Raw genomic sequence first — 138218 nt, 5'->3', positions numbered from 1 at the left:
CTCCATTCATCCATAAAATTCACAATGGAAATAGAAGAGAACAACCAGATTCCTTTTTTGGATGTGTTGGTAACACGGGACAAAAACCAGCTTCGTCACACAGTTTATAGAAAGAAAACACATTCTGACAGATACCTCAATGCACAATCTCACCATCACCCACAACAGAAAAGAGCCTTGATGAAAACTTTATTCCATCGTGCTGAAACCATCTGTGATGAAGACAGTAAAGAACGGGAATTGAAACATATTAAGTGGGCGCTGAAATGCAATGGTTTCTCGGACAGGGACATTCGATTTGCAAGAAAAGTTAGACAACACACCGAACAACAAACTTACCAGAAATTTGCTTGCCTCCCATATGTGCAAGGAGTAACGGACCGTATTAGGAAAATTTTGGAGAAGAGAAACATTGGAACCAGGTTTACCACGGAAAAGAAAATCTCTCAGATCCTTCCAACACCTAAGGATAAACTCCCCCTGTTCCAGTCTGAAGGGATTTACAAAGTAGAATGCCTGTGCGGGAAATGCTACATCGGACAAACAGGACGTTCAATACAATGTCGATTAAAGGAACATAGTAGGGCCATCAAGCAGTATGATAAGGAGAAATCAGCATTGGCGGAACACAAATTCGAAGATGGAGACCACACGTTCGACCTTGAAAAAACAGTAGTTCTGGCTAAAACATCCAAATACCATCAAAGATTAATAAGGGAAGCAATCGAGATTAGAAAAAATCCAAATAATTTCAACAGAGACCAAGGGGTTGAGCTTTCTAGCACGTGGAATTCCGTCATTCGACCATGTACGCACCCCCCCACTAACTTCAGTCACCGAGCCACGCCTACCACCCCCACCACCAATCCCACGGGGACCACTCCCACCACCAACCATATAAATAGCCCAACACGGAATAGACCACACCAGTTTATTTACAAGCTCCGAAGAAGATAGCAGCATGGCTATTGAAACGTCAGCTACCCAGCAATCCAGACGACCGCGGCACAACCCGGAAAACAATAACCCTATTGACAACGGCCGTGAAAACCTGCATTCGATTATAGAATAATTCTGTATAATCTACACCAAATTTAATTAAAAAACAAAACAGTAATAATCCTTTGAGTTAAGTTGGCCCTCATATTTATTACTCTCTTACTAAATGGCTCGTACTATGTATGATGTATATTCTTTTCTTACACTGAAATTTTTATTGTTTTTGAAAAACTGGTTTTTTTTTGTTCGATACTGTCAGAATTTGAGAAATTTCTCTTGTGTGAGCGGATTTTGATAAATGTCACAACTTGTCAAAACGAAACGCCAAGCTAATTTTAAATATTTTAGGCGATTTGGACCATTTAAGGGGCTCGTCGAACAAAAAAAACGTTGTATTTAACGAGTTCGTGTGTAAATTGGGCTTTTTTTGGCACTCGTGGGCCTTTAAAAAGCTCGTTTCACTCGCGTTTTAAACTGGCCCACTCATGCCAAAAAAGAAATAACGTTTTTCTAACTAGAATTTTCAAAAGTAATTTTGAATGCCTAAGGTTGGTTACTATGAATTGAGAGATTAAGTCCAACTAAATATGCTTCCAGAAACCAAAATTGATTGTGAAACGGAAACGAAAAATCATCTATCACTTAGCGAGAAATTACTTAGTCATTTGCAAGTGTTACAAGGAATTTGCTGCCTAACATTTTTGAGATATCTTTTGTTTGTCACCAGAAACCACCAGAAACCTAACCAAATGTACGGCAACCTAGTAACGAATATCCTTAAGGATTTAGACCCTAGGGAGTAATTTATTTTTGACACGATAGTATCGTTTTATAGAAAATCAAAATGTCTATCAGGTGTGTCAAAAAGGTCGGACACCAAACTTTAGGAATTTACAACTAAACTACCTACGGGGTGATCAAGAAGGACTGTTTAAGTTGGTATTGCTGAATTTTATTTTTAAATGGTACAACTGAAGTAACTTCCGGTTGTTGACGGCTTCACACTGATAGCCGCATCAGTGACAAGTCAAATTTGACATTTAAAATTAAATTAAACATGCTGGTGAATCGTCCGAGAGAAGAGTTTATTTATGGTTAGAGCAAAATGGGGAGCACTTCGAGAATTTCCTTTAGTTAATTTTTAGATTATTATTCCGAATTCCAACTTTGATTTATTTTTGCCGTTAATTTTTACTCTCATAACCTACCATTTTGTCGTTATTAATGCTACGTCAGATATCTGTCAAATAAACCCACAAAACATATCCGGTTGCAGTGTTGTAAATAGCCGAATAAAAAAATGTTCTTAATTGTATTGCCAACTTACACAGTCCTTCTTGATCACCCGGTATAAAACTAAATGATCCTGTTATTGATCTGGAAACATAATTGTATGTGTCAACTTTCAAAGGTGCCCTTAACAGATATCCAAAAATACCTTTCACAAATAGTTACAGTCGTGAGCAATAAATTTTGGTCGTTAATGTCATTCTTTGACGCATTGGAAAATGTTCCTTTGTAAAACGTTCGTAAATATCATAACCTATCATCATGTTGTATGACATTAATTGTCATTTTTTTCTCATTTTTTTGACACTGTTGACATGGGCATAATCAGGCAGGATTTTTTTAAAATTTTTGACAATCTAATCAAATTTTGAAATGACATTGACGACCAAAATTTATTGCTCGCAGCAGTAGGTACGTTTGAAATCCGTTTCTTCGTCAGTGTTAAATATGATGAAATTTCATGTGGGGGAGTAATTTTCATGCGCATATCGTAGCAAAAAAAAATCCTTAATAATAAATGTCAATGAATTTGTGACAGTTTTCAAACTGTTTTCAAAATGAGTTTTACCGCAGATGGTGCCGCAGAAAATAACGCGGCATTTTGAGCTGCACACACATACACCATGCGTTTTCCTAACGGAAGGCATCCCAGTGTGAATATGCAATTTTTATTTTCACATTCTCAGAATTTTTTCTTTAACTGAAAGTTGCAGAACAGTTTTTGATACAAAATTGAGGTCTACGTTATGCTATGCTATGCTACTAAAACGCCTGTCTGTCCTTTTTGACACACCCGGTATAAAGGAACGTATGTACAGTCGTGTTCATTAAAGTGTTGTACCGAGCGATCCAAAAGTCTTTCTATCAAGTGAGCCATGACATTATTATAATTACACCATAAAATAATAAAAATGTGAAATTAAAAATATCAAAGGATACGCACAGGTTAATAATAGTTATTTGTGTATTAAGGGCGTAAAGTAGGCGTTTTTGGCCCGCGGAGTGAGATTAGAGCCCGAGCAAAGCCAAAGGCTCTAACACGACAAGGGCCAAAAATGCCCTTTACGCCTGTCATACATACAAAAATTTTTGCACGCGACACTGCTAATTACATTCCTAAATAAAAAAAAATGCATTTGGGACGATACAATAGCACCCGGGCTCCGTCTTGGAAGGCAGGTCCTGTATATCCATAGTAATAAAACAATGGTCCTGTTATTTATAAATTTAAATGAAAACCACAATTAAAACATGAAAGTTTCAGTTTATTTATGTAAATAACGCAGCTTAATTATGTTATAGTGGAACCAGAAATATAGTGATTTTATGAGGGATGGAGTACATTAACTTGAGAGGGTCAGTTATGGCAGGACAATAAACTTCTGGCACTCGTCGCGCGACTGGGCTCTAGCTACCTTTGTCTCCGATGGTCCATTTTCAGACGGTTCAACAACATCTGTTATAGAAGATTTATAACTCTCTTCAAGTTGGCAATAAAAGTGACCCCAAAATTGTAAAAGAAATTATCGACCAGAGTCCATAAAATCACTATATTTCTGGTTCCACTATACAAAGCGAAGAAAATGATAGTTGCTGTACACCACCCGATGTGGCAAAAGCTGCAAATTCAGCAGCTTTGAACTTATTGTCTTTAATGTCAATGAAAATTTATGAATAGGGATATGGCCCTAGGGCTGAAAAGTGCTATTTTACGCCCGCTAACAGCGTCTTAAAATTCAATTTCACGCCCGCTCGTGCAAAATAGATATTTTTGTATTAAGGGCATGAAGGAGGCGATTATTTTTTGTAAAATCATTTAAATCCACCTTAAAACTTTGAAAAAATAAATGACATGATTCGTTCTCAAAAATCAAGAGTTATGTTGTTGGTTGCCAATGTGATGCAACAAATAAAATATGTAAATAGCTATTAAAATTAATTGTTGTTCTTTTAGGCCTTAGGGCCCAAAAGGCATTATCTACGCCCGAAATTACTGTATAAATGACTTCATTTTGATACGATTTTACAAAAAATTATTTTTACACACTAAGGCCCGGTTGTATAAAGCTTAGTTGTCAGCTAACAACGCGTCAAGTCGGAAATCCGCCCATTTGATTGGCGGATTCAAATAAAATGTTAAATATCCTCCAATCAGATAGCTTGACATTACGTTAACTTTAACAACGACTTAACATTGGTTTATGCAACCGGGCTTTAATAAATCATTTAGTTTCATACGCATATTAAAATAATAAATCTGGCAATGCGGTGGAAAGAAAATGTCGAACAGACACTGACAGAAAAAAAATTGCATCCGTTGCATCACTGAATCAATTAGTCCAACATAAAAAGAAAAAATCATAGCCAACTCGGTCCCAAAAAGATCGTGAATGCCTAACAGATATTTTTACAAGGATAATGCAAAAGTAACTAGATGAAGATCATTTTGTTCCACACTGTATAAGTTTCAATTTAAGTTTCGAAATTTTTGCCGAAACTCGGCCAAACAGGCAACAATGCTGTATGTCCATTCTCTGTTATTGAAAATACCATTACGAAAGCAAAATTAATTTTTTATGTTCTGAAGTAAAAACCATTTTTGCGTTAAAATTTGATTCATAGTGACAGTTGTTTGACGTTTATTAGCTGAGTTAGGAAAGATACGAAAAATCTGACACTGTCAAAGTCATAGCCACCCCTTTATAAGTAATTTTTGAAGTACACAGGGTGTTACGAAAGTCCACGTAATAAATTTAATCACCAATAGAAGTCTTTAAAATAAACATTTTTTTTTCTTCTATAATTGATTCAAAAAAATGATATTCACGCATAGTTATCCATGCGTGAAGTGGGTCATTTTCTTACATGTATTTTTTTACATTGTTAGTACCTACTCTAGTAACTACAGAAACAATACATAACAGTGTGTGAAATGCGATTTAACGCACATGACCATTTCTGTTTTTCACTTCACGCACTGTTTTTTATTAGTTACCTAGCAACATGGTCATTGGTTGATTGATATACGTCAGATTTCCTTCAAAAATTTGAATTTTAAAATTAAGTTTTGAGAGCAATTATAGAAAAAATATTGTTTATATCTATTCAAAGACCTTTTCATGCACAAAAAACACTCTCTTCACACACTTAATATAAAAATAACTATTACATATTGATCTTTTTTTAATCAAATGTTTTTTTTTCTAACCCCTAATTTGACACTTCGCTCATGGGATAATCATCAATTGAAACGAAAGAGTGCCAACAGTTTTTTTTTTACTGTTTTTCATTCGAGTATTTAATCGAATAATTTTTCTTTCGTGCTTCGTTATCAATGGATGTGTAAACAACACATGAGCGGGTATGAATTTCAGGGTTCAAATTATATTTAAATTTTAACACTGTTTTGAAGAATGTGAGGAAAAAATGATAAATAATAGTTATTTATGCAACGAGGTTCTGTGTAAATTGGGTTTTCAACCCCAGTGATTTTTATAAGTTTAGCCTTCGTGAACATAAATCTTTTAAGGAATTCATAAATGGTCGAGGATATTATTTTTCTACCTGGCAGTGTCCGTCTTTAGCCAGCAAGGGAAAGCCTATTGGCTGTTATTTATCACGTTGACTATTTGCTTCCCTATAGGTTGATGTAGTGTCCTTTTAAGGGTAGAAGATACAAATGGCAAAGCTCTTCACTGCTAACTCTTGGTCGATTTTTCATTAATCGTAAATACTCTTCAAAAAAAAAACAATGATGGGGCTCGAAAAAAATTGTCTGCCAAGAAAAGAGCGATCAGATTAATTTGTAATCGAATTATCCATGAATCCGAACATACATACATATCAATCGGAAAAGACATACGGATTCAAATACACGGATGACTCGATTATAAATTAATTTAATCGCTCGATATTTAAACTAAATGAGTCAAATGAAGTATAAAATAATTATCCTCAAGGTTCATTAATATTGTGCTTTGCACAGTTGCTCTCATTTCAGTTAACTACCATTAAAGTTGTAGATACAAACATGAAACTGCACAAAATAAATCAGCTTAAAGTTCTAAGTTACCTTATCGTTAGTTATCTTTAACTAATGGTAAACTGTTACCCAAATAATGAGGCGTTTATTCAAACGTTTTATGCTATTAGTTGGGTAACTATAAGTTACGTCTCAATTTGCAATGTTGGACTCAATATCGCGGTTTGTTTAAAGTGTTATTATATTCACGTTGTAAGTGTTTTAGTTTATTATTTTACTATGGAGTGCAAGTGATTAGCTACAATAACAGCAGTTGCTGCTGTCTCTAATAAAAAAACAAAAATAGCGGCATACTACAAAAACCTGTCAAACTGAAGGCTCTAAAAGGAAGCCTTAAAAATAGAATTAAAAATATAAATAAAAAATCAGTAAACAATTATTTCAAAGTAAGTATACGTGTATTTTCGCGGATTTCTTTAATCGGTTGATTTTTCTTTGTTTTATCATAAGTGATTTGGGTAATTGTTCACTTTAACTACTTCTGGAATTTTCGCGTTTTTTCTGGCTAGACAGCCTCAGGGCGTCCTCCTAGATCGTTTCCCACGATTCAAACCTTATGGTTGCAATGGTTATTTTCATATGAGTAGCACTTTTCAGGTATGAGGCCGAAATTTGAAGCACGAGGCGTCAGCCAAGTGCTGCAAAACAGGCCGAATACCTGACAACTGACAGCGCACGAATATTGAATAACATTTTTCGTGTTCGTTTAGGCAAAGTCTTAAAAAACATTAACTTAGTGTAAATTCTGAGGTTTTCTTTGACAGATGTCAAGTTAGGTATATGTACAACCGGGAAAGTTTATACATATATTTAGTTATATACCAGTTTCCCGGTATATAACCATTTTCGTGTTCGTTTCCTGGGATATATTCCCAGGAAACGAACAGGAAAATGAATTTTCCTTACCCATTAGTTATATGTACTAAGACATTGGAGCGACCTTGACGCGACCTTGAAACACAACAAGAGAGAAAAAAGAGGCATTTGCACAAGGTTTGAATGATGGGAAACGATCTAGGAAGACGCCCTGAGGCTGTCTAACCAGAAAAATCGCGAAAATTCCAGAAGTAGTTAAAGTGAACAATTACCTCTTGCATCAAAAGACAACAATTTTCAAGTAATCTGCATTCACCGACAGATTTTACTTTTTTAACAAACGCGGTGACACGTAATGTTGACTCAAGTTGCAAAAAACCAATTTGGATTTGCAACAGCAATTTTATGGCATTAGTCGTTTGAAATTACTTTAAAACTGTACTTATATGGAAAATATTCAATCCAAACTATGATTTTCTGGCCTTTTTGTGCCTTTATTTGGTTTAAAAATATTGAAAAAATGCTGTTGCAAATGACAAGTGGTTTTTTGCAACTTGAGTCGACTTTACCTACCACATTTAGCTACGCGGATTTTACAAGATAAAAAGTAGAACGATGCATTAAAATTATTCATCATATTTACTCGACTTAGAAGAATCAACAAACAGTTTATAATAATTAAAAACACTTGTACCGAAAATCCGTTCAGATAAACAGCTGTCAATCCACCAAGTAAACAACGTGCGCGTAGGATTATAGTGACGCGAATTGTTCCGTAGAGCTTGCAGTGGTATACCGATCAAGTTGAAACAATTAACATGGTACTCTGCCGGTCAAAAAATTTTGACTGTCATTGTCTGTCAATTAAAAAAAAAATTGTAATCCGTACTTTATTGTCATCGTGATTACCGTCTTGATTATGAACGTTATTTTTTGGGTGGTAAATTTCAAAAGTCAAAATTATTTTTTTGCCATTTCTACTACACAGAACGTTTACCTCAGGTTATCTATGTACGATTGCTCTAATTTTGTTTATTCATGTCGGATTTTTGGAATATCTGAGCTTCAAACAGTTTAAATTGATTGTCAAAATGACAAGAATCGAAAGTGGGGTTACGATTCCTAAAGGTTTATTTACACTTTACTTGAATGTCAAAAAAGTAGTCCGTTTAGTATTTTTCAATGTGTTATACGTATTTTGAAAGTGGAATTTAAAAACATAAAATCTATCAATGACTGGAGTAAACCAATAAAGGGTGCTTAAAAAATGACGAAACAACGCTATACCAGACGATTCGGGGACACCCCCAGAGTAGTAGTAGTTTTAAAAAAATTGTCAACTGACATCAAACAATAAGTCAAAGTAAATTCTACAAGGAGAACCCCAACCCCAAATATAAATCAAAATTCCAAATGTGATTTATTGCGAAGGGATGAGATCGGAAATACGCCATAATAATGAAAGTGTTTTGTTGCATGGTATACATCATTTGTTAATCCAATTTAATAAATTGTAATAATTGTCAATTTGATTGATAACATTTATTGACAGAACTTCAAGGTCACTTCAAAAAGAGTAGAGCGGTGCAGGAAAATTTACATGTGAAAAAATTCCAAAGCTAATAATAATAATAATAATCGTTTTGTTCCACACTGTAACTATAAAGAACATGACTAGGTGATTTACCAATTTTTTATGAATAATTACAACATATGCAGAATTAGAAGCATTTTTCCAATGATATGGACTGCGCGACATTTTTGAAGAGGCTTCTAGAATATCGAAGCTGTTGCATTGACAATATTTGTATTAATATATCGAGCGTTCAATGGAAAAGTTCATCAAATAGCCTTTGAATTTTTCACAACATTGTGAAGTATGTCTTAGAAGATCAATGACAAAAGTTAGGTTAGAGCCACGTTAAGACATTTTTGACTAAATTTATTTTATATGTAATGTGAAAAAACTAAACAAATAATGTTTTCAACAAATTCTATGTAAGTCTAAGTCTTTAAGTCTAGCTGTAACACTCTTGGTGTGACGTTGTCCTGGAAGGCACATATAGACATGATTATCCTCAGCAATGTACGCCGTAAGAAGAGTGATGCAAGTAGGCAAACATCGAGCCTGCAAAGCTGACACATTTTTCCAACTTTGTCGCAGATGGAGGATACTACTTTGGGGAGTATCGTCTAACGTCGAAAGAGTGTTCTTGAAACAGAAAGCTGATTGAGGTGAACCTTTGAAGGTGTCTTGCAGAGAACTTTCTCGATGTGTAGCGGTAGTCACTATTTTTTCAATATTTATACTTTTCTGTCTCAGATACGAGTACACCCATGAAAACCAGCCCAAGTATAAAAGACATTTGGACTTCCACCAGCAGAAATCAAACAAGGCTTAGAAATGAATTGGTCATTCCGCATTATCTAATAAAAAATCAAAGCAAATAGCCTGAACCCTAAAGAGTTGGCTTCACTCCTCCAGTGCCCCCCAAAAAGTTTCCAAAAAATGTCCGAACTCTGCTATTGCTAGTAACGTGTAGTAACACGTATACAGTGGTATTGTAATGTTATTGACATACCCTGTATCGGGTGTTTATTTAAAATTCCGGTCAAAGTTGCCGTTGAAGAGTTGATTGTGAACGCACCACTCGTGTAAAAACACAAACAACGGTAAGATTTAAACCTCTGATCCGTAATCGGTAGTTCGTTCACATTCGACTCTTCAACGCCAACTTTGACCGGAAATTAAAATGAACATCTGATAACAATACTTTAGACCCCCTGCGCACTAGCAACTTTTGGGAAGCAACTATTTAATTACAAAAATTGAACACACATAACTAAATGTAACCTCGCACACGGGCGATTTTTAAATCGAAGCAACTAAAAATTTGTCCTATTTTACAAGGAAACTGTTGGCGGTAAATGAACCAGGTTTGTTCTAACGTAGCGTCGCGCACCCGGCGTTTATTTAGTAGCTTTTTTTTTACAAAATCCCTGTGTTAAAACTAATCTGTATAAGAAACTATTAAGTTGCCAGTGAGCGGTGCTCGTTCTTTTCGGTGACTAAACTATTTAGTTGCCTATAACAAAAGTTGCTAGTGCGTGGGAGCCCTTATGGTTGATAAATTCCGTTTCAGAAAATTTTAGATTTAATTCATTAATTTAATTAATTAACTTTGGCCCGCTTGCATAAAGCGATGTCAAGTCGTTGTTAAAGTTAACATAATATCAAGCGAATGGCGTACAAACTACTTACTACCTTATCGAGGATGTTTAAATGTACATGAAAAAAATATGGAAAAAATGTTTCCGACAAAAAAAATAATTATTTTTATTATTATTATTAACGGTAATACAATGTAAAGAAAGATATATTCGTACATCATTACCTTGAAATGTTACCGTAGTGGGTTTAAAATAATTTTTTCGATTTCCAAAGCTTCTAAATTATCTATTATGCAAGATTAGATATTGGTAGTGAGTGTACTTTGTGATAATATGTACAATAACAGGTAGCTGCCATGACAATTTCATACATATATTTCAAAATAATTGACCTCTTAAGTGCCACTTTCAAAGACCGCTAAATCAGCAAATAAGTCCAATAGAATTTTTTAAACATTTTTCTGAGGTTTACGGTAATCTCTTCTACACCGTAGTGCACCGTTAGCACGCCATTTTTGAGACACTCTGTATTTAACATTTTATTTGAATCAGCCAATCAAATGGGCGGATTTCCGACTTGACGCGTTGTTAGCTGACACGATGTTAACTAAGCTTTATACAACCGGGCCTTAGAGAAGTCAGCCAGTCAATCAGTGTTTTATTGAAAAACCTTAAAAACAATAAAAAACATTCTCTTTAATGAATAACATTATAGGTACAGTATGATGAAAAAAATGCGCCCGTGTTAACCCACACGTTATAAGTGATGTTTTTAACTAAAGCTGAATTCGAAGACCAAAATTGAATTTGTACTCTTATCACTAAGATAAGCCTTCCTTTTTAGAAAGGAAAAATCCATATGATTAAATTGCTATAATGTAGAATAATTTCATTGTTAATGTCTAGATTTTTAACAGTTGGTGGTATTCTTAAAAAAAAGTGTAAAAAGTCTACTGAAACAAACTTATTTGAAGATGTTAGAAGAAAATTTATCAATGTTGCAAGATTGCAAATCTCTTGGGATACAGAAAATATCCAAGTAACATTCAATATGTGTGGTTTGTTTTGTCAAATTTGAACGATTAAAGACAAAGATTTAAAAAAAACCCCAAATGGAGAACTCTTTCAATGAATACCTAGACATCTTTTTGCACTTGGATGCAGCAGATAATAACGCATCTGAAGCTGCAAGAGAATATGCTAGAAGCTAGACTGTATCCAAATCGACGTCATCCAGATGCCAGATGCTCGGCTCCGCCTCGACTAGAAAACCCAGACTTGGACGAAAAAGATGCACTTTTCGGCCTTGTTTCACCAATAACTAGGTATATTTCCCTAGAAAATCCCTTCACTGTGCGTCCTTGTGCACATCAGCACAGCTTTGGTGTTAATTTACAACGCAGAAATGTTTTTAGAATATCTGTAAAATGATTTTCAAACTTTTCTTGTGGATTTCCCCTTTGCTCTTTTCAGCCAAATGTGGTTACAAATGCATGGGGTACCTCCGCATTTTGGCAGAATAGTACGACACTGGTGTGATGAGGTTTATCCAAATAGATGAACTAGTAGAGGTGGTGCAATTGCTTGGCCCTTCCCGGTCACCAGACCGATTTCTTTCTCTGGGGCCACCTCAAGCATTTTGTATATCGTCGTCTACACTAGCAAAGCACGTAACTCCAAAATGCAAAATTTTACAGGAGCAACAATAAACTGTACCAGAAACAAAATTGCATTCTGCTAACCGGCGAGTTCACCTGGATACAAGAAACCTCATTCAATTTCTTGTATCCAGGTGAACTCGCCGGTTAGCAGAATGCAATTTTGTTTCTGGTACAGTTTATTGTTGCTCCTGTAAAATTTTGCATTTTGGAGTTACGTGCTTTGCTAGTGTAGACGACGATATGCAACTCCAATAAATAATATGGACAAGTTAATGGAAAGGATAACCGCAGCGATTGGTAAGTTTAATGCCCCTATGCTTCAAAGAATCCAGGAAAACTTAATTCAAAGACCAACATTGTGTATTGAAGTTGAAGGGAGACATTTTGAGCAGCTGCTGTAAATTTAATTCAAATAATTAGATAACTTTTTATCTTAGGTATAACTGTCAGTACATGGTTAAATTTAAAAAATCTATTGGAATAATAAAAATTATGTCAACTTGACTGAATGAAATATTATTTTAGTAAAAGAAAATTGTGCAATATTGCCGCTTTGTGGTGTTAGACAAACTGTTTAAATTTTAAAAAGAATCTATTTAGACTATTTTTGCGATGATGGCCACAATGTTTCAATAAAAAAGAACGCCCCTGTTTAAATCGTGGACGCCTTTTTTTCATCACACTGTAGATATACAGGGGATTCTTTAAAGATATAGAGGCTATAAAATCGGTATCTAAAATTGTTATTATTTACAAATTCTTAACATTTCAACAACTTTTGTAGTGAAATACATATTTAAGATGATGTTCAACAATAATTTTGATTTAAAATCAATAATAATAGTACCGTGAGATGGAAAAAGAGTTAGAGTTGGCTGTGACCAAAAATTTCAGTTGACAATTCGTTAAGATTTCAATTATCAGATGTCAGTCTTAAAAGTTAGGTTAGTGATTTTGAGAACGTCGAAATCTTGATTTTCGTAAATGTGTGAATTATGTGTGACCTGTCGGTTGTAAAAGAATTTCCTCACCTAGTGCAATGAAACAATGACTACAATGAGATTTAAAACATAATGTTACTCTTCGCTTCATTTTTTCAAATGACCTTTGCAAAGTCGGGACATCAAATAAATTGCTGGTATCAGTAATTACTTGCATTAATTCGGGAATTCTGCCAGGCCTGTTTTTAAACACGTTGTTTTTCAGATATGGAACAACGAAATAATCGAGGCAAGTTGTTGGTAAGTGCCTTGAAAGTCCGGAAACTTTTGTTGAAATTCCTCAAAAACTCGAGGTGTCGAATAAGACCATTCGCTCAAGTTTTTCTCCATTTGTAAAATAACACTGTATAATAGATCTCAACCATTATTTACTACGTTTTACGTAGTTGGTACAACCATCAAGTTATCTTTATTTCTTACAGTAAAATTGTTCACAATACATATTCAATTGAATACCATTCTTGAATATCTAACAATCTAAATTAGACTAATACAAAAAACATAAATATTTTCATACATGTAGGTACGGTCGGTGGACAAATAAAACTGGAACACTTAAAATTTAATCAATGTAAATCAGACTATTGAATTGTCAATATTGTATTTGGTAGTCTCTATTATAATATGTCACACTAAAGTTACCCTATTTGTGATAAAGCCGTAATTAAAGGATGCAAATTTGTAAATTTTGACTTATATGACTGTCATTTTTGTCCCAGTTTTATTCGTCCATCGACGGTACAATTGCGGCCAATCACGTGAACGTTTTTTTTTTATAGTTTGATTTTTACTTTAAATCATAGGCGTCCTAAAATGTCATAGTTTGACACTACCGTTAAAAAAATTATTGAAAGTATTTTTTTTAAATGCCACGACATCTCACTCCGACTCACACAGCTAAAGCTATTTATTGCAAAGCTAGAAGAAAACTGGTCACTGGCTGCTGTGGGGAGAGAACTACATTGCAGTAAGACTTGCATCTTCCTGCTGCACGAACGCCAATGAAAACAGCCTAATTTAATCTAAAGAAAAATACGGAAATTTTCGCAAGCTATCTTTCACTTTTGGATGGCCGCGATTGTGCAGGGTGATTCAAGTTTTACCGCCCGGGCGAAAACACCCACTTCTAATCGATTTAAAATTCTCAAAAAAATCAGGAATGATTGTGTATCGCTGTAGAACATTCTGTAAAAATTTAAACTTTATTAATGAAACAGGTAAATATTTCGTTTTAATTCAATAACCGCTAGATTAATTTACGTAATTTTTCAATGAGAGTCCTTTCAAACATCTAGGAAAAATTTGGTGGCATTGAATTTATGAAAACATCACCGGTTTTCGAAATAAATGGAATTTGATATTAAAGTGCAAGATTTAGCTATGATTTATTATTAAATTGAGCGGTCACTTCCACAAAAGAGGTTGACATGGCTAGTTTATGGTACCCTTTAGGGACTTAAGAATTACTCGAAAAGTTGTCAACAGATGTCTGACAACAATGAAGTATTTATTTATGACACTGTAGTTGTAAATCTTGGTCATTGTTGGTTCTTAAGGTTAAAATTGGAATAATTCAAAAACTAACAATTTTCTTTCAATACGAATTTCATAAATGTGTTCCATGAATTAATTGTGAATTATCAGCGTGTAGGAATTTTTTTTTAAATTTTATGGCTCTGATGAAGTGATACGGGAAAATTGATTGCACACATTTGAAGCCTTATATGAAGGAAATGTAACCCTAAAGTTTCGTAATTTTTACTAATTTTTTTATAGAGTTAATCGTGCGGGCGGTAAAACTTGAATCACCCTGTACAGTACTTAACAGTACTTATAAAAGTTGGTAAGTGGTACAAGGTAACCTACACTAATTTAAGTGATATAGCGCTGATATATCATATCATATCTATACGTATGCTTAAAGGGCAGCTAAATAAAAAAAAACTATTTGTCGTAACTTCTTTTTTGTATTTTAGAGAAATCAATCCGAGATATACCTACCTATTCACAACGCCAACGGTTGGAAATATAACAAAGGGATATAGGACATTTATCTGACTCTGAAGGCCCGACTAATAAAACTATAATATTCACCAAATACAGGGAGCGGGCATTGTGTAGTTAGTTGTATTTCCCAAAGTACATATTACGATTAAATCTACTAGGAACGCTCCCTGTAGGTGAGAGATGGAATATTTGTTTGGAGTTTCTACCTGATTTGACAAGAATTATGAATGAGACAAAAATGACACTTATTGTAAAATATGTTTAAGGTAAAATTACAATGAAACGATCGGTACCACCCTCTTCATCTGGTGTCACTTCAGTGAACATTATCGGTTTATTACTAGGGCCTTCAGAGTCAGATAAATATACTATATTGCAGGTACTTTAGGGATAATAATGATGTTTTATTAAATAACAGAATCAATAATGACACAACGTTAATTATAATTAATATTAATATAATATGATCAAATTTAATTTTTCTTGATAAGACTCGAAAAGAGAAATGTTTAAAATGACAAGCATTTGATAAAATACTTCAGCAAAGATAATTGCGGGTTATGCAATAATATAGAATATTGCCACATTCATTTTCTTTGTCCTTCTCAAAAGCCAGTAATGTATTTTGTTGTAATGAATCATGATGATTCATCATTATTACCAACGAACAGAAGTCAATCGCGCAGTTTGCTCCTTTTAATCTTTTGTTGTCAATCTTTAATTGATTCTCAACTGTCTTATATCCAGTCGTTGTTATATTCTTCATTCCTAATCAGCTTATAAAACTATTTTAACGATATCCCTACAAATATTAGCAAGGGACTAAATGAAACGACAAAATAATATTTTTCGTTTTCAAAAAAAGAAAAAAAATATAAAAAAATATAAACTCGGTACAGGTTGCAAAGACACACTTGTCATTTGCAACAGCACTTTTATGGCATTAGTCATATATGTCTTCAATAATTTAACGTCAGACGACCTGAAGGAACTTATCCCAGTACTGGGTGTGAGAAAACAATTTGAAGCTAAATTTAGAGAATACATCGCAATTATTCAGGTATAGTTGACTCAAGTTGCAAAAAACCACTTGTCATTTGCAACAGCATTTTTTCAATATTTGTGAACCAATTAAAGGCACAAAGAGGCCAGAAAATCATAGTTTGGATTGAATATTTTCCATATCAGTACAGTTTTAAAGTAATTTCAAATGACTAATGCCATAAAAGTGCTGTTGCAAAGGCAAAGTGGTTTTTTGCAACTTGAGTCAACTTTATAATCTATTCCATCTTTAAAAAAACAATAGGTTGCCATGCTTTAATTTTGTTAAATTGGCAGTACTGAGGAAAGTAGTATGTAGTTATATTTCATTTCATGTTGGTTGTAAACCTTTTTGAACAAAATTTGAAATCCTATGTTGCAAAATGGTTCTAAAAGAAAAAGTAAATAACGTCATCAATAAATGTCATTTTGACGTTTTTCTAATTTATTTTAAATTAAACAACACAAAGTATTAATTTAAAGGGTTTACTAATGCATAATGCCAAAAGTTGTCTCTTTTGGGACAAAACGTAGTGTGTTGAAGTGCTACACACATTTTAGACGAGGGAGGCCCGATGTAAGTAACGATGCGATTATTATTAACAGATTGATGGACATCTTCAATGTGAGAACAATGAATTTGTATTCGATTAAATCCTAAACTGTATACAGTACAACTTCGATAATTCGGACACACTCTGGTTTTCTAGTCGATTCGTAAAAAAGCGGAACATAAGTATGGCAACATTCTGACTTCAAAATTTTCAAAATTCCTAACCAAACTTTTCTTCAGATATACAGGATGAAATCTGTCAGATTGTCATGGCCAAGCATCGTTTTTTTAAAGCTGGAATACATTATACAGAGTGATCAACAAGAAACCAAATCAAGAGTGCTACCTCATCTTTTGTTTTATCGAAACGTATTTCTATCATGGATCAGCCGCTTTTATTTACTTGCTGTGGCACTCGTTTTGTTGGTTGCCTACATCTCAAAAATCTATCATTAATTGCCTTTATAAATTTTTTGTAATTCATGAATAATAGATTTAAAAGCAAGTTATAATTAATTATTATTTATTATTGATTAAGGAAAAAACACACAGTTACACAAAATTCCTTCTAAGGCACAATCTTGAGTTACAAAATTTTAAAAATAATTATTTTTCACAATTCTTTGTTTTGTTGTTTTCTGTAAGAAAAGTGTAAAATTTATTATTCTCTAATTTTTGGGTAATTGAGAACTTACTCGTATCTTTTCTAGCAGTGTTTAAAACATTTAAATTCTCCAAGGTCAAAAAATAAGTTTTCACAAAAACTGCTCAAAATGTTCTCCATTGTGGTCCAGACAGAATCAAACTCGCCTCTCATAATTTCAAAAACCCTTATGATGCTGTCAATTTGTTTAGGGTAATGTGTGGGTTTTATTTCTTGCAACACACAAAGGGAAACAAATTAATATCCTTCTTAAAAAATTTCTGATAAGTGCCATAACACAATTTAACTTGTTGTCTTAAACGCCTTATGGAAGTTGAGGGATGTTCCTTGATAATTTGTTGAACATTTTGCACCATTTCTAAAGGAACTAAGGACTGACCTGACTTCTTCTTAATGATGGGTTATGATTTGCTAAAATTAGGCACTATAATTTTAAGACATTGATAAACTTGTTGATAACCAATACCATCAGGTTCGGACATCTGGCTTGAAATTCTTCAGTGTAAGGGGGTACAAAGTAAGGCCAGTCTTCATTTTCTTGTTTCACCCTCTTTCGAAAATAATCTAATAAAAATGCCTTCTCTTTAATGATAAAACCCATTTTACAACTTATTCTGGGATAATTATTGCTTACAACTTCAATAAACGTCTGTAAACTTTGCCGAAATCGAAGATTTGTTTTCTATAGTTGAATTTTTTTAATAAACAATTGTCAAAACGTTGTCTTGTTGGTACGAGCCAAACTGTGATTTTCATGATAATACGATTGGTCACATTGAGTGTCAACATTTTTTTATGTAACTGAGCCTGCGCCCCAACGAGCGAGAGTTTATTTCAAATTCGAAAAGGTTTCTCCTGATTTCTCATTAAATTTGTTTCGAAAATGAATTCACGGAAAAAAGGTACGGGAAGTGAAGTGAACATAACCTTAACCATGATTTGGTGTCAAATTGTTATACAGCTGGTCCATATGTCCAAATTTTAGGGTGGTACAGTATGGTTTTTTACCTCATTTTGACACTGACAATTGTTTATTAAAAAAATTTCACTATAGGTTAAATCACTTAAATTGTCAACAACAACAACCTTGAATTTTGAAATGTGACATTTCAACGAAGCATCTCCGTACCAGTAGCGTCGCGTTTGGCAATAAAGATGATAATTTACTTACACTTACAAATGTAAAATGTTGCTCTTGTTAATCTTATAAATTGTCTCCCTTATCTTATAATAATAATAAAATGCACAATTATAATTCCAACGTCTAAAATTCATAAAGTATCATTTTTTATTGAGTAGCGTTTGAGACCATAAATTGTCTACGCCCATGTTTTGACCGCTTATGTGCATATGATTTTGCTACGACGTGACCGATAATTTGCAACGCTTGCTCTGATTTGGATTCTTGTTGATCACTCTGTATATGCCGTTCACGATTGTTTTAAACACGCAGGAGGCCACGATATTTTTTTGTTAGATTGACGTCAGGTCCTGTCATACGACGTTTCGTTATTAATTATTCGTCTTGTTGTCAATTCCCTAATTGATTTAGTGTAATTCAATTATAACCTAAAATAGATTTATTATGCCAAACCACAATATTGCCAACTAAAATGTCAGATTTTCATAGACAGTCCGAATTTGAAATAATCGTGAACGGATAATACGAGTATCGTAAAATACGACAAACACTGTCACTGAAAAAATAAGGAGCATTCCCTAAACAAGTAACATACGTAACTAATGAGGGTTAAGATAATTATATATTCAGAAAGCCGTTAGAGATTATTTTCATTATAAGGATTTTTCTCATATATGAACGCTTATTGTTCAATTAATGTCAGAAAAATTTATAGGTATACTTGGTCCAGCGAGAGATTGGGAGATTTTAAATTGAAGGCTTGCAACTCAACACTACAAAATGCACTGGAATACATTGATTAGAGCATAATTTCAGGGCAAAAAAATGTTACTGCTTGAAGGATATACAGGTGTGGCACAACTCACGCCCCAGAGGAAACTGACTTGTGCCGACAGCAATAGTATTACAGGAACGATTGATTCTTCTTTCTTATCTGCTTTTTTAATCGAGTTATAAGCATATCAAATCCACCAATCCCGTTATCCAAGCGCGGATTAACTATTCTCGAAATATCTAGTCGACTGTATTTTATTGAAAAAATTTGGCACATTATTGCACTGTCAAAAAACTTAGGTTACGAATAATATCAACAAATTTAATAAAAGTTGTCTTGGTATAGCCCGCAACTACAGGTCATTATAATTGATTGTCCCGTCGCAGTTGGCGTTGAAAATCCACACACAAATTTTGGATGTGCCGCAGCCTCACAACGTTAGACAAACTAGTAGACAGATTTCCACTACCGCCAGTAGCGCCACCTTATCGGCGATATAGTATCACTCATGTTATGAGGCTTCCGGCACATTCAACTACGTAACCAACACCCACTGCGACGAGACAGTAATTTATAATGACCCTGTATTAATACAAATTTATTATTGGGCGGAAGTCGTAAAATAAATAACAAATGATGGTTCTAATAAGAACCGTGTTTAATAGAACGAAAGCAAATAATAACAAAGCGAAACACCAACAAAACTCAAAGAAAGAAGACAGAATTAAAGGAGATGCTCAAAATGTCCACCATTCATTTGGAGACATAGTTGTGCACGCCGTAGTAAGCTTAATTTAGAGGCCCTGACCATTTCAGGTCTAATTGTTCCAAAAGCTTCTTGCAATCTGTTTCAAAGATCCTCCTTGTTATGATGTGCAGTGGCGTGGACCACCTCGTCCGATCCACCGACTAGGGTTCATTCAATTCAAAATACCTTGCACATTGTTACTGAAATGGGGGTGGAGCCCCGTTATAACCACTGATTGATGCAAAAAATTGAATATCTTCAAGTAAATGAGACAGTTCTATGTTTAAAAAGTTTGCGTACACTGCTCCTGTTAAACGCACAGGGAATTCAAAAGGTCTGATCACTCTGATCTGAAAGTAAAGAATACCTAAACACTTTAATTTTTACAATCTTGACTTACCACTGAATCTCCCACTAGTCCTGCCCACAAATTTACGAAAAATCGACGCTGAAATGCAGGCGGATAAATAACTCGTGGATGCAAATGCAAATGCATGCAAATTTCGCTGGTTGAAACATCCCTGCCGACCAAAACTTGATTCGTCCGAAAACAAGATCCGTGAAATAAAATTTTCATCTTCTGCCGCTTTATTAAGCAACCAAACACAAAAATTTCTTCGAGCAGGGTAATCTTCTGATTCGAGATGTTGCACACGAGTATAGTGGAAAGGATGTACCGATCTGCTGGAGATATCCAAGTCTTGTGTATTTTGTCTTGTACTTCTAGTTCCATCTTCCTCAACGATATTCAGTATTGCCTCTTCATTAGCCAAGGTCCGTGCGGTTCGTGCACCTCCGCCAATTTCATCCCGATTCGGCAAAACTTTCCCTGTTTCTTGAGCCCCAGCAAATACTCTCAAAATTGTTTTGTGATCAAGAGAAGGTCGGTCAGGGAAACCATCAGAAAAAACTCTTGCTGCCTCCCTAGCGTTCCGCCAGCATTTTCCACAGATAATAGTCAACATCTCGACATAATCGGCAGCTGAATACATCTCGGCAAAGTTTTACAACACGATTTTTAGATTTTGAAAAAGCACAATGACAAATTAAAATGTTTAAATTGTCAATATGATACAAACATCTTTCAGAAAAAGCTGTGGCCCATTTGATTATATGCAAAAAGTTTCGCGCAGGTCGATAATATTCGATTGCGTAGTGACCAATTAAGTCCTCGATGGTATTCTTGTCTGATTGGTTAATTTCGCAATGTCTTTTCTCGCTTTTAACTATCTTAACTTAAAGTAACTCAAAATTTTATTTGAATTGAATAGAAACATATTGTTCAAAACACCAAGGGAAAATTTCAGTTCTTGATAAATTGGGTTGGCATCAACCAAATATTGATAGTTATTACATGAAATACATTATACAATGCAATTAACAATTATTTAGATCGAAGAAGCCTTTAACATTCTGGACGTATGTCCGAATCTAGACTCTCACATGCTCTGGATGTATGGAACTAAAGAGCGATCAAATTAATTTGTAATCGAGTTATCCATGAATCCGAAACCGTATGTCGTTACTTGAACTCCATGCTACAATAATAATCACAGCGCGAAACACATTTTAAATCTCGAGATATTAATCGCAAAGAGTCAAAGACATACGGATTCAAATCCATGGATGACTCGATTACAAATTAATTTGATCGCTCGATATTTTTGGTTGCCTGTACCTGTTTTAATTTAAATTTGGACATTTTTCCCGAAACTTGGCCAAACAGGAAACAGCACTGTAAGTCCATTCTCTGTTATTGAAAACACCATTACGAAAGTAAAATTAATCTTTTATGTTCTTAAGTAAAAACCATTTTTGCGTTAAAACTTGATTCATAGTGACAGTTGCTTGACATTTATTAGCTGAGTTAGCAAAGATACGAAAAATCTGACACTGTTAAAGTCCTTGTTGATCACACGGTATTTATACCGTGCCTTCAAATAAATTCGGAATTAGAATAGGCTTTGATTTTATTATGAAATTGGTAACATGGAATTTTTAAAGGCACAGCAGTGACCTTGGACAGCACAATACACGTGTTTAAACGTCTATCACCAACCGTTAATAGACAAAATGTATAAATCACAGCCTACTCTAATTCCGAATTTATTTGAAGTCACCGAACTTACTTACGGACTATTCCGGACATGGAATCTTGGTCATAACTGACATTTAACTGACAAATATGTGTGAACTGGCCTTTATTGAATATAACCCAACTTTTGACTCGATAATGCCATTTCCTTGCTTTTTTTGATGTCAGAATAAAAACTTCAAAGTGATTTTTAATAAATGTCATTTATTAATGACGCTAATGATTGGTTTACATCATTTTTTTTTTAGAAATGTTGGCCAAGATTCCTTGTCCGGAATAGTAGGTACTTACTTATTTCCTGAAGAATTTTCCCATTCTTCACTAAGGGTAGTATCAAGGTCCAGACTAATCGTGTCAAGCATCTCCCTAAAGCCTTCTAAACCTTTTCAATTGGATCTTGTACGTGAAATCATTGATTCACATGATTTGCATCTTATGAAATTAAGTCTATTACCATATTGTGTATTAAAAATGGACTCGTCAGTAAAGAGTGCCTGAGTCTAGTTACAGTGTTTCTGGGCCCTTTCATAATTTACATGAAGGGGAATGCAAACACCCGCAAACGGGTGTAATATCTATTCACTTTGATTGTGACCACAACGAAAAACATAGTTTAGCTGTATGCTGCATACGTTTTACACTAAATATGTGTGTGGTGTGAACATGATGTGAAAACGTCAGAATTGTCAAAAGTTGACCATGGTAGTAAAGCAATGTATTTATTAATGTATTTATCAATATTAATAACGGAAATCAATATTTGAAGTAGGAGAAACTAAAAACGTCTGTCTGATCCTGTGATCACGTCTGTTGAAAAGTGGGGTTATATCCAGGTACAGATTATTTAACGTAAAAACTTCGAAATCACCTCATGCAATTCTCGATATTAATGAAGAACGAAGGAAATGGTCATTTCGCAGTAAGACAAACGCGAAAAATGCCTGGGGATTACTAAAAATTATCAGAACTTTCAATTAGCATTGATTAATACAAATATTTTCAGATAAAAACTAATCAGACAGAAAGTTCAAAAAAATGATTTACAGGGGATGAAAAGGCAGAAGGTATCAAACTACAACACTTACTAGCCAAAATGTACCAAAAAAAGCACAAATAGAGTTAACTTTATTGGTGACGTTCGTCTTTGTGAATTGTTTTCCCGTTGACTTCAATAAATGTCTCAAAACAAGTCAATATTAACCGTTTGGTCCCAACTTTGAGAAGACGACGTGGCATTTTCTTTTTGAATTCTAAAATTTTGTACCAAAACCCTCTACGACCAAAACTCCTTTTTATAGATATGCGCGCAGTGTACGTCGAAAAACGTTTGCGCAAGTCGTTCTCCGTTCTGTCTTCTGTGAGCGTGACGTTTCTCTCAAAATGGCGCCTCCGAGAGTTGCCAACTGCGACTGGATTTAGTGTTATCTAAAATTCCCTATCAATAACCTAGCCACTAAAAAGTTACTAAGGAGTGGTCACAATCAAAATGAATAGATTATAGGTCGTTTTACCGACAGCCATTCTACCGACAGCCTTTTTACTGACAATCCATTTTACCGACAGACCGTTTGACCGACAGCCATTTTTTATCGACAGCCTTTTGACCGACTAAAATTAAGATAATTTATATAAAAACAATACACTAATATAGGTGGTGGTTTGAATTGACTTTTAAAAATAAAAAAATTAAAATTAGCCAATCACAGGACAAATTAACGTAGCAAATAGACACACAAAGTGAATGTACAGGTCTCTATAAAAGATTGTAGGGTCAAGCCAGCTTTGACACTGTCAGAATTTGAGAATTTTCTCTTATGTGAATGGATTTTGATAAATGTCACAACTTGTCAAAACAAAACGTCAAGCTAATTTTAAAGGTTTTAAGCTATTTGGAGCCTTTAAGGGGCTCGTCGAACAAAAAAACGTTGTATTAAACTCGTTCGTGTGTAAATTGGGCCTTTTTTGGCACGAGTGCCAAAAAAGGCCCAATTTACACACAAACTCGTCAAATAAACTACTATTTTTATTAATTTGCTTATTTTTTATTATCTTGTGAATAAAAATTCAAATAAAACAATTGCTTCATAAAAAAAGAATATTTTATTCAAAAAATTGAAATTACGCCAAAATGGCTGGAAATAGGACTACACAATGTTAACAAAAGTGGCCTTAAAATTAAATTCTACATTTATATCTAATGTCAGAAGTGGTAGTTGCCATTTAAAACAATGAAGTTTTCGACAGTAGGGTTATCAAACATAAAAAAAATGTCGCTAATAGCAGAGAAAATCGGCCAAATCTTTGGGAATTCAGTAAAAAAAAATCTGTTATTTATTTCCGATGGTTCAGGAGTTATAATTTTTTTAATAAAGCCCAGCAACTCCGCTTTTTTGCGAATAAAAATGACATAGGTCAAAAACGATGACGGAAGGACGTTCTAAACTCAAAATTTAACGTAGAATCCAAATGTGAAATCAAAATGGGGCCTTTCAATTTAAAAAAACAAGGATGGCGTCGATTTCCGGTATTTCCGGAAGTGCTGCCATTTTGAAAATATGTATCTTATTTGAACTTGGAGCAGTCGACTAATACGATTTTGGGAAATCAGAAAGTTTCTAACGAACGGGCTATGTGAATCACCCTGTATATAAATGTTTCTAGCATCGTAGGTGGCTGTGCGCTTTACTTAGGTGCGCCGCTACGTAAAGTGGATGTTAGAAACATTTATAATAACCCTGTATATCTTCTTTATATTGATGAACAATGTACAATGAACAATGTGTTTGTTCTCTATTCTAAGCAAAGGACATCAATTAAGTATGGATAGGTTACAACGCATTTTTGTAAGTTGATACTTGTTTTAATTTTTTTTCAGTCATTTAGAGAGTTCCACTTTAGTCAATCTTATGGGAATATGTGTGTATGTATTATTATGTATTTATTTTAAAACTGCAGATAAAATACGAGTAGATATTATACAATCGCATCAAGAAAAACCCGGATAAACAAAATTGCATAATTTTAATGAATAACCAGTTTTAATCTAAATGACAATTTTTGATTCTCAAATTGTTTTTAATAATTGTGTTTTTAATAACTGTATTATAAATAAATAATTTTAAAAAAAAATTTAATTACCTAACGTTAAAATTTGTATTCTGGAGTTAATCTTGCCAAAAATAACACGACCTAATTTTTTATGGCCCGAATTCAACAACGCCAGTTAAAATGCTTCGTTACTTTAGTTACCTACTGTTATAACAATGTTTTCGTATATTTTAACCTACAGTTAACTTTAACTGGCGTTGGTGAATCCGGCCCTTAATCTGATAAATTTCCCAATTCTCGTTGATATTTGGGCATTTTCATTTATTCAAAAGTTAAACCCTCGAGCTAAAGCTTTCGGGCATAACTAAAATAAAAATGCCTAAATTTAATTCATAAAATTGTCAAAGCAAAAAGTTTTCGTGAAATTGAAAAATTTATCCGATAAAAAATTAGGTCTTGTTATTTTACCTTCGATTAAAAAAAGAGTTCCAGTATGTTTCAATCCACCATATGTGAAAATTAATAAGTGTCAATCACAAAAAAACCCACATTTTCAAAGAAATAATGGAAAGGATAAATAAAATAAAAAATACGTTTTTAAAACAGATAGTTAAACATTTTATTTAAATGTTAGGTTCCATTTTTATGACATCATGGAGATCAAGATAATTAATTGTGCACTACACAAATAAATACTAATAAAATATTAAATAAATTTTATCCTGAAACTCAGCCAGTCACCGATCTAACATTGAAAAATTGAAATAGGGAATAAAATTATTAAAAGCTACCATTTTTTAGCTTAAATTTTCAACCCACATTATGAATTACATTCCGATATACATACTCGTATACTCAGAGTGAATATAAATTGTGAAAACTTTTAGAAATTTGGTTAAGAATTCTCTGAATATTGCATAATAATGGTAAACTCGGTTAGGAAAACTTGTATTCAATTTATCATCTTATTGACAAAACTAACTTCCTCCAACAAGGTCATGCTACAAAAAATGTTTGCACACAATGAATTCTTTATGTAATACCATGGAAGACTCATCATTTTAGTTGCAATAATTTGTATTATATGTGCAGGCAAATGTACAGTATAATGTTGTACATGGCTACCGGAAATGGTTGACACTGCATCGTTCACTGTCCTTGTTATTAACTCTTCCGCTATCACTTCTTCACGCTATGCATCTAGCCATTGAAACATGTTGCAGTGTTTAGCGTAGTCTTACTCGTTCCCACTGAACAACTATAATAACAGAATGCAACTGATTCTGAAGGTAGCTCTGATTAGAGCAGTCTTTGTTGATTCAATAAATCATGTGGTGTTCTATATAAATTGGGCGCTTTGGTTGTTCCGGCCATACCCACGACCCACATATCCACTAATATTTTATGTCGATTGATCGAGATAATCCATTGTTCAGGGTACGTCAGTTTTAATTTTTTTATGTACAAATACGACAAAAACCGTCGCTTCGTTTTCAGCGAACATTTCCAATGCACGGAAAATCATTCGTATTCCAAGCCACAGAATATTCTGATGCTAATTTAATCAATGCGCTCGTTAACAATACAAACCCAGTACGCCACTGCAAAATGCATTAGGCGAATAATAACAGTTCCAGGAATTGTGTGCATACTGCTGGTGGCATGGTCGGTCCGACGTAGGTATAAAATTAGTGCGAATCCGATGACGTCATGTTGAAGATGACATCATTGGCATTGCCGGTTAGTGGGCGGCCATGCTGAAATTAATCAACATGTGCTCTCCAAGAGACCAGCTAAAAAACTCTAACTGACTGCCAAATTTTGCAGCTGCGTGACTCATGAATAGTTATTTTTAAGTGCATTTAATGAGGATGATAGGCCAAAATTTTAACTCGCGAATATTAGTTACCTATAAAAATATAAATATCAATTACCTACATATCCTTCCTCTCTGGTTATTTCCAAAACACAGTTTTTGATAATAAAACTTGTATAGACTGTGGCTGGTTATACCTTTACATATTGTCTTTTGATGTTGTGTTTGGACATCTTTCAAACTGTTAGTTTTACTTCTCTTCAAAATTTTATAATTCTAAACACAAAACTACTATGTACAACAGAAATTTAATTTTGTTAGGTTTGTGTTGAGTAACAGGTTAATTTTTTTGGCTGCAAGCCTTTTGTATGATCTTGTTTACAAAACAGAGGTTCTAAAACTCTAGCTCATCTATCTAAATTACAATTTTTTTGGAAATTAAAAAGTTATGAGTGTCAAAATGTTTTATTTTTTCCTCATCTGTCTAACACGGATTGTCCCGATTGCCTGTTAAATTAGATCCAGAAACGTCGATGGCATTTTAAAACAAACACATTGATTCGTTGAACCCAGATTTTTTACAGTATTCCAATTATGTAATATATACAGGTGTCCCGAAAAGGCGCAGTTCCGATACACTACGGTGTAGAAGAGATTACATTAAACGTGAGAAAAATGTTTAAAAAATTCTATTGGACTTATTTGCTGATTTGGCGGTCTTTGAAAGTGGCACTTGACAGGTCAATTATGTATTTCGAAATAAATGTATTAAATTGTCATGACAGCTACCTCTAATCGTACATATTATCACAAAGTACAAGATCACTCACTACCAATATCTAATCCTGCATAATAGAGAATTTAGAAGCTTTGGAAATCGAAAAAATTATTTTAAATCCACTACGGTAACATATCAAGGTAATGATATACGAATATATCTTTGTTTACATTGTATTATGATTAATAATAATAATAAAAATAATTAATTTTTTTCCATATTTTTTTCATGTACACGGGACACGCTGTATAATGTTATGTTGAAATAAATACAGGGTGTTAGGTAAATGTCCGGCCAACGTTTAACTGGTAATAGTATTCATCAAATGTGACATAAAAGCTTAGTAACATTTTGGCGAATTCTAAAAATTATTTTGTATTATTTCTCGTAATGTCCCCCCTTTATTTTGACGAGCCGTTCACCATAATGCACCTTTATTAGATAATTTATGATTTAAAAATGGTATCTTAGCATTATCATTGATATTTGAATTTGTCAGATACAAAACTTAGCTGCGATTTTTAAAGCTAATTATTGTACAATAAGGCATCCATGGGCGGGTAACAAAATTTGTGGAAGATCTTCACCGATTTTTTAATGGTTTTTGAAGAACTTTTGGTAAAAAAGTTACTAAGCTTTTATGTCACATTTGATGAATACTATTACCAGTTAAACGTTGGCCGGACATTTACCGAACATCCTGTATGAGACCTATTCACACTTTGTTTCCGTATATGTATGGAAATACAGGGTGTTTCTGAAATACGTGTGTTAATTTTAACCAGTGAAAGAACTCGCCAATTTATTAAACTTTTCTCTATAACATTTTGTAAAAGTATTCCAAACGAGTCGTTTTGTGTGATTAACTAGTTTCTATTTTTTGTAACCATGAGAATCTAAATTTTGATTATTTATTTTTTCTGTAACAATGAAACTTTTTAACAAAGCTCTGTTTCTATCACAACAGAAAATTTTCGCCCTTACCCATAGGCGGGTATACACTTTGATGGTTAATTTATTCCAAATTTTAAATCAATTTGTATTGCTTTTTCGTAAAATGTTATAGAGAAAAGTTCCATGATTTGGCGCGTTCTTCCACGGGTTAAAATTAACACACGTAGGTATTTCAGAAACACCTGTATGTACTGACATCTTATTTAGTCAAATTCTGATGTAACAATTTATGTTTTTCTACTTTGGTACAAAAGAACTTTTTGTGAAACTGTTTTTGTTTTTTTTTTATACGTATTACGTTGGTATTGCTGTAATAAATAGCATAAGAGGGACTGTTACACTCATTCTGTTGCGGCACGACTAACGCAGTGAGGTGTTACAATCAAACGTCTTATAAAACTCGTATACTTAAAGTAAGGCCGCCCTGAGATATGACATTTGGTGGAGGAAATCTGCGAGGACAAAATATTCCAGTGGCGTGGCAAAACCAGTCACAGCAGAGAACAGCGGTCACAGTAACAATCAGCTGATTTTTAATCTGTTGGACACCCCTATTTTACGAAAGATGGACTCGCCCGACTGTTTTCCGTCTACGCACACCCCCACCAAATGTCATATCTCAGGCCGGCCTTACTCTACCTAATACTCGTAAATATACCATTCCACGTCTGTGATGAATAAGACGTATCCCAGAAATTATACTCTTCGAAATGATATGTAACAAACTGAAAAAAGTCATACTAAAATAGTTTCAGTAATATTTGGGGTCCATTTCCTAGTTATGCCACTGAAGATAGAGATGAAACACAGAGCTTGATTTTATTAATAAACCAAGTTCTACTGCTTGCAGAGAAAAATCGATACAATATTAATGATTTTATAAAATGTAAAATATACGTACGTACGTCTATAAAATTGTAATTAAATCAGTTTTCCCACTAAACTGATGAGTTCTTCTTGTGGGAAAATTGTTCACATTTATTTTTGTGTACATATTAGTAAACGCTTAAACTCTTTTAGTGAGTTTCTACCACCCTACATTTGCAATTTAATATATCACTGAATGTACTCGTAATATAGGTACCTAATTGAATACAATTAAAAATACCACTTTTGATATTGTTATTTTATGGTATGATTTCATTTCAATATTTCTGTTATTGCGTTAGTTGACAAATAACAAAATATTTACTGCACATATAAAATATACAAAGTGTTCTCGTTGTGTCGAAGGACCAAAATTGATAGTCGTATTAAGTAACAGTAACAATTTATTGATTAATTACAAAGATATGAATATGTTCAAATGAGTGACTCTTGTCTGTTGCGAGTCTTGTCTTGTTCTGTCGTCGAGGGTTGGTTGAGGTTGATTCTTCTGCTTCTGGACGTCCCCACCCCTTCGACAAAGGGGGTGTTCCGAAAATGGTTGGATGAAGTTCCAACATTATGAAAGAACGTATACAGGCTGTTTCAAAAGTAAAAGTGCCGCCAAAACTTTACAGAACATGATAAAATACTGAACAATAAATAATTTTAAAAAATGTTTTTGAATGTCTCCAGATGTTAAAGAGTTGCAAAGGCTGGAACAAAGAGATCATGTATGTATTTAACATTCTATGTGTGTATGTGTATTCATATTATTTTAAGCTGGACACATGGACATAACTGATATGTTCCATTAAAGAAACTGTTTTCCGTCTTTTATCAGGCTTTCGTTTTATTTACATTTGGCAACATCGGTTTATCTTACATTTTGACATTTTGCAATGTATAGATCGTTACCATGACTGTAGACTATAATAAAATGGTTGCTGTGATTACTGCTGTTTATTATTATCATATTTCGAACTTCTTCTGTACAATGTTGCCACTTTCATAGTAATTTAAACCTCTGTAAAACCATATGGATGCATAAAAAAGAACGTTTGATTACCATTTCGCGTTAATATTTATATGAGAAATTACTGTGTAACATTTTTGGCGATAGTTTTGGAACATGCTGTATCAAGAGTCCTGTGGAATTGGAATGTATTTCATTCATTCTTGCCGCTCTGTAGCATAATGTGGTACTATTACGAGTACGGAATTTTGGACTGGAAATTAGACTGATATAAGATGTGAAATAGGCTTTAGGTGCTATACATATTAATAATATCTACTATTGTCACATGTCATTTTGACAAATTGAAAATCACATCTCAGCACTTGCAGCTTTTCAGGACTGATGAAGTCCTGAAAAGCAACAAGTGCTGAGATGTGATTTTTCCGAAAACTGAACAGACTTTTATTAAACTTTGGAAATCAATAACTAAAATGTAAAATAATTGTGCATAATTGTGTCATTGTTTTTTTTTTTAATGACATAAATAGAAGAACAGAGGTTATTTATGTAAGTCCATTAATGACAGGTTTTTAATAAAGACTGTTGTAAGATGAAAATTAATTAGATAATTAGAATATACAGGCTGTTTGATAAACAAACGCCTCAACCCATAACTTTTTTATTTATTACCCGATGATTTCAATGAACAAAAAAACCAATGATATGGTTTTTCATGCGCTACAAAACAGCCATAAAATATATTTTTTTGGTGTTATCTTCAATAGCTAACGATAGTCAACTTTTTTTTTAAGGGCACATGTAGTTTTTTTTTAGGCTCAGTCTGGTAAGGTTTTTTTTCTGAATCTAATGATGAAAGTTGTCATTTGGTCCATAGATAACTGAAAAAAATATATATTTTTTTTTGTGGTTCAGCTTATGAGTCCCGTGAAAAACAATCGGAATACAAAGTGTGGTAAATGTCATCCAAACGTCAGCTTAGAAATTTACATCTGTTTTTTTAAACTTTTTTTATTTAAGTATAAAATAACAACATTGCCAGTCATGCAGGATAGCAGTCATTTGACAATAATTTTATATTCGAGTGTAATAAAAATCGTAATTAGTCAAAAACAAACATTTAATGGAAAAAAAATCATGTTTTCCAAGAAAATAATAATAAAACACCTTCAAGATTGCACCTGAAAATTTTCAAACTGACGCTTGACATTTGTTGCTATTTTTATATTCCAATGGTTTTTCACGGCTTACTTGAAAATTTTATAATAAGCTGAACCACAATTAAAAATTGTTTAAATTTTTTTTCAATTAGCTAGGGACCATATGATAACTTTTAATACATCATTAGATTCAGAAAAAAAAACTCTACCAGACTGAGCCTAAAAAACTACATATATCCATTAAAAAAAAAGTTGACTATCGTTAGCTATTGAAAATAACGCCAAAAAAAAAATTTATGGCTGCTTCGTAGCGCATGAAAAACCATATCTTTGGTTTTTTTGTTTATTGAAATCGGATAACAAATAAAATAGTTATAGGTTGAGGCATTTTTTATCAAACAGCCTGTATAAAGAAAATCACAAGCAAAACATCTATGAGGTGGAATTCATAACTGACGCTGAGCCTTAAAAATTTTACATTTGACTGTTGACATTTGATTTGACGGCTTTAGCGGTTCGACATACATAGTTCGACACAATAAAATTATAGAAACTCACGATTCCACAGGACTCTTGATATACGTTCTTTTATAGGCACTTTGTACATGTATTACAGTACAGGGTCATTATAAATGATTGTCCCATCGCAGAAGGCGACGTACGCCCTTAAAAAATCTAGATCATTATATCATACTCAGATCTGCGAAAAGCTGTTTAAAAATGTTCAACTTTTGAGAAAATATCTTTGCTGCGTCTTGAAAGATGAAAACCACTTTTTTGTTGTCCACAGGTTTCTAATACATTTTTGTTCTTTATAGAACTTTAGAACAGTTGTTCGGTTAGTTCATCGTAGACATTTGTAGATATAACTATAAACTCTTTAGTTGTTTTTATCAAGAATCTACGTCGACTGCAAATTTATAGACATTGCGATATCTTTGGCAGTTACTATCAGAGTTTTATGATCAGGTTCAAATATTGTAGGGGTTAATGAGCTGGATATGGTTACAAGGTGTGGTTTGTTGTTGAACAAATGCAAATAGCAATCTACAAATTGATACGGAATATGTATTTTCAAAAACAGAGATGAATAATTGTTTGAGGATATTATGTTAACGCATTTCGCCAATTTTTAATTAGGAAAATGGTAATGAACTAGAAAATTTAAAGGAATAAAAAGACTAATTATATTATTGACTCTACGAGTCAATAATTCTGGTCTGTGGTTTACTGTTACGTGTTAGTGGTAGTTTAATCTTCATGAAATATTAAGAGATTTATTGATTAAACATGACCTACTTCTCAAAGAATTACATTCAACAACAGAACCACACGGTCGTTATTATGTTGGGACATGGAACAGCGTTACCTTCTGCTGCATTTACCTTTCTGCATTGACTTTATGCCTGCCATAAACATAAAGCTATTGATTAAAATACGTACTTAGGCAAATGCAAATTAAGTCGAAGGTGTGGTCATTTCAAATGGGAAACATTCTGTCAGCCTGATACACTAGGGTGTAGTTTGTAACAAGGCAAACCTATTGGTTGATGACCATTATTTTTGATTTTTCCATTTGCATTTCTACAATTTCGTTGATAGTGGATAAATCTAACAATACATAAAAGATTTAATAGGTTTCACAAAATTTGAAGTTTTCGTAATATGATAGTTATCCTAATTGTGCTTAATTAAATTATACTTTCTTTGCTTTTCTTGTTATCTTCGTTCTTTATAAATTGGGTTTTTTCGAAATTTTTATTACTCGTAGTCATTAAATATTATACAGTAGATATTATACAGTGTGAACACAAATAGTTTCTAGCTTCTAACTTTTGAACTAGTATACAGGGCAAGTCATATAAGGTTTATTTCTGAATTTATTTTGTACGCAACCAAGAATACTAATTACGCTGACCACTTGATACCGTTTATAATGTGTTTTAATTTAGTAATCAACGTAGGTATGTAATTTGGCTAAAAATGTCAAAATGACAGTTGATGAATTTAATTTTTGATTTCATTAATCAGAACAGGAAAACGTCATTGTAACATTTTTAGCTAAATTACATACCTACGTTGATTACTAAATTAAATCACATTATAATCACGTTATAAATGGTAACAAGTAGTCAACGTCATTAGTATTTTTGGTTGCGTACAAAATAAATTAAGAAATAAGCCTTATGTGACTTGCCCTGTATATAGAGGCATTGAAGAAAAACTGAATCAAATGGTTTAGTTTAAAGTCTATTACTTTTCGGCGTTAAACCGAACTATGTATGGCGCTAAGGGCGATGTCAATATTAAAATTCCAAAGAGCAAAGGGGATCACGTGATAAATCATTTGAAAAGTCTTTCAGTCCTCTATTAGTCTATTTCATTGGATTCGTTCTGGAGTCATCATTGTCTGAATGTGGATTCATAAGTATTTTGCTTAAATTCTTTCACCCTCTTATTTAAAGTAATTTTTGATCAAAAATGCCAACTGGGAGCATGTCTGAGATGTTCATTATTTTCCGACAGGATGAGGCTCTCTCGCACTATTTTAAGGCCCCACAAGATTACTTAGACCAAACATATTCGAATTGATGGATTGGCAGATGTGGTCTAGTCGCACGATTTCTCTTTTCCATTTTTTTATTGGGGATATTTAAAATCATAAGTTAGTCAATTACATCATTACCCAACATCATTACTCAACCTGAATCTTTAGAGAATATCAGGAACAAAATTACGCGAGAATTTGAAAATAGACATATTTTATTGCTAAAAGATTTTAAATTACGTAAACAATATGTTATTTATTGTTTTGGTATTTACCTGATCACTTATTATTGTATCCAACTTAAACATGATTGTAAATGATATTTTTGTTCAAAAGTTACTTTAAACAAGAGTACGAAATAGTTTTATATGTATCGTATTACACCTATGAAACCACATTCAAACGATGAAAACTCCAGAACGAATTGATTGAATTGAAATAAATTAAACCACTGTTGGATAGAGAATTCAAAGACCTTCCAATGATGTATCACATGACCTCCTTGATATTTAAATTTCAAAGTTGACAGCGCCATCTAAAAAGCAGTAAACTCGAAACTATTTCATAACAGTTTTTATCTGATGTTCGGATGGGTTTATTTCTATTTAAAATTTGATATTTTAAAATGATATGAGTCAGAATATAGGAGGACCTAGCTTAGTACAGTTGACTCATCTTATTACATTTGAAAGAAATCAGAATCATAAAAAATACAGAGTGTCATTTACTTTTTGAAATAGGAGTAATGATGACGTGACAACTGTACACTGACGGACAAAAAAATTGTCGTCAAAATGTCTGTCATTTTTTTATTATGTAAAACATGCTTGCGAGCCTTCACAATAATATGTCATAAGAGTCATAAGTGACAAATATTTTCAATAATTTCAAAATGCCACGTCATTTGATAGACATTGGTTAACCTCAAAGTTAGAAGTATGATTTACATTAACGAAACATTAATAAATAAAATGACAGTGCCGTCAAATGAGGGACGACAGTTTTTTTGTCCGTCAGTGTACCAAGTTACTTACTGAATTAAAAAAAAAACGGGAAATGTCAAAAAATTACGGTTTTTTTTTTCATTTTTGTCATACATATGTAGTTTGAAAATGGCTTTTAGAAATAGGTTAGAATTATTTGACGGTATGTGAGTTTATAAATAAATAATTCAATGACATTTTCAAAAATTATTCGATAGGTAGTTTCCCGGTTTTTTTTTAATTCAACTGTACGTTAACCAATAAACTGACTCCCATCCTGAAATTTCAAATTTGTAACGGTAAGGACCTCAGAAATAAACCCATTCGAAATTTTCATGCTGACTCCCTGTATAAATAAAATTTTTGACCGTATTACACTCATCGTGGGTATGTTTACTCTACAAAGTAAACCAGCTCTCACCTTTATTTTCCAGATTTCCGGTTATTTTAACGTTTATCATTATCTTATCATTATTTTTGCAGGTTCTTGACCTTCTTCTATTTTTTCGGTGTTTGCAAAAACATACCCTTGAGCCTTGATCTACATAAACAGGAGATTTTACTAAGACTGACACACATTTCTGTATCTAAGGTTACTTATGATATCTTATATGTATCTTCCTTTTTTTAATTTGTATTAAAAAATTAGAAACATACGTACAGTCGAGTATCTCAAATTTTCTATGGTTTCATTTATCCTTTTTGTTGTCAATGTTGATGTTACCGAGACAAGCCAAATGTCAAAACTTTTCATTTCTTACGTCAGACATAATGACATTCCTTGTGTCAAACATAACCTATTTGAAAAAGCATGCCATTAAAAGTCAGAAAAGCCTGATTTACATGTGTTAAAAATAGGAAAATTCTGTGCTCTTGATTTTTATGATGTACTCGATTTTTTTGCAACCGTCTGTATCCTCAGGATCACTTTCAGGCTCATGCAAATTTTTCTTTCTCAGTAGGTAGAGATTTCATACACAGATTTTGTTGACAAATTTGTTAACTTATTTTAATTTTACGTCAGATTAGATTTAAAAATATGGGAACTTTCCATTACATTTTGATTTGTCATTATTCATTTACCCACGTGTCGCGCACAAGTACACTCGTGGTAAAATTTAGATTTTAGATATTTAGCAGGTAAGTTGATGCTCACGGTAGAAATTTTGATCATTAATTAGCAACTGTATTTATATTTAACTTTTCAAGATTTCTGGATTGAATGCATAATACCATCTTAAATATTTACATTGTCATTATTGTTCATTCATAAAAGCTATTGAACATATCCACTATGGAATCAATCTTATGTTATATTTAAATGTTCGTAGCCGCTGATAAATATTTATACCTAAGTAACAGCTGGTTTACAAAATGCAGCTGGTAAAACTTTTTACAATGGCCTTGCTTGACGTCATCTTTATTTAATTGGCGAGAAACAAAATTATGTAACTATACAATGAAATACATGTCATATTCCCCAGTGTTATAGATATGTATTAATAGGTTATTACAATTTTAATAATTCATGCCGAGTTAAATAACGATAAATTGTAAATTGAGAATTCAGTAGAACAATTGATTATAAAAAAATACGACAAATTATGTAGATATTACAATAGAAGGACTTGTAAAAACGTTGTAGATACATATTTGCAAGTATGTATTGTTCCTAGACTCGCAAAGTTTATAACTTTTTAAAATAACTTGCTTATTATAATACTCACTACTGAAAAACACTAGACTAAAACACACTAAAATAACACGTACTGTAAATTTAAACACATATATGTAGATAGATATTCATCTAATAATTTCACTAAATACATAAATGTTGTGCAGAACTTAGGAATTGCTAATAAAATATTTGAATATTTTCTGTTTAACGTTACAATAAATACTTTAAAACCCTGAAATTATGTTGTCGCTTTGTTCCGATGATGACGTCAATTTAAATTTGCAAGTCCCGTCCAAACGTGTTGCTAACCTGAAATTGATAACTTTTAAAATTCTCCAGTTTTTTGCTAGCTTTTATGTTGACCAATCTAAAATGCTAATTACAACAAAAAGTAGAGCTTTCTCAAAAAACTGTGGCCATTATTTTAATTTTATTTTTGTTTAATTTGAATTGAACAACAAACAAGTACCAATTAGAAACAATATTGTAGTAAGTATAAGCGGCAATGTTGTTCGATATTTTCTTTCCCTCAAGTAAATTATTTAATATTAAATTTTTAATTTCATTGCAAATATCAAGGCAACATTTTGAGAAGTTGTATTTTGATTATCGTCCAACCCCAACGATATTATGAAAATCAGACTTTGCCTTAATCATAAAGTAGACGTCAGGTTTGGTGAAAAATACGTTTTTATATTTCCTTGAATTCACTTTCCGTAGGAACAGCTATGTATATGCTACGCCACTGGTTTTGAGGTTATTAGAAATTTCTGTACCTATTTTAAAATCATTTACTAATGTGAAGAAACATCTAGCTATTTCACTTCTGTCGAATTACTTATTGTTTACGGTATTGTATTACATCATCTGTTTTTATATCCACATTATAGGGTATTTTGCACCTACTACATACCTATTTTGTATAATAATTTTCCTGAGTACCTGGCGCTCTACTTAAACTAAAAGCATTGCCCGAAAACATTCTATACTCTTAAAAAAATTTGGAAATTCTGTTGATTAAAGAAAGCTTTTTTGGGTGACAAACAAAAAAAAGTTTAAAAAAAACATCGGTGATAGGTTATCAATATCATATTCCTGTTGTTTAGTTCGAAAGACGTTAGCAGGAACGATTTGTGTACACGTAATATTCGCGGAATGAGACCTTGGAAACTGTTCCGGCTGAAACAGCTGCCTTCCCGCCAAAACCAGCTGTCGTGATTGGCTGTCAGGTACAAGCATTGGTTAAATATGCAAACAAATTCTGATGTAACCACGAGCATCACACTAATAACAACGATAAAAAAATGAACGTTGAATTTGATGAAGTGTTTTGGCGCGAATCCACCAAAGGAAAGTTTTCAGAATTAGTTTGCACGTTTCCGTTACACCTCACGATCTAAATCTCCGAGAAATTTCGTTGATTATTTTCGGTCTATTAAATTATAGTTCAAGTGAATCAACTGAGTAATAATTCTCCGAGGAAACGTTCTCGTATCCTGTTTACTATAGATACAGAATAAAAATCTAAATTCATAAAAAAAATTACAATACTTTTATTAATTAAAATACATATTTAATATTTTTTTATTAATGTAAAATACAACAGACTATCATTAATTTGATTATATTATTAAAAAATCAATTTATGAAACTGTTCAAACTTTATAAACTAACAGTCTTGATTGAGTCATGCTTCGCGGAAACTATTAAAAGATGTTTCTGGAAAGTTCAGTGGGTTATTTTACCTGAGCATTGGTATTAGGTACCAATATTGTGTAAAAAAACTTAAGTGGAGTGGATTTTTCTGTGCCAGGTGACACTTGAGTAAAAGTCACACGAGTAACCGATCCCTTTGTCAACTTTCAAACAGCATATTTACGACAAATAACCTTAAGCTTGTTTGACACGATGCTAAATTTTGTAGAAAATTTGTTAGAAAATGAGAGAGACCCTCGATCGGACCAATGAACGATCAGGATCATAGTCTGTCTTTGTCAGATCCTGATCGTTCATTGGTCCTCTCTCATTTACTAACAAATTTTCTACAAAATTTAGCATCGTGTCATACAGCCTTTAAAGCCATCTTGAATTATTTATTCACCTCTACTAAAATAGTAAATAGGTGAAATTTCTTTGTTGTTCATTCAGCTAAATGGGAAATAGGAATGGTTAACTTTACTTTTGGCTGTAAAAGAAAGAGGGAGAGAGACGGCGAGAGAATGAGACAGCGAAAGTGGTGAGAGAGAGAGAGAGAGAGAGAGAGAGAGAGAGAGAGAGATCTGGGAACAATAAAATAAAGTGACAAATAATTACATAAATGACTTTCAGACTTATATCAAATTTTACATATATAGTAAATTAATTTTTATAATGACGAACTAGAGTTACTAGATTTAGTAACTTTTGTTTTGTGAACACACCTTTTTACCGCGAATTTGTAAAAAAGTTAGGTTATGTGTCACGTCATTAAATTTGTTCTACAATTTTGTACTGTTTCATTACGTTTCCATTATCTCCACGAGTAATTTCTTTTATTTTGTTGAAAGCCTTTAAAATGTGCTGCTGTTTTGGAAATTCATTCATTTTGGCAGTGACAATAATATGACAATTTAAATCTTTGCCAACTTTCTGATTTTTCTTTATTTTGTAAAAAAATCACAAAAAAAAAGTTCCAGCTAGTTCGTCATTACAAAAATGAATTTAAGTACATACTTAAGTATTTGTTCAACTGAAATTATGATGGAGCAGGTTGTTGAAGAGAAAAATTAAATTTTTATTTGATATTTTTAATGATGTTCCAAAGCACTACGTTTTGTACTTTTATCTTATAATTTAATGAGAAAGCTACATGCCCCAAAATTATTATGTTATAAATAACGAAATCAGAGTAGGTTACGAAATACGAGAACATTTGCTTGGTAAAAATCAGATTTAACAGATTCCCACCTATATCTTTTTTAAATCGATTTGATTTCAGGTTGATTTAGTAGGTAGGTCAGGTCAGGTCAGGTCAGGTCAGGTCACGGCGACGGAATTTCGTCAGTCGTTGTTATTCAACTGACATTAGCTGTAAAACAGATTTTATATATTTCTAACCCCACATTGACATTTTTGACATGGATGTCAATTTTGAATGTCAGTCATAATGACAATAAAGGTAGGCTACACATTTTTTTTCGAATTGACAGTAAAATAACTGACGAAATTCCGAGACCGTAACTGTACTTCTCATAGCTTCTGGACATTAACACGTTTCTGTTGTCTATGTCAATCCCTGTTATTAGACTTCCACTATTTAGGGATTGTTTTAGTTCAGCGAAACCCATATCCCATACTTTACAAATTCTGTGATATGTGTATGATGACACGATGCGTAATAAGGAAGGGTTGCTCTCCCCGATTTTGACAGTGGTGACCTCACGTTGTGTAACGTTGAAATATCCAATAAGTCGAACTGCGGAGCCTCTCTTCAGCGCTCTTAAATTTTATTTTCAGTCGACCGTGGTTTAAATAAATGGTAACATTTTTTTCGAAAGGTTTTAAAATTCATAAATCATAAAAAGAATATTATACTTTAGGTTGCATGACGAAAAATCTTGTGTCTCAGTCATCAAATTAGAAGTTTTTGTGTTTATTGTACACGGTGACCCAACGAAAAATATCCATCTGGATTATTTGCAAAACTACAGACTGGCATTTTGCAATATGCAACCCTAATAACAAAAAAAAAACCACGACGAAAACCGTAACGAAAATTATCTTCACTTTTAGTAAAAAGGAACTCCTCCACATTATGCTGCTACTAAGAAAAGCAAGACAATTTTAAGATACCCGCTTTCCTGTACTATTAATTGGTAGAAGCGGCTCAATCGAGTTAAATCTTTTGGAATATTTCTTAGGGGGACCCTTAAAAAGTATGTTATAATTGTTATACCACCCAACCTACTACAATTGCGAAATTAGTTTAAACATTTTCAGATGAATGCGTATAACATCATTTGTTCCCACTGGATTTTGCAACAGCCTCAGGTGAAACCCAAATATTTTGGTAGCGGTGCGCGTGAATCAAAGTCGAATAATTAATTTCATGTTTATTGATCACACACGGTTGTTGCCAATCTTTCGCATACAAAAAGCTTGATCAAGCTTAAGGCCTTCAAGCTCTGAATGAGTCTTTAGTTAAAGGTGCAATTTTTTCATTCCCTCCCGAGGGAGGGCGGGCTGCTGAAACTTTCCTCGCCTTTTCAGCCACGATGACGGGAAGATTTGGGATAGGTACGGTGAGGACGGAAGGTGGCAGGTACTGAGGGGTGAGTACTGACCCGGCATTCCCCTTATCTTTGATACCTGAAATACCCACACCAGGTCAGGCGACCCTGTGATTTGAACCCGGTACCTCCCGAATGCAAAGCCTCGCGCTAACCGCTTGGCCAGAGTGCTCGGTCCTCAGTTCGAAAACTACCACTAATATAACTAAGAAGTGGGGAGTAGGGAGACAAATGGCCGACACCTCAACCCAAGTCAAGTAAACTGAACAGGTACTATACTGTACAGGGTTATAAAGTTTTACCGCCCGATCGAAAACACCCATTTCTAAACGATTTAAAATTCTCAAAAAATTCACGAACGATTGTGTATCGCTGTAGAATCTAGAATCTTCTGTAAAAATTTCAAATTTTGTACTGAATCAGATAAATATTTCATTTTAATTCAATAACGGCTACACGAATTTACATAATTTTTCACTGAGAGTCCTTTCCAACATTTACGAAAAATTTGGTGTCATTGAAATCATGGTGTTTTTGAAATAAATGGAATTTTATATTAAAGTGCAAAATTTAGCTTAAATTGAGCGGTCACTTCTACAAAAGAGGTTGACATAGGTTATTTATGGTACCCTTTAGGGACTAAAGAATTACTAGAAAAGTTCTCAACACATGTTTACCTACAATGAATTTATTTATGACACTGTAGTTGTAAATCTTGCTCATTTTTCGCTGTTATGTTAAACTTGGAATTCAAAAACTAATAATTTTCTTTTAATGCGAATTTCATAATATCTTTGAATGAATTGTGAATTATGAGCGTGTACGGAAAACATTTTTTTTGCTGAAAATCGATTTTTTTAAATTTTATGGCTCTGAATGAAGTGATAAGGGAAAATTGATTGCACACATTTAAAGCATTATATCAAGGGAATGTAACCTTAAAGTTTCGTAATTTTTACTAATTTTTAATAGGGTTTATCGTGCGGGCGGTAAAACTTGAATCATCCTGTACTGTTCACATTTCGAAAAATAAATAAGGTAATGTTACATAAGAAAGTTGTAAAAAGAATTTATTTTAAAATGTAATATCGCTCGAGCCTTGTTCTATACCGAGTGCCCTAAAATTCGCAGAACAAGTCAATGGGGCACTGTCAACTCATGTTAGAAAATTATGAGAAAAATTATAAATATGTACATTCTATATCTTTTAGATTTGAAGATATGGTGGGGCTCAAAAGTTGCAGGTTTGATCTCATTTATTTTAAATATTAAAATAGTAGTTTATTTAATGAGTTCGTGTGTAAATTGGGCCTTTTTTGGCACGAGTGGGCCATTTTAAAACGCGAGTGAAACGAGTGCCAAAAAGGGCCCAATTTACACACGAACGAATTGAATACAACGTTTTTTTGTTCGACGAACCCCTTAAAGGCTCCAAATCGCTTAAAATCTTTAAAATTAGCTTGACGTTGCGTTTTGACAAGTTGTGACATTTATCAAAATCCGTTCACACAGGAGAAAATTTTCAAATTCTGACAGTGTCGAACAAAAAAAGATCTTAACTTTGTTTTACTAGCCAGTGGTATAACAATTCTGAATGATTGTGATCAAGTTTTCAATTATTTACTTCATTATTTCCAACATTTCCAAGAAGTGATTTTATGTCGGTTTTGTTTGTTATATTTGGACTGATTGCACTCTCTTTGGCCACCACTATTGCGAATTAACCAAACAGATTGCGGTTATTCTAGTCGAAAAACTAATTACAATGGTTCGAAATACTTCAACTTGCGTAATGATGCAGTTACTGGTAGATACCACCGAAAATGGTCACATCCCGTTTTCGTTTTAAGGACATTAACCAGGATTGTAGCTACGTATACGTAGGTGACGATAAAACACAAGAGACATTAGTTTGTGTCATTACGTGGTATGTTCCAGTATCGGTACCGCTCGTACTTTTCTCATGAAACACATTTGATCGTTCACTGTCACACCTACACTGAAGAGTGAAAATTGTAAATGACGTAGGTGCATAATAGGTAAATGAAGAAGGCTATTTTGTGACCTTTGGATTGAGGATGTGCGTTAGCAGTTAGCACTTGGTTGTTTGTAATTCGATGTTTCTTTTATGGGAATGACTAAGACAACCGTCGTCATGTTATATCGGTTTGTTCCTGACGAGCTAGGTACAGGACTGTTGTACGAATTCACAAATCGATCGTGAAGTCGGTCCAGAGTACTTGCATCTAATGCAACGCTTTTATCTCGAAAGAGACCTTTTACTACGCTGCAAAATAATTGCGTAAGTTTTAACAATGTGTACTTAACTATTAACCAACAACACATGGTCTTTATTTGCATAACCTCCATGTTCACGAAAAATACGCGTGTTGCATAAACATTTATTTAAATTTTTAATTATCGCTAGAATGCTAGCACAATCTAAATTATTTTGTACATTTCTAGCTGGAAAATTACCATCAGAAAGTAGTACCATCGGGTTAGCTGTTGACCCCAATAAAAGTGTTACATTTCGGTTACTGCACACTATTGTGGGATTTAGGATTCGAACAATAATGCGAGTTTAATTGACCTTAACTCTGCTACATTATTAATGAACTGTACGTACTTTCGAGGCACAATCCGGTCAGGTTCTTCCTAGTTACTACTTTTGCACAATACACATACAAGGTCTTGCGAGATTTCTTAATGAAAAGTAAACAAAGACATATTTTATTTCACAGTGTGTACGACTGCTCCGTCGCTTTTTGAATTATTGCCAAAATACTGAGATTTATTTTTGATATGACAATAAGAGTGTAATTCAAATTCTGATAAATGTTTGACAAAACTGTTCGAACTACCATCATAATATTACTTTCAATTAAAACAAGAACAATTTGTGCTTATTTTGTACATTTATTACAACGAAAAATATGGTAAATGAAAGAATTGTTGCTTTCTATTTAAGTAATAGAAATTTTAAATAAAGAGAGCAAACAAGTAAACGTAAAGACTGAATATTTGCTAGGATATCGTCTGCATGACTGGAAAAGCCTAAATTTACTCAGCAAAAAGAATGGACAATTGCGGGATGGGTTATTTTTGCAACAACATATGAAACATCCTGAAAAGCGAAGTGCATTTGTAAAATAACGCTCAGAAGAAAATCGATAGAAACACAATTTTATTAAATGTTTCTGAAAAATAAAAGTACATATATACAGGGTGTATCTAAAATACGTCTGGCAATTTTAACACCTAGCAGAGCTTGGTTATGAGACGTTTTTTCTATCTGAATTTTTTACGAAAAATGTTACAGGGAAAAGTTTCATAAATTGGCGAGACTGTATACAAGTATACAGATTTAAAAATACTTAGGTACGTTCAATATAATCAGGAAAAAACAGATAAGGAGTGGCTATAGAAAACAAAATTTCTATTAACGTGCGGCGTAATTTAATAAACTGTCATTACGATATTTACGTAAATTTTAAAAAAATCACAAAATATACATGACAAAAGTTTGTTTTCGAAATGGAAACGAAGAAAACGGTGACTGGCTTTACCATAATTATATTGTTTGTTGGAGCTTCTCTTCATTATCGCTGTTGTTAGTATTATTGAAGCTACACCACATGTTTTCCATAGCCAATAATATGTATACCTAAATCTTTTAAATCTTTGAAGTATATTACCATTATTGCCCAAAGTCAAAACTAAAAAATGTTCATTGTAGATACTATTCTCATTAAACTTCAATCAAAATTATTACTTGAGTTAATTAACAAATAAAAATGTATAATTGTTCTATTAGTTAATTACATACATATTTAGTTATTTTCGTGCTGTTTTCAAGCTATTTAAAGAGTTTGAAGAGTGATTCGCGGAATTATTTAACAACAACGTCAAAACTTTGTTTATAAACAAATAAATTACACTCTTAAGTAAACTTTCGAAGTTTACTTAACAACAGCAACAATCACAATATTGTTCAGTATTGTATGTACACAAGGGTAAATAGCTTTTTTCTACACCGACTTCTCAAATCGGACAGTACATGGGTAAAGTCCTCGTCTAGAAATAGTCAATTTTGACTTAAATTGTAAATCATTTCACAATAGGACAGCAAACCGTCTTATAACTACCATAATACCCTCCTGACCTCCATAATACCCTGCCCCTTTGTTGTGCAGTGCCGACTCAAGGAAGAGCAAACATCAGGTAAAGTAACAGCCCCCATTTATTTATGGAATTATTTATGGTAGTTATAAGACGATTTTCTCTCCTATTGTAAAATGATTTACAATTTAAGTCAAAATTGACTATTTTTCGACGAGGACTTTACTGGCTCAACATACTGTCACAAAACACAACGTATGTACTGACATAAAACTTCTGTCGCTTTACTGAGAAATTGAAATTTGCGAAACATGAATTGTGTTCAATTCTATATTATAACTTATAACTTATAAGTCTACGAGTACTAGATATATGAATTTATTTACAAATACCTACACTGTAAAACTGATCTACTGATCTACTGTGACTCAGGCCCAAAGGTGATAGCAGCTTCTAGTAGTACATAAATTTAAAAATATGTGTTGTTTACTACATAGTAGTAAAAACAAATCTAACAGAGTTGTTAAATAAAGGCTTATTTTGAATTTCTCTGTTAAACATTTAAAACGCGTCTATCTTTCAAGAACGGTAAAATTGTTTGTGGATATTTTAGTAATTTACATTGTGGTCAGGTTTTTCAAAAAAAAATAATCAGTGTACAGGGTGACTTTAAAGGTTGTGCTGATATTTTAACCTGTGGTAGAACCCCACAAAAGGTATAATAATTGAGCCAATAATGCCTTATACAAATGTAGAAATTTTTTGAGAACAAGGGGGTAAAAGTTTTTCGAAAAAAGTTTGGGAGTCACTGAATTTTATGAAAAAAATCGGTCAAAAAAAATCATAATACATACACTTTTTTTGTTGTCATATAATTCAAAATTAAGTCAATTTGACAAGAACATCAATCTTAATCTTAATTTAAATCACAAATGTCTTTCACCAACCTGGAGAAAACCGATATGACTTTGATCTACGGCGAAGCCCGTGGACATTCAGCGATAGCACGGCAAATCCACGGTGAAAGGTTGCCTCAAAGGATACTTCCCATCTTCGCGGTTTCGGGCGTTTCCAAATGAATAAGAGTGATCTTGGCCGCCAACGAAAAGATCGCATTGTAGTTGCAGAAGCAGACATTCCTCACGAAATCCAAGAGCGTCACTTCCAGCAGTCATTTTAATGAACGTGTGAGTCGGGATTGTTGCAAATCACCTCGCAGGTCCCTAGGTTTTACCTCGCCGTTTGAATGTAGATGGTTATCTTCAATTTAAACGAAGTTTGCCTGAATTAGTCGAGGAAATTCCTCTAGCAATTCCACAAAAAATATAGTACCTTCACGATGGTACACCGCCTCATTACGTTCAAAACGCCGCTCAGGAAATTCGTGAAAACATCAGAGGCATTCTGAATCGAGTTCGGCTTTCTTGGACACGTACTACTGAAGCTTGCATTGAAAACGATAGCCGCCATTTCAAGTAACTTCTTTGATGTTTCATTTTATGCTTTTAGTCAGAATTACAGTATTTTTACTTTGTTCTTTATGTCTTTGTTGTTGTTTTCTGAATAAGTTGCAGGCACTATTTTATCACCACTATCATGATGAAACTCAAAAAACGATAAAAGTCAAACATAACCTCGAATGACATTAAAACTTGACCTTTTAGGGTGGTCGTACCCCAAAACTGCCCGCTAAATTTGAAATTTTTCAGCGTTTCCCAAACAAAGTGATTCCTTTGGTTCTCTTACATTTGTAAGGTGGGTTATTTTGCGTTCTTTTAATATGTACCTCAGGTTAAAATATCTGCACAACTTTTAAAATCAGACTGTATATTATACTTCGGGATTAGACATTTTTTTTTGTAATAAACTAGGCAAAAATGAATAGGGAATTCCACAATTTTTCTTGGAAAGCAAATTAATTGCCTCAATCCTCCCACGTATTCTTAAGCACAAGATAAATTTAAAATGCTACAGGTACTTGAAACATTACTTTTAATGTGTATATTAATATTTTCGTATCCCACCTCCACCCGGCGGCACGGCAATTTTGCCGGAGTACATACACTATTACGGATATTACTATCAAGTAATAGTGCAGTGCTTATCAACATAATTACCGGCGTCTCGCCTCCGCATTTTGACTTTGTTGTGTATTATGTTCTGTGTCAATGTTAAGGAAAAAATATATATAAAAATATATTTCTAACACCTTTCATTACAAATTTTAAACTGTATTTATAAAAAATTCAAAAAAGAAAAAATTCCCTATTCATTTTTGCCTAGTTTATTTAAATAGATAAAAATATCAATATGTAGTTCATGTAATAGATAGAAAATTTACATTTGTTCATGAAAAATATGTACCTATTATGCGACTCGGAGACAGGAAGAAAAGCAAAAAACAAGTTTACAAGCTATTTCTCTAAGTATGTACTCGTTGTGAGTTAGCTTGTGCAACTAAATATTTGCCCAAGATATATGTTTCTAAACTTTTTTCACTCATCTGGAAATGGTGCAGTTTTCTCGATTTCGGAACGGAAAAACTACTGATTCTGAAATCTAACGTTTAATATCAAAAACTATAGCTTTCTTCTCGTCACATTAGCATAATCTTTTGATTTATTTATCTATTTTCCCAAAAATTTTTAGGTACATACTTTTTTTTCGAAATAACTATGTAGTAAAGGAAAACAAACATCAACACGAGAGCACAAGAATGTTTTTTTTTTTAATTTTATCACGCTTCTAATCTTTTAATGGACAGACTGTGTTAGCTTTGAAATACTTAATTATTATTCAAAAGCTCCAATTATGAGATTTATAATTTTGACAGACGAAAAACAATGTCCACATTAGGACCTAGATGCAATAGCCGATGTGAAGAAAGGATTTATTAAAGAAAAATTAATCGAAAAATCGGTCGGTCGTTGCACCCAGTGCTGTTTTCTATATTCCAGTTGCGTTGTACGAAATACAGTTTTCTAGCCCACTTGGACGTGTATTTTAGTTCCCAAAGTTACGCAAGCGACCTCCTTTCCACATAGGAAATAGCAGTGATTCCCTACCACTGCAGCAGCTTTAATTTGACCGAACTGTCGGGTTTTCACATCGCATGACGTGAACATTTTCTGATAAATTATAAACATACATATCCGTTTTTTAAATCACCAGTCTCTAACTCGAATTTATAGCAGAGTCATTCAGCACACCCACTCCTCAATAATTACCGAAACAATAAATTGACCTTTAACACTGAGTTATGTAAAACTAATGTTGTAAAATAATAATAATAAACATATACATTTGTAGCCGCTGACAATGTGACAGTGTTTTCTTGACAAAGAACCAACACTTTCTTGCACGATGACGACAGATTTTTGTAATGCGCTCGTGAATAATTTATTATTTATAATTAGCCAACTTCCACCACATGATATAATTAGTGGGAACAGTTAGTTAACATATGGGTTTTACCAGTGAACGGCCAACTGAGGTTGACAAAAACTTGTCTTATTTAACACTAGATAAAATTACTCCGTCTTTCTTTCTCTTATCAATCAATTTACGGCAGTCGCCTTCTTGCCGATTTAATTTTTTACTCTTAAAGATTATATAACGGTATTTTTAAAACGCATCGCGCGTTACCTTTGTTCGTGAGGTCATAATTATGAGTGCCTACTCATTGTCAGAGCTCACCTGTGTGCGTTTACGATATATCGATTAATCTACGTGCAGGTGTTGTGGATGCTTTTCCTTGATCTGTGGATGGGGAAATTTGTTGAGCTTGTTTAGAATCAGTTGCATCACATCTTCAGATTGTCTGTTGACGTCAGAAGAGAAACCAGTTCTGAGAAAATTCTACCATTTAATAAGTAATAAGTAGATTTAATAATAATCACTTTGCATGCAGCAAATAACGTTTTAAACGTGGGTTGACGGGATTTCTGACAACAGCAAATGGAATAAAGCGATCGAGATGTACAGGAGTCCCACAGGAATGGAGATGTGAGAAAATAACATGAAAACAGCTTCTATTTTTGCTGTTAATGTAAACAAGCAAAATTTTACTGGAAATTGCCTTTATGGGAACGCTTACTGCTTTGATAGTATACTTTAAATTTTAATTTTTAATTTTCTATTCAGTTTTTTATTCCATAACAATTTTATGATAAAAAAAATGTCCAACTGGTCATGATTAATAACCAACTCGACTCGTATGTTAACTCCTTATTTTTCATTTAACTCTAGATGTTACATTAAAATTCTTGAATCCCATTAGTTTAGTTAGTTTCAATAAACTAACACACCGAATTTGGTAGATACTTGTTGTATCAAACGTTCAAATAATAAATAATACATACATAGTTTGTTTTGAAAACACCTCTGCTGTTTTCCCCTGTTGTGTACAGGTTACGATTATACAGACTGATTCACATAACTTTCCGACCCTAACGAATTTTAAATGCAGCCAGTAATACAAAACTCGATACCTTTATTTATTATGAAATCTGGACACGCCTGGCATTATTGACAATCACTTGACAATTCTTTTTTGTATAATTCTGAAATATTTTTTTTAATTAAAATGTGCTCTAATGACGAAAGGATCCATACGATATTGATATATGATGAGTCAGTTTCTTAAATTTAAAAAAAAATGTATTGTCAATTACTGCTATTTTTAAATTTTTATAATTAAGACTTTTGTGAGGGATGTCCAAACCATAGAAAAGTTTAAAATTATTCATGTTTGTGGATCAAGTTATGAATGAAAAACGTATTACTGGCTGCATTTAGGGGTCGAAAAGTTATGTGAATCAGTCTGTATATGGAACCGGCTCCGTCCTGCTAAAATGGTTTACGCTAGTATCATGAAATTTTAAATGAACTTAGGACTCATTAAAAGCTACTTATCAAATAAGAAATAAGAAAAAGTATCTAAATAAGTATAAAGCCAACTTGTTTTTTTATGGGTATACATATGGGTTAAATGGGGCACCATTAAAAAGCTTATTTTTTTTTTAGAATTATCTAATTGATATACCTAATAGGTTTGGTGATTTGTGAGTAAGTAAGTTTTTTTAGGATGCCCCATTTAATCCATGTTCCCATTTAAAAAAAAAATCAAGTTTAGTCGTCGACTTTTGCGACACCCTCACCTATATTAAATTTCAGGGAAAGTGTACAATATTTTTTACTTTATAGATATTTAATTAATTTCGACTTATTCTCATTATTGTCTATCCGTTCATTAATTTTGTTTTAATTTAAAGAATGCAGTTTCATTTTATTTTGTACTAAAAACGTTGAAATAAGTGGGTGGCAATAACAAAAATTGTTGTCTTGAATTGTTTTTATGTTGATAAATTAGCATTGTCACATAACAGGTTAAAAGGACTCGGCACTATAATATTGGTCTTTGTTATAATAATGTACACAGAACGTAAATTGCTCCCCGTCACATGCGGTGTTTTAATTAGAATTTAATTAGATCGTGATAATTACCAACGTAGGTACTCGAAGTTTTTAAATTGTACCGCGTTTATTATGCGACCAAGTACAAGTAATGCAATGAAGCTCTCAAGAGTAAATGGTAAGAACGTAAAATATAAAAGATGAGCAGTATAGGCAGTATTGTTACGTACCTAACTAAAATTATGTAATAAATCATAGGTACCAAGTGATCAATAGTGCCTAACGTTGTTTTGCCACTCTCGTCATGCTATACCTATTCATAATTTTTTTGTAATTATTATTTAAAGATTATTAATTTTTCATGTCCTAAAATTATTATTAGTTGATCGAAATGTTTCAGGGTCGAAGGACAAAAAAATTTCAATGTATTATAAGCCAACCGGTTTCCACCCATTTATTGATGCAAAATATCCATACATAAATATAAATAATAAAAGTAATAAATATACACAATTTATGTTTATACCGAACTAATATATTCTACAATTTGACATATTATACAAATATATGTCTGTTTATTTTGCTTTATATATTTTTGAAACACAATAAACGATACCAACTGCAACCCTCGTGTGTAAGGTTATATCAAAATGGCTTCCTTTCGCTATTCACTACTGAACTGGTCGATATCTATTCAGGTTAAAGTTACTAGGTGGAATCGTTACAGTGGATTTTAGTTACATATTTATAAGATAAAATATGCATTATGGTTTAAATTAAATAATGATTAGGTACAATGGCTAATACACATTTTACTACTTAGACTCACTTACGTAATAGGAATATTAATTATGACAGTTTTATCTACGTTTATTACAAGATTGGCATTAAAAATTGCATTTACTAACTTTGATTTATTGGCTTTATTTAATGTGATTGATTAAACTACTCAACTGTCAAAAAAAAGTCTAAACAGAATGAATAAAAAAATTATAGGTTACTATTTGAAAAATAAAAGTTGCCCATTGCCCATAAATGGGTAGATGGTATAAAAATTATATACTCACTCAGGTTTGTAATGTTTTTAGAGCCATTTCCTGTATAATTTTTTTCATTTGGGTCGTCAATAGCAAAGTTATAGCGTGGGCCGTTTTTTTAAAGATAGCTGTACCTATAATATAAAATCAGCAAATTCTACTCCAGACCACTCATGACACCATTTGCAATAATATGTAATGGATAACATTTTTAATTTCAAAGTCATGAACACACAGCCATTGATATTAGGTAGGTAGGTACAACTAGTAAATTTATTTATTTATTTATTTATAGGCATTTTCACGAATAAATTGCAATCCCCTAAATTATGGTAAGTACGGCATAGCATAACGTTGAAAGACGAAAAGACTAGGAGAAATCTTTTATCCTAAAATAATAATTTGGTATCATATCTGCCAGAAAAAATATCTAGGTATGTATTTACATACTTAATTACTTCTTCGAATAAAAAGTTATAAAGCAAATATTGTAGATAGTGATAAGGAAATTGGCCCAAGTCGGTACCGCACGCCTGAGTAAGAATGAAATTGGAAAGCTAAACGGATAAAAATGATGCGAGATCCCGAATGAACTGGAACACATGGACATGACACAACTATAAAACAAAACTTTTAGCATCCAGTCGACCAGGAGAACGTTTTGTACTTTTCCTATAAAATTCATCAAAATGGACAAAACTCGAATTAATGTGACGATGTTTTTCCATCATGTGCTAAAAACAAACTACAAGAACTTGAATACTTCATTATTATCATTATTTTAATTTAATGAATTTAATAACATTTATTTAGAAACATACAAAATTCGTAAGTCAGTAAATATTTTTTTGTAGGTACACTATCACTGTGGAAGCATGCATTTTTTCACGACCACTACGGAAAAATGCATTTTTCTCAAGGTTTAGGTGACGACAAAATAGACTCACAGCATGTAAAAATAGTCGTGGGTAATAATTTCCCACTCGGCACATGCGCGTCTCGTATGTGTCAAGTGACAAGTTAATTTAAATTTTTTGTTATTCCTGTTGATCTAAAAAGTCAGTTCGTCTTTAGGTTACGGGTTATTTATGTTATCGTAGAAAAAGTGTAGTGTATAAGATGTACGAGTATGTACGAAAAGGCCTGTTACTCACTCGTGAGAAAGTAGCACTATTCTGCACTCATTGCACAACATGCCATAAAAGTAGAATTAAAAACGTAAATTACATATATCTAACGGAACAAAAAATACAAGACAAAATCAAAAACTAAATATCGTATGTAACGTAATATTTACTGATGCTGCTGAATACATAACATACCGACAGACCATCATTGCAGAGTCGAATAACATAATTTTAAATTTAGAAAAAGTTGATTCTAATGAAATTGTAATTACGAGATACAAAAAATATAAGTCTGGATTTAACTTTGTTTACTTTGATTATACCTACCATCCATCTATTTAAAATACAAATTTAGGTAACTATCCACAAATTTACAGAAGGAAAAAATGTACATAGCTATGCCAAGTAATTTAGGGGTAGATTCACGAAACTCAGATAATTTGCAAATCGTTAATGAAACGGTAAATACAATGCTTCAACAATATCAGTTGTCATGGTTTTGAATTTGCAATGTCTTATCGAGCGTTACCGGGTTTCGTGAATGACCCCCTTAGTTGTTAACGGAATGTTGTATGTACAGACTTGATTAGGTACAGAATGATTAATGGGTGAACTTGGGAAGTTTATTTACTTTTGAAGTTTTATTTACAGATGCATTAAAAATGTTAATAAAAAAGATTTAGCTACTAGTTTTTCAAACATTGCGGAATTTACGACAGACATGAATGAAGATTCGTATTATTTATTACATGTATTATAAGAAAAAAGATGAATTTTATAAAACAAAATAAAAACTGTTTTGTGTCCTCATGAAAAATGATCATTTTCAATGGATTCTCCTTGGAATTTTACTTCAGATCTTACTCAAGAAGTGAAGAACTAAATACACCAACAATTGGAACATTAGGTAGTTCTGATTGTTAGGTTAACTTTTGATCATTCCTAACATGTCACCTCTTTAACGATGTGAACACCTGGAGACGAATTCAATATTCAAGGAACATCCACTATGTGTACATTTCATGAAAACTTTGTATAGGTGGGTGAAGTAAATAACAACATTAGATAGATTTTTTTCCAAATACCTAATTATGGCAGTTATTAGGTTATTGGTTATGATGTGCGTAACCTCTGCAGTGACGTAAAAACAAATGACTGTACCCGCATTAGTTATTGTGCTGTGAAACATACCTAATTTTAAATCTTTACTCATTAAATCATTATGCATAATTCCGAGTCGTGAGTGTGACGTTAATGTGTATGTTCTACAATGGATATCAATTTTCCACCCACTATTAATTTCATTTCGAAAGTGCACCAGCCCGACCGACCACTACTTAACCGAACGTAAAGATTCGCTAAAAGAAATCAAATGCAAATTATATACGCGCACTTGAACACAAACTACTGAAAATCAGACAGCTTGGAGCCCATGTGAATTTAGAATCTACACGTCAATACCGAAATCTCACCTTGACCTGAAACACACGAACTTAAATAATTTAGGGAAATCTAAAAGAAAACCTTCAAGTAGACATAAATAAGAAAAATTACCTAATCTAATTCCAAGCGCCTTAGGACGATGCGAGTTTGAATATTTTACCATTCCGCAGTTTTTTAATGGATAGGGCAAGAATGTGATGACCTGTTTATATCCAGATCTGACAAAATAATTTCAATTTTTCAATTTAGGGAGGCTCTTTTGCAGTTATGCCGGTTATGGAAGTCTTGCTTAAAGGAAAGTTGACTTTGTGCTAAACATCCTTTCTGACGTTAGAGGGTTTTTTTGTACTAGTTGAATGGTGCCCTCTTTTGAAACGATAATGCATAACTTGTGGTTAGGAAGGCGTGTTATGACTTGAATATTTTCCGAGAGGGTTTCATTCTAAATTTAACAGGAATATAGGACGATTAAAATATTTGAGTATATGGTTAATTGAGATAATTATATCAGGATCCCTACGCTAGTTTCAACCATTATCATATTTTCTGTTAAATTATTATTGTTATTTTTTCGTCAAATATCAGCCCTGTTATGTTAAATCTTTGCAGAAAGGCTGGAAACAGTCAATTTTTTTAAAAGGAACTTCCATCGAACTTAATTCTATGATTCCGAGAACTATTTATATTTGGTTTTAATTATCAGAAAATAAGTGAGTCATATTTGTGGTAAAACGGTTAATGGGTAGCACGTTGTGGTGGAGTATGGGTTTCATAGAATCCATCAAATCTTGAAATTCCAAAATTGATATGTAATCCATAATACAGGAAGTAAGGAAGTCGTATTTATTACATAATAATAATTTAATTTTCATTTACTTGATAATGTACCACTGACTTTCGGAGATTTTTAATTACATACTTAGTTGCTGTTAAATGTTGTAAAAACACTTCTATATTTATTGGAATTTTTCAAAATGGAAAAATAAATGTTGTAGATGTCATTTTCTAGTTAAATATTTTTTGAATAATGAATTTTTGTAATCCTAAAAAGATATATTATTTTAAAAAATGTTGAGGGAAAAATTCCTATTAGTAAGGTTTAAAACATTAGGTTAGAACATACTAACGAACTTGTAGTATTAGGGCGGGTCCCAATGTGTCTTCTTCTTCGATTGGTTGAACTTACCAGTATTTTTGGTTCTGAAAGGTGGTAATGTTTAACAAGCCTGACAAACGGCGAAGGGATGGCCAATCATTATAGATACTTAGCACTTGTAACCTACTGAGTAATAATGCTCTTGGAGTCTTTCTTTAGCATTTCAAATTCTAAATTTTAGGATATGAGTCAGAATGTAAGGGGACACACGTTATTGTCCCGTCTCCCGCCGCCCCCAACCACCCCACTTTAAAATTTTAAATGACATTTTTAATGACGGATTATGCCAGTCAGTGTACGTTGGTACAGTTGATTTCAAAAAAAAACGGGAAATGAAAATTTTCCTAATGTAAATTTGGTTTTGTCCATTTGTCAGTTAATTTTCTATGTGACAATAGTTACCTATCAAATATTTTTTTAAAATAGCATTGAATTTTGACCATAATTCTAACCTATCTCTCGTAAGAAGTTTTCACATTTTGAAAAATTGGTAAAAATGTGTCAATTTTATTCTGACAGTTCCCGTTTTTTTTTTGCAACTAACTGTACCTTACAAAAGAAAGGTTTGAGATATTTGAATTTGAGGAAGTGGAATTTTTTCATGGATCAATAAAAATCAGTTTGACCTTGTTTAACTTAGAAATTTTCAGAATTTCAAAATGAGTTTTAAAATCGACTGAACTATAGTTCTACGGCGACCATTTTGAACATTCAATTTAATTAAAATTGTGACATTTATTACTTAATTGTTTTAAAATTGAAAGGAGTCTTGTATTTTTTTTTTGTTATTTGTTATTGTTAGTCGGTTAATTAAATAATGTTCTGCTATATATTAAACATCGAGTGTTTTTTTTATTCGTCTTCATTGCCCTAACCACACAAACTTGATTTTTTTGATTGATATTTATTATTTATTTATTTTTTTCATGATTAAAATACCATTTAAAATTTTGAAGTAGGCCACTCTACGGATGGCTGATGGCGGGGGCTGAAGTAATGACGTGATATCTGTATTAAATTACATCCCTCTATGTGCTGACTAATATTCTAAGATTTCAAATTTGTCATGTTAAAGAAACCCAGTAGTTATGATTTTCTGAAATATCACAACAAAATAAAAGTAAATATTTCAAACAATATATCTAGATCTATAATTCTATTTTGTAATACATATAAAACGGCATACCTTTAAAGTACTTACGAGAACACTGGAATCAAACAAACCACATATATATGAAGTTATGAACTCAATCTATTTTGTAGAAGTAAATGTTAAAATTGTAATATCTTACCCACAGATTAACAACGTGTATTTCAATGAACGATACCTGTGTGAAAAAGTTGTACATCTCATAACAAACTCCTTCAACTTTGTAGTGGATTTCTTAAATTACATTAATAGATAAGTTTGTGAATATGTACTTGTACTTAAATATTATAGAGTATTGATAAAAAACCTACCAACGTCCTCCTCACAGTCCACGTCAAAAGAACCAAATTATTTTTCCTTCACAAGTGTAATGACATCAAACCCATCTTCCACAATTACGTTTACATAATTCAGTTCAGCATGAAATGAAAATGGACCGGTGAATGGATGAAGTTTGTGAACATTTTTAAAGATTAGATGTTCCAAGGAGAATGTTCTAATGTAGTTTTAGCGAACAAGGTCGACTAAGATAGATCGTAGTCGAAAAATAACATGCGTGGCCCATAACAGCCTGTGTTATTAAATATGGCAGCCAATTACATCATTTCTTTTATCTGCTTCCTTTTTTCTTTGTTTATCGAATTTCCTTCATGTTGTGTATGTTTTCACACGAAATATCTCGTACACACGGCGTAAATAGCTCGCCACATTTTTAATCAAACGATAATGTTATATGTAATTAAATGTCTTGACCAGAAGAGCGCCATCGAGAATTCGAACGTTAGCGATAATCATTCCTAGGCAACATTGCATGTTTCACTTATTTAATACAATGGGATTCAAGGCTAGTTCAGTTATTACAAAAACACAAGTGAAGCCTCCTCGCTTTTCCATTACTTTCAAGAATATGTCCACATAATGAAGTAATTTCCTGAAACTAAAGATGTCGGTCTAAATAATTTTGTTAGTCCTACATACTTTATCGTCACACGGAACTGTAAAAGTTAAGTGTCCGACAACGTCATACTGCATTATCAAACCAACCATTTGACATCATTATTATTATATTTGTAAATATTATTAATTACAACGTTGTTGTGTTTTATTACCAATAATAAGAGAAGTGTATTTGGACAAGGCTTTATTTTCCCAAAGCAAAAGTAGGATTGCCAACGTAAGCTATTACGCATCTTTATTGCTCAATTACAATTAATAATTACTCGTTATTAACGTTAATCTACGTTGTCATTAGTGTTATTATTTTCATAGGAATTTTGTAATATCATATTTACAATTCCGTTCAAGGCATGTTTAAATAAACAAGTCTTATGTGACTTTTTAGACATTTTTGTGACATCTGGCCAAAGTTCATTGTTGAAAAATATGATATTTAAAAACATTAATAAATACACAGTAAAAAGTATTTGTGCTGGAGAATATAACTCGTCAAAGACGCTGCCTTATACGAGTAACTCGGTTCTTTGTTGTGGTGTCCTGTTTCGAAAGTTTCGTAACACATACTAGAGTACTATATCGCCTACATACAGTAAAAATTACAATAAAATGATGACCATTGACCTATAAGATTTTGGTATTTGGCAATCACGTGAAAAAATTGATTTTGCGTAACAAGGTCCAACTATTGTCGAACGATTCCCAATACGATCTGAAATACAAACGAAAATTGAATTTTCACGATTTATACGAGTAATATTTTATAATGAACGATTTTTTATTACCAGTTACCGTAAACAAATGTCTGTGATCGCTAATTATACTAATTACAAAATTATTTATTGTGACAGAACTCCTTTACAACGTTTGATAAGTAAATCATAAAACTTTTACGGAATGAACCTCAGAGATAATACAATTCATGTGACTCACACATGTATGATGAGAATCAAGTGGTTAAATAGAAACAATGTGGGAGTTTTCGTAGTTCTCCCTGCTACCACAAGAAAATGGTATATTTGGATTTGGATTTGATGGATTTATTGACACAAAGTCCTGTTTCTGCTGAAATATTACGAGTATTTTATAGTTAATTTAAAATGAAAATTATTACTTGGTGGGCTGACTTTTAAAAGTGAATTATTCTTTATTTTGTACCAAATACAGATGGATGTCTGTTCAGTTTTTTTTTTCCAATGTAACGTTACCGAAGCGTAATGCTTGTAGCTTGTGTATATAAGGAACTAATTTGCCTATCGCGAGCCGCCATGATACTCTTATCTACAATTTTTTGACTGAATTGTTTTTCTGTTAAATGTGTGACAAAATGGATACCAGTTCATGCGTTGAATCCAACTTATGTCCAGTTGCGTTCTGCAAAAAATCAATTCATGAATAGGTAGGTAGTTTTTTACGGAAATAAGGTGTTACATTTTTAATTACCATTTAATACTAGGAGTAATTGATTTTAACAACTTACGAGTACCCTATGTTTCTGCAAAAAAACAAAGTTTTACTATAAATAAAGATCATTTTGTTGTAATTTTTCAACCGTCGATGTAAATTCGTTAAAATCCGTTAGTCATAAGGAAATGTAGAAGTGTATTTGGTTATGAGTGAATGCTAATAGATTGTTCGGAACGAATTAGATTTAACAGAAAAATGTCGGTTAGGAGAGTCGGTTGGTTTCAACGGATTGTTTCTAAATTTAAACATTCGATTGTTATTGGATTAGTAATTTTGGCCGTTGGAGCTAGAATGAATGTGAGTGGTTGAATGAAATGGGGATGTATGAGTATAAAAGTAAGAGAGTTACAGTAAGTTGAGGAGAGAAATTGTGAATCTAAGACTGAGTAGACTTAAGAATTAGAGTTAAGAGTAATTCGAGTGTATGGAAATAATAAATCATCGTTCATAATAAAGTTAGTGTTTTAAATTCAGTGTTCGAAATTGATTAAACATCCTGACAAGAGCAAAGGAAGGAATATTGCTAGTTTAATCAAAAGTGGAAATTCAAAGAAGAAAATATTTGTAACAATTTCAGAAGTGGAAGAAAGAGAAAAAAATTATTGCAACAATATCAGAAGTGGGATAGAGAAGAAAAAAACTATGTGTAACAATATCAGAAGTGGGATATTATCTATAAAACGTCCATAGAGTGGGATATTACCTATAAAACGTCCATAGAGTGGGATATTACCTATAAATCGTCCATAGAGTGGGATATTACCTATAAAACGTCCATAGAATGGGATATTACCTATGAAACGTCCATAGAGTGGGATATTACCTGTGAAGCGTCCATGGTTTTGAAGAGAGCTAAAAGTGAATTGTTGAAGTTTCAATGGTGAATCTCGCGATTTGTTCAGGACTCTGACGTGTATTTCGGAAAGTGAGTACGGGTACGTGGGGAGTATCGTATCGGCGTATTTTGAGGGTGAAGCCTAGTAACGGGACTTCTAGGCCGGGTTCACCGAGTTTTTTTCCGAGTACACTGAAGAGGTGGAAAACGCAAGATTGTTGTTGGGATAAAAGTTGAAGATCGTTTAGAAGACAGTATCTCAGTGGTGTGAAGTGAAAAAGAGTGTTACGGGGGATTGTCATACTGTCGTGCATCGTGTCAGTGGTGCGAAACGGGCTAAGGAGCTTGTAACGTTGTCGCGAGAGTGTTATAAAGGCAAGAGGGTGCCAGATTTATAACGAATGGAAATGGCAGGTGACGAAGGTGGCAATGTCGTAACGGGAGAAACCACGGGAGAAACTGGAGATCTAAGAGAAGAACATCCACCGTATAGTGAGAAGAATTTGGAGTTGGGAAGATGTGAAGCTCCAAATACAGGGACAGGACGACGCAGGAAGTTGAAATCAAAATTCAGGGGTCCATAGGAAGTTGTTAAGACATGAAAAAAAAAAAATGTAAACCTTTTCTCAATGTAGGCATGTTAGATGATTTATTTTTGTGAAAACTTTGTTGTTAGTTTCTAGTTTATTAGTACATTGACTTTGTGGAGGAATTATGTCACGACATTGACGAGGTCGTCAATTAGGTCAGGAAAGGCCGAACTGTTGTAATTTTTCAACCGTCGATGTAAATTCGTTAAAATCCGTTAGTCATAAGGAAATGTAGAAGTGTATTTGGTTATGAGTGAATGCTAATAGATTGTTCGGAACGAATTAGATTTAACAGAAAAATGTCGGTTAGGAGAGTCGGTTGGTTTCAACGGATTGTTTCTAAATTTAAACATTCGATTGTTATTGGATTAGTAATTTTGGCCGTTGGAGCTAGAATGAATGTGAGTGGTTGAATGAAATGGGGATGTATGAGTATAAAAGTAAGAGAGTTACAGTAAGTTGAGGAGAGAAATTGTGAATCTAAGACTGAGTAGACTTAAGAATTAGAGTTAAGAGTAATTCGAGTGTATGGAAATAATAAATCATCGTTCATAATAAAGTTAGTGTTTTAAATTCAGTGTTCGAAATTGATTAAACATCCTGACAAGAGCAAAGGAAGGAATATTGCTAGTTTAATCAAAAGTGGAAATTCAAAGAAGAAAATATTTGTAACAATTTCAGAAGTGGAAGAAAGAGAAAAAAATTATTGCAACAATATCAGAAGTGGGATAGAGAAGAAAAAAACTATGTGTAACAATTTATTTAATTAAACTCGTCTACGTCATTTCCAAGATTACACACATTTGTCTGCCACCATTTTATATTTCAACGTAGTTTGATATGCGTATTGAATATTTTACTGTGGCATTTACATGCCGCATAGTTTATGGAACGGTAAAAATATGTTTATTGTATTTACTAAGAATTTTGAAAAGGAAAGGAAAGAAATGGTAACCTCATAATTTATAGCTGTAAAATAAAAGTACATATAACACGTTGATATTTTGTAGTTTTTTGACAGAAATATGTTTTTAGGTCAACATGTAAATTTTATCAAACAATAAATTAAAATTTAACGATTTCATTAATGAGTATGAATGAAAATGTTTTGCGTTTATTATCAAAAAATAAACATCAGAAATTCGCAAATGAATTGCTTTTATTTGTTTCACAAACAAACTATGCCTCACGTAATACATTTAGTTTTAGTAATAATAAATCGTCTGTTTGAGGTTATGTTTAAGCATTTTCGATAAAAGTATGGTGTACCTACTTAATTAGTCTCGTGATACTTTCTGTGTAGGTATTTCTTTGTGATAGGAGTATTACTATATACGTAAAGCTTTCCTCCCAGAGAAAAATTACATAAAACAATGTGAAATTGTGTGTGAACTTCCGAATGAAAGGAGAAAATTAAGGTATCGAGTGAAAGTAAATAAAAAATGAAGTGAATTAATCCACATTTCACAATATACCTAGACTACATTGTAGCGAAAATATTTCTTTCATTCTCTTATGATTTTTCATTTATTTCAAAACGTTTTTTTTTGCCACTGGAATTTTGTAGGTTGACTGCAGTAAAATTTATATAATTATGTGGTAGGGCCTGACAAAACATCTTTTGTTTGTACGTATTTAAATCGGTTTCGTTTTGTTGTAGGGCGGGGATTGTTGCATAATGCAGGAATGTATGCAGATTTAACCTTTAGCGCCGGTTACACGATCTATTATTACAGTTGTTTAGTCATGGCCACCCATAATGAATTGATTGGTTCGTAATACCACACCAAAATAAGCCTCTGCAGACATTTTTACTCTGTAATTTCAAAATTTTACGTGTATTGAGGCAGTTTTGAGAATATAATTAATTGTACAAGGGATTTGTCTTTTCAAAAAGTAAGTAAAACACTTAGGCGTAAGTTGGCTTTCAAAATCTACGTGTAGGTTTCTAAAATGTGTTTTCTTGACGTTTGCTTAGCGTTTCTTTTAATAAACTTGCAATATTTACAAGCACTGTAGTTTTTGAGGAAGCTCTAGCATTAAGTATATTCACTTTTAATATCGGGTGTCCATTTAAATTTTCGGTCAAAGTTGGTGTTGAACAGTCGGTTGTGTAAAAACGTAAGATTTAAACAGCTGATTTGTGATCCGCAGTGCGTTCACAATCCACTCTTCAACACCATTTTGACCGGAAATTTAAATGAACACCCGATACGTAGGTGCTGTTCACCAAGGTGAGATTCTTCATTTCTAGGTGAAGTGGAACGTTATTTTTTTTTAAATAATTTCATATGTATTGTATTATTTGTACTTATATTAAGTATTTATTTTGTATTGTGCTAGGCTCTCTTTATACTAGTTTAAAAGAACCGAACTTAACATACGATTTTTTTTTAATTTCTTTCATATGAGTGAAAATTTGTTTTCATTCTTCATAAAATAATATTGTGATTGCCGACAGTATTTTATTTTCCAAGAGTTTTAAAATATAAATCTAGTCTATTGTTGTTGGTAAATAGTAAGTAGGTACCTATACTGGGATTATTTTCTGTTCTTTTAACAAAATTAATAAAGCACTAGAACTGTTAAACTTACAACAGGCTTTTGAACGCTATTTTTCGCTTGATCAGTGCATTTAAGTTGACTAAATAATATGTATGTATAGGTACCTACTTATAACGGGGATCCGCGCAAAAAGTTTGGATGAGTTTATTTTTGGGGTATTTAACATTACAAATTTGAAATTTTAGGATGAGTCAGCACGTACGGGGACGTCACTTAGTATATCTGTCACGTTACATCAATACTCTGGCCGCCCCCAACCACCCCCACTTCGAAATTTTAAATGACACTACATTTTTAATGAATGATTATGAAAGAAGGCATCTTTTTTGTATACAGTATGTAAAAAAGTGACAGGTCACAAAGAAAACTTTTTGAGATATTACCCGTCATTAAAAATATAGGATGTCGTTTAAAATTTTTAATTGGAGGAAGCTGGGGGCGGACAGTATATGATATCACTAGGAAAGATTAAAAAGTCTAAAAGTATAGTACATATATTTAAAAATGATTTAATGTTTCGATTTTATCCATTTTCTAAGAATGATTACGCATTCAATGATATCATAGAGAGAACATCATTAAAACTTACTTATTCTTGGGAGTGTCATATTTGTAAGTTAAATGTGAGACTGTAGCACATAAAATATGTATGTGTTTAATGAACGCAATTGATCTTTTTCTTTTAAGTACAATTTATTTTACATATTAAAATTATTAATCATCTAGGAAAGAGTTCAAAATAACAAAGTTTGTTAAATTTATTCTGCATGGATCTTAGTTAGGTACATTGAAAAAAAATATATCGGTACATACTTTAATTATTTTGTTAAATATTCTCGGTTTGTATTAAAATTTTTCTCTTGTAAAATAATACATATCTACATACAGTTATTGTTAAATTTGTTTGTTTCTTTTATTGTGCGAAGCGTTCTTAATTGGTTAGGTAGGACAATAAATAAATAAGAGATTATTCGATATATTCATTGTTTGCTATTGATTTTTTTACTTTTGAAATGCAATAAAATCTAATCGTTACTTACCATTTTTTTTAATTAGAAAAGACGAAAATGTTTGTCGTCTAAAAATATATAACTTTCGCAACATAATTGAGGCTTTAAATAAAATATGTGTATTTATTTTATTTTTACAACCAAACCTTTGACAATGAATTAATAAATTTCAATCACTAATTATACGTATCATTGTATTTTTTTTAATAACTTTTAACATCATGTTTCATAAAATATTACAAAATACAACCGGTAACTGAAGATATCAGTGAGATACGTAAAGTATGATTATTTCCTTTTCCGACACGTTTACATCTAGAGCTAAAATTGGAAGTTAATAAGTTATAAACAGTAGTTGTGTAGAGATACACGTAGATAACTTACGCAAAATACTTACCTATTCTCAAAAAATTCAATTTCCACGTAGCAGGTTAAAACTTAAAGCAATTAATTAAATCTTTAATTCTGGCGGCCCAATTCTTTTAATTAAGATCATAACTAATGAGTAGATCAGTAATAAAAAAACGTTAAATATTTTTTGCTTCAAGTTCGTTTTAATAAAGATGGAATGAAACAAGGAATGCAGTCATACCGTAACGAAACAAAGAATGTGCTGATACTTCACGAACGGTAAAATATCAAGACAAAATTGCAGCTAACGGGCATTTGCAGTGTTGAAATTTCACCGTAAACAGAAATGATGTTGCGGTTTCTTATCAAGACAACCTGGCACACAGATAGGATCTGCAATTGTTAATTTATTAAACGCAGTCTTCTTCGATGCGGCAAATACAGTCCGTTTTCCAATTGCTGAAAATACTGCGTTGAACGTGGCCAACTAGGTTAGGTAAATATATAACACAAACTCGGGATGCACAAGTGATGATTTTATGGATATAACTACGAAGTTCGTATTTATTGTAAAAAAAATATGTATCCATTGAATGTGTGCCTGCCTAGAGCGCTTCGAAATGTGCGCCAATGAAATCTCACAAGAAAAATTGTGCGCTCAAAGATGAGAGCAGCATTGTGCGAATAATTCAAAGGTGTCATAATAAATTTTAACCGCCAAAAATGTCGCCTAACGGTTTTCGCGTTCTTATCTGACTAAAGCAGGAAGTAAAATTCGCAGCAGGCTGCGGTGCGTAACAAGTCTGTTGCCATGGAAAAGTTTGGACTGAGTTTGGGAGTGCCAAGCGCCGAATACTTGGCCCTCATTGGTCCAACCGGGCCACGAACATTATAGGGAGCCTAAAATGAGCACGAAGTAACTACGTGGCATGCTAGAGAACATGCTATTCTAGCAGAAATTCAACCTTGGGATGTATGATCCACTGTGAAAACATCAGCCGAGACGGAACTGACAAATTAAATTTTTTTAGCAATGTTGGTAACTCGCGTAAACGGCGGTTGACCACTTCTATTTCCAAATCCGCAGATAATGCCGGGCTTGAAATGCGCCATTGTCATGCAAATGCTGCAAAAATTCAACAAACAAGCCCCAAATTGCAAGTTTTGTCTGGGGTCGCGCCGTCACAAAGGAACCCTCAGTCGGGGCGTCTTGGTCAAGGTCGACGAGGGGCCGACCCGAACAGAGGGGAACGTGACTAGTCCAACCCCCGACGCGCCATGTCACCCAGTTCCGCCATTCCAGAAATGTAACTCCAAGACGACGTAGACTGCGATCACATTGCTCGTTTTTCGTTACGTAACAACTTCGAACGACCGTACCGGCAGAGCGTAAAAAAAAATTAATGGCAACCCGGTCGTACTAAAAATAAATTAGCTATAACACAGTCACGTCTTCTTGCGGATGAAATTCTAATGGATTAATAGGAGAGAGAAAAAGACTGACTGTTTTAAAAAAAGTAAGTCCAATCCGCTCCCCTGTTCACCCATTGGTGTCTTCTTCGGATTCGGTTTATTTTAAACGGCAACGTAACAAGTACAAACATTCTGAACCAATAAACACCAACTAAACCGGTGACGTCATTTAATTAATCACATCACGAAGTACAAGACTTCCGTTCGAATTCCAGTTAATCATGTTGGAAGCGATCGGCACTGTTGTCGAAACACAAAAAAAAAATATTCAGAAAAAATAGTGTGGTGACGAAAACTTGTTGGTTATGTCAGCTGCGGAAAACTACAAAATGGCGGCGCGATTCGCAATGCGGAAGTTCGCAAAGTAGGTCGATTTACAAAATACTCGCCGTCTAACCTCTTATCCAATCTCCACATCTTCCGTTTTTTGCAACTAAGTAACACTTGAAAAGTATGAGGCAGAGGTGGCACAATTTCGCGACCGTTTCGAAAACCGAAGCACACACAACAACGGTTTCTGCAAGATTAAGAAGCGCGGGGTTTTTACACACCACACTAGAGCTCCGCGAAGAGTGGGGCTACGGCTTTCGCTATCGCATTGGTCTGACGGTGTCCCCCACCCCGCTCGCGCGTACTATTAGACTGTGACGCAATGCGCACCACGCTACCACTTCCTAGGATATGAGAAAGTTTCCCCTCGCTTTTTCAAACCGCAGGGAAAGAGTGGGTTAGTGAACTGCTCCGTCTCTCTCCCACCGACACACGTGGCAGTTCGATGACCTCGACACACGTGTACTTTGTGCTGCAGTATTGCGCAATGCAATTTGTGTCGGAATGCGGAGAACTGATACCGACCACAAAGGCTTGGGGCTTTCTGCCCCCATCCAGATTAGCCCATAAAGTGGACCGTAATATGAAGAAAAATCTTCCGCAGAATAAAGATTCTTGTTAAAATTTCAGTTTCTGGGCCTGAATCACTGGTTCGCGTTTTTCTGTTTAAACGAGACTTTCACTAGTGGTGGAAATACAATTATACTATTAAATAAATAAAAACTTTCACGACTACCATGGGACTAAAATGGAACAAAAGATGTTCATTGGAGGAGAGTACGCTCGCTTTCAAGTATTGATCAGCCCAGTTCGGGTGTCCTCGTATGGAATCGCCTGTTAAATCTAGGTCACCAGGCGCATACACGTGCCAAGCTCTCGGCCTTGGCTTACTTGATAGGCGATAATCCACAGTTCGAGCTGTTCGTTAGTTTGATCGAAGGTGGAACAATGAAAGTAACAAGGTAATCTCGAAGGTTGATTGTCTTACTTCAATCTTCGACTCTCGTTGAACCGTAAATAATGGGAGAGTACAAAATCATAACTCGTGCCAGGGTAAGTTTCCAGTTTTTGGAGTACGTACTAGATCTTGCGGGCAACAATACGCATCGCAACGGTAGATCTAAGAAAATGCAAAAGAAACGATTTATTTGAAATAGGCGTCACTTTTGTAGCTTTCGTTCAAATGCGCTGGTGCAAAGTGCGGAACAAAAAAAAAGGAAGCGGCAAAATTACCTTCAGTCCGTGCAATGGTACGGCGGAAATGCGCGTTTGTCGGATGTAAGAATCAGAAATTTCATGAAACTCAAAAAAATTAAACATCACTAAGAACTGGTCACAGAAAGGGGCAATCACAGATCCAATTCGGAGGGATAAGGAACGCTCCACACGCTGTCACTTTTACAACTGTTACTGGGTAGTAAAACGCGGCCAGCACCAGCACGTAAAATTCATGAAGGATTATCATCGATCCTCGACTGTTCCAGCAGCGCCTATTGGCACGCAACTTGCAGCGCAGCGCTCCGCGCAGTAATTTACCGCGGCTTCACGAAGGGTATAATTCGCAAGTAGCGTCACAGTCTTACGTCAAACACATTTTCTGAGGTTAGTGCCGGACTGTTAGACTGTTCGTTGTTTGCATTAAATCAATAGAAAGGAACGTTCACATTCTAATACGAATCTAGTTCAAGGGATACAGAAATATGCCAGTTCAATTTTGTTTTTATTGCAGACTGTGAAAGGTTTTTCGATGGTTTGATTAATGCTAATAATTATTTTAGCTTAAGCGTCCTTTAGCGCGGTTCCATTTTTCGCTTTTTTCTATGTGTTGGAATGTTTGTCTCACAATCAGATGCGCCCTTGTTTAACTGTGTTATGATGGGTCACACAACCATAAACTACTCGCTGGAAACTGCACGAATTGTCCTTGATAACGAACATTAAAAGACATTAAATCCAAAAGCTTTCATCTTTGGCTTCCAATAAATCGAAGGTATCGGAATCTGGGACAATATGTATAAACAACTGAAATCAAAAAGTATTTTTTTTAAATGTTTGTTATTCTTTCGCTTTTAATTGAATACTGAATGTGTTGTAAAAACGGGTGATCGAGGTACGCAGATTAAAAAAAAATGGAAAAATAAAGAGCCTGCTGCAAAACCGTTATTCGTATTTATAAAGTTTCTTTATGTTGAAATATGCGTTGAGTTAGGTACCTATAAAATAAAATAAAACTCTAGTCGTCTTATTTAACGCACAGAAATGATGTAATGAAGTGCTACTCGTCCTCATAAATTTAATACTGAGCTTCTGGTAGTTCTTAAAATATTTTGACCAGATATTCTTGTAACGGGAACAGCATGAGCTTTATGGGAGATCGAATATTATGTAAATATTTGTTTCTTATTAATTTATTATTTTCAACGGATTAATTATGTTCCATTTGTTTTCTTATTGGTATCTTAGTGAGTGACTTTTTCTTTTCTCAAGAAACCTGAACATAATGAATAAAATGAAAATGTGTTCTCTAAATACATACTATGTATACCTAATGGAAAAAATGTATCAGTGCAGTGACTAAACACTCGAATATTACTATAACATTATACAAAAATGGATTGAAGAGTTTCTGCAAAATAAGTTTAGAAAACATAACATGTAAGTATAGTTAAGTACGTAATGGCGTTTAGACAGAAAACTCTAATTCTCCCATCGCAAATTTTTGTGTGATTTTGTGGTTGTTGATGAAAAAGATCGTCAACTTAATTGATTTCTTTTTTTCATTCACCCTTGGAAAATAATCTTCAATGATGTTGATTTGTGATGATCTGTGGTTCTAAATTGGTTTGTAAAACTTACCCTTTAGCCAGACAACAAAATTAGTTCAACAGTGGAACTCCACTGCAAATACAAAATTTATCAAATTCTGTTATCTTGGTGACATATTTACATTATTAGCATAAAATTTAAACCGTTCAGTAGCTTGTACTTATGTTTGATTTTTTAAATGTAAAACGTATAAACACTGAGTTTAAGCTTGTGTTAATAAAACACCAGAACAGCAAAGTTTTATAAACATTCAGTAGAATGGTTCAACGTTTGTATTTTAAAAATTTGCGAAAAATGGTGTTTGCTTTTTATAGTTGGTATTTAAATTGGTAGTTATTACCTAAACAACTCGTTAAAATCTTATAGCTTTATCTAATAAAATAATTTATTTGATTTAACATTCAACAAACAGTTTAAAAGATATTTAGAGTAGATACTGTTAACAATAAATTATTTGGCTGTAATGTAAGTGAGCTAAAATGGAAGAGCAATTAAGAACTAACATGGTGAAATTTGTAAAATAAAATTTTAATGATTTAATGTCGTAACACATGTAGTATTCAATTTGTATGTTGTAGTATAATATTTACATTTCGAATAAATTATTACTCAATTAACAACAAAAAAAAAAACAATCCTAGTGATTACTGCAATGCAAGTCTGCAAAAGCAAACCTCCTAAAATTTTGTCAGGAAGTTTGTCCAAGTGCGATTGAATTACCATAAATTTAAAAGGTTTTTCAATAAACGTGTGTTAAATATGTAATGTGTTGGTCCTAAAAATTTCGAACCAATAAGATTAAAACGAAAAATTAATTATTTCAGTCAAATTTTTAGGTTTTGGCTTTACTAATTCGTATTATTTCGTGTAAAGTGTGAGTAGGAGTAACAGAAGCCCTATAAAATTTTATGTGTTGATTCAAAATAAATGAATTTGTTAAACAATCATGAGGGTACATGAATTTGTTTATGCTGATGCTGGAAAAATAAAGATAATATCTAAATGGAAATTGGTTAACAGTCGTTTTTAAGTGTTGTGTTGAGTTACACAGGGCACTGAACTTTTTATAGAGGTTCGTTCCCAACGATTGCCCGTCACACTTTCACTCATCTTAGCTTTTCCGTGGCTCTTTCCTAAATTATTTTATATATGAATATAAATTACGAAGTGTAAAGTTAGCGAGCAACCTATACCGAACCGGGACATAAATTTAATCATCATAATAACTTCTAAACCGATCATCTGCTAATTGGTCATATATATTACATATGACTCAAGATGCATTCAATATTGAATAACTTATGTAAATGAGGTACATAATATAATTAGTTTTTGAACTTTGATAGAAATTTGAAGCTATACAAAATAATTAAAAATTGTTTTTAGATTATTTACATTTAATTAATAAAAATACATAAATAATAAAATAATATTCGTATAACAGCTGTGTTGTCTTTATTCAATTATATTTCAAATATACAGTGAGCGGCAAAAGTATGGAATAAATTCCTTAAAAATTAAACAAAATTTTTTTCAAAAAAATCTTTGGACAGGTCAATTTTAGTTTATAAAAGTACATGTTTTAGTACCAAAGAAAATTCCAAGCAGTCATTTGTTTTCGAGTGATGACGTCATCGATACTTTTTTTAAATGGAACCCCCCTATTTTTTTCTTGATTCTGATAGCCCCTTTTGTTGTCTAAATGACAGTATAAAAATTTTGTTATCTTACATAAGGAAATTTTTGAGAAAAAAAATTATAAATTTGGAAAAAATAAATTTTATAACGAACAAAAACAAGTCAAAAAATCAAGTAGGTAAATCAAACAGTCAAATGTTACTGTCAATTTCATCCGTATGTGTTATTTGTTTTACAAAACGTTTTCGAAAATGACTCATTTAACAAAAACACAACGTATAGAAATTTTAATTTTGATTGGGTGCTGGGATATAACTAAAACAGGGGGAATTTCTTCATAAACTTGCTTATTGTCTACAAGCTGGGGGATGGCAATTCAAACATTTAATTCCATAATTTTAAGTACTGACTAACACAGTTTTTGACTTGTTTTTGTTCGTTATAAAATTTATTTTTTCCAACTTTATTTTTTTTTTCTCAAAAATTTCCTTATGTATGGTAACAAAATTTTTATACTGGCGTTTAGACAATTAAAAGGGGTATCAGAATCAAGAAAAAAAATAGGGGGTTTCCATTTAAAAAAACTATCGATGACGTCATAACTCGAAAACAAATGACTGTTTGGAATTTAATTTTGTATTAAAATATGTATTTTTATAAACTAAAATTGACCTGTCCAAAGATTTTTTTGAAAAATATTTTGTTTAATTTTTAAGAAATTTATTCCATACTTTTGCCGCTCACTGTACAGTGGGAACATAAAGTTTGAAACAAAATTCACAATAACGTAATGTGATGTTTTTAAGAAAATCACCCGGACAGGTAGATTTTATTTTGAAAAATGCCATCCTGTGACGTGCAACTTGTTTAAATGACGTCACTGCTTTTTGCGCAATTAAGTCATCACCAATTTTTTTAAATGACAACCCCCACTTTTTTCTCCTTTTTTGGATAGACCCTTCTACTACCTAAACGACGAATGAAAAAAAAACTGGTACCTTACATAACAATTTTTTTCTATAATTGATTCAAAAAATTAAATTCACGCATAGTTATCTGTGCCTGAAGTGGGTCATTTTCTGACGTGTATTTTTTTTTGCATTGTTAGTAAGATCGAATCCATACAAAACCATACAAAACAGTGTGTGAAATGCAATTTCACGCACACGACTATTTCTGTTTTTCATTTCACGCACTGTTTTTTATTAGTTACCTAGCAACATGGTCACTGCATTGAAACTTCAGAGTTCCTTCAAAAATTTGAATTTTTAATTTCAATTTTTTGAATCAATTATAGAAAAAATATTGTCTATATTTCGTGCGCGAAGATGTTTTTGTGCATTCAACTCGACCTTCGTCTCGGCGTAAAAGACCTTTTCATGCACAAAAAACACTCTCTTCGCGCACTTAATATAAAAACTATTTTGAGAAAATGGCAATTTTTATTTCAAAAATTTAATGTAATTTTTTTTTGTATACTATTTAAAACAGAAGGTTTATTTTAATCGACCAAACAATTTAGAAGATTTACTGCAGCGAATTCGCCCTAAAATGGAACGAAAAGCCATGAATTATTGAGCGCAGTGTACAAAGTGTCGGTAAGTGCCAAATGGTTGACAGGGAATAATTTCAACATTTGCGTTAAACTTTATTGTTAACCTTAGATGGTTGTTTGTATTTGTTTGAGGTCAATTAAAATTTTTGCATTAAAAATTATATTAATTTTTCAAAATAAAATTTGCCATTTTCTCAAAAAAATTTTTTTTATGTAAGGTACCAATTTTTTTCATTCATCGTTTAGGTAGTAGGAAGGTCTATCAGAAAGACATGAAAAATGTGGGGGTTGCCATTTAAAAAAATTGGTGATGACGTTATTGCGCAAAAACCTGTCCGAGCTATTTTCCAAAAAACATCACATAACGCTACTATGAATTTTGTTTTGTTTATGTTCATACTGTACAGTAATTACCAAAAAGTTCGCACCACATTGGAAATTGTTTTGATTTTGATAAATGTCACAACTTGTCAGAACGAAACGTCCAGCTAATTTTAAAGATTTAAAGTGATTCGGAGCCTTTAAGGAGGCTCGTCGAACAAAAAAACGTCGTATTCAACTCGTTCGTATGTAAATTGGGCTGTTTACGGCATGAGTGGGCCAGTTTAAAACGCGAGTGAAACGAGAGCTACGAAGAAATAGAACACCAACTGACAGAGGCAACTAGAATTGCTGGATGTATGAACAATCTGATATGGAAGATATCTCATATTCTATCCGAACTTATACCCAGGAAGCGAAAGCAAGAATCTATCAAGGCACAATAAGTCCTATAGCATTCTATGTGACAGAAACCAAGTTAGATGCATCAACGACACATAGAAAAAGACAAAAAAATCGAAATTAACATAGTAAAAAGAATAATGGGAAACTTGCAACGTAACAGATGTAAATATGGTATGGATAGCGGAAAGAAGATTTTGGAATGAACATACGAGTATGTCCAGAATGGATGAAACAAGGCTGGTTATGAAGGCAGGAGATAACAAACTCAATATTAAAAGAAGTGGATCTTCCAAGGAAAAGATGGCAAAAGATGAAAAGTTGTTAGATAATATTCAGGACAAAGTCCGAAAATGAAAGAACAGAAGAAGAAGAAGTTTTATTACTAAATTTAATAGAGATAGTGCAGCGGAGGCAGTAACGATTATTATTTTTGTCATAGTTTTCAATTAAAATATTGAAGATATCAGACCAATAAGTAATGCAAAAATGTGCATTACTTTAAGCGGTCGAAAATCGCGCTTTTATGTATCTCTACAGAATCGGTTGAAGTGGCTTTTTTTTGTAACCGGACTTGAACCACTTCAAATCTTAGGAGTTGAAGCGCTCGACCGAGTCAAACGTAAAGTCATTTGAAGCATTTCTCACGATTTATTTATCAATAATTACATGAAATATTTAATAATTAAGTTATCCCTATTAAAAAAGCCTCTAAAAAAGTGAAATAACGAAATAATTACCCAATATTTAACCGGTGCCGCTGTGGTGTAACACGAGTCGTCCGTGTGCATGATGACAGATGTCAAAATCAAAAATAGCAAGATGGCCGTTCAACGTTAAAAAGTAAACTTTAAAGTTTAGACTTTAGTAGATATTATATGCCAAAAATGCAAAGCATATTTATAAATTAAAATTTGTAATAATTAGACGATATATGGGAGAAACAAACACACTAATGTACAACGTAACAGCAACTGAATTTTTAAAAACCAATAATTAAATTTTAGGTCTCTCAGACCCAACCCGTGTGTTCGTGTAATTGGCAATGCACCCGGGTAACACAGGGTTAAAAAAGTAACGGAAGGTACGTATTTTATTTCCTTCATATTGAAGATGGTTTATTATTTTTTATTTTAATATTTAATTAGGTAATTTATCATGTGTTCAAAATTGATCTTTGGTGTGTGATGCTCGTTCACAGCCAGCTATCTCGATTACATAAACTGTAAGTTGTGGGAATGTAGAATCTCCACCTACTTGAATTTTATTAATTACTTTAAGTAGGGCATCACATTTATGTCACAATTTGTAGTTAAGTAGTTTTCAAATATCTTGCCACTAAAATGCATTAAGAGACATCTATTAATGATGCTCTGAGAATACAGACGCACTTTAAAATTCACTGCATTTCTTCTAAACAATCTAACAACATGTAACTCTGCTAACTGCTAAAGTAAGTAAGTAACACAAATGATATTAAGGCAAGATAAAGACGGTATCGTTTGAATATTTTTCTCTTCTTCTATTTCCTTCTAATCAAAACCAAAGGAATATTAATATATTCTTAATGCTAATTCCTAATGCTAATGCACTTCTTCTTAGCAAGCAATAACGGATAACAGAATTATGAAATGCGACCAAAATTATATTTTTTTTTAACCTCAAATTATTATTTTATTTATTATTGGAAAGTGAGTGATTACACGCGTACAGTTCAACCGGTCAGTAATAGTGAAAAAAGGAGACAGCAATGAGTCGCAATCGGTCAGTAATGATTAATGAAACCCATAACGGACCTGTGAGGGCGCTACTATCGCACCAATCGCGAAAATTTCTGTACGTTTTTTTGGTATCATAGTTTGCTTTTCTCAGGTAAGAGATAATGTTAATTTTTGTGCGGATTCCCGCAATTCCGAGGAGGGGTACACTCCATTTCGCTATCGCATATTTTGCAGTTAGTATTTATCTTCGTGGACTACCAAACAGGTTCCAGGAAGTCAATTTAAGTATCAGAACCACTGAAGATACCAACTTTGACTGGAGGGAATTGCGTAGAATGAAATTAATAGGCTCAGGTCTGGAGTCTACCCTGATTCGATGACAGTTCTTGTCTGTCTAGAGCAGCGTTTCTCAAAGTTTTTTAAACGCGGAGCCCCTATAAAGTCAAATCTAAGATGGCGGAGCCCATAGCACATTATCTAATTACATATGTAGTTCCAAAACAAATAAAGTAAAAATGGTAATAAAGGAAAATAGTAAGAATAATTATGCCGGGTACCCCAAAATTCGCGGAACCACTCAATGGGGCAATGTCAACTCATGTTAGAAAATAATGAGAAAAATAATTTAAAAATTCTATACTTTTTAGATTTGAAGATATGGGGGCTCAAAAGGTGCAACTTTGATCTTGTTTATTTTAAATATTAAAAAATATATTTTTTTACTAGTCAGTGACTACGACTACGAAAATTGGAGTACTTTCCTTAATATTTTCAAGAAATGTCGCTGTTTTTATAAAAAATTTGAGGAGAGGGTGGGCGTGGGTGGCCGCGGAAAGTACCCCGGAGCCCCGCCGCACCACCTAAGGAAAAAAGAGGGGAGAAGGAGGAAAAAACAATTAGCAGACCGCAAGGTACCTGATAGGCCAGGAGTCGTGAAAGGGGAAGGCTACTAAAAAAAAAAAATACCAACCGCCTGTCAACCTGATAGTGTCAAGTGAACGGATAATATGTGCCTACGAAGGGTAAAAGGATGGAAACAGTTTTCTTAGACAGCTCTATATACCTACTCCTGTTTTAGGCTGCACCAAAATTCTGCTGCACACTGCTTTTCGAATATCAGTTTTTGTGCAGAATCGGAAATCAAGTCTATTACTTTTTCAGACTCTTGAGAGGATAAACTTTGGGGCATTGGGGTCCAGTGGGCACTAGACGGCGGCCGCGGAGCCCCTACGCATCTTTCGCGGAGCCCTGAGGCTCCGCGGAGTACACTTTGAGAAACGCTGGTCTAGAGTATCTGAACCTGCAAACTGATTGGAGGTATAGGAGGTTCACTCTACTTATCGTGGAACAGTCATGGAATTATGTGCTAAACAGTTCGAACAAAGAACAGATCAAATGAGCTCAAAATCCTACACAATGCTGTAGTACACATCTTTGACTGTCAATGTTAGTTCTGAATTCATTCTAATATGTACATGGATAACACAAAAACGCATGTTGCACGATGGTTGAAGATTCTTGCAGGATCATCAAAGTACCACCGTAATGTCCCGACCTAATTTTAATCGAGTGAGTGTTTGATTTTTTCATGCAACCGTATCTAAAACCTAAAATTCTCCACAGCCCCAGTTTCCTTAAGAAAGTATTGTGAATTAAAAAAGAGAGACACCTTATTTAACTAAAAGCTTCATTTTTATGTTATGAAGAAAATATTTATGTTAAATTTTGTACAACAATAACATTGTAATCAAAGAAATTCCTGTTCGAGAGGATTTCCCTTGCCATTCAACGTGGAAACGCTGCAAGCATTCGGGGCACTTTTCCATATTCCGCAATATTATCGGAAATTTTTGTATTATAAAACAAAAATGTTTATGTAATTATGTTATTAATATAACATTGTAATAATTTGAAAATAAATTCACAAAAAGCAATACAATTGGCTTATGTTTCTTTAATGTGAAATATTGTGAGAAAAATCGAAAGTAATGTTGAAGATGTCAGAATTCAAAATGATTGAGTTTTATGGATAAATTTAAGAAGTAGGAAGATGACGCGACGTGAATAAAAGTTCACGTAGTAGGTATATTTCAGTTATTTGATGACTTACTTAATGCAGTTTAACAAAGGCAGGATGATATCATACACCTAACACGCGGAAGAGAACTGCGAACTGTCAAAATATTGAATATACAGGATGAAATGATGAAAGTCGATCTATTGTCTTTTCAACACGAGTATGTCACTACCATCAGATATAGTTTATATGTTATTGTTTATACAGCCCACTCTCGTAGGAGAGAAGCTATTAATAGTTTCGTAAATAGGGTCACTAGGTCAATCAATGCTCTCGACGTCCCGGCGCCTGCAATGGGCGCGTCCGACGCCAATTGGGCCACCTATTGATCCTCAACAGCTCCACGTGCTGCCAAGTTCTTAGTAGAACACCGCACCAACAACACTTTGCGCTCCTGCAGATCTTATGCGATGTCCCGTATAGATACTGCAGCATTTGCCTGGATCAATTCTGTTTACTAAATTTTCATTTTTGTTAGTTCTGAACGAGATGTTTGACAATAAATTATTGAAAGGTAATGTCACTGTTTTAGGACAAATTCAGGTGAGTTATTTCGTTCTAGATCCAACCGAACATGATTTCCCTGAACTGATACGCCGGTGGTTCAAAGGAATGCCTTTCGGTGTTTTGTAATAAATGTTTTTAGGACTCATGCGTTCAGCTTTTCAGCATGGGCCGAAAGCAACTGTTGAATGAGTTAGAATTGACAGGTGACAGTTAATTAACGTTCAGTTAAATAAATTTATATTTCAGAATCGGTGAAGGGAAAAGTTAGTCCTGATTTAAGGAGAAAAATTTACAGTGCGTAACGGTTAAGCATAAGAAAAATAAAAAGAGTCTTTAATAATTCGAACATAGCACACGTGCACACGTAAGTACTAAAAATTGTCTTTATGAATGAAAGTAATATGAAAAAGGTAAAATACAAGCGTTATTTACACAGTAATTTTTTTTAATTCGGAATCTTATTGTAATGTGCACATTCCTAACCTTATACGAGGGGGGAAAGTTGACCATTCCTTTTTATCTTTACTTCCCTCTCTTGGTCAGTAATAGGCCACTTTCCACCCTATTATAAGGTTTTTCCAGTGGCGTACTTACTGAAAGTCGAAAAACAGTGGAAATGAAATTGCATCAAATTAATTGTTTATTTGCTAAAAATGTAATGATTCCGAATAAAATAGTATACCTACAAACCTCGGTGGGAATGTGTTTCATTCCTGTCTCGAGCATTAATTCACCTCGGCTACGCCTTGGTAAACTATCTTAGCTCTCGACAGGAATGAAACACTTCCCACCTCGGTATGTAATCTACTATTACTTCCATGTTCCATGTAAGGAAATTAAAGTCTATAATTACGTTGATCGGGTCGAAAAATCATGTCTGTGATAAGATCAGATTCTGATAGTCGTCTTCTCAAAAAGTTAAGGAAAGATTTTCCTCAAGGCAGTTGTGCACGAGTTTGTGGATTTTTTTCTTTTCAGATTACTTTTGCAAAAATACATAAATCGGAATTTTATTTTGCAAAATGCTTGCCTCAGTAAGGATTCTAGGTCTATCAATCTTGGTGGTAATTGGATCAGCCATTTTGAAAATGTACAATTTTCTTCCGTTGACAATAACGTTTGTAAAAGTGCACCGATTTGAGTGTTTCTTTTTGCAAAAACTTTTTTTTCACTTGAGGACTGAAAATCTATTTTGGTGATGCTTTTGGTCCGAATAAGGTTTTTAGTTCGGAAAAAACTGAGTGAGTGCTTTTTTCTATGGGATTTTTGTATGAACTCAGACCATAACTCAGAATTGGAACGATGGATATGCGTAATTCTTTTATTGTTTTGTTCTTTCTGGTTTTGGAGAAGTTTTCAGGAAAAAAGATTCGGATAATTATACATATATATATACGAGATATTTTTTGTTCGATATGCTCCCGGTATGGAAATAATTCAATTGAATGTTTTCAATTTAAACAAAAATCTAGAAGATTTTGAGAAAAATTTGGAAAAACGCATTCCAGCCTAAATTAAAATAAAATTACAACTCAAGACCATAACTCAGGATTCGAACGGTGGATATGCGTAATTCTTTTTTTGTTTTGTTTGTTATGGTCTTGGAAAAGTTTTCAGGAAAAAAAAATCGGGACAATTACATGGAAAGTGGGAAAATCCGGACAAACTGCAAAAATGATAATTTTTTTATGTACTTTCGATTAACTGACGATAGGAACGATTGCTTTTTTTTTATATGCTCCCGGGATGGAAATACGTACCTCAATTGAATGTTCTCAATTGACTATTTCATTCATAGTTGTTTCAACCAATCATATTCCCATCACTCAACAATGACTACCTACTAAATTTCAACTGGAAAAATCAATCTAATCAAAATTTTGCCAGACCGTATGGTCCAATGAAATCGGGAAGCTAGAGTGTTTTTAAATGGCAACATTTTTGTCATAGCAACAGGTTTAATATGACAATGAAATAAAAAGTCAAAATTTTGTCTAAAACGTTTTTATTCATGAAATAGTCCTCCGAATACCATTCCTGGTACAATTTAGTCTGGCAAAACGTTACGATTGATTTACTCGAGTTTGTTGCTAATTAATTAATCTCGTGACATTGGTCAAAAACTTTTTAACAATGGCACTCGATAAATTGCTATGCAACAAACTCTCGTACTATTCCGGACACGGAATCTTGGCCAACTTTTTTTAGACATTTCTAAAAAAAAATGATGTAAACAAATCATTAACGTTATTAATAAATGACAGTTATTAAAAATCACTTGTCTTGTGACATAAAAAAGGCAGGGAAATGGCACTATCGAGTCAAAAGTTGGGTTATATTCAATAAAGGCCAATTCACACATATTTGTCAGTTGTGGCCAAGATTCCGTGTCCGAATAGTGATCAAGAAGGACTGTTTAAGTTGGCAATACAATTAAGAACATTTTTTTTATTCGGCTATTTACAACACTGCAACCGGATATGTTTTGTGGGTTTATTTGACAGATATCTGACGTAGCATTAATAACGACAAAATGGTAGGTTATGAGAGTAAAAATTAACGGCAAAAAGAAATTAAAGTCGGAATTCGGAATAATAATCTAAAAATGAACTAAAGGAAATTCTCGAAGTGCTCCCCATTTTGCTCTAAACATAAATTAACTCTTCTCTCGAACGATTCACCAACATGTTTAATTTAATTTGAAATGTCAAATTTGACTTGTCTTGTCACTAACGCGGCTGTCAGTGTGAAGCCGTCAACAACCGGAAGTTACTCCACTTGTACCATTTAAAAATAAAATTCAGCATTACCAACTTAAACAGTCCTTCTTGATCAGCCCGTACAATCTGAGAATGTTTCTGACAAAATTTCACCACTTATGATATTTTATATGAAAAAAAATCTGGAAGATTTGGGGAACAATCTGGAAAAACGCATTCCAGCCTAAATTATAATAAAATTAGATTTGTTTGTTGTTTTGCGATCTGTCCAACAAATGTAAAGTCCATTCAAAAAACATCTGGACTGTCAAAATAAAAATTGCAGTTGTTAGCTTGGTTAAATCACATATTACCCTGTCGGTATCTATGATTTTTTGATTTTTCGAACTATTCATTTGTTTAAGTTGACATTGTCAAGTAAATTGCAAAATTATTTCAGTATGTTTTGTAAAAAGGTTAAAATGGACAGTTCAAAACGAACTAAGGGTGGTTCAATTGGCGCGAGAGAAGAGGGCCATAAGAAATTATTATAAATGCTAGTAGCTAGTACAAAAAAAACTAGGTCATATGGAGATTATAAAGAGTCCAGAAAACTATTTTTTTAAATCTAAAACGGTAGGGATAAACTAACCCTGTCCATGCACATTCTACGCCACAGACACAACAATAGTAAACAATAAGTTAAACCATAGCAACCCGTCAAAAATACAACAAAATTGTTATTGTTGCTTGACAACCCCAATTACGTTTTTAATTACCTTTAATTCAGCAGCATACTGACAATTTTAATCAAAATTTAATTTATTTTTATCTCGAAAACGAAAAGACTTTTGTTAGATAATTTTTTTGTGTATGAGTTCTACTCATCCTCACCTATTACCAATGTTTTTTTTTGCATAGCATTTAAAAAACACCCTGTATTATAAAGCCATACCTTCAACAAAAAACGTTCCTGATTTTAACCCAACTACGTGGGTATTAGAGATGTTCCACCCACAATATATCTTTAGCGGAATCTGACTCAGATAAGGTATGGGAACTGAGAAGGGATTTTCAATTTTAGTTGTTTATTTTGTTACCTGTTTTCAGTTTGTCGTGTGTCACCTTCTGTTTTTCTTTGTGTTTTTTACAAACTTGATTAAATTACTCCAGTTCTTTTAGTTTCTGCATTTCGCTTCAAGTGTTCAATTTACTATAGTTGTTTTATGTCTATTCCAATTTATTTCGCTACGTGCACAAATGTCATTTGACAGCTGATTGTCAAATTGTCAAATTGTAAATCAAGCCAATCGGTTAGATAGTGACGAAAAATTGATTGGGTTTTTTATTTTCAATTGAATTTGTGATTCTGTTGAAAGTTCATCGCAATTCATTCCTTTGTTTTGATTGTTTACTTGACAATGGATGTTGCAATCGAAATCTAAACGTAAATGAAACACCTTGAGCTTCATTGTGGTTTCAAATTTAATGGAAGAAAATAAATGATTTGTTTGACATGAAATTCTGACTTATATAAATTTAAATTGTGACTTAAATGTTGGAACAAAACCGCATGGTTCCAAGTCAATTACATTCCAGACACATCACACATTTCCAGCATTTCAGCAGTATACTGCCTATAGAATTCATCTCACATGTAAAATTTCTCAGTTTTACTTTCACAAATTCACAAAACGAACACAAAGAAATTTATTGAAATTTCGACAAGACAACGTCTGTCGGGTCAGCTTGTATGAAATAAATATGTATCACAAAAGGTTGAGTTGTCTATGCTTTTTTACCCGTGAAAAAAAAAAGTTCACATAAAAGCTTGAGTTGGCTATGTTTTTGTGCCCAAAGGAAAAAAAAGAGACACTTTACTCCATGTACTCCATGTGCTTGATCTTGTTATGGTTTCCGAGCCCATTTGTTGTGATGTCGGTAAGACTGATCTTCCTCTCATCAACGAAGATATTCATCACCATGCTTTGGAGTTGGTAGTCACAATGAGCTTCGTATTAGTAAGTTCTCGGAATTTAATTTTAGGAAATGCAATCTCAGTCTGCTCTATTTTGCATTGCAAAATGTTGAATGGTCTTTTTTATGTGATGGTTCAGGATGTTGATGCCGCCGTGTCTAGCTTTTACCCGGTGCTGAATGACGTTTTTCAGCAGTATGTTCCATTGAAGAGACCCAAAGCTAATGGTTATCCTACGTTCTTCGATAGCAATGTAATCAAGAGACTGAAGTTGAAGAATGCTGCTAGGAAAAGATAAACTCACCCAAAATTAGAAAAATGGGTTGAACAATAAAAGAGTAATGTCAAAAATTCCAGTGTGGGGTTAGAAATATATAAAACCTGTTTTACAGCTAATGTCAGTTGAATGACAACGACTGACGAATTTCCGTGGCCGTGACTGTACATATGTATATCATTAATAAATAGGTACTTAATGTTCTTTTTATAAATTCAATTTATTATTTCCGCAGCTACCGTGCGATCGAAAATAAAAAAAATCGAGATAGCTGATGGCTATCTGTACTGTAAGTGTACTAATCATAGTACACTTCAGTTGGCAGCACGTAAAAAATTAATTCAAATGTCATTACAATGGTAATTGTCATTATTAATTATTGACTTTTAAAATTTGCTATTACAATATGTACTATGGCGGCCAAAAATTTTCAGCCGTTACTATCTTGACATTCCCGTAAAGTGTAAATAAATCTTTAGGAACCGTAATCCCACTTTCGATTCTTGTCATTTTGACATGCATATTGTTATTCTGCTAATCAATTCAAACTATTTAAAGCTCAGATATTCCAAAAATCAGACATGAATTAACAAAATTAGAGCAGTCGTACTATTGCGCCCAAAAAAGTGGGACATCAACATCACTGTCTTGACTTTTAATGTGTTTCTAACCCTACTTTGAAATGATTGACGTTGTCATTAAGTATTGTGGGTTGTAGGGAATGAGTGTAAGTAAGCACGTAGTGAATATTTATTTAATGCAAAGTCCCAATCAAAATCTACCTTTATCAAAAAAAGAGGGCATTTGGAAAAGGAAAATAGGAGTATAAAATAAATTTTTAAACTGTCAGCTAGAATAGTGTCAAAATTCTGTGACAATAATCAAAGGCAAAATGACAATAAAGCTTGAACCACATCGAATGTTTCAAAGCTGACAGAAATTTGATATCCCAGTTTTTATGCTCCGGATGGTACATAGATAACTTGAGGTACAGTGGGGGGCACGGAATTTCGCACACCAATTTGTATGTCATTAAAAAAACTATCTAGTCTAAGCTTTATTGTCATTATAATCAATCATGATATATGTGATCATGACTGATGTTTCACCTAAACTGTCACGAAACTGCCGCCAGTATCTCATTTTAATAAAATTATGTCAGTGAAATGTCCAATGTGTGCGAAATTCCGTGCTCGCCACTGTACTGTGTAGTAAAAAATGACAAAATAATTTCGAGTTTTGAAATTTACCACCCAAAAAATACCAATCATAATCAAGACGTTAATCATGATCACAATAAAGAATGGATTACTTTTTTTTTGAAATAACAGAAAATGACGGCTAAAATTTTTTGGCCGGCATGGTAAGTACTAAGTAGTACTTACTATGAAGTTGACATAAAAAAAAATTCATTGTAAACTCATGGCTACCATAACATTACGTTAGCGTGAACTTAGGGCAAATAGTATATTGGGATATAATAAGTGCATTATAACAGAATCGAGAAAGAGTTTGAAAAATCGACATGAAGTCGAGTCAACTTTCGAGATTCTGTTATGGCACTTACTATCCGTATATCCCACAACGTTTTTCGCACAATCGCTTATACGAAAAAAAATGGCTTCCAAGTAATTTTTTGAGAGGAATATTTTGCAGATATTAATGTCATTAATGTCATTAATGACTTACCTTAGTAGGTATCGGTGCCGTTATTTACTTACAGCATTAGGGTTGTTAAGTTCAATTTTCAGATTGTGTTAACAACAATTGTAAGTAGCTATAACAACACGATTGCGCGAAAACATTTATAGGAACTCAGTGAAAAATCCTGAAACTATTTTTTTTACTGGATAAAGAACCATCGACAAGCTTTAAGTTGTTTACATTATTTATGTCCACTAAATTGATTTTTTTGTTTCAAATATTAATTGAATCTATCATTTCGAAACGTGTATGTACATCATTTGAAATTTAGCAAGGACGTTGTTGGTATTATGCACCTATCATGATTCATGGGTAAGTAGGTACACGTCCTTTTAAAGATGAATCCGTCGAGCTATAATGTAATTACTAGGAGATGGCCATTTTAATTTATCGACAGCGTTTTCGTTCTGATGCGTATTGTGAAAATTTAAGGGGGGAATGTCAATGAAAAAAGGGTAGAATTTGGCGCTGTTCTCGACTGCTGATGATGCAACGCGAACTATGGTTTGACCCACTTCCTTGACACGTGTAGCTCTTCTACACTCCAGCAACTCCAGCTAGTGTTTTTGTTCGCTTTTCCCGTCCCACGGGTTTCCAACAAAGAACCTCTATCGTGTCGCATCGACCTCGCAGACTTAGCTGGTTCCGGTTGCACATAATTTTTTTGTTAGATCTCTAATAAAAAATATTTAGTTGTGCCGTTTTACGTTGCTTTATTACCGTGTAAGAAAGAACAAAATTGATACACCAAGTAAATACCCGCCAGCTTTCATTTCCGTTTTTATTTAACCGGTTTGAGGTAATTTAGCTCTAGTTACACGGAAAGTGTCGGCAATTTTGACTTCACATGTGTATTTTGATATAAACTACCCAAAAATGAATAGGGAATTTTTCCATTTTGGATTTTTTTATAAATACAGGTTAAAATTTGTAATGAAATATGTTAGAAATATGTATCTATACACATTAAAAGTAACGTTTCAAGTATTTGTAACGTTTTAAATTTGTCTAGAGTTTAAGAATACGTGGGAGGATTGGAGTAATTATTTTGCTCCTTTTAGATATTAATGTTCCAAAAAGACATTTTTTCATTATTATTAGTATTACTTATCTTGATAATAAAAATAAAATTTTCTTTTGTTTTATGCATTTACAAGTTTTCACATTTTTATTGTTTGGTTAATAATAAAAGATAATATTAGTAATGTTACTTACTATCAACACCCATCATATGTATAACTAAATTGCAATGAACTTAAAATAAGAAATAAAAATTGATTTTTATGGATGTACACTTGCTTTCAAAACTTTCCTGTACACATATTTTTCGCTGTATTAAATCAGGGTAGTAATTAATTAACTCTGACATTTAAACTTTTGAAAAGTCAAAATGCCTCGACTATCAGAGCAAGACAAAGTTCTGATGCTTTCCAAATTAGAAAAGCAGTGGTCCATAAGAAGGGTTACTACTCATAATGGGCTAAATAAAAGCACTGTTCTCCAAGTAAAGCAGAGGTGGGAACAAGAAGGAACCGTGAGTAGAAAGAAGACCGACCATAATTTTTTTAGTTGCTGTCAATGTCATCTTTAACCTAATCTCAAAATTACCCGTTCACACTGCTTAAATTTTGCAAAATCGTTGTTACTTGATTTTGAATGTGTACGCGATAGTTTTGAAAGCAAGTGTACCTACTTGCCGAACCGGCATGACTTTCTTGCGATACATGTTTTCTCTTCATTTTCTTACATACCTACAGTATCATTTCTCATGCTAGTAGATAACACATTTTGCAGAAAGAAAGCTTGAAAGTTAGGTTCTTAAACTCAAATTAAAACAATTATGATTAAAAAATTCTTCAGCAAATAATTAATCAAACCTACCTTTTTTTTAATTATAGATTGTAATTTTGGATTGCTTTATCTTATACATATTTATATTTAGCTACATTTTTTAGTATTTTACAGTAGAAGTCCGTTAGGATAGCCTTTACTGCCGAGTCAGAAATTTTGTGAGACGAGCTCGCAGAGCGAGTCGAATAATACTGGCGAGGCTGTAAAGGCCCTAACGGACGTGTATTGTACAATAGTTTTTGTAATATCTCTACGATTCGTTCAAAATTACCTTTTTGAAACACATTTTTTTCAACGCCATCGAAAAAACCGAATGATTAATAAGTGTGCGGAGGACGTCGTCATGTCAACCGGTGTTTGTGAAAAAAAATTGTTTCAATGTTGTTTGTCAGATTTGTTCAACGCTTAACTTTCCGTTGAAAATAAGTGACTGAAATCAATAAAAAATCGCAATCAAGATATTCCCGATGTCCGGAAGTGAGGTCATCGTTATTGCCTGCAAAATCGCGCTTGTGTTGGTGTTAAAATTCTGAAGCATCATCTTCGATCTCGTCTACATCTGCTAGTGGCATACGGATTTCGATTAATTCAAGGTGTGTCCCATAACATTAAACATTAGTTATTGTACCAATTGTAAAAAAAGTTGAAAAATAAAGTTTAAATTTACGTTGCTATAGTTATTTAGTCATTTATAACGGCCGCTCCCGCTCATAACGGACACCTATAACGGACTCCGGCCGTTATGAGGTTGTTTACATGGTGACAAACAGTCCGGAAAGCCACCTTTAACAACTAGATATTACAAAAAATATTTTATAACGGGTGACTATTACAATTTTCACTTAGGGTTGGCTATGGATCATTCTTTGTTTTCCGTTGCACCTTAGACACTGACAAGTTTGACATTTCAATAAATATTTCTTCTCTTAATTTGGTTATGTTTCAATTGTATTGACTGACATTTGTCGTTCGTTCTTGCGTGTGTCTAAAGTAACAGAAAAAATAAAAATTCGTTCAAAGCCAACTCCAAGTGAAAATTTTAATAGTCACCCGTTAGGTGGTAATGGAAATGTCTTTTTACCTTTAAGGGCCAGTTTACAGAAGCGAAATTAAGTTAATCATAATCAAATGCGAGATTAACGGAACACGTGATCGAATTCAAATTAAACTTTAATTCTAATTAAATATTTAATTCTCTTTCTATAAACTGGCCCTAAGCGTTTTATTTTGTATTTGAAAATGATTTTGGAGTTCTATGTTCCCTTATACAGTGTGGTGATTATCTAGTTAGCTTTAGAATTTTTTGGGCGCAGTCGAATTCCCGTCTGACTTATTTCTTATCATAAAGTAATACAAGAATTCTCGTCAGGTAATTATCAACTGATATAATCCATAACTCCAGTTCCCGTCAAGGGTAAAAGGGCGCTTCATCCCTTACTTATCTATCTCTCTAGCCGTTGACGGATAATATGTACAGTTAATTTCAAAATTATAGACTAGGTACAACTCAAAAATCAAGAAGTCGATTTATTACAGATTTCATTGAATCTTACTTTCGTAATAGTGCTTTCAATAACGGATTTTTTTTCTGACGGGAATTCGAGTCTAGAATTTGGGGTACATTTTTAGTAATTTTTACCTTGACGGGAATTCGTGTGCAGGATTAAATGGCCTACCTCCAAACCCAGGTATAAAATGTTATGCTGACGGGAACTCGTGTGCACCGAATTTTTTCACATGTAAATTTTCCTGCACCGCTCTACTCTTTATGAAGTGATCTTGAAGTTCTGTCAATAAATGTCATCAATCGAATTGACAATTAAATATTATAATTTATTGAATTGAATTAACAAACGATTAAAATGTATACCATACAAGAAAACATTTTCATTATTTCCGATCTCATCCCTTCGCAATAAATCACATTTGGAATTTTGATGTATATTTTGAGGTTGGGATACTGGCTGTAGGACGGCACATCGTATGTTTACAAGGGTAATGCAAAGGTAACTAGATGAAGATTTTGTTCCACACTGTATAACGTGCTTGTCATATAGATGATGATTCATAATAAAATAATTTATTCAGGTGTGTACTTTCGCAGATATCCATTTAGTTAGTAGGTAAGCATGGGATTTCTGATTCACAATGAATAGATCTGTAAATCAGCGTAAGTCTATTTTACTGAATAAGAAGAATGGACTCGGCATTACTAATTTTAAAATCTGTTACAGTGTATCATATACAGGCTGTTTCACGACTGATAATGAGCCCGACGGAATTGACGAAAATGCAACACACAATTCATTTCCAAAGTTAACGTGGATATTTGTTTTTTGATTTAAAAAAAATAAAACTGTGTAGTTTCATAAATTTTGACATAAATGTCATTCGCTTGGTTAAATGAAATTGTGATAAAACGAAAAGTTTTTGGGAAAATGTTTATTGTCTGCAAGAACGAACGCACCATGACAGAAGCATTTTTATTACATTCGTCATAAATCAGGATCACGGCTGTCTTCTCGTCGTTCGAATACATTTTAATCGTCGTATTTTCGTAAATGTCAGTTGTGACAAATAAAATTATTGGAAGCAAAGCCATCATGGATTCATAATTTCATTTTAAAACAATACGATATTTAACTTTGGAAATGTATTGTGGGTTGCATTTTCAATTCCGCCAGGCTCACTATCACTCGTGAAATACTCCGTACATTATATATTGGGTGTTTTTTTAAATTTCACCTCATAGTAGGCGTTGAAGAGTCGATTGTGAACGCACCACTCGTGTAAAACGTAAGTTTTAAACAGCTGATCCGTGATCCGTAACCTATATAGTTTGAGTAAAAACATTGAGTCACCAAATCTGTCACTGATGTTTTGTCCAGTGGCATATCGTTAGCGTTCTGAAATGGGGGGGATGGTAAATACACTTTTATTTGAATTAGAGGTAATTTGAATAGAGAAAAACTTGTGCGTTGTTGCGGTGTGCTTCACACCGAGTGCAGTGGCGTAGCAAATGGTTTTTTCCCAGGTGTTGGATGTTCGACATTTATGTCGAAACATTTATGTGATAATATTTAAGTGATACTAAAAATTGTTGAATACATTTTAATAGGATGCATACGTCACTTTAACAGACATTATTTGACATAACAATACCTATTTCAGAACCTGTTAACTAAAATTAAATGACGCCACACCTCCCCCTGCAGAAAGAAATGGACTAGTTCGCCCGAGTCCGACCAAATTTCGTCTCTTACGCATATCATGTGACAGGTTCTTCTCTATTCAAATTACCTCTACATATTATATACATACTCAGCCTTGGAAAAGAAGAAAAGAACTGATTTTAATGTAATACAAAACAACCCAGAAATCACGAAGCACAACTAAACGAATACAAATTACAAAAGAGCCCTAACGTTCGCCGCTGAGGAAGTAATGCCGGTCAACCTTCCTACCCCTAACTTTGAAAAATGGACTCGACTAACGTATTCCGTCTACTGCACTCTACTTAATCCTTCATTCCTTATAACCTTCACATAGTAATGTAATGTGGTTTCTTGAATATGCCTTATTTCTCCTTAATGATTCACGAGTAATAATAAACCTAACAAAATGTGTGATGCAACCAACAATACATGTCCCCCATAATTTTGTTTGTTTGTTTTTATTAATTATTCCACATAATGATTTTGATTAAATTTGACAAATGTAATGTCGAGCATGTTGACTATTGGGTGATTCAAAATGATTATGGCCAACTATGGCAACTATGTACGAAAATTTATGTGGCAACTGAGTGAATGGGTAAGAGTTAATATTTGTATGACATTTCATAAGCGTGCGTTAGATTTTTTTAATTCCATTGCATAAATAAGTGAATACACACCGTTCACACATAGGAGTTAAATTGGTTGCAAGACAACTCAATATTCTTAGATTCAATCGTTAATTTAGAAACAAATAAACAGAATTCTCATCACCGCACTTTTCACCTAAAAATAACACTGACAGTAACAAAAATTGACAGTTCACAGTGAGGCGGCAAAAATGTCATAACATGAGCAGGGCTTACTTTGCTACATTCATTTATAATGACCCTGTAGTTTTACTAGTCGGCCCTTCAGAGTCAGATTAAAGCCCTACAGAGCGCCCAGAAATGTGGTAGCAAGTTTTTCGATTGGTCCCGCAAGATGACACTTTTTTACAGAGACCTTTTTTATGCATGGCAACACCGCTATCTAAATTGAGATAAATAAATGTCAAGAATTGTCAAACGTAAAACATTCAAATTTAAATTTTATTGAAAATGTTCCCATAGACCACCATTATGCTCAATGCATAACTGAACCCTTCGAGCAACATCTCGACAAATTTTAGTGCACAAATCGGGGGTAAAAATTGTTCGGAAAACCTCCGTAACATATTATTTTGAAAAAATTCAAAAATTGAATGTTGCAAGATTGAACAAATTTGGCTTTTCGAAAGTGCCATCTTGTGACACTTTGTGTAAAAGTTGCTACCACATTTCTGGGCGCACTGTATATGTATGCTTATGTACTTAATGATCATAGACAACACAGTAAACCTATAGAACACAAACTCCTATGCATCTTATCGTTTTTTTTTTTTGGAAACGCACCCACCACAAGCCGTCAGGGCACCAGATCACTCATCCAAACAGATAGTGTATTCGAACGTCGAATTGTTTCCAGTTTCAGTGCGCACGTCCTCTCTTTTGGGTCGCACGAATTTAAAAACATGTTTAGTTGGTTTTGTAAATACGACAAAGAAGCCGCTGAACCTATCTGATACCGTGTTGTATTCGTTCGTTGATTAGAACTCATATATGTATTGGTTTTATTTCCTTTATTTACAGTTTTAGAATTTCGCGTCGATCGGTTGACATTTTAAATTCGCGCGAACCAAATGAAAGAAGGCGAAGCTACCGCGGCAAGAATCTTCTGAATCTTAGACCGCTAGAAACAATGCATCAAGTGCACTATCTGCTTGGTCAGTGGTCAGGGGACGCTGCCGTTTTATAAAAATAAAAATCGCGGAAACTTATGCCAAAATTTAAAAAAATATATTTTTACATAATAAGTCATAAATAATAATTTTTTGCATATCGTAATGAAAGTGGCACTTTTTTACACGCAAAATCGTAGTGAAAGTAGCACTTTTTTACATGAAAAATCGTAGTGAAAGTAGTACTTTTTTGCATCTCCTTGGAGATGATTCTCAAAGCGTACCTATTTTTTTTGTTGTAATCTTTCAATAAATCCTTTATGGACCAAATTTCTCAACTTACATCGATATGCAAAAAAATAATGTGTACAATACGTTATGAAAGTTTCTTTTTTTCACTTATTTGCTTGATTAACTCGGGCTACGCCCTCGTTAATCAATCTGCAAATTTGTAAAAAAAAAAGACTTTCATAACTAGTTGTACAAATAACTATTTACTTTTATGAGAATGGAATGGATTAAAAAGACGGATACCTAACAAGTAGGTAGTTATCAACTTTGGAGCCTATGACACAGCTACACTGTGTGTGGACTTGATTTTACCAGCAACCTCTACGACCAGCAAAGACTTCGGCACGAACAATAGATTGCTGAATGTGGCCGTACCCTCGACACAACTTTCCTCCTATTCCAGTCCAGATTTACCCCCATCGCAACTTCCTTCTTCTTCCAGTAATAGTAAAAAAAATTGATAAAATATTTTAACTGAAATTTACTTTTTAGAGAAATTTCACCCGATCTACTGATCTACGATATTTCTACTGAAGACGCTATAAATTGTGTAACTCCTGTTTTATGTAGTAATGAAGATATAAATTCTTGTGAAAGTTTCAAAAAGAAAATAAGAAAAGCTGAGCATATTCAAAATTATAAAAAGGTAGAACGTCGGTCCAAAATTTTTCACAATTTGAAACAGACCACTTTAAATTTGAAATATCAGGATACATTTTGTGCTTTTATATTATACCTACCTTAACAAGTAGTGTGTTGATTTAGTGACCTTAGTAAATTTTTGTGTATGGTAAATTTCATAGGTAAATTTTTTGAGGTTAGCTCCATTGAAAATCCGAGCTTTGTTAGGGCGGTAATAAGCGAAGCGCAGTTCAGATTTAGTAGGCCATGCTAATGATGATAAAATCCTGCCCTCTTTTGGCAGATACAGAAAAAAATCAGAAAACTACAGTTTTCTATTATTAAGATCGATTGGTGGCGCCCTCATCTCCGTGCAGATTCAATAATTATGTATTTTGGAATAATTATATTTCAAATAAAACAAAACTTTACACTTCAAAACCAGCTCTTTATTCTTCCGCTGTGTGTTACAGAATGAATCAAAAAGTCTAAAACTATAACATTCACGACCTGCTGTATTATAACCAGCCTGTTCAAAAGTGTAATTTAAGTGATCCCCGCAGAGCGCTAGTGTACGGGCGCTTTTTGGGGATATTATTCATCTTAAGTTTTTGTCACCGAGAGTTTTTCTCGTTCAAATGACATTCGAATTTAAAATCAAAAATACAAAAATAAAATTGTATTCAGTATTGTTTTAGAAAGAAAATATGAACTTACTGTACTTAATCTTAACTCTAAAATCATGTCTAAACATATTTTTCAGCATTTTTATTCTTTAGAAGCGCCCGTACTGTGGCTCTTTCTCAGAAACATTTTCGCAATGCTTTTTTAATGAAATGAACAAGCCGATGTTCTGTGATTATACAGCAGGTCGTGATAACATTTTATGCAAGAGCTCGATAAGTAGATATGTCATTTACGACCCAACTGGGGCTTGATACTTAATCCTTAATCCCCCAGCTGCTTGCTCTTGAGTCTTGACCCTGTCGGGGTTAAAATCCCACATCCGTAAAATGTTCGACAATAAATTATATAAAAACTAATAATCAATCACCTAAACATTAACTAAAAGGGTCCTTTCTGCCTTGGCTGATGATATTGGTGGAAATGATCAAATGTATTTTATATTTTAGAATTTAGGAAATTCAAATTCTCAAATTTTAAGCTGTTCTACAATTTGTTTCCATAAAAATCAAGTAAGTAATTAAAAATTACTAGTTTTGTTTCCATTTGTAGAGGGTACCTATTGTATTTATGGAAAACACAAATTTGTGTAAATAAATACAAATTGTTACTTTTTTCATAGAGTTTATAAAAGTTACATTTAAAAAATAAAATCAATAACAGTCTATTTTTAGGTGTGGAATTAACAATCATACGCTTACTCCATTTGTAATTTCTACGTTGTATTGACATCTATTGTGTTATTATTTAATCCTGATTGTTTGAAAACAGTTATAGTTGAGCTATTACAACTTACATGTTTACATATAAATTATGGCAGTTGAAACGTCAGCATCATTTGTTGTCTTACTTTGGTTCCACTAAATTCTTCATATAGGTATCTAAATCGATTTTAACATAATAATTATAAACATGCGAAAGAAATTAGTTAATTATAAAACATTTATTAAATTTAAAATATGTATACTCAAAAACAATCTGCATTCCGTTACTCGCGTAACGATTGTTAGGTGGCATATTATTATAGAGATTACATAATTCAAAATGTATATAAATTCATGTACACTCACAACTAGTACATATAGATCTAGACAAGAATAATAAAAAAAGTGTATATTATAAAGTTATCAATCGAATACGTTTACATTTATAAAAAATATAACAATAATCTACAAATACAATAAATGTATGATCACAACAAGTTATAATTACAATTTTTTTTACGTCATTGGTCTCGAATAAGCACTTGCGTTTTGATTAAATTGAAGCAGATTTTATGTTAGTTCATCAATTATATTTTAAACTGGCAATATTGTGTAGGGTAAAACTAAAGAAATTCTGTTAGATTTAATTTTGGTAAGAACCCAAAAATGCTTGGCAGTTAGGACAATAATGATTTTGACTTTGACAAGAGTCCACACAATAAGGAATGCAGCAACAACAGTAACATCTGAAAAATAAAATAGGAATATTACTATATACCACTGTGCAAATATGAACATATATTTTTTTTAATTCAAAAATCACTTATGTTTTTAAAATTATAGTTTATTACTTACTGAAAGAGACACAAAATTAGTGCAAACAGATGCGTTTTTGTATTGGGTTCTGTCTTAACCGATGTCGAGATCTGAGCGTGGCAAGATGGGCATATCAGTGTTTGTGGAGTGGGTCCAAAATGTACGACTGGACCATGAGTGATAATCACTGAAAAATAAATTATCTCATTTAGAGCGTTTATAACAGAAATTTGATTCTTACTTATTATTTTAGTTATTTTAGATACTATAGGTAGGTAGTACTAATGATAGTAGTTAGTATTATAGTTTAAAAGCATCAAAAACTATCCTTTACAAGTGTAGGTGATAAGAAAAATAAATTACTGGAAATGTAATGAGTATGACACTAATGGTACAAACTACAACGAACAATAATAATTATTATTTTTCTTGAAAGATCAGAATATAGCCTAAGGGAGTCCGTTTCGGCTCAGGGACGCGAGGGTCGCGGGTTCGATTCCGACCCAGGGCGAAATTTAAAATAATAAAAAAAAAGCTATATTCTGTCTCGTGATTCGGAAGTTACGTTAAGCCATTGGTCCCGGTCTATTGAGTTGGTCACCATGCCCCTCATAGATTTGTAAACCAGTCATAGACTGTGTAACAAATTTTTTTATTTTTTAAACTGAAAAAATTAAAATTGCAGCATATACAGGGTCATTATAAGTGATTGTCCCATCGCAGTAGGCGTTGGTGACGTAGTTGAATGTGCCGCAAGCCTCATCATAACATGAGTGAGACTAGTATCGCCGATAGGTAGCGCTAAAAAATTGTCATTTTACTGTAAACTGCACCAAAAGACAGTACCTAAATGAGTTCATGTCCGCTTTGTTTTTGTGATCTGCTTGAAGATAAAATAGTATATACAGGGTGATTCACGTAGTCCGTTCGTTAGAAACTTTCCGATTTCCCAAAATTGTATTAATATGAAAATTGGTAGCTGACTATATTCGGCTGCTCCAAGTTCAGATAAAATATTTTCAAAATGGCGACACTTCCGGAAATATCGGAAATCGACCCCATCTTTATGTTTTTAAATAGAAAGGCCCCATTTTGATTTCAAATTTGGATTCTACGTTAAATTTTGAGTTTGGAACGTCCTTTTGTCAACACTTATCTGTCATCGTTTTTGATCTATGTCATCTTTTTTGTAAAAAAAGCGGGATTGCAGGGCTTCATCACAAAATTTATAACTCCTGAATGCTCTTGAACCATTGGCAACAAATAATTGATTTTTTAAAATTTAATTTCTAAAGGTCTGGTCGATATTTTGCGCCATTAGTGAGATTTTTTTTACGTTTGATACGCCTACTGCAATTTTTCAAACCTGATTATCAAAAAATTATCAAAAAATTTCGAAAATTACATTTTTTTAAATGGCAACTACCATTTCTAACATTAGATACGAGTATAAATGTAATAATAGCTTTTACAAAAAGTTATATTAGAACTCAACACAGAACAGAATAAATTCAAAATTTAAAACAAAGAACTAAGAACAAGACAATGAGTGGCTGTGTATCCCAGGCCAGTTCGTTCGCAAGTGAAGTGTCCTTCCCCAATACGACGACTTGGACAGGCAGCGGCTCGGGACTTCCCGGATTCTGAAGCGCCAAATTCAAATGCAGATTCCAGTTGCTAACAGTAAAATTTAATTTAAGCCCACTTTTATTATACTAAGAACAACGTAACAGCAGCAGTTTTCAAACGCGGCAATGTTGTTATTGTTATTATCAAACAAAAATGCCAGACTGAATATTTTAACATTACTTTTGGAATAAAGAAAGGTATTATAGATAAAGATAAGTGAGTGTCTCAGGTAAGATTTTCGAGCCTAATAACTTAGTTATTTTCCAGCGGATTTTTGTGAAATTTAAAATGCAGATATTTTAGACGGGAAGAATAAAATCCCATTAATGCAATCACCCAAGTCTTAAAAACTTAATTTTTACATGCCTTTTTAAAATGTTGAATCAATTAACATTTATGTACATAAAAAATTGATCGTCAATAAAAAATACTGTAGGGAAAAACTCGCCCTTGACAGACGTCTGGTTTGCAAGAAAAAAGCAAAAAATTGTGTTAAACGTGGCTGCAAATACAAAAACGTAGACGCGTATGAAACAACCGCGCAATTTTGCAGAATTTTGGTCATCCCTTTTCGCAGAAGCGCAGGTGACATATTTGACGTTTATCTTGCTAACCTTACAAACACTTACAAAGTTAAAGACAACATTTGGACGTAATTTTTTATACTGGATGCTTTAATTCTTCCATAAAGGACTAAAACACGATCGGGATATTTTAGCAAGGTAATTTAGTTCACGTACGCTTCCTGTGTCTTCAAATAAATTGACGACTCTCTTAACCTTACAGTTTTGTAAAGTCTACATTAGGATAATGTTCCACGAGAAAACGACCTGTGTCATTGAAGTTCTTACGACACTCTCCATACACGAAAAATTGAAAAAATTCCCACACACCAAAAATTTGTCGAATTTTGTCGACGCGTTTCATCCAACCAAGAATTAACCTAAGAACAATTGCTATTTATATCTACCACTACTTTCGGTAACAATGTATAGAGAGGAGTGGAGGGGATAGGCCCCCCGTCCGCATTCAAAACCCTATCTTTGTTTTTAAATATTTCGATACTTTCGAAAATATTCAAAAACTTACAATTATTAACTGATCGGACTAACTTAAGATTTGTTTCATGTATTCAATGGTCAGATTCAAAAATATGTTGGGCAACACTGGATTTTTCAAATCTCCCAAACTTACGGTGAGCCATGTGCTCTTTAAAACGTGTTATGATCGGTCGTTTTGTTTGTCCAATATATTTTTGATTACAATCTTTACAATTAATTTCATAAATCAATCTAATAATAATCGCGCATGATTTTCGATAAAGGAAACGTGTTAAAATTACATTTTTTAACTTGAGGTAATTTTATTATCACTAATTGAACCCCCACGGAAATTTCATAAAAATCCGTTGGCAAATAACCGAGATATTAGGCTCGAAAGTCTTAGCTGAGACACCCTGTATATAATATCGCTTTATTTTGATATTTAATACAGGGTGAGCAACAATAACTGTTTCAGTTGGCAAAAAAAAAATTTACATAAAATTTTCAAGACTGAATTGTACCTATTTCGGTTTGTTTTATTGATATTATTAACAGCTGGTATACATTTCAAATTTAAACGTCTTGGTTTTCGTAATCTTTTATTAATAAAATGGTTTTCTCGTTGGAACATGACATAAAAGTCACCAAAAATCACCAGAATTTATTGCCAACTCAATCAGTACTTGTTGCTCATACGGTAGTACAGGGTTATTCACGAGAGGGGTATTTCTGAATTTCTTTTTGCCGCAACCCATTATACGTAGTGCAACAATATCTTGATTTAAAATTTTGAAAATAATTGTAACTGAATCCACGATGGCTCTTAGTCCTATCTCTTTGACGTTAAAGCAAAAAATCTTGGACAATTCGAGAAATTTGTTTTTACAATAACGACGAAAAGACTGACATGCTGCTCATTTATGGAGAGTGTGGAAAAAATACTGTTGCCGCTGCGGATGTTTACAAGCCGATGGTAGACACTTCGAACACATTTTACATTAACTTAATTTGTTAATTTATTTGTTGAATTTTGATTAAATGTAGGTTATCTGCCAATTTGACATTTCTGACAAATCTATCCAACTTACTTTGATTTCTAATTTAAAATAAATAACTCATTTGATTTAGTAGTTACTGCCATTGGTATTGTTGGTTGCGGCAAAATAAAAATTCAGAAGTACCCCTCTCGTGAATAACCCTGTATATTAAAAAACGAGTTTCATAAGGAAGTGTTTATTTCAATATAAGACGAGTAGCGAAACGCGGGTTTTATAAAGGGCGAAACGTCTTATGAAACGAGGTTTTTTATACGATTTTTTCTATTTTGCACCTTTTGAGCCGTTTTTAAATCAAAAGTAAGAATTTTAAAATTCTGTGGAATTTTATGATCGTTGGCAAAAAACAATTGAAACACATGTCGACTTTGGGATATTCGCGCGGCATGCCTGGCATTTCAAATAACATAGCATGTACCAACAAATTGTACTATCGCTTTATAGAACCGCTTTCAGCTGTTACGACATTGGGTGATATTCTAAAAAATAGAACATGCTTATAGGTACTTATAATTCATAAAATGTAAGTAAATAATTTTGCAGAATTTAAGGAGATGCTAGTACTTAATGTAGCATTAGCATATGCTTAGAAAATCATAGAGAGATAAGTTTCTAGAGATATTTTCATATTTGATGGCGGAAACAAAAGACTCAGAAATGTCACAAATTTGTATTGTCAGTGTCAAATTTCTCAAAGACGTTCGTGATTTCGACAGAAATGCAGCAAATTGGCAATAAGAAAGTTATTCATCGTCTAACTAGAGACAAAATTTGTAATACGTTTGATTATATGAGAATAACTTCCTTTTCAACCACTGACAAAAATTGGTTTCCTTAAAATGTATTTTTTTAATCTATTTAGCGAAAATTTAAATTTACCTAAACATTCCTTTTTACGGCGTTTATGAGAAATTTGACACTGACAATACATTTTTGTGACATTTCTCAGTCTTTTGTTTCCGCCACCAAATATGAAAATACCTCTACTACTGTCTATTTTCATAAAATACCTACTAAAATAGAGAAGTTACTCACAAAAATAAGCATATCCTTATAAAATCACAAGTCTGCTATTTATTAGACTTATAAGTCAATTGACAAAACTAGGCTATGCTTGTCATACCAAAAAATCAAAGAACTTAAAGTTGACTCAAGTTGCAAAAAATTAATTTGGATTTGCAACAGCAATTTTATGGCATTAGTCGTTTGAAATTACTTTAGAACTGTACTTATATGGAAAATATTCAATCCAAACTATGATTTTCAGGTCCCTTTGTGCCTTTATTTGGTTCAAAAATATTGAAAAAATGCTGTTGCAAATGATAAGTGGTTTTTTGCAACTTGAGTCAACTATAGGTATAGGCTTGCCCCACATCGATTGACGCAACGCCAAGCGGCGGAACGCGGCGTTTTTCAGTTTGTAAACAAACAGTTTCGTATTTGACGGCGTATAAAATCGACTGTTTGAAAGTAAGAAATTCAAATTATTTAGAAAAAAGAAAAGAATGATCAATTGGGGAGGTGTTTGCTGTGTTCCGGGTTTCAAAAATACCGAAAAAAAAATTGGTAATTGAAATTTTAATCATGTATTTGGCATCCGTACTTGCTAACAACAAAGAACCTCTTATTCGTGAGAATTAAAAAACAACAATTAATTGTTACTTTTCATACAATAAATAAACAGTTGACGCATAACGCAGTTAATTTGAATTCCATTAATAATTTACATGATTAATGTAGTTTGTAGTGCGTTAAATATACTGAATAAAGTACTTGAAGTAAAACGATTGAATGTTAGGAATTATTGTCATCAAAACATTTTTATTTCGTTGCATCTTAATATGCACTTGATCTTTAGGAGAATAGACAAAAAATCGCAATTTTGTGCATGAAATTGCTCTTAGGCATTGACAATGTTCCAAATAAGTACTATTAAAATCGCGCTAATTCCTCTTTAAATATGTTTTTAATCGCCAAATCTCAAAAATCACACTAAAAACGTTCCGAATCGAAATTTTGTCGTTGAACTTGCTCATTTGTATTTAAAATATAGCAACAATTTATAGAGATTGCTGTTTTGAGGCGCCAATATTTCTCTAACTCCCGAATCGAAAATTTTACCTTTAGACAAGTTGTTTTCCGTGAACAGCTCGCACCAATAGATTGAAAGCTGCAAGTTATTATTTGCATGATTTATTGTACACTTGAATGCGAAAATTTCAAAAATTCCTGTGTTTTAATGAGTGATCTTGCATATCAAGACAGGCGGAATTTTGAAAACACTAACTGAAAGCTGCGCGCTGCCTCCACGAGGCGGCGCGGCAGTCGTCAGAAAACGATATCGGGCAAGCGTATAGAATGCGTTCATTAATGGCGTAGAAAGTAGCCTCTTTATTAGGTGGTATTTTCAGACAATGTTATCTTTTTATCAGTCGTTATAATTTATTGCAAAGAATGATTATTGATTGCTATAGGTTTTCAACAAAACAAGTTATCTTATCAAATCATTCATAATGAAGATTTAGTAACATCCTGTCACAGAAAAATTTAATACCTTTCCTAATTTACTGATCAAATCAATTTTGAAATGTAGATAAAGTTTTTTTTTTTTATTAAACGCTCAAGGACATCACCAAGTGAATTTGTTGCAATAATTTTGTTCTAATTTGTTATCTTCATCTATATTTTATGTGACAAACAACTTATTTTTTTAAAGTCTTCTTCGAAACGGTGTCATGTTTGCTTCTCGATTTATGGCAGAAGTCAACATTAGCTGACTTGAACTTTGACGAGTAAAGCATGTAAATGTACTCTTATTACCTTGTGTGGGAGGTTGAGTTTCAGGGTATGGTGGAGAACTATATGATGGTTTTATACCAGGAGGTGGTGCGGCCATGCCTGGTGGTGGTGGTGATGACATACCTGGTGCAGCAGCACTGTACGGAGGTGGATTCTCTTGATGCATTGTGAAACTAAAAATGATAAACGGTTAATCAATATTTTTTTTTACATACAGGGTGATAATGAGTCCGGCGAAATTGAAAATGCAATCCACAATACATTTGCAACGCTAACATGGATAGCTTTGCTTCCAATAATTTTATTTGTCACAACTGACATTTACGAAAAGGTTGAGATACGACGATTAAAATGTATTCGAACAATGAGAAAAGAGACATGATCCTGATTTAAGACGAATGTAATAAAAATGCCTCTGCCGTTGCAGGGTTTATGCAGACAATAAACATTTTCCCCAAAACTCTTTGTTTTTCATAATTTTATTTAACCAAGCGAATATGACATTTATGTCAAAATTTACGAAACTGCACTAGTTTTACGTTTTTTAAGTCAAAAAACAAATATCCACGTTAGCGTTGCAAATGCATTGTGGGTAACATTTTTAATTCCGTCGGGCTCATTAGGTATCACTCGTGAAATATCCTGTATATGTACATTCATATACCTACAGGATAAGTCACATAAGGCTTATTTCTGAATTTATTTTGTGCGCAACCAAAAATATTTACTAATGACGCTGACCACTTGATACCGATTATAATGTGATTTAATTTAGTAATCAACGTAGGTATGTAATTTGGCTAAAAATGTCAAAATGACGTTATCCTGTTCTGATTAATGAAATCAAAAATTAAATTCATCAACTGTCATTGTGACATTTTTAGTCAAATTACATGTCTATATACCATTCACGATTGTTTCAAATTGGGACTATCTATGAAAATCTGACATTTTAGTTGGCAGTATTGTGATTTGTCATAACAAATGTATTTTAGGTTAAAGTGCAACCGAACATTGCTCCGAGGTTGTTACATTTTTTAAACAATTGACGCATTAGGAACAATAATCGTAAAATTTTAATTGAAATGAAACATACATATTTGTAGGGTTCTGGGTAAATTATTATTAACTAAATTAATGACGAAATTGACAACAATGCCAATATTTAAAAACGAAACGTCATATGACAGGACCTGACGCCAATCTAACAAAAAAATATCTTGGTCTGCTGCGTGTTTAAAACAATCGTGAACGGTTTATAGGATCTAGGTTCGTTGATTACTAAATTAAATCACATTAAGTGGTCAGCGTCATTAGTATTTTTGGTTGCGTACAAAATAAATTCAGAAATAAGCCTTATGTGACTTGCCCTGTATACATACCTATACAGGCTGTCCCAAAAATGGCGTACTAACGGTGCACTACGGTGTAGAAGAGATTACCGTAAACGTCAGAAAAATGTTAAAAAAATTCCATTGGACTTATTTGCTGCATTGGAGGTCTTTGAAAGTGCACTTAACAGGTCAATTATTTCGAAATATATGCATTAAATTGTCATGACAGCTACCTCTAATCGTACATATTATCACAAAGTACAAGATCACTCACTACCAACATCTAATCGTGCATAATAGAGAATTTAGAACCTTTGGAAATCGAAAAAATTATTTTAAATCCACTACGGTAACATTGCAAGGTAATGATGTACGGCTATATCTTTGTTTACATTGTATTACCGTTAATAATAATAATAACAATAATTGATTTTTTGGTCTGAACATTTTTTTTCATTTTTTTTTTCATGTACAGTTGCGGCCGTTGAAATCTCAGACAGGAAAGATTTAAACACTCTGTATAAATTCCGAAATTTGATTAGCGTAAACAGGATTTTCATCAAGGATTATAAAGTCAGTGTCTGTATTTGACATATTAGGTCAGAATAGCGCGTAACTTTTGAAATGCCTCAATTATCTGATTTGCAAAAATGTGTTTGACTGAGGGACGGTGTGAGTATAAGAGCCATTGCGAGAGAAATTAATGTGGATAATGTTTGAGTGACATTTTGAGAAACGTCACTTTCAATACCATTTACAAAGCTAAAAGTTTGGCGTTGTCAAAGTGTCTGAGTTTTCAACGGCCGCAACTATACATTTAAACATCCTCGTTAAGGTAGTAAGTAGTTAGTAGGTACGCCAATTTTGGGACACTCTGTATAAGTACATATACATATAAAAATGCTGATCGAGTGATATATCTTAAATTTTCTTTACAACAATATCAATTTTTTTGGGGTTTTTAGCTCGAATTATTAGAAAAATTGTTCCCGGAACAGTGGAGTGACATAATATATTAATTGCTGTGTATCTAATACCTGAGAATTAATTAATATTAAATATTATTAAATTTATCTTATCTGCTATTCAGGCCGATGATTGGCCAGCACTATTGACAGTTTGCTAAATTTATCTTATATTTGACATTGTTAACAAATGTTTTATGATAAGTACAGTCGATGGACAAATAAATCTGGGACAAAAATGACAATCACATAAGTCAAAATTTACAAATTTGCATCGTTTAATTACGGCTTTATCACAAATAGGTTAACTTTGGTATGACATATTATATAGACACTGACAAATATATTGACAATTCAATGGTCTGATTTACACAGATTAAATTTTAAGTGTCCCAGTTTTATTTGTCCACCGACTGTACAAATATATATTTGTGTTTTGTTATTATTTTTTCTAATGTAATACAAAACATAGAAATAATACATTATTAATCACTTACTTAGTAAACATTCTATTATGCTTTTATTAATTTTGTCACAAACAGCATTTTTTTTTATTATTACATAATTTGTGGGTAATTACCCTTTGTGATGTACCTGTTTACACTTGCAGGTAGATACACTCCGTTTTGGTGACAACTCTTACAACTGGTTATTATTATACGTAAGTCATACCACTTATGATCGTTACATAAAATCAAATAGAAATTAAACCCCGGTGCTCTTTGTAATTCAATTAAAAAGAAACCTTGCCTGAGAACTCAGGTAAGGTTGTTTTACAATAGACCAATTCCCAAATTGTATAGTCGTCATATTAAAAAATATCACCTTATCAGTTTCGTAGTTTTATGCATCAACGAACGTTCTACAACAGCAAACGTGTCATTTTGATTTATGAACGTTTGTATTGATCCAATTATTTAATATTTGGATCATGAATGGAAATGACTTATACAAGTGACCTGAAGTCGGTACGTTGCACGCAGGAATGAAGTTAATTTACCTACAGAAATGAAAGTATGCGAGCTAGGAAACTGGCTTGGCTGTACTCACCTAGTTATGCGATGAAACGGTGACTCACACTGAACTGACGAAAACGCAGGTACGTACTGGTGCTGTTACCTATATAATAAACAATATCTCGTTAGAAGCAGATAATGGGCTCTTTACATATACGTAGTTTTCTTACAACTAGTCGAGATAACAGAATGAACCTACGTTAAACGTGGCTCAGTTTTAAGTATTAACAGTACGATAAATGTTGATCCTGGAAATAATTGATCTAGAAAATGATTCACTAGATATACTCGTACGTCACAATGTCATGCATATTGTGAAACTTTGTTTTGACTACGTAATGTATAATTTCTGTTGAAATTATGAACTGGCGGTTTCAAAGGTACTGTATTACCACAGTATAACCAGTCGCGACACGAAATGACAGGTCCATAAGAAAAGCATTGGGTCGTTATGAACACGACTAAATGACGGTTTGGGTAGTAAAGTCATTGAAAATGTTTGAATTCGTTTGAAATTTGTGGTGGTAGCCCTGAATCACTATGAATTCTCTGATTAATAAATGTAAATTCCACTAAAACTTTCTGTTTTCCGAAATGTGCCTGAATTTGTATGTATAAGGAGTTGCCTATTCACGTCCACCGCTGTTTGAAAAATGACGGTTTGGGTAGTAAAAGTCAATAAGGGTCACGTTCGCAAATTAAGCTTTCTGTCGCTACTGTTATTATACTGTGGTATTACTAATACGTGGAAGAATAAATAAAAATGCGTAACTAATAAAGGCTTTTGGTTTAGTGTGTACGTTTGTAAACAAAAAGTAAAAGAATTCATGTCTCAAACTAAAATAAATTGAAATGTGTATACTGCTAAGATAAGTGAAAGAATTTATTAATATTGTGACGTTTCACCGTTTGGGGGATTTTTCGTTTTCTCCTCGCGTGATATTTTTGCAAAAAAAAAGAAACCAAAATTTAAAAGATAAGATGGTACTACGTTGAGTTGCTTTTTTTAAATTTGGGTTCTTTCACAGGCCCCACCGTTGAAAGAATTTGGTCCAAGCAAAACTTATGAGTGAATTTAACAAACGATTTTTTAGAATGCAATTTTACTTGCGGGCCAATGAATTTGATTAATTAATAAATAAGTACAACAACAGTATACATATTATTATACGAGTTTTATAAGACGCTTGATTGTGATATGACAGGAGTTGGGAAGAAAAAAAATTAAAAGTGTCAGATTTATGAGACTCTTCATTTCATGTGTCAGCTGTTTGTCAATTATTATTTTCCACCTAAGTATGGCGATGGTTTACATTTTGTGCTCTGACAGTAGCTAATAGAGTACCCGAAACTTCCCGGACTACAAAAGCTCCAAGGGATAAATTAATAATGAATATAATTTTTTAATAGTATATTATTACCTATACGAGTTTAATAAGACGCTTTATTATCACCTGAGTGCTTTAATGGAACGAATGTGATAATACGTCTTATTAAACGAGTGTAATATATTATTTTTTAGAATTTGCGTTTCTAATACGTCTATAAACGTCGGTCAGTAGGAGTCGTTTATGGCTTTATAAAAGTACACTGTACTTTAATGAAATTTTTATCAATATTTCAGTGTATTACACCAAAAAACTTCCAATATTATGTTCAAACTCTACTTTTTAACATCTGTTGCAGATGTAGTTGCATCCGTTACCTTGAATTACCAATTAATACGAAATTCCCTAGAATTTGAAAATTTATTTTTTTTATTTCAAAATTAAAACAAGGGTGCAAATTCTAAAAAATAACATAAAAAACTGGTTTTATAAGGGTATTGGCGCACTCGTCCCATAGAAAACTCCCCTACGGGTCGTTTTCTACACCTAGAACTCGTGCGCCAAATCAACCCTTATAAAACTTGTTCTTTAATATACTATTTTTAACGTCCGTAATAGTAGATTACATACCGAGGTGGGAAGTGTTTCATTCCTGTCGAGAGCTAAGATAGTTTACCAAAGCGTAGCCGAGGTGAACTAATGCTCGAGACAGGAATGAAACACATTCCCTCCGAGGTTTGTATACTACTTTATTCGGAATCATTACATTTTTAGCAAATAAACAATTAATTTGATGCAGTTTCATTTCTACTGTTTTTCGAATTTCAGTAAGTACGGCACTGGAAATACCTTATAATAGGGCGGAAAGTGGCCTATTACTGACCAAGAGAGGGAAGTAAACATAAAAAGGAATGGGTTAACCACGACCTGCTGTATAATAACCGGACTGTTCATTTCATTAAAAAAGTATTGCGAAAAATAAAGAATAAAATGAAGAATGAAGAATAAAAATGCGGAAAAATAGGTTTAGACATGATTTTAGAGTTAAGATTGAGCACAGTAAGTTCATATTTTCTTTCTAAAACAATACTAAATACAATTGTATTTTTGTGTTTTTGATTTTAAATTCGAATGTCATTTGAACGAGAAAAACTCTCGGTGACAAAAACTTAAGATGAATAATATCCCCAAAAAACGCCCGTACACTAGCTCTCTGCGGGGATCACTCAAATTACACTTTTGAACAGGCCGGTTATAATACAGCAGGTCGTGGGGTTACCTTTCCGCCCTCGTATAAGGTTAAGAATGTGCATATTACAATATGATTCCGAATAAAGATTATTATGCCACCAACATATTTGTAGAAACATTAAAATTTATGGTCTCTAATAAACGGCTCTTAAGGACCTTTCGTTGAAATTTTCGAACATTTTATATTAATTTAATTTAATCTTTAATTTAGCAAATTTTTACGATCGTTGTTCCCAAAAAAAAGACGAGTCCATAACTCCCTTATTTATCGGAGGATTTTAATTACACTTGCCTACAATATACCGGGTGTATTATGAAAAATCTTTGGTGCTGTAACTTCCTTATTTTTCATACGATTTTAATAAATTAAATTATATGTCAAACAAAATCGTTTTAAATGGGCTACAATTTGAATTGATTCAGTATTTGTTCTTGAGTTCTGTTTTTAACAGATGCACTATTAACTTTTTTTGCGGTTTTATAGAGATTTTTATTTTGCATATGAAAATGTAAACAACCATGCTCATGCATAGAAACAAAAAGAAGAATTTAAAAAATAATGAATTTTTTTAAAATCAATCAATCACATTAAACAGTAATAAAAGTGCATTCTAATTTTGCAAAGTGACTAAAAGAGAGCTATGGACATTCAAATAATGTCTATTTGACACCGGCCGATAACAAGAGATGATTTAGTAAGAAGAATCGTAGCAGTATGTGAACAAATACCACCACAATTTTTATTAAACACCGCAATGGGCGTCAGTCGAAGGTGTCGAATGTGCCTTAGAGAAAATGGAGGTAATTTCGAACATTTGCTATAGTAAAGATATGGTTACTTGATTTTTGGAAATCTATTTTTTTTTTATTAAAAACAAATTTTTAATTTTTTATTTTAATGTTTGTGTATTCAGAAGATAAACATCTATCAGAATAAAGATAAAAAAAATATACAGTGCAACTTAAAAAAACAAAGTTAGCTGCGGTCTGTCAAAAAATATAATGTCAAAAAAAAATCATAGCATGTCAGGCTATAGTGTTTCTAAAACGATTTCGTTTGACGTATCATTTATTAAAATCGGATAAAAAATAAAGAAGTTATAGCACCAAAGATTTTTCATAATACATATATTCATATGTATATTTTTTTTTGGTGCCGTGGATATTATATCAAACTAGCTTTTACCCGCGGTTTTGCCCGCAAATTTCAGGTTGTTTTAAAATTATGTTTCTACTTTCATGATTTGTGATAAACGCAGTAATTTCAATATGAAGTTTGTCTTTTTACGAAGAATTAATAAAACTACTTTTTTCTTCGACTATATAAACAAAAAGATCAATACGATAAGAAACTAACACTATGATCACTTACCAATTCATGAAAATACGCCAACATAACACTTTTATTTTCAGTTGTAACCTTATTTAGATCTTCCTATTGTTTGATTGCCTCGTTTGATTTCAGATACCTGCCTTTTGATTTTTCCGGTATTAAGTTATTTGAAGCTTGTTCTGCTTCATTTAAGAGATCTTCCGGTAAAACACAATCATTCAAACAAATTTTGCGAAATTGCTACTTTTATAAACAACCAAATGTAACTATGACACCTGAACATATCATGCAAACGCGATTTCCAACCCGAAAAAACTTTTTTTGTGCTTAGCAGGCTTAAAAATGATAATAGGGGTTGCTACTCAGAGGATGAAATAGGGGTGAAGCGGCGAAGGTGAGGGTATTTCCAACTCGAAAAAACTGTCTTTTTTTCTTAACAGGGTTGAAAATGGTACTAGGGGTTGGTTTTTGTAAAATTAAAGTAGACAGTAATTTTCTTCTTGTTTTGAAGATCAAGTGTACAAAATTTCATCAAGATCGGAGTAAAACTGTAGATTTTCATACAAAATATACAAACAGACATTCAGTTTTATATACCGGGTGTAGAATTGGTTTACGAGACATAGGATTTTACATGTAAAAATAAAGAGTTTTCAATTATTGGCTCCCCTAATAATTTTATGCCAAAATAGTTAAAATGAAAGTTAGATAGAATTAAAAATACTGTCTAATTCCACTCTTTGTTTTTTTCTAACATCTTGTGGTACTGAAAGAAAAGCAAGAAAGGAGTTAATACAAAAATATTAAAAAGTAGCACTAGTCATGAAATTTGACTTAAAATATTATGTATTTGTCGGATGGTTTCTCAATTATTTGTTATTATTGTCTTTTAATTTGCCCTTCAAATGAAGTCGTACAGAACTACAGGATGAATGAAAAGGTATCTTCCATTAAATGCTCAAACTTTTCTACAATTCTTCCAATTGTTTCTGTGGCAGGAATTGATCGGTCTGGGAAACCTGAAGCAAATGTTGCTTGGAAGTTGTTTAAAAAAGATCCTCCATAATAACATTTAAAGAAAGAAATACAATTTCATGCTTAGTAGTACTTTTTACTGTTTTGTGTCAACTTTTTTCTTGCCTTTCTTTCAGTACCACAAGATGAAATGAGAAAAAAAGTAAGACTAAAATTAGACAGTAATTTTAATTCTCTCCAACTTTCATTTTAACTATTTTGCCGTAAAATTATTAGGGGAGCCAATAATTGAAACTCTTTATTTTTACATGTAAAATCCTATGTCTCGCAAACCAATTCTACACCCGGTATATAGATTCTAGTAAAGTATGTCTTATGATACAAAAAAATGCTATCAGCTGGTCTCCAGCAGCTCGAGTTTTTATTTTATCGTCATTTTCTGATTTGGTTAATATTAATGAAAAAACGACAGTTATCAGCTGTAGTGACCCAGTTTAAAATTTAAATTTTTATTACCGGTACCGCCACGAGAGCGCGTCATAGTACTAGCGGTTAGACTGGGTACTAGGGGATGGGGTTGGTAATCCTGGGGAGTGGTGAACTCTGCGAGCGGAAATATAGCGGGGGTAAAGCGGGATCTCGCGCGCGTAGTTGAAGGGGGTAGGTCACTTTTGTTTGGTTTTTCGAAACGAACACACCTTGCGAAGAGCGATCCAGTTTCTCAAATTTGTAAGTTAATCTGAATCAATTTCACTACCGTCAGTTGATATTTTGTGCCCCCGTGAGGAATTCGACGTTTTAATTCACCTGGGTAATTTATCCCACTTTCGTTGCCTTTTTTTGTGTTTTGTTTTTGGGAGCAGGACCACGTGGTAAGGGTATGTTGTAGATTGCATTTTGTTGCACGCTGTTTCTTTAAGAAGCGCCCATTTGTTAATTTTAAGCGTTATCTTTCTCCCGGGAGGTTTATTTTTTTAGCAATCTGGTGCTTTCGAAAATTCGGGGCCGTCGTCCGAACCGCGTGCGTCCATTTTGTTTTTTTTTCTCACTAATATTTTCTAACGGCACTGGACCCGCCATTTTCTTTTTGTTTAACATTACCAGCGATTATTGGATTTGTGCCATTTAAAGAGTTTTATTTTATCGTTATTTAACTTTGCGCTTTGTTCTCTTTAATTTTCTCATCGTTTAATGTTACTCTTTGTTCGATTGAATTAAACTCTGGTTTTTTCTTTGTGTTGTTGATAGAATTCGGAAAAGTTAAAGCTAAAATGTTGTAAATACGATCACATGGGGGCTAGGTGACATTCAGGAGGTCGGGGGGTTGTTTAGTCAAATTTCCGTGGGGGCGACGGTTATGTAGGACCGTATAACGGAGGTGGAACAAGTTCTCCTGTATGCGACTCTGAGAAGCTGACGTGAAGCCCCCGTCGCAGTTATAGGGACCTCGGGAGTTTGTCGGTAAACGGTTGGTTGGGGAAGGTGGAACAAGTTCTGCTGTATGCGACTCTGAGAAGCTCATCGTACAACCCCGAACGCTTATATCACTCGGAATTGGTCGGTAAACAGTAGTCCGACACGCGATGTCCCGAGTACCTATAGTTGATTTCATATAAATGTTCATCAAGTGAGCTGTGCATTTGTAAAAGCACCTTTAATTTAGTTACATTACAAAAGTCACATTTATGAAGGTCATGTCCAATAAATCTTTACTTGGTAAAAATACAAAGGCAAAAACAAATAATAATTACTTTAATTTAATCAGTAAAAAGACGTAAATCAGCAATGAAAAATTAGTCAAATCGGGTTCGCGCAGAGCAAGCAACTTTGAAAGTCAAAGTCACTAGCTTTAGCTTTAATTAGTCTGTGACTTTAATACCAACAAAAAATCAGATTTTCATGGCTTGCTTAGGTGCACATTTATATGAAATTGAGTATATAAATGTCGCTGCTTTCAAGACCATTCAGATTATTTTTCTGAGTCCCCGCGCGGCCGAAAGTTTGTTACCTCCAGCTCTAAGCTCCCGTTGGCGTACCTTGACCGCGTAGTCCCAAATTAAACATTGTTTTTGTCCGTAATCGAATTGTAAAATATGAGTAATACCTGGGATACGGTTTTTGAAGAGGGTTTTTCATCCGTCCCTGTCTGTAATAACTGCATTCTAATTTGTTTACTTGTTTTGCAAGCTTTAACCTGTCATTTTGTCTGTTATGTACCCGTTTTCTGTTATTTTAAATATTGTTGCATTCACCTTGTCGTTTATCTTTGTGATGTACTCAACTAGTTAATGCCTTGTACTTCGTTAAACTTAGTTTCTGTCTTTTTGGATTCGTTTCATTTTTTTTTCATCAAAGTTATTACAGGCATTTTTAATAAAGGTATTTTGCGTCCCTCACATGTGTGTTTTATTTGCGGCACTCTTCCAACTGGAACCCTCACCGTTTGCATTCCGAACCTTTTTTTCGCCAAAAGAAAATCACAACGTAGGGCTCCTCCGATTCGATGACGATCACGACCACATTTGTTACAGTTTTGCGCAGGTTCAAATATTTGGCGGAAAAAGTAATGTATTCAAATCATTACACAGCTAAATTTTTCACTTCTTTTACAATGGCCAGCAAGTCAAGGCGTTGTTTAAATGATCCTAATAGATTTTGACCGAAACGCAGTTGAGGTCGACGACTGGGCGAAGCACAAAAAGAGCTTCTACTCTGAATGATATATACTATTTTATTTTCAAGCGGATTACAAAAAAAAATCGAACATCAACTCAATTATTTATTTTTCTTTTCCTGCAGTTACAATCTTCAAATTTTAAAGCACAATAAATTTCTACTTCCCTTGTTATTGGTACTTGAAGTTTCGATAATATTAGTAAAGTCTATAATGCTATCCAATCTATCCGATGTACTTTCTGCAATTTCCACGTAAAACTTTCCCAAATGGTGAGTGATCGCGATTTGTAATTTTTAGTATCCTGAAGTTTTACTACGATAGCAGAGCCAAAATCTTCGATATCTCTCATTGTCTAATATTGGTGATTTCATTGCATCGAAAGCGGTCACACTTAGTGACAAGTAACCTACAATAAAAAAAAAAAAGAGTGTGTGCTTAAGACCGCACGATAGAAGTGAAAACTTCAATGACGTTCGTTTCATTTTACGTAATACATATAACTATATTATACATATAAATTATATTATTATGAGTAACAGTACTTGGAAGAATTAAGGACGGAAATGACGTCATCGCAGACGCCTCTAGCAGACGCATCAATAGGCGATTTTTCGCGAGTAACAAATGGTTACTGTGTAATTATGTTAAGTTACTGCTTCCATACCTTTTCACTTTAACCCCACTTCCATTTTTCTAACTAACTGTAACGTTTCGCGTATTTGTGATTTTTGGTTATGTCAAGTGTAAGGGACCCAAATTGATTTTGCGAACATGAATTTCTTTACGGTGACCAGTATATGTGAGGATTTGTTGTTTGATAATACACCGGAATTGCTGTGTCAGCATTTTGTTTTGTGCCAGAGGAAGAAAATTATATATATAAAGTTACGTGAATGTTATTACAAAACCCCCAATGAAGAAGCATGGGTCTGTAAGAGAATTTTAAAAACGAAACAGAAAAACTACCTCTTCCACCCCAAACATGTGGCTCATAAATTATGTTCTGAAAGGTCCTTGACTCGGGGGTGATTTTTAAGAATTCCACAGGCGAGACAGGGGAAGTGTCGCTTGGCAGCTGCAACCGACGGGCTGTCCAAGGTATGAGTACGAGGGTGACGGAGGTGAATAATTGTGGCCCGGGAGTGGTGTAGTGAATTAGGCTACTGATAGCCGGAAATAGAGATACAGTTACCAGGTGTGTTGGTAACTGGGTGATAGCAGGTTTGGGCAACCTGGGCTATAAATCAGTATCTTAATGCGTAAAACCTCCCTATACCATGGTATGATTCCTGAGCACCGGATGTCCGGGTGGGGCACCTTTGGCTCATGACACGGCTAGGCCGTTGACCGGGCGCGTCTCGTAGGGACGGCCGGTGGTGGCAACCAAATGCACCGATCATACGTTGCGGATTATAAGGTTATGAGGTCATCCCGGTCCCCAGGTACTGAGGGGGCATAGTAACGTATGGAAGTGGGTTGTAGGCTCATACCCTGGCCGTGGCGGTCTTCCTCTGTGGAGACTGCGGGCGGGCTGTGCACCCCAAAATGCACACGGGGCCGTTACAGGTGCTACCAGAACATCTAACGCAACCCCGGAATGTAGCGCTCTGAAGACGACGCCCGTGGTTGGAGCCCCTCATCATGATAGAAGCTAGGGGGAGGAATCCCCCGGGTGAGTCACTGTATGACCTTGATTCGCGACAGATGTGTCAGGTGTTTATCATTTACATGTTTGTACCGTCCCATTGAGCAAACCCGAGTCCGGAGCTGTGCTTTACCGATTGTATGACTGAATGAGGTGGAGGTGAGTCCCATTGTAGATTATCGTATGACTGTAGCTGAGATTGTCTAATTTAATGTGTACCGATGAGTCTGATCGATTAATTATCAAATATTGAGGGATAACGCCCTTGGGCGAAAACCAAGTCTTACAGGTCGAACATAATCATGAAATAACATTTTTCCCACACCACTATCCACTGTCAGAACAGACCATTCGTAAGTCCTGTAACCGCCTCGCTTACTCGGTTAGCTGAAGTATGTTTGAGGTAACATCAATGACGTAGATGTATGACGTCATACACCTCCCCTCTGTTACCTTTTTGCATGTGCTTCTTCTTTCTGTGGTGGCAAAGTGAGTATTCGGAATCCTAATTGAAGTATTCCTGCTTGTTATTATTGCTTTCATCTGTTATGAATACGATACCATGACGTAACCTAAAATCTTTATTCTTCCTGTTCCAATTCTGGAGTCCTCTGTTATTATTTATTTCAGGTATAAACATATACATAGTGGAAGATAGTGCGGGGAAACGGGATCGAGAAGCAGCAAACAATTGCGGGTTTTATATGAAAATATAAAAAGGGAAACAAAAAAAAAATGTGGGGGGCAGCATGTAAGAGTAGAATCACTGTAATCGCAAAAGATTAATAACAATTAGCTATTTTTGTTTAATTTGAACATATGAACAATATGAAGCAAAACTGTTGAAGCAGGAAGCAAAAACATGCCGCGAGTTCTGATAAGGTACACACCAAATTTTTTTTAGTATATCCAAAGCACGGTAGTGGTAAACATTCCTGTTTATCACTGTGTTTATAAAAAATAATAGATAAATTAAAAATGATTTTAAGAGAGAACTGTTTAAAACTGGGGGAGGAGGGGCAGACCTCGTCTTGTTTGCTGAACAAGAAATCTTGGTAGCCAGTATTCGCGACCACGTCCAACCGTTGGAAAACGAATTCGACTGCGCGGCTGATTACTTTAGTAATTTTACTGGTCGTTTTACTGGTGGTTTACGAGTCTACCTACCAGATGAAATTGAAATCCCTAGTTCCATACCTGGTTCCTTTAATCAAGAAACTAATGATCCTGTGGCCGTACTCCGACCCAAACCCGTTTCGAAAAAAAGAAAAAGGACGGTAACAAGTGAAGAATTAAGAGAAAAATATTACTTAGAGAAAATTAAAAATGAAAAATTAGAGCGAATTGTTTTAAATTTGCAAATTAAAAAAATTCGTTTGGAAATAAATAAATTAAAAGACTAAAATGTTTTACTTTTATTTATCTAGCAAATACTGTTGCAAATTAATGCATTTCGCACTGCATAATTTACATTGTTATTGTCGCTGGGTTCGTTGAAAATGAAATTATCTTCTTCCTCATCTTCGATTTCTTCAAAATAATTCTCAATATCGTCATCTTGTTCTTTACAGATGTTATGTAACACCCCACAAGCTAGTTACTATCACTTTCACAGTAGTATCTAATTTGAGTCGCAGACCATTTCTTAAACAAGGAAATCTCCGCTTGAGAACTCCAAAAAATCTTTCGACTGTATTACGAGTAGCAATATGGGCCGTATTGTAAGCCTCTTGGCTGACATTTATTGGATTTAACACGGGAGTCAAAAGATGTGGTTTACATGGGTACCCGCTGTCGCCTAATAAGAAGCCATTACCATATCGACTCATACCAAACTCAACGGGAAGAGGAGAATCATTAAATATGGTACTATCATGTACAGATCCTGGCCAACGAGCAATTATGTGTATTAATTTCAACTGCGAATCACAAATTGCTTGTGTGTTTATGCTGAAATATCCTTTTCTGTTTCTATACAATTCAGCATTGGCACCACCAGGGGATTGGATATTTACATGTGTGCAATAGAGGGCACCTATAACCCGTGGGAAACCAGCAATGTTGAAAACTCCTTGTTTTATTGCCATCAATTCCTGATTGTTACGAGGCATTTTTATGTGGTGTCGAGAAAGTTGGGCTATATTTGACAAGTAACACGACGAATTACTCTACAGATATTCGATTTGTGAATGTGCATGCAGTCGCCGATTAACTCAAGAAAGCCTCCTGTGGTATAAAACCGAAGTGTAATTACAATTTGACAACTAGTGGAGTAAAATCACATATCTAGCTCGCTTATTTCTGAGGGTAGGTGATTCCAAGGTATAACTAAATGAGACCTATACTATCTTGTAGAGGACATTTTGGGACATAAGGAATGGCCATCTACAACTTTTTTTAATAGGACCGAACTTTGAAAACGGCCTTTATACGTAGTTGAGGTGTAGTCCGAAAAACTACGTTTCTCGTAACATTTAACGTTGTATTAATTCAACCATTGAAGCTATAATTATGATTTTCTGTATATTTGTAGTAAAAAGTACAGCGCTTCCAATAGTGAATCGGAAATTTCGCAAATATCGATAGTTTAAAAAAAAAAAGAATAAATTTAGATTAATCAAAAATGCGCATCGTAAACTTCACTCTGCTGGACTTATGTGAAATATTGAAAATTTCGATACACATGCAGCGAGTCAAATGTAACTAAGATATTGAAAAAGTTTTTAAAAAAAGAATTAAGTCAGTAGCCCGTATACTTTTTGAGAAAATATTTTTTTTATTCGACGAGCGAACGCGCCGGGCGGCTCCTGGCAGGCAGATATAACCCGGCACGCGTATTTAGTCGTCTATCGATGTAGGGATTGTAGCAGTCTAAAAACAATAATTGTAAAATTTTGAGTAGGTAAATTTTTTGTATTTTTGCTAAAATTTACTTATTTTAAATGCTCTCTTCGTCATCTTCATTCTCATATACCTAAACAAGAAACATTGTTGTGACATTTTTTGCAAGAACAATCTGCAGCATTTTAAGCCTTCCTTCATGCACATACATTTATTATTTTGGCATCATTGGTCTGTGCAAAAAATGTTCATCAGTTTTCTAATGTCATTAGGTATGGGATCCATTGTAGCTAAAACAGGTTGTAAAATGCCCTTGTTTAGATTGGAAGATTTTAAATTGTATTAAATTAACCCAACACTACAAAACGCACTAGAATACATTAATTAGAGCACAAGTTCATGACAAAAATGTTATAAACTGTTTGAAGGATATATTTCAAATTTTACGTGCGTTAGCTACTTCTTGCTCTACCTAGAATTTAATGAATTTCATGTCAACCAATCTCTCGCTGGACAAACTATACATGACTACACAACGATATACGTAATTGATCAATGCATCTAAAATTTGAGTGAAGTATGTACATAATAATTATTATTTTTTAATGTTAATACCTTAGCACATGTTGACCAAAAGCATCATTTGTTGGTGGCAATGTTTTAGCAGACTTATTGGGGGTTGTAGTCAGTTTATACCTCAGTTGGTTTAATATGTTAATGGTCTCAGTTTTATTTTTTAAAAAAGCCAGTGCGAATTTAGTATCTAGAAATTTTAACGCGTTGGTCATAGTCATCGAGTTTAACTTGTATGCTGTTTTTTTTTTACCGATTTTAAAACGTTAAAAAATGCATCGCTGGTAACACTTGTAAATTTAATTTTCAAGTAGGTACAGTCGGTGGACAAATAAAACTGGGACAAAAATGACAATCACATAAGTCAAAATTTATAAATTTGCATCGTTTAATTATGGCTTTATCACAAATAGGTTAACTTTGGTATGACATATTATATAGACACTGACAAATATATTGACAATTCAATGGTCTGATTTACATAGATTAAATTTTAAGTGTCCCAGTTTTATTTGTCCACCGACCGTACATATGTGCACTAAAAAACCCATAGGTAAATCTTTTGACATACTTAAAATGAGCATATTTTGCAAAAGAACAGGAAGTAAAAAAAGAGAGAAATGAACTGCAATTCAAACTAGTATAAAATAGTATATTATACACCAAGGTGAAGAAGTTCATGATTATAGCCAGAGCACCAAGATTAGAGCCCGAGGCGTGCCGAGGGTTCTAAGGCGCGAAGGCTATAAGGGACTTCTTCACCGTGGTTTATACAGGGTGTCCCAGAACTGGCTCCCCAGAGAAAACAGGCATGTGCCGACAACAAAAGAGACTCTAAATTGACTAAAATAATTGTTCTGCTAGCTCAAATTACCGAGTTATAAAGTTTTTAATTTCACCAATCCCGGAAGCTCGTCCTCAGGTGTTACTAAAAAATCCGATCGGTTGCTAAACAACAACAAAAAATCTCTGATATCGCACAAATCAATAAAATGTTTGGGCAACTGGAATTTTGACGTTTTCCGATATAAAAATTCGTTGACGTTGATCTGTCATCAACATCAAGACTTGACAATTGCAAAATTCGAAATAAAACAATAAAAATGGCGATTCTAAAAAGAACCATTTATTTAAATAGGTAACAATGTTAAAGCAGATGTTCGAAATGACCACCATTCATTTGTATGCACAATTGTGTTCTACGTAACAAACTTCTTGTAGTAGCGTTACGTTATCATTTCTTCAGTAACTGAAACAAAGCCTCCTGAATTCGAACTCTCAGAGCAGCCTCTGAATTTATGGGCCGCCGATAAATGATTCAGATCTGGAGACCTGGCAGGCCAATGATGCGGTCCTCCTCGACCGATCCAGCGCTGTGGATATTGGTTATCCAAAATTTCCCGAACGTTTCTGCTAAAATGTTGGAACCAGTCATTTATGCCGATAAGCAAGAGGTACAATTTCAAGTAAATCAGGTAGCTCCGTGCCAATGAACTGAGCATATCTTGCCCCCGTTAATCTTGCGGGGAATTCAAACAGTCCAATCTAGAGCCGGGGATTCGGAATTTTAACAAATGGAAGGATCCACCACGCTTATACTTGCCAAACGATCGCCCAATAGCCCAGTCCACAAATTAACAGAAAACCTATGTTGAAAACCTCTGGGAAATAATTCTCTTGGATTTTCCTCTGCCCAGATATGAAGGTTGTGATAATTGGAACAACCTTACCGGCAAAATAGCGACTCATCAGAAAACAGTATCCGTGACAAGAAGTGTGGAGCATCGTTTTGGTTTATTAACCATAGATAAAACTCTCGCCTAATTGGATAATCCTCTGGCAGAAGATGTTGTACTCCTGTATAGTGGTACGGATGCCTCCTATTATTATCAGCTGGAACTCTCTTCACCGAACTCTTGGATAAACCCATTTCACGGGAAACTGTTCGAATACTCCGGGTGCCGTCTTCCTCAAAGACATTCAATACGGCTTCCTCGTGTTCGACAGTCCTTACATTTCTTGGAGCACCCCCAACTTCTTCTTCGAACTGGCTGCATCTGACCCGTTTCTCGACCCCGAGCGATTAATTTCAGGATTGTTTCATGATCCGGATGACTTTGTATTTGTGGAAATTGTTCACGGTACAACCTTACTGCTTCATGTGCATTGTTCCCACATCGCGCAAAAGTAAGAATCATATCTACGTACTCAGAGGAAGAATACATGTTAAATGATACACTTGAATTAAATATCGCAGCGAAATTGTATAACAAATGTGAAACTGACGTAAACAATCATTCTAATAAATGTAGGGCCAGTTTACAGAAGTGAAATTAAGTTAATCGTAATCAAATGCAAGATTAACTGAACACGTGATCAGATTGAACCAATCGAAGTTTCGGATTCATGGGTTAATCGCGCATTAAAATTTAATTCGAATTAAATATTTAATCCTCTTTCTATAAACTGGCCCGTAGTGGACCAAATCTAATGGACAGAATTATAGAGGTTTACGGATAAAAAGGAAACCTAGGCAACGCAAAATTGCGATTATTCCACCTTAATGATGTTCAACTCTAATTGGTCACCTTCAGAATGTCTTTTCTCGGTTATCATTTGAGATAGGACTTTTTTTCTTTAAAATATACGTTAATATATTCGCCCTAAGGCTCCCTTTTTTCTCTGGGGAGCCAGTTCTGGGACACCCTGTATACTATTTTTTCCATTACTAGATACGTTAAAACCCTTTCGGATAATAATTATTACTAAAATTATTTTGTCCGATGCGACGATCCGAGTTCTCATTTTTCAACGGTTGCTATGAAAATCGTCTACGTTAACCAATGAAATCAACGAAAATCTTTCGTTGCTAGGTGAGGGCTGTTCATTATTCACCTAATAATGAAAATCATTATTAACCTTGGGAGAGAAATTCTACTTCTGGGGTCGGTTCGAGAGTCAATAATGAAGCCTTCTGAGACTAGTAGTGGAAAAATAATATTTTTTGATATTGATTGACTTTGAAGACATTTTTCTAACATTTTTTATAGGAACAGGAGAATCGACGAGAAATAATATTTTGCTTTTTTTTTGTAGTGGTACTGCTTATCTATCCTTCTTAAATAAAAAAAAATAATTAAACAATAAATGTATGTGCATCAAGGAAGGCTTAAGATCCTGGAGTGATTGTTCTTGTTTATATGAGGATGAATATGACGAAGAAGAAATCATTTAAAGTAGGTAAATTTTAGCAAAAATACAAAAAATTTACCTACTCAAAATTTTACAATTATTGTTTTTAGACTTCTACAACCCCTACATCGATAGACGACTAAATACGCGTGCCGGGTTATATCTGCCTGCCAGGAGCCGCCCGGCGCGTTCGCTCGTCGAATAAAAAAATTATTTTCTCAAAAAGTATACGGGCTACTGACTTAATTCTTTTTTTAAAAACTTTTCCAATATCTTAGTTACATTTGACTCGCTGCATGTGTATCGAAATTTTCAATATTTCACATAGGTCCCAGCAGAGTGAAGTTTACGATGCGCATTTTTGATTAATCTAAATTTATTCATTTTTTTTTTAAACTATCGATATTTGCGAAATTTCCGATTCACTATTGGAAGCGCTGTACTTTTTACTACAAATATACAGAAAATCATAATTATAACTTCAATGGTTAAATTAATACAACGTTAAATGTTACGAGAAACGTAGTTTTTCGGACTACACCTCAACTACGTATAAAGGCCGTTTTCAAAGTTCGGTCCTATTAAAAAAAGTTGTAGATGGCCATTCCTTATGTCCCAAAATGTCCTCTACAAGATAGTATAGGTCTCATTTAGTTATACCTTGGAATCACTAAAAGTCATAATTTCAGTCCGATTTTACTCCACTAAACGTGCATCGAGAGATTTGTTTCGGTGAGTTCTTGGTTCAAGTGTATGCCCAATTAAATGCACTAAATTCATCACCGTTGCTTTATTTAGACGAAATCGTTTCTTAAAATCGTTATCGACTTATCGTGAAGGTCAAATGGATTTTCTCTATCGCGGAGGAACCGAATTCGTCGCAGAAGTCTTCGTAGTGGCTCTTGATCATCTTCGTCACTTGACAAAGAAGATATGTCATATAGCATCATGTGCCTGTATATTTTTATTTATTATTTAGTTATTTCATATTTTTTATTTCATCCTGTGTCAAATTTCAATACTTTACGTCATCAGTTTGAATCCGGGAAAACGCAAAAAACGGCCGGGCGCCGCACAGAGGGGTATTGGACGGTCAAAGTTGATCAAAAGTCGAAAATTTAAAATTAATTTCATATAGTTGGGCAATGTAACCACAAAAAAATACTCTTTTTAAAAAGATTAAATTTGACCCCCCATGCCATTTAAAAAAAATCAAGTTAGCCTTGTATCTTCAAAATAAAAATTGAAAAAAATCTTAGATGATAGATTTTAAACACTTCTAGCTGTGTGCCAAATTTCAAGGAGCTCTGCTAAACCGTTCTGTTTTGTGATTTTTTTCTTTTTAAGTCACTTCTGTATAGAGGTTAGTATACGTAAAAATTAGAAGTGGGCCTTGGAAGACCTTGGAAATTAGTTTAAAACACACCACTTTTACAACATACGTTATTTATAACTTCCAGTTGCAGTTCCTTTGTGTTAATGGTATTAAAAAAATAATCAAAACGCTTACTGACTCGAGTCCATCATAGAAAACTTTATAAATACAGAAAAAATTGACACTGAAACTTCTTTTAACCAATAACGTAGCAGGTCAGAACATAGCCCTGAGAAACAATAAAGTTCGCCTGGGCGTCCGCCATCGTGCATTTTGTTTTTTTGAAACCGGCAAATGACAACATACTTTATCTATTACCCCACTACATGGTTCAACTTAATGAAATTATATTTTAAATTTTCGACTTTTGATCAACTTTCAGCATCTAATACTCCTCTGTGCGCCGGTTAAGTGTTGCTATTGGAAGCGCAAAAGTAACAATCGCAATAACAATTATTCAGGTTTAAGAAATGTTTTATTCAAAACTAGATCTAAATACAAATTAACAATTTAACTACATATTTCGGCCACAAAGAAGATTATGTACTTACTTTTGCAGACTAAAAACGTTCACAAATAAAATAATACAACCATTTAAACCAAATCTAAAAAATAGACTAGCCAGCATAACCTCTTCCGTAATTTTCTTCACATTATTTTCTGATTTCCATTTACAAAAATGGCTGAATTGTTTTTGATACCTTTCACCAGACTTGCTACTCTTGCTAGGTACTAATTCAGCACAGGCTTCTGCAGATTTTCTTACAATTTCTGGAGGATTTGCTTTAGAAGTCATTTTGACGCACCAAATTATTTCAACAAAATGAACAAAATAAACAATTGCCAAACAGCCGTTGCTAATCATGTTCCAAAAATGTGACTAGATTTGGAGCATTTGTTGAATTATTTTGAAATTAATTTCAATGTTTCTTTCAAACGAAATTTGAGGCAGGATGAAATAAAATACATAACGACATTCGTCCGTGAACTCTTTTTACAGTACTCGTTTCGAGTTTCAAGACTCGGCTCCTTCGTCGCCTCGTCCTTAAACGTCTCACTCATAGGCTAGGGCCACACTACAGACTTTTCATCGGCCGATAATTTAGTTGGTTTTTAATAAGTATGAGGGCTTATGTGAGTGCGCACACTAAAGCGATTGTAGTCGGCCGACAGATTGATCGAAAAATAGTTGCAAGGACTTCCCGATTCCCTTTTTTGATAGAGCATGGTGTACAATGCGAGTGCGCACATTCACCGACTATCCAGTCGGTGATCCACACATATTTGGTGCGATTCTATTTTAAAATTTACCAATATTGCTATATTATAAGTAACAATGTTGTAGTTGCTGTGATATGAAGCTATTGATTGGTTGGATCTATTCAAAATCAATATTGTTCAATAACAATATTGCTAAATTTTGAAACAGAATCGCACTAATTATGCCTGCAGTGCCTCTCTGCAGTGCAAAGATTTTGATTTTTAATTTATGATTATGAAAGTAATAAAATATACTGAACCAAAGGATATTTTCAACCTATGTCAAATTTCATATTTAATTAATATCACGTAAATTTTATCAACTGTGCATAAGCAGTCGACCGATATTAATCGGCCTAAGACAGGCGACTATTAAGTCGCCTGTCTGCGCACCGACAGCCAACCAAACAATTTAGTTTGCCTTGGTTTGCCTGGTGTGCGCGGAAGCGGATTGGGTAATCGGACTAAATTACACAGGCCTGCAAAACAAAACTTTTTAATCGATGTTTTGATTTTGATAACTGATTTTGTATAACATTGGAGCCCTGATTACAAAAATTCAATTCATTTTTTTGTATCACGTCAGGTTTTTTCACAATTAACAAAAAAAAATTAAGCAATTTATTTAGGAAAATAAGATGTTTATAATAATTCTTGGTTAATAATCTAACTAAATTTTTTATTCCTTATGAGAATGGCATCTTTAACGCTTTGCGAGGAAACTTCTTTTAATTGATTGCCTGCTGTATTTTTTTTTTGGGTACATCGCGCTGTAACATCCAGCAAAAGTCTACCATCATTGATACGCTCCATCTTCCTTGATATCACCTCTCCATTTGTTTTATATCTTGGTCAAGACGTTCCCCTTGTTCCTCGCTGACAGCACCAAGATTTTTAGGAAAAAGATTTAAGTGCGAAAAGAGGAAATTCACTTTCAAACTCATATTACATCCCAAGATGTGAAAATTTTTAAACATGATTCTTACAATATTTTCGTAGTCTTCATCTTTGTGAGTTACATGCAATTTTTCTATGACGTTCTTAAATGCCGTCCAGGCATTCCTTTCAACAACATTCATAGAATTTTGAAAATCATTACCTTTGTATAAAGATCTTATTTGAGGTCCTAACCTCTTTTCATTTGGCATTGGAGAGATCTGGTAACTTTGTACATTAATACTTGAAACATTGTCCATTTTTATCAAGAGGCTTTACAAATTGCTTTATCAAACAAAGTTTGATATGCATTGGTGGTACCTAATACTACTTTTTTAGGATACAACTAAATTATTTTTTATTATTGCTTCCCGGTACAAGTCTAGTTCTTAAAGGCCACTTCTTTTGAGTCCAATGCTTGTCTCGTGCCCGGCAGTCCCACTCGCAAATAAAACAAGGAAATTTCGAATATCCCTATTGTTGTCCGATATTACAATATCGAAATTTTGAAATAATTCATTCATTCTAGGTGAACATTTCAATTTTAAGAAAAAACGATTTGTAAAAAAACTAGACGTGATAGCGCAAAACCAAAATCATTTTCGTAATCAGGGGGTCGAAATTGTTCAAAAACTGTCAATTTTATGCAAACATCGAAATCAGTGCAGGCTTGTGTTATCGGCCAATTATTTAGTCTGTAGTGTGGCCCTAGCCTTACTGTAAACTATGAGTTCCCGGACTTATAACGTTAATTACTATTACAAACTTACGTAATAAAAAACCGTAAAATATAACTTAATTCTTCTTTAATTGCCCAACTGTCACTAATTAAATAAATCATCCGTTAATGAGTGTTTAACAATCGATTATTGTTTGTGCAACGCAAAGTAGCCTTAATTGACCGTTAATCATTAATCAAGCTGGATAGGTATTTGATGAACCGTTAACAAGCCATTAACCATCCATTAATCAGTTGTCAAATTTTAATTATTCGTTAACAACTGATTAACGGCTTATTAACTTTTGTGCAACCGGCCATTAGACACCTTCAATTTCCTGATTTTCTCGCACACTACTGTTTCAAGAAAATCGATATCCGAGAGAAAAGTGGAATTGGGCGGGCCAGGGACGGCGGGGATCCGATCCCGTGGTTCTTTCGTGAAAACTTTAGAAAAAACATCGGCAAAAATGTCGGTTACAACATCGCTGTTGTCTGTCACGGAGCCAGTAATAAGGGACCCGACAGTTGAGTGCGAATGTGCTTGTGAAAGTGCTTGGTATCTCTGGAATTAGCAATACTCGCCTCATATCCAGTTCTAGCCTCCTTAATAGTGGTGGAAAGTTTATTAGAAAAAGCTCTATGGGTCTTATAATCAGCTTTAGCCCCAGTCCGCCTGAAGGTACGCCACAACGATCGTTTTTTCCTAATCAACTTTAGAATCTTGGAGTCGATCCAAGGGTTCTTTGATGATCTTTTAAAAGTTACTCTGGTAGTGTGCTGCGCAATCGTGCCTTGCAAAGTGGTTTTGAAAACGTTCCAGGTATGGATCATAGAAGTATTAGAAAGTAATGATTTCCAGTCAACAACTGATAGATCCTGATTTACCGCAGCCCATTCTACCACTGTTCTCTCAAATGAAACAGTCTTCAATCTGGGACAAGAATAGATCTGAAGCTCGATTCCCAGGGTCACGTGATCTGAGATCCCAATTAGACTCAGGTATTTTTAATTTGTGAGTGAATTATCATCTGAGGAAATGATTAAATCCAGAGTGGATGGTGTCTGATTGAGTCTGAACCTTGTGGGTTCCGATACGAGTTGACATAGGTGGCTGTTAATAATTAGATCCGCCATCAGTTGAGATGAGTTGCTGAATGGCCCGCTGGAGTCCAAAGGCCACAGCAAGTCTGGCATATTAAAATCACCGAAAATGAAAATCTTTTCTGATGTGTCCGCGAGACCTTTGATGAAATCAATCAAGATTTTGTCGTCACTGATAGACGACGAAGGTGGCCTGTATACGCAACCCAAAACAAATGATACGGTTTTGCTGTGCACCCCAAGAAACAGTGCTTCAATACCGCGGAAGTCCACGGAGATTGGTTGTATCTTAAAGTTGGTCAAAACTCGCAAAGTACATACAAACACCACCACCCCTCCTGCCGAACTGATCCCTCCGGAATAGTGTGTAACCTCTTAGGGAGACCAAACTGTCGAGGCTAGAAGATGAGAGCCACATTTCGGTCAACAGAATGATGGACGGCTCGTCCCGACCCACAAAGCACAAAAATCATCGTATTTTGCTAAAAGTGATGCGATGTTGGTGTAAGCTATACTACAGCATAAGTAATTTGCGACTGACGTGAATGTTGTTATGTTAGAATAATTGCCCTTACTGGAATTTACGGCTCGCCAACTATGGTACTCAAGTTCAGGTCATCGGCGCTCACCGAATCCTTAGACAACAAGGCTTTCCGGATTCGCCTCTGTATTTTACGACACTTGTTTTTGATACTCTTGTGGGGGACCACGTTGTAAACATAATGCAATAGGTTGATTACGCCTTGAGTGAAAGATCGTACCAGAGCAAGTATATCCGTTTCACTGCTGACTTTCTCCATGAACTCGACCATTTGGTGGAAGTCAATTGGATACTGCTCAGAGTTATTAACAGCGTCTTTTGCAAGCATTAACAATTCAGAAGTAGAGGTCAGGCTTTCCACTGAGTCACTGGATCTTATCTTTTTGGATTTACCGGTGCTATCGGAGTTCGCGTTCGTAGGGTTTGAAGGGCTTAACTCTGTCTCGTCGTCATCCGTCATTTGCCGCTTTCCTGCCAGAGTGTCAGTCGCAGCATGCGTTGTAGGGTTGTTATTAGGGGTAGATGTTGCAAGGTCAGCATCTCTGTCCTGTGGACAGTCGCTCGCATAATGGCCAATCATTTTGCACTTAAAACATATGTATATCGTCGAAGGTCATGAATATGCGGTAATTTGTATTATCAAACTTCAACACGACCGAATCTGGCAGTCCGATAGCGTCATCCGGCTGTACATACATTTGTCTGCGAAAACTAAGGACATGTGAATATTCACCATCCAGTATTCTTGCCCTGATAAACGACATTTGCGAAAGTACAGTAAATCCAAGAGCTCTAATTTGATTCTCGAAAACACGATGGGGAATTGATGGGCAAACATTTGACAAAATGATACGACGCGCAGGGTTTATTAACCGACGTACCCCAACGACCTTGTCATTGATGGTATGATGGTGATGGATGAGTGGTTTGAGACCACGTCATCAACCAAAGACTTACAACTTAAATAGATGTAAATTCGTTCGTTTGAGATTCTCGATGCAAATAAAACGTTCTTGGGAGATACTATACTAAACTCCGTACGGTAATAGATTGTACGTTTTTAAATTCTAGTTCCAAAACATAAAGCAGTGAAAAATACTAAACTCTCCATCTTAATTGTTTCACGTTATGTAGAAAACCGTTGTATCCCTGCAGATTCATTCCCGCCACACTACTCTCTGGGTCTGTCTTCTGTCAAAAAACGTACAATCTATCAGAGTACGGAGTATACCTATAGCTCTCACATAATCCTGTAACGTTAGTCCGTCGGTAGCATTACAAACTACCGCCTGCTCTTTACCAGGGAAAATTGTGGGCGAGTCGCTCGCCATCTTACAGTATGAATTTGTATTAGCGCTCCAACCCGGGGGCGAATCCCGGAGCACAAAAGTTAAATTTGAGGCGAATACTGCGAAAGGACGCAGTCATTCGCCTCCCGGCCTGCCGGTCAACAAAAACTCGGGCGATAATACCAACAAGTAAACGCCACCAATGTCATGAATCAATTAACTGCTACAAATCACAATTGCACCAATTTGGGTGTTTCTTGTGGGACTCGACGATATGCGAAATTAGATGTAAATATACTTGCGTAAATCACAGTATGAGCGCCAAAAACGGAGAGCACGAAGAACACGTCTGTGCACCACACTCACTCACTCCCTACATCAGAGTTTGCTTCCTGGAGATTACGAGAGATGGCTAAATTTTGTAGCATGTTTGGCAGTTGCTCAGGAAAGGGCTATCTTACATTATATCCTGTGGTCAGATAAATCTCGATTCCACAACAACGGTATAGTCAATCAACATAATTGTCATTACTGGTCACAAGATAATCCCTATTGGTTAAGGGAAACCAATCTCCAGAATATCTGGGGGGTTAACGTATGGTGCGGAATCATTAATGGACAAATCATTGGGCCAAAGTTTTACGAAGGTACACTTACGGGATAATTACACCTGGAGTTCTTAAGAAATGAATTGTTTGAGTTCGTGGAACATGCTCCATTAAATATTAGGCCAAACATCATACTGCAACAAGATGGTGCACCGCCACACAATGCAAGAATCGCAACAAATCATTTAAATTCAGGTAGGTGGATTAGAAATCGTAGCGAGGGTGTTAGGTGGCCAGCCAGATCGGCAGATCTTACTCCTTTAGACTTTTTTCTTTGGCTTTATTTAAAGGAAAGAGTTTATCTTAACCTCTTAAACGACGTTGAAGACCTTAAAACCAAAATTAGAAATGAATGTCGAAGATTGAATGGAATCCTAGAAATACTACTAGGAGTATGTATTGAACGCGTCATAAATAGAGGGCAATTATGTCTCTGGGGGTTCACTTTGAACATTTAAAGGATTAAAAGTTTAGGTTATTGTTAACTTTTTGTGTTGCTTTATTGTTTCTTTTAAATTTAGATTTTTTGGACTCATCAACATCATGTCATTCTTGCACAATCAAAATTCAACTACATACATCGAAGTCGGATGTTCTATCATAGTTATTTATTTAGATGTAGGTACTTTAAGAGAAATATTTTCATATTTGGTGGCGGAAACAAAAGACTGAGAAATGTCACAAAATTGTATTGTCAGTGTCAAATTTCTCAAAGACGTTCGTGATTTCGACAGAAATGCAGCAGATTTGCAACAAGTAAGTTATTCACGGCAAAATTAGAGAAATAATTTGTAATACGTTTGATTATATGACAATAACTTTTCCTTTTGAACCACTGACAAAAATTAAAGAACTGGTTTCCGAATGCACAAAAGTTTCAATCTATTTAGCGAAAATTTAAATTTACCTAGACATTCCTTTATACGGCGTTTATGAGAAATTTGACACTGACGATACAATTTTGTGTGTCTTTTGTTTCCGCCACCAAATATGAAAATACCTCTAATTGACTATTAATGTCAAAATTCAATTGTTTCCATGGCTAACTAGCTCTTTTTAGAAAATAACACCAATTACAGAGCAAAAATGACAAAAAAATGACATTAGTAACAACCATAATAATACACGAAACTAAATTAATGCTGAATGATATTCATCCTAACTTTTATTTACAAAATAGACCGTAAGAGATTTTCGAAAATAACACCCAGAAACGTAATAAATGTCAAAATCTTTACAAACTGCATTATACAGACTTGACATAGATAGACATAGATTAAATTATTGCACGAAGGAGGGTGTTAGATCTAGACATAGCCGCATACAAAGGCAGAACGTTTCTATTATTAATTCGAGGAATACAAAAACATAATTTCTGAAGTAGATCAGCACAATCAATTCTATAATGGATCAATTTATGAAGGAATAATAATAATTCTATTCTGATGAAGATTTAGATACCATAACTTAAATAGCGTTAAATAATAGTATATTAAAGAACGAGTTTTATAAGGGTTGATTTGGCACACGAGTCCCAGGTGTAGAAAACGAGCCGTAGGGAGTTTTCTATGGGACGAGTGCGCCAATGCCATTATAAAAACGAGTTTTTTATGTTATTTTTTCGAATTTGCACCCTTTTTTTAATTTTTAAATAAAAAAATTAAAATTTTTCAGCGCAGTGAGTCCATAACCTGTAGAGTCTATGCAGTATTTGAAAACGTATTTGTGGATTTAAAACAGATCTTTATTTATAGCTTTTATATTTTAATACAACTTTTCTATTAATGTCCTAACAAACTGTAGTTACTCAGGTAACTTGAAACATATAACTTGATGGGAGTTTGCATATTTCCAACACATTCAGTAATGGTGATCATCATACAAACAAATCATTAAACGAGCATAATCCACCTCACTCACAGCATTATCACTCTGCTGACAATCAATATGTACAAAATAATGCCAATTCCTTAAATTCTTCTAAATCGGTGGACGTCTTTTTATCAAAGAGTGACAATTTCTTACGCAATTATTCCCCACGAAGGAAAAACTGGAATACTAAGAATAATTTATAAATTTGGGCAATTGGAAAATAATGTATGTGTTCATATAACTGGAATATGATTCTCCATGCCTTTTTGTACACAACAATAATGAGGTCACTTCTCATAAGTTACGTAAAAATTAATAGTATACAGGTGGTCTCGATATGACCTGTCAAAAAAATTCTGGGCCATTAGAAGGATCTAACAAGTCCAAAAAACCCATTTTCATTAGGTCCAAATTAATGGGGATAAATTCGGCGTCCGTCAGTTCGACCACGGTAATGAGATAGCGTTAATCCGACCCTTCAGTTCGACCACGACCTCGCTGCCGAGGGATTAGGAGATTAAACCAGTGATTCTTAGAAAATAGTAGAAAGATAATTTTTTAACAAAATGTAATCTACTCAAATTTCCTGATTTATATAGTTCAATAATTGTCGTTTTAATAAATTCTTGCTTTTTCTTGGTGTTACATCTAAGTTTCTTTACACTACGTTGAGCAGAATTAATTTTAACATAGGTTTCTGCTTGAAAATTGAGCAAAATATCTAAAAAGGCAAAAATATCTGGATGCGAAGAATAAAAGTTGCTGTTGAATTTATTGTGAAAAGATTCACATTAATTAGTTGTTCGGTGCATGGAATGGTGTATTCAACCATCAATGTAGTTTTCTACTACGTAGTCACAAAATTGTGTAACTCTGTGGTCTAAGGGAATCTGAGAATATAATTCATCAGAAAAAAAATCTCCAATTTCTACAGGTTCCAGAAAGTGCATTCCGAAGAACAACCTCAAAAAAGCACCAACATCTGAATTTTTATTTTTATAATCAGATACTAAACCTAAACTTTGAATTTTCCTGTACCAGGGCTGACACAGATGAAATCTGCAGCCTGTGATTTCGCTTTTCCAAATTTGTAGTTGTTTACAACTAACAATTTTTTACCCTTTTCACTTAATATACCTTGAGGTTCCATTTTGAAAACTTAAAACACCACCACTAAAGCGCAAACTGTTGTCACCACAAACTGACAAAATTAACTAAACATACAAAATCTTAGAGGGGTATTTATATGGACGGACGATTTATTTAACTGGTTCTAATTACCGTAATTAGGACCCACCCCTTTCGTGGTCGAACTGAAGGGTGGGATTAAACTTGCCAGGGGAGGATGGGAGGATTATCCAGGTATCCGTGGTCGAACTGACGGTCGTCTAAATTAACCCCTATCCACACCCATTCGACGCTGCTGACCAGAAAAATACGTACCTACTCAGGAATTAATTGTTGGTGTTTGTAGGGATGACAGTATCTAACCGGGTGCACCCATATTGCCGTCGCGGTCAAAGGGATAGTTAATCCCATACCGAAATTGCCGTCAGAAAAATGTTTACCTGTAATACCTACCTGTGCCTGTGTGCAGGTATGAGTATAAGTCATGGAAACAACCCTTCTTCAAAAACATTACCTCATTACCCCTGCAGGATTACTTTTAATTTCGGTAAAAAACTTAAATAACGCTTCTTAAATGTAAAATTAGTAGTTTATTTAACGAATTCCTGTGTAAAATGGGCTTTTTTTGGAATTAATGGGTCAGTTTAAAACGCAAGTGAAACGAGCGTTTTAAAGGGCCACGAGTGCCAAAAAAAACAAATTTACACACGAACGAGTTGAATACAATGTTTTTTTGTAATTTTGTAATTGTCAAAAACAACTAAGGGATTGCCTCGTTTATACTAAACATACACATTAATTTCATATTGAGGTGTTGCTACCACGAAAGTTAAAATAAAACTAAAGTACCTACCCACCTTCATTTTAGAGATGAAGTCAATTTCCAGAAAAGTGCTAATTAGTAATTACTTACTTACTACCACAGCGGCCTTTACCTGATTGAAGGGATTAAGAACCTTAGAATTAAAGAACCCTTGATAGGGTCAGTATGACCGTGACGGCAGTTTCGGTGAACGATCATGACCATGACGGCAGTTTCGGTGCACCCATCTAAGCAACATAAGTACCTGAATCGTTTATGACAAATCTCAAATCTGACAACTAAATCAAATTAATGACATTTATTGAAAACGCTGTACACTGTGTGCGTTAATTCACCAGCTTATTTAGGTACAAAAGCTGATTTTGTAGACTGAGATGAATGAGTAATAAATAAAGTGGTGTTCCTCAATGTGTAAATAAATGTAGAGGTAGTGTGTGCAAAATTGTGGAAGAACTGTGTAATAAGAGTATCGTCTTAATTGTGGTTAAATAGCCAAAATAATGTATTGAATAAATTTATTTACACTTTAGACTAGAAAAATTATTTTGTAATAAATGTTCTGTGTGCCTTCCGTTGGCATTTAAGCACATTTGAGTACGCCGGGACCAATTTTCATAAACAGAATTCAGCATTTCTGGGTTTTTACGAATCTGGTTCGCGGCGTCTGTTACGCGTTTCTGGAGTTGGCCTTTTGTATTTATTTCAACTTCGTATACCAAATATTTCGTGTGGCCCCAAAAATTAAAATCCAAAGGGGTTAAATGGAGGATCGGGGACGCCATCAGTCAGAACCAACCTCACATAAATGCAGATGTAGCTCCACAAAAGTACAACGGGACGGAAGGACTCCTTCAGGAAAATGGTCGCCGTATGGTCGCCCTGCCGGTCTTGAATTACCACGTGTTTCGCCATAGAGTAAATGCAAATCGGCGTATTCTTATTTTGTGAATTTCATAATTTTTTGAAGGATTCGCAAATTTAAAATTAAACTTGACAAATGTCATAGGTGTTACAGGTACCGCTGCTAAAGAAATTGCAGTCAAGTAACCAGAATTACCTTTTTAAAACCGATTAAAGGCCCATTCACAATGGCGTTAACGTTACGTTGATGTTAAAACGTTAATGTTAACGTTACATCTAGAAATTCAAAATTACATGTATTTCAGTGTAGACCGTTCACAATGGCGTTATGATGAAAGTTAATGTTACATGATATTGTTAGCGTTAACGTTAGACCCAGAAATGTTCTGGATTCTTAACGTTACATTCTAACATTAGCCAACGGAAATAATTTTTAAAAAATACTAAAATACATGTAATTAGATCTAACGTTAACATCGACGTAACGTTAACGTCGTTGTGAAAGGGCTGTAACTCATTAGCGTACAGCAAATTTTGACCAAATTTTCAATTATTTTTATCTCGAAAACGAAAAGACTTTTATTAGAAACATTTTTTGTGTATGAGTTCTACTCATCGTCACCTATTCCTGGATTTCTTCTGGCAGGTTATATCGGGACCGTCCTGTATACACTGCACGTATCATGAATTTTTTATGCCTTACGTCAAGCTTATGTCCATTGTGAACAAGGAATAAAATTTAAATTATTAGATACAGGCGCTAATGTATCTCTCATTAGAATGGAAAAATTAAAAAAACAAATTTATTCTACAACCCAAATGAAACTTTAACTTTAAATGGCCTCAGCGCAAATGCACCAGTCAACACAATCGGAAGTGTAATCTTAAAGCCTCAATTAAACAACCACCATCTTGATATGAAATTTCATGTACGAGTAGCTAAAGAGAATGCCAATATCCCTTTTGACGGACTCCTTGGAAATGACTTTTTGAAAGAACAAGAAGCTCAAATTGATTACAATAAATTATAATTAAAAATTAAAGATTCTCCTTGTCCACTACAAATTTATCTTAATTCAAATCCAGGAAGTAAATCCACTTATTTTCTAGCGTCACGGTCTGAAACTGTAATTGAAGTCGGAATATTAAATACAAATATTATAGAAGGTATAACTCCCGAAATCCCCATATGCGATGGAGTTTATCTTGCTACAGCAATTATAAAGGTAACTGAAAATAATACACCTTTCAGTACAATTTTAAATATGTACTTCTAAAAAGAAAATCCGAATAGACAAATTAAATTTATACAGGCTGTTTTCCAAGTTGAGGCGTTCCTTGGAATATATACATTATTCTTAAGAATTTTAGCCTAAATCTTCTTAGTAAAATGTTTTGTATTAACGGAGATAATTGATTGTAAAAAAAAATTATTTCATTAGTCTCTAGGACTGGTTTACAAATCTATGAGGGGCATGATGACCAACTCAATAGACCGGGGACCAATGGCTTAACGTGACTTCCAAATCACGAGATAGAATATAATCTTTTTTTTAAATTTCGCCCTGGGTCGGAATCGAACCCGCGACCTTCGCGTCCCTGAGCCGAAACGGACTCCCTTAAGCTATATTCTGTATACAGGTGTCCCAGCCAAGACTTTCGAGCCTAATATCTCGGTTATTTGTCAACGGATTTTTATGAAATTTAAAATACAGATATTTTAGACGGTGAAGGTTCAATTAGTAATAATAAAATTACTTCAAGTTAAAAAATGTAATTTTAACACACGTTTCCTTTATTGAAAATTAAGCGCAACTATTATTAGATTGTTAAACATTAAACAATAGGTGTCCACACAAAAAATTAACTAAATCGCTCATTTGTTTCAACGAAAAGATTAGATTTTGTTGTTAAAAATGTAATCTAAATTTTGAAGGTTGAAGAGCAGTTACCTTTTGAAACAATTGATGAAAAGTTGCCAAGCAACATTTTGTACATCCCTTAAAATCTGTCAAAAGTGGGTGTGCGCCTTATTAGAAAAGTCAAATTGTGTAAATTTATTGAAAATACTCTAAAAACAGACTACAATGGCAGAAATTTCAATATTGTTGAAAAAGGATAGATACATTTACATATTAATTCTTAATTTTCCGATTCGCAAAGTTGTATGTTGTTGGTATGTTGGCTTGTGTGTGATTCATTATGACCAGACTAGATCAGAAGACGTGATTTTTGCCACGAAAAATTTAGGTTTTTTTTAGTTTGGCATGAAGACAAAAAATAATTAAACTTGAATATGTCGGTTCTGAACGCAGTGCTAAAGATTCCGTGGCTCAGATGAGAATATTGCTACAAATTATATACCGTATACTGCCGAAGGTTTGTTTGTAAACCCAAAAATCTCTTCATAGTAAAATACAGTGTGGAAACTACTAATGGAACAAATAGAGTACTTTAATGACAATAGTTGCTTCCATTTACACAGAAACTCAGTAAATTCTCAGTTGTGACGTCATAACTCACTTAATGACGCGTTCCTTTTACTTGGGTTAAGTGAGTTTCAAGTGAGTTTTCTCACATCATCTGCACCGCTTCCAGATCGTGTGCTTTAGATAGACTTGTTTACTCACATTGTTTACGCATTGGATGCGCGGTCCTTTACAAAGTGAACAATGACGTCATTATGTGAGTCTGCTGTGATCATCTCAGTTGCAAATGGGAAGCGACTATTGTCGAAAACGCTGAAACAGGTCAATTTTTATTTCTCATAATGCTTATTTTAAGTTGCTTCACTTGTTCATGACGTCATTCATTTTTGAGTTATGACGTCATCACCAAGCTTTTTAGATGACAACCTGTTCTTCTTTCTTCTCTTTCTGATAGACCTTCCTACTAACTAAACGATGAATAAAAAAATTGGTACTGAAACGTTTCGACTTCCTTCACTTTTCCTCGATGAAACTTTCCTCCCTTATTTGGTGTATTGTTGGTTGCCGCTTTCCATCGGAGGATATTTTTACCGAAAGATACGAAACAAAAATAATGAGAAAAGAAATGCTTATGGATCCTACGTTGTGTTTTGTTCATAATTTAATTTAATTTGGTTCAACGAGAGACTGTACCTTCGGAAGGTTTTCAGAAAATGGAATGAAAACGATTGAACACAGTTCACTTAAATTTTATTGAACAAGAAATCGTTCCTGGTGCTTGGTCCCAACAAACGGTAGAAATAAATAAGATGAGGCTAATTTTCTGCTCTTGCGCCGGACCACAGCTAATTGAGTGCGACGGACACTGGCGGTAGCTTCCCGAACTCGAGACTCCAAGACACAATTAATGAATGAGAATGTTTAATAGTGATTGTATAATAGTTCGCCTTGGCGAGAACACGTTTCTCCAATCGGTAAATGCAAGAAGATCACATACTTCGCAATAAAGAATTTAATCTAAGATTTTGAAGCGATAAAGAACTAAAGCCGTTCGACTAATTAGATCGCGACTACAATTAAAGTACTAAATGAGATAAATAATTTACCTTGTAGATGTAACGTGGTCACAAAATTGGCTGCTGGAGGTATCGAACGTACCTCCGGCTACTTTGGAGATCAAACCCCGAGTGAATAAAAAAAGCCTTCTTTCCCGTTCATCGTTCGGTTTTATTACATATTTTTCCAACACACCACTTTCGCAACCCCTACTTGACCAAAAGTGACCAATCAGCTCGGTACGACTTTACTTGTTACTCGCGACACCTTTTCGATATCTCTAGAACTTTTGAAATAACCGTTTCCGTTTCCCACCATAATTTTAAATGTTTAAATTTAGACTTTTGTTAGGATCAGACCGTATATACATACATAATTTGTAGTTGAATTTCCACTCTGAACAAGGACACTAAATTACTGACAGTACAATAATAAACGTCAGCATCAAGAAATAGACAGAAATAAACATGAAACAAATTTACATTATTTTGAAACCTAATTTGGGCTTGAAACGCTGTTACGCAAGTGTCATGTCATGCAACTAAATTCCGTTGATCTGCTACTTCTACAAATTGTTCTACATTGGTTTGATTCCCCAAAACTGTTCTGATTAATTAGTAACCTTCATTCGCTCTCACTCACTCATACTGGTTTCTACAACGACCTGGCTTTACCGTTACCTGTTGTCTGTGTTTTCTACCGACTCCTTTTCTACTTTGCTTTATTACTTTTCTAACTACAAGTGCAAACTACCTATTCAAGTGATTAATGTTTGGTGTTCTGCAGAATATAGCCTAAGGGAGTTCGTTTCGGCTCAGGGACGCGAGGGTCGCGGGTTCGATTCCGACCCAGGGCGAAATTAAAAAAAAAGGCTATATTCTATCTCCTGACTGGGAAACAAATTTTATTAAGTGATTAATGGCTGGTGTTCTGCTGAGTGATGATGTTTTGAGAATTTGATAATACACGTTATCCAAAATAAAGAAAATTCTCACGGCATCATATGTACTTACACCGAGTGACATTAGAAGTGGAACACCAAGAAATAATAGTTATTTTAAATTGATTTTTATACAACATATTAGTCTTGACTCAACGTAAAACTGATTAAAATTTCAGCCTCTTATTTCTTTTCTTTCTTCTCCTTAAAACACTCATTCACAGTTCAGTTGGGCTTTAGACAAAATGCCTAGAGTACGAAGAGTTTAACAATACCACCAACTAAGTGATTTTGATAGGGGTCGAATTGTGGCGTTCTGCGAAGCAGGTTTATCACACCGGGAAATTGCTTTTCGTGTTGATCGCAGTGGCGCTAGGGTAGTGCGAATTTGTCAAATATGGGAGGAAGAGAGACAAGGAATAAGACGAAGACCCATTGAACAATCAAGACGCACTACAGCCCGCCAGGATCGCAGTGGTTTGCGGAAGAGGGTAGGCCTGTTAGCATGAGAACTATGTACCGCCGCATCAGGTTTTTTGGGTTGTTGTCTTATCGTCCTCGTCTAGTGCTTCCTTTGACCGCTGGACATCGTCGTCAAAGATTGGAGTGGTGCAGAGAACGACAACAATGGAGGGAGGAATGGTACAATATGGTTTTCAGCGATGAATCCAGGTTCTGTTTGGGGATGCACGATGGTCGCAGGCGAGTAAGAAGACGTCGTGGAGAAAGGCCCGATACTGAGTTTGCTGTTGAGAGGCCTATTCACCGCACTGTTGGAGTAATGGTATGGGGTGCTATTGGTTATGGCAGCAGGTCACCATCAATATTCATTCGGGGCAGTATGACATCTGTGCGCTACATAAACGAAGTTCTGCAACCGTTTTTGTTGCCTTACCTAAATGGTCTTCATCAGCCAATACCTATTTCAGCAAGATAACGCTCGCCCACATATAGCCAGAAGAAAACTAAGTACAGTTCTTAAATGAAGCTGGTGTCAACATTTCACCGTGGCCTGGCAGATCTCCCGATCTAAACCCGATCGAAGAGGTTTGGGATATGATCGGGAGAAGACTGACCACTTTACACCGCCCCCCACAGACCCTAGCTCAACTGCAAGATGAAATTCAAGTTGCCTGGGACCAAGTGCCTCAAGAGGACATTGATCACCTCATTTCGTCAATGCCCAGGCGGTTAAATAAATGTATCCAAAACCAAGGTGGCCAAACAAATTATTAATTTTGTGTGAGGTTGAAATTTTAATCAGTTTTACGTTGAGTCAAGACTAATATACTAATAATATAAAAATCAATTGAAAAAAACTATTATTGCTTGGTGTTCCACTTCTAATGTCACTAAAAGAAGAAACGTAAGTACTTCCTTCACTAGAAAAGGAAATATTTCATTTACTCTTAATTACTTCAATTTGTATTACACTTTTATGAAATACTAAATGATGTTACTAATGTTACCAACTAGGTACACTTCTTTTTATTCTAATTTTTAAACCGGGCAGTACTGTTGCATGTCACTTTACCCTTTTTGAGACTTGAGATAACACTGTGATGATAAGATAAAAAATGATAACCAAGTACAGAAGTTGCAAATTATTTTAAACGTTTTTGAGCAAATATTGTTACCAAAGTATGGAGGTTATCTTTTAGTTGTTTTTGTTATTGAGTGTAACATGGAAAGGGAGTCCTATAAAGAAGTACTTTTACCCATATTTAAGGACAGTGCAATATCAGAAAACCAAATTGATGAAGTTATTAATATCGTACTCAACTCCAACAATGATCCAGATAAATCGAAATTTGATAATAATTTAGAAATTATGACAGATCTATTGTTACAAACGGGTGATTCTTGTGTGAACA

The 138218-nt window shown here is 33.9% G+C and overlaps 3 protein-coding genes and 7 long non-coding RNA genes across 12 annotated transcripts in view; 6 read left to right on the top strand and 4 right to left on the bottom strand.

Moving 5' to 3' along the window:
• The first annotated feature begins 24 nt into the window (after positions 1–24).
• Positions 25–957, top strand: LOC138141496 (uncharacterized). The gene has a single exon (XM_069062218.1). The coding sequence runs from the start codon at positions 25–27 to the stop codon at positions 955–957; it is 933 nt and encodes a 310-aa protein (XP_068918319.1).
• Positions 958–17007: 16050 nt separating this feature from the next.
• On the bottom strand, positions 17008–17919 carry LOC138122294 (uncharacterized). The gene is made up of 3 exons (XR_011156427.1): positions 17712–17919; positions 17277–17656; positions 17008–17219 (listed from the first exon to the last, which is right to left on the bottom strand). It is a non-coding gene; the product is annotated as an uncharacterized lncRNA (long non-coding RNA).
• An 11934-nt stretch (positions 17920–29853) lies between these two features.
• Positions 29854–54730, bottom strand: LOC138124478 (uncharacterized). Its single transcript, XR_011157161.1, has 2 exons — positions 53970–54730; positions 29854–30180 (listed from the first exon to the last, which is right to left on the bottom strand). It is a non-coding gene; the product is annotated as an uncharacterized lncRNA (long non-coding RNA).
• Positions 39835–53080, top strand: LOC138124485 (uncharacterized). 3 transcript variants are annotated; one of them, XR_011157165.1, is made up of 5 exons: positions 39835–40723; positions 40788–41119; positions 41175–41347; positions 51947–52085; positions 52146–53080. It is a non-coding gene; the product is annotated as an uncharacterized lncRNA (long non-coding RNA). The 3 variants fall into 3 exon arrangements; XR_011157163.1 differs by lacking the exons at positions 39835–40723; positions 40788–41119; positions 41175–41347 and adding an exon at positions 42996–43379; XR_011157164.1 differs by lacking the exons at positions 39835–40723; positions 40788–41119; positions 41175–41347 and adding an exon at positions 47990–51901.
• Positions 54731–58755: 4025 nt separating the features above from the next.
• Positions 58756–63841, top strand: LOC138133174 (uncharacterized). Its single transcript, XR_011160270.1, has 2 exons — positions 58756–58880; positions 62034–63841. It is a non-coding gene; the product is annotated as an uncharacterized lncRNA (long non-coding RNA).
• Positions 63842–71367: 7526 nt separating this feature from the next.
• On the top strand, positions 71368–76479 carry LOC138137588 (uncharacterized). The gene is made up of 3 exons (XR_011161799.1): positions 71368–75587; positions 75644–76134; positions 76189–76479. It is a non-coding gene; the product is annotated as an uncharacterized lncRNA (long non-coding RNA).
• A 16353-nt stretch (positions 76480–92832) lies between these two features.
• LOC138141575 (lipopolysaccharide-induced tumor necrosis factor-alpha factor homolog) lies at positions 92833–103817 on the bottom strand. The gene is made up of 5 exons (XM_069062316.1): positions 103789–103817; positions 103624–103692; positions 100296–100447; positions 93788–93935; positions 92833–93678 (listed from the first exon to the last, which is right to left on the bottom strand). Exons 3-5 carry the CDS (start codon positions 100438–100440, stop codon positions 93576–93578), a joined length of 396 nt encoding a protein of 131 aa, XP_068918417.1. The 5' UTR covers positions 100441–100447; positions 103624–103692; positions 103789–103817; the 3' UTR covers positions 92833–93575.
• On the top strand, positions 102074–103847 carry LOC138141584 (uncharacterized). Its single transcript, XR_011163197.1, has 2 exons — positions 102074–102443; positions 103184–103847. It is a non-coding gene; the product is annotated as an uncharacterized lncRNA (long non-coding RNA).
• A 7395-nt stretch (positions 103848–111242) lies between these two features.
• Positions 111243–112205, bottom strand: LOC138141226 (uncharacterized). The gene is made up of 2 exons (XR_011163041.1): positions 111818–112205; positions 111243–111559 (listed from the first exon to the last, which is right to left on the bottom strand). It is a non-coding gene; the product is annotated as an uncharacterized lncRNA (long non-coding RNA).
• Positions 112206–138028: 25823 nt separating this feature from the next.
• LOC138130150 (uncharacterized) overlaps positions 138029–138218 on the top strand; it is a 5401-nt gene continuing 5211 nt past the window's right edge. The window contains exon 1 of the mRNA XM_069046546.1: positions 138029–138218. This exon is cut by the window's right edge and continues 36 nt beyond it. Coding sequence (XP_068902647.1) covers positions 138029–138218 — 190 coding nt within the window.

The sequence above is a fragment of the Tenebrio molitor genome, chromosome 1 (assembly GCF_963966145.1).
Source record: "Tenebrio molitor chromosome 1, icTenMoli1.1, whole genome shotgun sequence".
NCBI lineage: Eukaryota > Metazoa > Arthropoda > Insecta > Coleoptera > Tenebrionidae > Tenebrio > Tenebrio molitor.
This window is presented reverse-complemented; position numbering and strand designations above follow the sequence as displayed.

What these genes read in the sequence shown, in the direction of transcription:
- LOC138141496 (XM_069062218.1), top strand. Translation starts at nt 25, where the DNA reads ATGGAAATAGAAGAGAACAACCAGATTCCTTTTTTGGATGTGTTGGTA.
- LOC138141575 (XM_069062316.1), bottom strand. Translation starts at nt 100,440, where the DNA reads ATGCATCAAGAGAATCCACCTCCGTACAGTGCTGCTGCACCAGGTATG. An exon ending in AACTCAACCTCCCACACAAG is followed by an intron (nt 93,936 to 100,295) that starts GTAATAAGAGTA and finishes TTTATTTTTCAG; the next exon opens with TGATTATCACTCATGGTCCA. An exon ending in CTAATTTTGTGTCTCTTTCA is followed by an intron (nt 93,679 to 93,787) that starts GTAAGTAATAAA and finishes TTTATTTTTCAG; the next exon opens with ATGTTACTGTTGTTGCTGCA.